This window comes from Eutrema salsugineum, unplaced genomic scaffold (genome assembly GCF_000478725.1).
Source record: "Eutrema salsugineum unplaced genomic scaffold, Eutsalg1_0 scaffold_5, whole genome shotgun sequence".
In the NCBI taxonomy this organism is placed as follows: domain Eukaryota; kingdom Viridiplantae; phylum Streptophyta; class Magnoliopsida; order Brassicales; family Brassicaceae; genus Eutrema; species Eutrema salsugineum.
In genome coordinates, this window is record NW_006256612.1 from 6051074 (window position 1) to 6163590 (window position 112517).

Genomic DNA, 112517 nt, shown 5'->3' on the forward strand with positions numbered 1-112517 from the left:
CTATTCTAGTTTACCTGATAGGATGAAGAGTGATACGCTATAACCGTTATTTTCATTTGATCCTCCTGTTAGTTTTCTTCATATGTCTCTTCTCGTGAGGGCTTTATCTTTTTCTCTGACTGCCATTAGAATATTGCCGTTCCGCCAATTTTTAACTGCATGAGGCATATATAGCATTGTTCAGAAAGTAATTAAAGCTGTAAAGACCACCTTTTTGGAGTATTTTCATAAACAATATAATGTTATCCAGGTGTAAGAAGTACCCATCAATGGAGTTGAGGGGTCTTTTCCAGTATCTCGTGAACCAGTTAAAGAGGGGCCAAGGGATTGAGCTTGTTCTTCTCCAGGTTGGTTTGTATTCCTCAATTCGTATAATCCAATTTATTCAGGCTATTGGTGGGTGACTGTAATTACAATGATGTGTAGGAACTGATCCAGCAGATGGCAAACGTGCAATACACTGAGAACCTTACTGAAGATCAGTTGGATGCCATGGCAGGAAGTGAGACTTTACGTTATCACGCAACATCCTTTGGCATGACACGGAACAACAAGGTTCGTGTTTTTAGATCCTCAGAATTTTAAAATAACTTCTTATTAAATCTTCAGAGGAGCCAAGGTTTGGTCTTTACCATAAGTGCCTGTATTTTCTTACTGTTAGAGAAAATTGATGAAGTTGTCTGCTTGAAAATCAGGTTTTTTATTCTCAGTAATCTAAATGAAACATTATTGATTTGGTTATATTCAAGTTTGATCCCCTACATCTCCGTTTTAGCTCATCGTTTATACAGCTGCATATATTCTGACACTGGTGTGCGCTTTGTTTATGCATACACGTTTTACAAAGATGTGATGGGTTGTGGCAAAATTATTCATTTGAAGTCATTCATTTAGAATGTCTGGTCTTGTACGAAAATGCATTTTAAAACCTCCTCTTCTGTACGTCTGTAGATGCTAGGCTCTGAAGATAAAAGCATATAAGCTTGATTTATTTATTTACCTCAATCACTGAGGTATCTTAGTTTTTAAACAATTCTGATTTCTCTTCCTGGTTTTTGTAGGCACTTACCAAATCATCCAACCGTCTACGAGATTCGTTGCTTCCAAATGATGATCCAAAGATAGCTATCCCTCTTTTGTTACTTATCGCCCAGCACCGTTCTCTGTAAGTTGACAAATCTGATCGCTTGAAATTTTTTGACAAGGAGCATAAAAGTCTTTACTGGAGCACGATACACTACATCTTGTACCTGGAAAATATGCGTATCAAATCGGTGTTTAAAACTAATTATCTACATTGTAGATTTTATATTTGGTGTGACCACGGACAATGTTCCTATCTCTGAATAGAGTATTTGGATGCACACTTTTTCATTTGGTCTAGATTAATGTGATAATAATGTAAACTACCTGATATGCAGAGTTGTGGTAAATGCGGATGCACCATATATTAAGATGGTAACTGAACAGTTCGACAGATGTCATGGAATTCTCCTCCAATACGTGGACTTCCTTTCTAGTGCTGTTAGTCCTGCTGCTGCTTACGCTCTGCTGGTACCTTCGCTTGATGAGCTTGTGCACACATACCATCTTGAGCCAGAGGTCTCTCGATCTTTCTTTCCTTTGTTCCTTTCTTTACCCTTCTGTTACTGCACTCTTCAACAATATGGATTTCATCACTTTTCACATGTCTTTCTGGCCTACATCATAGCTATTATTGCGTTCTTTTTTTATTACTTCGCTGCATTTTGAAGCACATGCTTATGTTCTGAATCCCCTGCCAGGTCGCTTTTTTGGTATTTCGCCCTGTGATGAGGCTCTTCAAGTGTCGACGGAATGGTGATGTTTCATGGCCTTTGGATTGTGGAGAATCTATGGATGCAGATTCTGATTTATCAGAATCTGAGAGTTCCATGATTCTCGATCGCGGCGCATCTAAAAAAGCTATAACGTAATATTTGTCTGTTAAGCATATTTAATTACTTCAGCAATACTATAGACGTGATGTTTATTTGAAGTTTCAGATACTCTCCTTCTGAAGATTTGTAGTGATTAGTTAGTTATTTAATTGCATTACACCTAGATGCCGACTTACTGGACTTTGTCTCGTTTATATTATGTTTGCAGGTGGTCCGATGTTCTTGATACAGTAAGAACAATGCTGCCCTCGAAAGCTTGGAATAGTCTGTCGCCAGACCTCTATGCTACTTTTTGGGGGCTTACCCTGTATGATCTCCACGTTCCCAGAAATCGTTATGAGTCTGAGATATCTAAACAGCATGCTGCCCTTAAAACACTTGAAGAGGTTGCTGATAATTCTAGCTCAGCAATAACGAAGAGAAAAAAAGAGAAGGAAAGGATTCAAGAATCTCTTGATCGTCTTACCAGTGAACTAAAAAAGCATGAAGAACATGTTGCTTCTGTCCGTCGAAGGCTGTCACGTGAAAAGGATAAATGGTTGAGCTCCTGTCCTGATACTTTGAAGATCAATATGGAGTTCCTGCAGCGTTGTATTTTCCCTCGTTGCACATTTAGCATGGCAGATTCTGTGTACTGTGCTATGTTTGTACATATGCTCCACTCTCTCGGAACACCATTTTTTAACACAGTCAACCATATCGATGTACTGATATGTAAAACGCTACAACCAATGATATGCTGCTGCACTGAATCCGAAGTTGGAAGACTTGGGAGGTTTTTGTTTGAGACCTTAAAGATTGCATACCACTGGAAGGTAACTCTTAAAATTATATATTACTCTTGAAAGTATAGGACTGGGTTTTTTTTTCTAACCTAGTTTCTAATGCTGATGTTGTCTCTTATATTTTCTCAGAGTGCAGAGTCAGTCTATGAACATGAGTGCGGAAACATGCCAGGGTTTGCTGTTTATTACAGATACCCGAACAGCCAGCGTGTCACATTTGGACAATTTGTGAAGGTTAGAAATTCTGGTCCTTGACTCTATGATAATCGTACTTTTTGAGGTGTAAACTCTTAACTGTCTCAAGTTTGAGGTGGTATAAACTATATCTATTCAAGTATTCTTGTTCGTTACTATTTAGTGATCTTTATTATGATAAGCTTAGTTTAGAGGTGTATTTTAATACATTCTGGAAGGGCTAGCGTGAAGATCTTTCAACACCTAAGAGGCTATCGTGTAGAAAGTTTGACAAGATAAAACAGACAAAAAAGGAAAATTTCAGTTTTTGATGGCTGGTTAAGTTAGGGTGAAACGAAGGGGTTGTGTATCTGGAATGATTTGTATGTTATATGATGAGTGTCTGAAACCAAACCTGCAAGAGTTTGTTTACATTCTCTTCTGTAGTCGAGTTCCGAGTTACTAAGTGCATTTTCTCTATATTGGGATTTAGAATAAAATCTCTTGAATTCTCACGACACTGAAGGCTTTCCAGTTTATTACTATCTTTTTTTTTTTTTTTTGGAGTCGGGTTCAGAAATATATTTTTCTTTGTGGACTATAACTATTATTTGTATATTTTCATACTCTCCAATAAATCTTATCATGTAAAGCTCGAGTAAATCGTACTGTTTGAATTTGTTTTTAATGTGAGCTGGACCTTCCTACCTTACATATATTTGATTTATCGAACTCATGGCATGAGCCACATGACGCCTAGAAAAGTAATTAAACACCATTTTATCTTATGGAACTGCATTGCTTCTGCTCAGTGATTTTGATATATTTCATTTCATCTTTGGATGTATTTTCCTATGTATTTTTACTATTTAGCTGTAACGTATTCTTCTTTAATTACTGGTAGCAAAGTCTTCTTTCTTCTGTGTTTCATGTCTGTTTCATTTGTTGATCTCCCTGAAAGGTACATTGGAAATGGAGTGGAAGAATCACACGGCTTTTGATCCAGTGTCTGGAGTCAAATGAGTACATGGAGATTCGTAATGCCCTAATTATGTTAACAAGAATATCTGGCGTTTTCCCAGTTACTCGGAAGACTGGATATAACCTCGAGAAACGGGCAAGTACCTCCTTACTAGCCAGTCTTATGAATATGCTTTAAGTTGGTATGATCTCTATCATTGCATGTGTTTTTCTTTGTGAGAAGATTAATCTTTCCTTCTTTGTTGGTCTGGTCTTACAGGTAGCCAAGATTAAAAATGATGAGCGAGAGGACCTTAAGGTCTTGGCAACTGGTGTTGCCGCTGCTCTGGCTGCAAGAAAAGTGAGTGTTACCCATCGCAATTTCATGTTCAATGTTTTATGCAGTTTTCACTGAATGTCGATTTTTGCAGCCATCATGGGTTACAGACGAAGAATTTAGCATGGGCTTCCTTGAACTAAAGGCTCCACCAGTAAATACTCCAAAACTTGCTCCTTCCCAGAATGGCTTGGTAGGTGGTGTCTCCCAAGGTGAACTAACGGGGGGAAGATCTACTATTAATCAGCAGCCTGAATCTGGCGGCAAGGACCAGTTGTCAAAAAGTAAACCACCAGATGGAAGAACGGAAAATATACCTTCAAAAACTGATCAGGGACATCCAAAATCAAAGGGAGGCAATCCATCAGATGCCCAACCATCCATGTCTAAGAAGTCAATGGAGCAAAAGGAAACAGATGAATCACCCAGAATATCTGATGAGAATCATGTCAAAGCTGCTTTGAAGTATTCTGAGGCCGAGGTATTACCGTGTTCTTTGATATTTTATTTGTTCAGTTGGCTAACCCTGCTTTGCTTATGCACCCCAAATTTGTCACTAGCAGTCCACAGAAATTATATAGGAAATTTATCCTGCCCATTCGATCTTATTAGTTAGGCAGAGCCCATTCTACTCTCTTGACAGCTCCTTTTGATTAGATTTGGGTTTATCGTGTAGACATATGGACTGTATTTAAGCTATCCCTTCACGTGGGCCCTGGGGCTGGAGTAAGAGCGCTAAGGTCAACTGATTTGATCTCAAGATAGCTACTATCTACACTCTTCGCCTTCACCCCTACCTAACCCCACCTTTTTTATGTTGGAAGTTGGTCACTAAAATATTTCAGATAATCAACATTTTAGGAAGATTTTGGGCTTCAACTTTGTATCATGTATAATTAGTTTTGGATGGCAGGTAAAACCTTCCTCTAAACGGGGTGCTTCGACTTCATCAATGAACAAATCAACAAAACAAGATTCTGGAAAAGATGATGGAAAATCCGGTAAAGCTATTGGTAGAACATCCACAGCTGACAAAGATCTTATTTATCTGGAGAGCAGGCAAGCAGGTTCGACCAAAGCTTCTTCCAGCACAGCAGCCAATGGTAGCTTACCTGCTGGTTCGTCCAAAGGTTTGATCTTTCCCACAAAATCATTAGATGTTCATGGAAGCTAATGAAAGCTGGATGTACTTGTCAGGTATTCTAACTTTAATCTCTCTGATGCAGTGAAAGATGATGGTGCTGAAGCTTTAGATACACAAAAGCAATCTTCTCGGACTGTTCATTCCCCTAGGCATGAAATTAACACTTCTGTGAGATCGAGTGATAGGTTACAAAAGCGAGCTAATGCTGTTGAAGATAGTGACAGAATAAGTAAACGCCGTAAAGGAGATGCTGAGCACAAAGAGCATGACAGTGAGGCTCGACCGAGTGATCGAGACAGATCAGCAGAGGCCCGGGTGGATTTAAACAAAACATCCACTGATGACCAAAGCACCCATAGGGATAAAGGTAATGAAAGACAGGACCGAGACCACAGGGATAGAGTGGAGCGTTCTGATAAACCTCGCGGAGATGATGTGGAGAAAGTACGAGACAAATCCTTGGAACGCCATGGTAGAGAGCGCTCAGTTGAGAAGAGTCTAGATAAAGGAACGACTAGGAGTTACGATAGAAACAAGGATGAAAGAAACAAAGATGATAGAAACAAACCGCGTCATGGTGAGGCGTCACTTGAGAAATCTCATTCTGATGATCATTTTCATTCCCAAGGTTTACCCCCACCTCCACCTTTACCTCCTAACATCGTTCCACAATCTATGGCCTCGAAAGAAGAACCCGAAAGAAGGGGTGGGAGTACAAGGCATTCTCAGAGGCTTTCCCCGAGGCATGAAGAAAGAGAGAGACGACGCTCTGAGGAGAATTCATTAGTTTCTGTAGATGATGCAAAACGCAGAAGAGATGACGATTTTCGTGACCGAAAGCGAGATGACCGAGAATCAATCACTGTGAAGGTAACATGGCTCCCTCTTTACCGCTGTTAGCATTATCCCCTGTAGTGCATCATCATGGTTTCTTATGCGTTTTCTTATATACTATTGTCTTATGGTAAATCATTAATGATTTCTTGAAGTGCATTATTGTTCGATACATATTTTATCAGTTCTCAACTTTTTATTATAAAAAAAAGAAGAGGAGAAACACCATGGATTATTTTGTTTCCGCAATGGTCTCCTTGTATGAGCATAGGAATAAACATCTTATGCCAACTCTATGCAGGGAGAAGAAAGAGAAAGGGAAAGGGAAAGGGAAAGAGAGAGGGAAAGAGAAAAAAGTATCCCTTTGAAAGATGATTTTGAAGCTTCCAAGAGAAGGAAGGTTAAGAGGGATCAACAGGTCGCATCTGCAGAGCCAGGGGAGTACTCTCCAATGCCACATCAGTCATCTTTATCAATCGGGATGGGACCATCATCGTACGAAGGCAGAGAGCGGAAGAGCAGTAGCATGGTTCAACATGGAGGTTATCTTGAAGAGCCAAGCATGAGACTTCTTGGTAAAGAAGCTTCCAGCAAGATGGCTCGTCGTGATCCTGACCCGTATCCTTAAAAAAAGAGCCTCGTTTACCAACTTTATAATCTCTCTGCTTGAGTTTGCATCATGAAATGATCCCTTATATGATGCATCATTGATGGTATCTTCAGAGTTGCAAAATCCAAATCCAAGAATAGCTATTTCCTTGACCTTGGTATAGTATGTATGACCGTGAGTGGGAAGACGACAAGAGGCAGAGAGCAGAACGGAAGCGGAGAGATCGAAAGTAGACTGATGATGATTCGCGGCATTCGGTTAAGGGCTTCGGTTCGGTTTCACGGTTTGGGTGTTTTGGCTCGATTCAGTTTTAAAATATTAAGTCCCATTCAAGATTAAATTCAATTTCGGTTCGATTCGGTTTGGTTTTTGTTTTCGGGTTTTACAAATGATAACTGACTTAGAATATTTTCTGTAACTTCAAAATATTTTGGATAATACGGTTAATTTTCAATACAATAAAGTGTTTGATAGATAACCAACCAGAAAGAACAAAGAAAGAAAAAAAAATTATTGTATAAATTTTTACAGTGGCATCATGAGTTCGTTGTCGATTCAAAATCATTATTACGAGTTTATTGGTTATAAAGGTTGAAATACATTTTGCCTTCATATTGCGCAACCACAACATTCAAAATCATAATTATGATCTCTGCTTACATCGCTCTGTTAATCAATTTTAATAACATCAAACCTGTAGGCATACGATCGTAAGTTTACTGAATTATTGCTTACTTTTCTTAAAATGCGTCAATACGTTCTTTCAGTCCTCAAGTTGTTACATCGGCTAATTTAGCCGGTAATAAATTAGCTCTACAATTTCCATTTCTAAAGTAGAAATTTTTTACATTAACACCGGTCTTAATGTTAATTTCATACAAATCAGTGGTTTCATCGTGTTCAAATTCTTATGCCTATAGAGAACCAGATTCAAAAAATTATTAACAGCTCAAAACAAGGTCACAAATCCGATAGGCGTTGCAAAACTTATTTTAGAAACAAAGAATAAATAATAACGAAAACAAAAAAAGGACTTTCTAGAAATAACTCTTCAGTTCAGGTCTCCATATTTTTTTCAGCACATCGAAATCTCAGGAGAACGAAAGTTTTAAGTTTTAGCATCATCAGAGCAAAAACAGAAAATACCAACAGAAAAAGCTTAATTTTTCATAAAACTACGAGTAAATTTTAAGCAACCAACTAAAAAAATCAAAAAGAAGGAAAGAAATTGCCATCACTCAGTTCAGGTCTCCATAAATTTTCCGCATAATGAATCTCGGAAGAACGAAAGTTATGTTTTGATCATCATCGCGAGGCAATTATTACACAAAAGATAAGATCCATAGCCTCTTACCGAAGTAGAGATGGATATGAAATAGATTTTATCAAAACGAAACAACGATAATAGAATCACTACGATTGAAAATTCAATAAAGAAATTCGAAAGATTGATTGAAAAAGGCTACGAAGGTGATTGGTGTAGGATACATATTCATCACAACGCAATTTATATATATGCTATTGGAAGAGGGAGGTACAGTTGCGAGTAAACCCTAGCTCTGCCTTTGGGTTATATGGGCTTAGAATGAGCCACTGTTAATGTCCACACCAGCCCATAATTTTCTTCGTAGAATTAACTTCTTTTTGTTTTGAAAGAAAATAATTAGAACCACTCACATAGTCACATTGTATGTTTTTGTTTTTGTTTTTGTTTTTGTTTTTGTTTTTTTTTTTTTTGTAACAATCACATTGTATGTTTCTTATTAAAGATTTGGTTTCCTATTTTTATTTACATTTTTAACATATATTTTTCTACTTCTTTTATTTAAGTATTTGAATTTTGATAACAAAATATTTTGGAATGATTAAAATACTTCCATCATACCAAAATATAGGTTGACTATTCATCAGCTTACATTTTGATTGATTCATTATTTCATGTTTGATCGTTGAAATTTGGGTTCAGCTATAAGTACGAAAAAATGAACAACGTTCATTGAGAACAACACAATCAAGAACATATATATTCACGAAAATTATGCATTTTCGTAAGTTCAAGGTTTCTTGAGTTTAACCAAAAAAAAAAAAGGTTTCTTGAGCTTACTAAGCGTTTCCATATGGTAGAAACATAAAAATTCCAAAACTTGAAATTATAAACGGATAATAATCAAATTGCAAGCTTATTTTTAGATTCTGGATTGTGAACGAAACCATCGCACCTATCGGCCCATTTCCATGGATACACACCAGAGCTGTTAGTCTGTTACGTTGGATCACATCCGCATGAGTCTACTTAGACAATATGTGATCCACGTACATATGGTTGAATTCGACCACCAAATCAACACATGCATGTTTCTTCTTTTCTAGATTCGCTACTTTTTTCCTGACGACAGTAACAAAAGTAACGTTAAAAAAAAAGTAACGTAAAATTTCTCTAAAATCTTATACTTTTTTGATCACGTGAAATTATACCTTTTTCTACCTCCTGGGCCACATTTAGATCTACAAGTAATTTACTAAACCTAATGTGGAATGCGAGCTTAAGATTTTCATTAGAAAAAAAAAGTGGAGAGTACTCGTTCACCAATGTGTATTGTTTTTGTTAAACGAAAGACTCCATTTGAAAAGGACTTGATCATAATTTACTGTTTGAATGTGAAACACTGAATCTAATTGGTGACATACAATAAATAAAATTTACAACTTAATTTTAGCAAGAAAATTTGACAATGTGATAAATAATGACAACAATAAGAGATGGAAATACAACAAAAGAAAAGCGGTCTTCAAATTCCTTTATGATAAACGACATTGTAACAGAGACTAGTAAACTAGATTAAGAAATACATATAAGTAAAAAATTCACTAAAAATGTATACACTTGTTTTAGTAAACGACGAATTTAAACACTTGAATTTATTGTTTTTTGCTTGTCATCTTATTTTTTCGATGCGGTAAGCTACAATATTATGTTTTCTAGGCGGCATCGTACGAATCATTACCGCCACCATATACCGCTTTTCTTGCCGTTTTATCGGATTAGTTGCATCAAAGGTGTTACATGGACGGTTAGTTTATTACCGCAATGATTAAAAATCTACCAAATTTAAAGCAATGATTAAAAATTTCAATAAATTTCTCACACTAAATACATAATTAAAAAAAAATGGAAGAGAGAAGTTTTCTGATAAACTCTTCTTACACAAGTCTTTTTATGATTAATCTGAATCTTTCTATTAAATATTAATATAATTTATGTTAACATTTAAAATTATGTTGACAATTTAATTGAGAATCAGTTAAAAAAACACTACCTCTTAGTCAAATTCTGCCATGTCCACATATTGACAGGGTAAATGTGGTGTCAAGCTATTGATATCATTATTAGGCCACTAAACACTATTAACTTTTGAGATTCTCTTTAAATAAAGTCATAAAGTTATGCTAAGGGAAAGTATCAAAGTAAATAGAAATAGAGCTTTAGAGTTATATGTTAGTTGGCATTGCACTGAAGTTGAAGGCATCACGAGAGAGAGAGAGAGGGAGAGTGAGCTATGGAGAAACAGATTCCATCCAAAGGGATTCTCAAGAACGAGGCTCTTAAAAAGGTCGTTTAATTACTCTAATTTCTCATTAAGTTTGTTTTTGCTCGGATCCTTTGATCTGCAAAATATAACTTACTTTATTGTCCGATAGATCGAAGATGCTTTATCATTAATGATTTAAGATCTTCCGTAAATGCTATCGACACATGTATTATACGGTTGTGGTTATGAATCAAACGTTGTGATATGTGTGATACAGTACATCTTCGAAACGACGGCGTATCCAAGGGAGCATGAACAGCTCAAGAAATTACGAGAAGCTACTGTCCACAAGTATGGCAATTTGTAAGTCTGGCTACAACCTCCTGCCGTGTCCACCATTAGTTGACTTGAGCTAGTATTTTGCAAGAATTTATATAATCATATATTCTTGATCGTTTGTAACGTTTGAACACAAAAACAAACGTAAACAAACAATTAATACGTAAATACACGTTAATCGAATCAACTCAAGGATTATACTAACAACAACTAAATCATTTGTGTTGATATATGCGCAGAAGCGAGATGGAGGTCCCGGTTGATGAGGGGCTTTTCCTATCGATGCTTATAAAGATGATGAATGCCAAAAATACGCTAGAGCTTGGTGTTTTCACGGGCTATTCGCTGCTCACTACGGCCTTCGCATTGCCTGAGGATGGCCATGTATGTATATACAAACACTCCTCCTTGATTACTTATTCTAAAAAAATCAAATAAACAAAAATGAATAAGAGCTAACATCTACGAATATATATCTAGATTACTGCAATAGACATTGATAAAGAAGCATACGAGGTGGGTCTAGAGTTCATCAAGAACGCAGGCGTTGATCACAAAATCAATTTCATACAATCTGATGGTCTCCAGGCCTTAGACAAGATGTTGAGCGTACGTAATCCTTTTTTATAAATATCAGTCATGCTTTTGTTTTGTTATATTACTATTAGCAATTATTTTGCTCTCTATATTATATGTTGTTAGATATATTTTCTAGTTTAGCTTGCGGCTTCTTATAAGAAAATCTTAAGCACTCCCTTGAGGCCCTGATGATGATGTCAAAAATATAGTCGTTTTATGATGACATTGGCTAATGCATGATGGTGTGGCACAGGAGAATCCAAAACCGGAGTTTGATTTTGCATTTGTTGATGCTGATAAACCAAACTATGCCAACGTACACGAGAGACTACTGAAGCTGGTAAAGGTCGGTGGAATAATAGCGTTTGATAACACATTGTGGTTTGGGTTTGTGGCGGAGGAGGGAGAGGAAAACGTGCCAGAACACATGAGGGTGAACAGAAAAGCCCTCATGGACTTGAACAAGCGGCTCGCTTCTGATGCTAGAATAGAGCTATCTCAAGTCTCCATTGGTGATGGTGTTACTCTCTGCAGACGCCTTGTGTGATTAAGAGACTCATCAAAACACCAAGTGTTCTTAGTTTTTTATTTTATTTAATCAAGTTGTTAGAATCTATAATGCACTCTCTTCCTCTGTTTTTGCTCATTGCGTGTGTGCTTTCCCGGACGAGATTGGTTCGCGTTTGTAGGTGTTGTATTATGCTAAAGATTGTTGTTGTTCTTCTTCTTTAGCTTTTAAATACAAAATTTACCTGTGTGGCGAGATCGTGTTCTTTGGGAATTTGATTTGCAAGTTAAGGCCCTAGTTATTGTCAGTTATCATGAATTGCAAGTCGAACACAAGAATCTATAAGAAAAATTAAGAGACAGAAAGGAAAGCGATGCTGAGCTTCAATATGTAATAAAAAACATTTATATAAATCATATTCATATATCTGAAAACCCAACATTCAAACGAATAATCACACAAAGACTGAAGTAGAGTACTACAAACAAATAAGGAATCAGAGGTACACAAACTCTCTCTCTCTCTCTCTCTCTCTCTCTCTCTCTCTCTCTAGAGAAGCCAATACAAAGCTCTCTAACCTATACACCCAAACAAACTAACTTCCGAAGAAGAGACGAAAACGTTAGCCAAAATGTCAACATTTCCTCTCCTCCTCTCTTCTCTCCTCCCTCTAACCAGTTTAAACCCGATCTAGGTCACAAACTCTCTCAAACTCACTGGGTTATAGGTGTGAGGATGGGATTAGCAGCATGCTAAGTTATATGGTGATACAATCAATCACATGAGGTAAAAAAAAAAACACAAAGTAAAAGCATGATATAAGGTTAAACCGCTTAATAATATTATGGAAGCTACCCTCACTGGGTACTCTTCGTTAACCCACTTCGTCCAGCAGCTCTGCGCAAATCCAAATACCAAAGTCAGTTTGAATATTAAGCTGTGTATTAAAAAAATCTGACTTTGTAGAGAAAGCTCTGAAAACTGTATAGAAAGCTGTAAAACGATCATGATGATTCCCCATGAATTGCGCGATACAAAGTGAAAACTAGCTATATACCTTCCAGCAAGTATCTGGGCGGTGTTGGATGAGCTCTTGCTATTTGAAAACCTTTTGGCTCTGGTGTCCTGATCTTTCTCCACACGCATTGCAGCAACTTCTTTCTCCATGGCAGCTACTTCCCTTCTCATCTTCTTTGCTTCAACCTCCATTGCCTTTGTTAAAGTTTCCACCTTCTTCGCTAGCATCTGCAAAACCTCAAATTATCAGACTGCCTCCATTTACAACAGTGAACGGTTTCATATGTGCCGACAGAATCACATGCAGAAATTCTACCTCGATGGCATCATCCTTGTCTTTGAGGCTTTGGTCTTTCTCATGAGAGGCTTTTCTCAAAGAAACTACTTCTTTCTGTAATAAATCATACAAAACACCTGGGACACTGTCCTCGGTTTCTGCTGCAGGGTTTTCACTTTCTGGCTTCTCCTCCGAATTTTCTTTCCACCCATTAGCTGTCTCAGCTTCCTTAGAGTCATCAGACGCCTTGCTGAAAGAATAATTCCCAGGTCCGTTTAAGAGTGCTTTGCCCCTGTCCAAGGATCTTGTGCCTCCATCAAATGACTTAGATGTTCCTTTAGCATTCTTCAACACAGAAGTTGAATTAATAGACAAGGAATGTCTCATCTGAGAAGCTGGAGCTTTCTTTGAAAAAGAACCGTTTGATGGAAATTTTTGTAAGCTGTCAGCTCCACCAAGCGATTGCCTGCGAGAGGGTCCATTACTCATGCTCCTTGTCTCGGATGTGTTCCTGGTGCTGCTGTTTGAAGTTCCTCGAAGTGTCTCCTCAAGCACTTTAAGACGCAGTTGAAACTTTTCCTGGTAATTGCACAGACAAACATTTTACTTCTTGTCTTTTGCAGCAAAAAATCGAATGAGAGAAGCTGACTAATGCGTAAGATCCATTACTTTTAATTGTGCTTCAGATTTAGCAGCTCGATCTGTTATGGCAAGCTTATCGCGAAGTTGCTGCATTTCTCCCTGCAAAGAGTAGAGAATCAAGAACTGAGAATGTCGATATGACTGTGCCTTGATCACTGCAAAGAATTTGCATCCTAAGAATCTAGGAGAGGGGGCCATCATATCTAATCAAACCTGTAGAAACCTTCTTTCTTCAAGCCATTGCTTTACAGGCATCACTTTATCATTGCCATCTTTCCACTCATTTGCTACCACCGTAGCAACTCTGTTTGCTGTAACCTTTGCACGTGCAAGCTCCCGGTCAAGAGTTTTCCGTTCTTCCTGAAAGATGCAGCAAGAATAGAATTTCTTCATCAGTAGGCAATTCTCGTGGCAACAAACTACAGACTTATTGCTCTCTTTTTTTGGAAGGCTTGTGGAGTTTGTTTAGTTACATTCATCTCTTGAAATTTCCGCTGGTAATCCCTTACGGCATTTGCAGCAGCACCACCAGCAAGAACAGCCTCTTCCAGCTCCCGTACAGTCTGAGTGAGTTTTTCTACTTCAGCAACCTTCTGCCTATGCATTTTGTCTAGAATTTTGTTTTCTTCCTAATAACATAGAATAAACTTATTAAGATTTCTGGCAAACGACGTGCGATGGGTAGATTACACCACTAGCGTGTTTAGGTATTTACAAAGAATAAGATGATAACTACAGAACCTGACAGATTTCAATTTGTTTCATCAACTCCTGGTTCTTATTTTGAAGATCATCCACCATGGCTGCTTTTGCCAGGGCACCTTCAATGGTCCTCTCAGCATCAAGTAAGGCAGCTTCCTTTGATTTAGTCAGACGATCCAAAGCCCTGTTATCTTCTTGAAGCTTACCAATCTATGGAGAAACAAGGTAGTTGATCAATGACTTCATTAATTTTCAAAATCCCGATATGGAGGTAGAGAGATCAAGCAATTAGACTTAAAAAGGCAACCTCTGATCGAGCAAGCTTAAGTTCAGCTTCTAACGGAGCAAGGATGGCTTCAATTGGAGGCATGTCATCATCCTTTTGGGCAGCATGGACCCTTCTTAAGGTGGCTTCAGCAGCAAACTGAGCAGCCATTGAGGCTTTCTTCTCCTCATTGATTTTCTTGATTTCTAGATTCTGCAACACGGTTGATATCATATGTCTATTAGTATAAAAAAAAATGAAAGGTGAACATACTTGAGCAAAGGAAGGATCATCGAGTAATACTTTGCTTTCGAGAATGGATTCGGTCAACTTGAGCTTTTCATCCAACTTAGCAAGCTCCTCAGTAAGCTAAATTTCAAAAAAAAAAAAAACATAAGAGGAAAAGTCAATCCATGAGAAGCATGAAATCTCACTTGCAACTACTTAAAGACCAATAAAGAGAATGTACAAATCTCTGACGGTTGAAACATAAAAGTCAAGAACAAACACCATGATGTAATAATTGATCAAGACTAAGCAGCAGTAAAATCCTGAATGCTAGCACCCACTGGGGATAAATGCACCTGAACCATTCATGGCAGGTGAATTCTTGATTCTTCAACTTACAATAGTAAAACTTAGAATTCGTAATGAAAGAAAGAAATAAAGTGAAACACAACTCAGATGTGAAATATAGCAACCAAAAAAAAAAAACTTCCCTAAGAATTGCTAAATGTGAAATTGAAAAGAAAAAAAAAAGCTTGCAGAATTTCAAACGAACACAACACAAGACAAAAATAGAAAAATCAGAATACAAAGAAAAACAAACCTCTTCAACAGCTTTCTCTCTCTGCCTCTCAGAAAACCTGAGCGCTTTGATCTCAGCGTGTGCTTCCCCTAACTCTCGATCCTTATCTGCATCCCAATAGATTGTTCAGAACAATAGACTCAATCAAGCAAAAAAAATTGAAACCGAATCGACGCATAAACACAACTAGATCGAGCAAGCATTTTATCAAACCTCTAACTTCGTTCTCTAATCGATTAAGCTCCACTTTCACTGGATCCGAGCCATGGAGCAGAGTGATGAACTCATTATCAGCCGCAGCGTCGAAGCTCGGCCTAGTTGGCCTCCGCTTCGAAGAGCTTTTTCCTCCGCCGCTCTCCTTGTAAGACGCCGACACCGTAAGCGACGGATACGACGCCGCCGGTTGCGTAGCCTGCTCGGTTACCGTCGCCGACTCATCTCCGTCACCGGAAACATCCGACATCTCCGATCTGATTCCCTTTCACGGTCACTCCCAAAATCCCGCGGAATCCCAAAATGCTAGACAACAAAAAAAAAAAAGAGTATCAACACTGAGCTGAATAATGCAGATTTCGAGAAGAAGCTAAAAAGGAGTTATTGGGATCCAAATGCTCCCTGGTTTTCAGATTAGGAGTCACACGAGGAGAGAATGATGCTAACCTAGAGAGAGAGTAGAGAGAGTAGAGAGAGAGAGCTCTTTCGTTTTTTTTTTTTCTCTATTGAGAGAAGAGAATGAGATTAGAGAAAAGGAGAAAAGAGATTTAAATGCTGTTACAGTTGTTTCTCTCTCCCCCTCTCTCTCTCTATTAGATTGACAAGAAAGCGATAGGATGACGCAAGATTAATAATCCTTAATCTCTTCTTAATACACATAAGTTTGAACATGTTACTTTTCAGATTAATCAATAAACTAAAGTGAGATAATAGAGATTAGTACTATGTTTTCTACTGTTTTTATATAGTAGCTTACTGTTTCCAGATCTCCCTTAACATTATCTTTTACATTTATGGTGTTTAACTATAAATAAAAAACAAATAGTGTATATGGAATAAATAAAAATTTGGTAGAATGAAATTTTAGTTGAATTCATATTTGACAACGTTATCTAACTTTTTAATTTTAATTATTATATCTGAACATCAAAGAGATTGTTGGGAGGCTTAAATTGGCGGTTTTTGTTTGTTTAATTTATACAAAGTGTTTTACGTTCCATTAAGAGTAACCACAAATTCTCCTTTTTAGATTTCTATTTTGTTTGTAGTACATTCCTTTCTTCAAAAGATAATTTAGCGAAAAGAGAACACCTTTCAGTTTAATATTTATAAGCAAATTATGTGATATATGTATTTAACTTTTGCTAATAGGTGAATAGTTAGTTTTTATGATTAAAATATGTTGACGTGGTCAAAATATGTTTAATTGTCTGATTATTAGTAAGAAAAAGGTGTAATTAGTGAAGGTTAGATGCTTTGCGCGTGAAAAGAGGGAAAATGTTCGATGTCCCAAATATTTTGTTTCACTTTTTCCTTTTTCGAGGGATAATGCTTCTTCTCTTTTTTCTCAAGTAAGGTTAGTTGGTTCTATGTCTTTGTAAAAATCAATGGACCACGATAAGAAAAGTATATGAACTGTAAGAATCAACGGACCACGATAAGAAAAATCAATGAATCATATTCTTACATTTCTCATTATTCTCAAGTAAGGTTAGTTGGTTCTCTGTCTTTGTAAAAGTCAATGGACCACGATAAGAAAAGTATATGAACTGTAAGAATCAATGGAACACGATAAGAAAAATCAATGAATCATATTCTTAATTAGAGATCACTCAAGATTATAGCCGTAAGCTAGGAATAAATTTACGATAGTGTTCATAAATATTGATAAATGTAATAGGAACAGAGGCGTGTTGTTTGAGAATGAAACATTTGGTAGATGGTAAGACCCCCAAAAGTGTTCGTGTATAGCTAAATGCAAGTTAAGTAACTGTTATCCCCTTCGGGAAGAAAAGACGAATAAAATGCAGTTTTTAAAAAAATGCAAGTTAAGTAGATGGAGAGTTCAATACTTTACTTCTACTTTTTTCTGTTTATTATATCTCTTTATTCTATTCCATCATAGTATATTTTTCATTAGTATTTTTTCACACATAATTTAAACAAATGTTATCGTGATGTTATGTAAAATAATAAGTCATCGGATAAAATAACATGCTTTTTATTAGCAACATGCATAAAATTGTTGCTATATTCAAAGACATAAGCAATAGGTTACTCAGCTTATTTTACATGCTTTTTCATCGGTCGTTTTCACACAAAAAAAACAACATATGGTCATCTAGAACATATATTCTAGAAAATGCAAAAATTTTCCTTTTTGGTTAAGAAAAATGCCAGTATTTTCCATACATAATTTATCAATAAAACTACATATATTTTAAAGTAAATGATGGTAAGCAAATGTTTTTGAATGCTAACTCCAAAAAACGTATATTTTTATATGTTAGGAAGACAGCTTTATTTATTAATGGATACTATAACTGTTAAGATATATATATATATATATATATATATATATTAAGGTCCATATGTTACTGTTATATAAATTATACTAGGTCTTCTACCAAAAAAAAAAAAAATCATCATACATTTAACATGCATGTCTCTTTAACTTGATGGACTTTTTTTAACATTCACGGACTGAATCCAATTTCTTTTGGACCGAAAACACATATCCCTTACTTTGACCAATATATAAATTTTGATATCATTCTCACATCTGAGTTTTCATCTCAATGACGATGAGACGAATGACATATATATATAATACATTAGGCCACAAGAACTTCTTTTATACAGATTTCTAACACATAATCTTAAATTAGTTTCAAATGTTAAAAGAACAAAAAGGGATAAGTAAATACATCACAAATTTATGTAATAAGTACTATAAATGTAGCCTGGAGAGTTAATAAAAAGGAAAATCAAGCTGGCGTTGGTAAATACAATTATATAAACACAGGATAATGTCTGAACTCTGAAACCTTTCTTCAATTTTACAGGAAGAAAAAAATAATCATACCTTTGTCCTTTTTCCCAGAAGTAAGAAGTATAAACTAAGCAGACAATACTATTTGATATTCCTCAGTCGGAAATTCTGCAATCTTACTTAAACGATATTTAATTTAGTTAGTATTCCGTACTTACATGCTTGCTTCCACTGCTGCAACGTGACCTGTCGATTAAATATTGATATATTATTGTAGGTTTGAATTTTAAGAGTACCAAACACAACGGATTAAACTCAATTGACTTTCCCAAAGATATAGCGGTCAAATACCAATACATTGGGTCCAAAACTCAGAATAACGTAATAAATTTTTAAAAATATATTGTGAATTTGTTTCGGGCGATTTTTTTACTACCAAACCTACTGTAATACATTATAGATGGACAACTCTTCGTCGGAAACACCTAGAAAAAATTGACAAAATATTCAAATATTCATGCTAACAACATGTAGCGAAGTCAAAACAACCTAATTCGCCGGCGAACACATGTACTTTGAGATGGTACAAACTAAAAAGGTAATAAAAATGGTAATATACTACATTGTGAAAACTTAGAAACTTTATTAATCACTGGAATGTATATATAGAGTACATAGGGAATCTAGGTTAAGTATAATGCCCTGATGGGTCTAATGGGCCGGTATAAGAGTCCATATATGATATGTGTTATAACACTCCCCCTTGGACGAGTAAACCGGGTCAGCTACTCAATCGGGATCTCAATAATGCGCTGGGGAATGTTGCCTCATTAAAACCTTACCAGGAAAAACCCAGTGGGACAAAACCATGGTGAAGGAAAAAGAGTACAACACGCATTACTCCCCCTGATTGTAGCATCACTGCAGATCTCTAAGTCTATACATTCCTATCTGTTTGACGAGCTTCCGGTGTGTTGAAGTAGGCAATGATTTGGTGAAGAGGTCAGCTGAATTCTCACTGGATCAGACCTGCTGAACGCTGAGAGTGCCGTCCTTCTGCCAGTCTGAGGTTGAGAAGAACTTCAGTAGAATGTGCTTCGTCCGATCTCCTTTGATATATCCTTCCTTGAGCTGAGCTATGCATGCCGCGTTGTCTTCATACATCACCGTGGGCTGTGTGTCTTCGTCCATACCACAATCTCTGCGGATGTGCTGAGTCATGGAGCGCAGCCAGACGCATTCCCTACTAGCCTCATGAATGGCTAGGATTTCAGCATGGTTTGATGAAGTGGCAGTGAGTGTCTGCTTCATTGATCTCCAAGAGATGGCTGTTCCTCCATGCGTAAAAACGTAGCCAGTTTGAAACTTGGCAGTGTGCGGATCTGATAGATATCCTGCATCGGCGAAGCCGACTAACCCATCTTTATTTTGGTTAGTATAGAAGAGTCCTAAGTCTTGAGTACCTCGAAGGTATCTTAGGAGATGTTTTATACCGTTCTAGTGCCTCTGAGTTGGAGATGAACTATATCGAGCGAGGAGGTTCACGGCGAAACATATGTCTGGTCTAGTGTGACTAGCCAGGTACATTAACGCTCCTACAGCACTGAGGTATGGCTTTTCAGGACCAAGGATTTCTTCATCATCCTTTTTGGGACCAAGAGGGTCATCACTTAAGCTTCTAACTACCATTGGGCTGGTCAATGGGTGAGCTTGGTCCATATTAAATCGCTTGAGTACTTTTTCGATATAAGCCGATTGATGCACAAGGATTCCTCCTTTGATGTACTCAAGTTGTAATCCCAAACAGTACTTTGTTTTGCCTAGGTCTTTCATTTCGAATTCTGCTTTTAAGCAGTCGACTGTTTGGGAGATCTCACCAGATGTTCCGAGGATGTTTAGATCATCCACGTATACTGCTATGATTACAAATCCTTTGTTTGAGTACTTATTGATGAAGATGCATGGACTGATGGGGTCATTTTTGTAGCCTTCTTTGATGAGGTAATCGCTGAGGCGGTTGTACCACATACGCCCACTTTGTTTCAGTCCATACAAGGATTTGTTCAGCCTGATGCAGTATTGATCTCGAGATGCATTTTTGTCTTTTAGTTCAATGCCATCTGGGAGTCTCATATATATTTCGTTGTCCAGGGGCCTATAGAGATATGCGGTTACAACATCCATTAACCGCAGATCAAGATTTTCTCTTATGGCCAGACTTATGAGGAATCGGAATGTTGTTGCATCCACCACTGGAGAATAAGTCTCCTCATAATCGATTCCGGGTCTCTGTGAGAATCCTTGTGCTACAAGCCGTGCTTTGTATCGAACGACTTCACCGAGTTCGTTCCTTTTGCGCACAAAGACCCATTTGTGGCCCACTGGCTTGATGTGTGATGGGGTCCTGATGATCGGACCGAACACGTTTCTGAGTTTGAGACTCTTTAACTCCACGTTTATGGCTTCTTTCCATTTTAGCCAATCTGTTCGATGTGTACACTGTGTTATTGACGTGGGTTCTAGATCCTCTTGCGTGAGCGCAACATCAAGTGCTACTTTGTATGCAAAGAGTGCATTTAAGTCGACTTCTTTTCGATTCCATTGTATTCCGGACATATTGTAATTGATGGAGATCTCATTGTTATCTTCTGAACCTGGAGATTCGGCATCCCGAACTTCCATTGAGGGTTCATTAGATTGAGTCTCAGCCGCGGCTATGTCTGATATTGCAGGAATCCCGGTTTCGGTTATTGCACCTTTCTTTGATTTCCGGGGATTCTTATCTTTGGAACCGAGAGGTCTGCCCCGTTTGAGACGTGGTGCAGACTCTGTAGCAACTTGGGTCTGTCCCGTTGGGACAGCTATTCGTACTGGTGCATTACAAGCTGGGATGTACGATTTGGTTACTTTGGTCGGGTCAGCAAAGGAATCTGGCAATTGATTAGCTAGCTTTTGATAATGAATAATCTTTTGGATCTCTGAATCACATTCTAGAGTCCGAGGATCTTGCCAATTTAATGATGTTTGATTCCATGAAAGATCTTTGACCAGCTTGTTTGTCTCACCACCTAAAGAGGGATATACCGATTCATCGAATTGGCAATCCGCATATCTGGCCTTGAAGAGATCTCCAGTGGTTGGCTCGAGATATCTTATGATGGTGGGAGAGTCAAAACCAACATATATTCCCATCCTTCTTTGAGGTCCCATTTTGGTTCGATGTGGTGGAGCAATGGGTACATATACTGAACACCCAAATGTTTTGAGATGGGAGATGTCTGGCTCATGACCCGAGAGTAGTTGGGATGGGGAATATTTGTGTTCACTAGATGGCCGGATGCGTATGAGTTCAGCAGCATGTAATACTGCATGTCCCCATGCTGAGGCCGGGAGCTTTGATCTCATGAGTAATGGTCGGGCTATCCATTGAATGCGTTTAATGAATGATTCAGCCAATCCATTTTGAGTATGGACATGTGCTACAGGATGTTCCACGGTTACCCCCATGGCCATACAGTAGTCATTAAACGCTTGTGAGGTAAATTCACCAGCATTGTCAAGGCGGATAGTCTTTAGTGGGAAGTCAGGGAAATGAGCCCGCAATTTTATGATTTAGGCCAAGAACCTAGCGAAGGCTTGGTTCCGAGAGGACAAGAGACAAACATATGACCAACGGGTCGATGCGTCTATAAGGACCATGAAGTACCGGAATGGTCCAGAAGATGGATGTATAGGTCCACAGATATCGCCCTGGATTCTGTCTAGGAAATGAAGTGTTTGTTTAGAGATTTTAACTGGTGAGGGCCGAGTGATCAATTTGCCTTGAGAACAAGCTGTGCACATGAGGTGTTGAGGATAAGCTCGGTTTTCTTTGAAGGTATGCCCTTGAGAGTTTTGAATTAGTTTACGCATCATATTTGCACCGGGATGACCGAGCCGGTCGTGCCAAATAGTATAGTCAGTAAACCGGGCTTTGAGAGTGGTATTAGCTTCAATCATACTGACTTTAGCATGGTAAAGTCCAGTAGAGAGCGCGGGTATGGTTTCGAGGATTTGTTTATGGCCGTCTACGGTTTTAGTGACTAGGAGGGATTCTTTGTTCCCTTGACCTTGGGTTTCTATGTGGAAACCATTCTGTCTTATATCCTTGAAGCTCAGAAGATTTCTCTTCGAACTAGGAGAATATAGAGCATCTGGTATTTCAAGTTGTGTGCCATTTGATAGCAACACATAGGCATGGCCATATCCTTCGATAAGGTTTGAGGGACCCGCGATGGTGCTAATATTTGCGGTTTGATAGGTTAGGTTTATGAAGTAACTTTTGTTTCTTAAGATAGTGTGGCTGGATCCACTATCTACGACTATGGTTTCCATTTGCTGGTGTGCTTCATTATGAATAGAAGATAGAATTCAGTATTGAGGAATTCAGAAAATGTGATAAATCATAAAGTAAAGCAGTGTCTGAGAATAAAGGCAAATGGAAAAAAATGAAACAAATCCCAAAATGAAAAAAATAAAGAACAAAATCAAATTGTATCAGAGTTTCAGATGATTGAATTAATCGAGGAGATCAGCTGTTTCATAGTCCATGGGGTCGGTCTGCTCGTTTGTGGTGTTCTCATCATCAAGGAGGTCGTCACCTTCCAGGTTAGCAGCATCGACTGGCTGAGTCATGTTGGCTTCAGCAGGAGCTTTTCCGTACTTCTGGTATAGATCGCAGTGGATCTTGGGGGTGCGACATTGCTTTGTTGGGTGGTTGAACATCCCACATCTGGTACAAGCAGAGTGATCGGGGTTGGTGTGGCGGGTCGGCTTGGTGATGCCTCGACCACGACCAGGACCATAACTGAGGTTAGGTCGGTTGCCGCGACCATGTCCGCGTCCACGTCTTCCACGTCCATGTCCTCGGCCATTACCACGTCCATTACCACGTCCACGGCGGTGATCTGAGGATCTATCGGGTTGAACATGGTAGGACTCTTGACGAGAAGCTGGGACAGGAGCCGATCCCGGGGGCCTCATAGCGTTGTTCCTCATAAGCAGCTGGTTATTCTTCTCAGCGAGGAGAAGACAGGACAACAAGTCTTCGTACAATGTGTGTTTCATTGCACGGTATTGTTGTTGGAGCACAACATTCTCTGTGCTGAATGTGGATAATGTTTTCTCGAGGATATCATTATCTGTCACATCCTCGCCACAGAGTTTCCGGATGGCAACAATACGAAAGAGTTCGTTGTTGTAATCATCTACGGATTTGTAGTCCTGGAACCGAAAGTTCTTCCAGTCGAAATCTGCCTGAGGCAACTGGACCATTTTCTGATGGTCATATCGCTTTTTCAGCGCTTGAATTAAAGTGGATTCTCAAGAGTGAGATATTGCTGCTTAAGGCTCGGGGCCAGATGATGGCGTATGTGACATATCGCCTGAGACTGTCCCTTACGGGATGCGGTGTTACCGTCGGTAATACACGCATCAAGTTCTTTCGATGCAAGGAACAAGCGCATGTCTAGGGCCCACTCGAGGTAGTTATCCCCGGAGACGTGAAGGGCCTCGAATTCACATTTCTGAATGTTTGACATCTGAAACATGAGATTGATTTTGTTAGGGATTGTTTTGAGAAAATTTTGAATGCTGATGATGAAACTTTCTATTTTGAGAATATTTCTATTTTAGGAAAGTTTCTAAATTTGGAAAGTTTCTAATTTGGGTAATTTTCTAAATGAGGAAAGTTTCTATGTCGGGAAAATTTCTATATGAGGAAAGTTTTTATATGAGGAAACTTTCTATTAGAGGGAACTTTCTCGGAAATAGTAAATTTTAAAGGGTATGGTTTTAGTTACCCCGAACATGATGTCGGTTTAATAGCTGTGATTTAATCGGTTAAAGCCGAATATAATTTCGGTTAATGAGAACCAGGTTTAGCCGGTTTTAGGCGGTTTAGGAGGAACCCTAGGGGAGCCGAATATGATTAGGGTTTTATCTAGGGTTTTAACGGTTTGGAAAACATATTTTGGATGTGATTTCGAGATCTATAGGATCTGTGGTCGATGGTTTTAATAATTTCACAAGGACAACAAAAAAATCACGTGAAAAGGACTAGGGTTTAAGCATTATGACTTACGATTTTGAAGATTACAAAATCGTGAATCAAGCTTAGGATTTAGGGTTGATTTTCTTAGTTTATTCAATCAAGTGTTTCAAGCAAGAGAATCAACAATCAAATAAGCTGCAACAAGCTTATTAAACATGAAGAAAATCGAATAGGTTTATGCCATAAACATGGCCAAAAACGGTTGTTAGGTTTTTGTAGATTAGGGTTTTATAAAACGAGTTTAAAACCTTTGAACATGCATAAACTTGTAATTTAAACAATCAATCAACAAGTTATCAATCAATCATCAGAGTATCAAACACTTTCAATCAATTAGAGATCGATTTTTTTTTTTTTTTTTTTTATAGGGTTTTGAAGTGTTTAAACAACAGGTTCTATGGCTCTCAGTTTTAGAAGATACCTTTTCCACCTTTGGATTTCTGACAGGCTAATGAAACTGGGAGCTAATAGACCTCAGTTAGCCGCTACAAATTCCAAGGATTGATCACCAAAACTGGAGAAGCTGCTGGTTGAAGAAGGAAAAACTCGGATCTGGTTTTTTTTCGGTTGATCGTCGTGTACTGTAAGTGTGCGTGAGGGCGCGTCAGACGTTGGATCGACAAACGGTTTTCACCAGTAGATTCGTCTCGTCGAGGGCTTCGATTTGATATGTAGATCGTCTTCTGGTTCCTCACGGTTTGGAAGATATGCGTCTTTTAAGTTTCGACTTGCTTTTAGGGTTTTGGTGATGGCCGGATTTATTAGGATTTTTCGCTCAGAGAGTCTTATCGTGCTGATAACGTGTTGTGAAAACTTAGAAACTTTATTAATCACTGGAATGTATATATAGAGTACATAAGGAATCTAGGTTAAGTATAATGCCTTGATGGGCCTAATGGGCCGGTATAAGAGTCCATATATGATATGTGTTATAACATACATTTAATACTCTTCGGCTTTTCTTACTGCTAATTTGTTACCTTTTAATTAAATAGTTTTAAAAGGTGGTAGACGTTGAACTGCAACGTCACAAATTTCTTTAACGTCACCAATTAACTTGAAAGGATAAAATAAAGGAGAAATTAAAAGGAGAAAAGAGGAAGCAAGGAATTAAGAAAGCTGGGTGCACCCATGTGCCACTTCGTTGCTATGCCTTGAAGAATCAAACAACGCGAGTGGAGTGTAGAGACTTTGTTCCTAATACCACTCCTTAATATCTGCCCATCCTATCATTATTTCACAACGCATATCTACTAATGTTATAAATTATTTTTATTGTTGGATTATTACATACTAAAATATGTGGGTTTCAACAATATAGGGCTTTGATTTACGTTTCTTCCATATTACAATAAATTCAAGTATATCACATGCATGGAAGAATTTGCATTTATAACTATATATAGAGAGACTTTATAAAGGAATCTCCTAGATATTATTGGTAAAATTAAAATAAAGAAAATTATATTTCCCTAAAAATAGAGAACATTTGTTTGTCCTTCCGAAGAGGGCTTTATAAGAAAGTTTTTTATTTATTGGAACTGTGAGCTGTTAAAAAAGAAGAAGTGGAACTGTGTTTATAAGTTTAATCTTGTACTGTTTCTAAAACATGATATTCATTTATGTTCTTACTCCCTCCGTTTCATAATAAGTGTCGTTTTAGATTTCATTTTTTGTTTCAAAAAAAGTGTCATTTTGCATTTTTAATGTAACTTTTTACTCTTATTTCCTGTTTTATCTCTCATTTAAAGATAATATTTTTTGTAATTAAATATTATAAAAATATATTAATTAGGAGTATATTTGTATATTTGTATATTTTATTAATTTCTTAATCTGTGTGAAATGTGTCAGAATGACACTTATTATGAAACGGAATGAGTATATTTAAACATTGATTTCTACGATTAAATTTTGCTCTCAGAACATTATTTTCTTCAATTTATCATAGTCAAAATTATAAAAGCTTTCCGAATAATGAATATATTCCAATTTTATATATGATTTTTGATTTTCTTATATTTAGAAATCTGTAGTAGCATTGTGGATCAAATATCTAGTAAATAATTGTTTTTTTATAGTTAAATAGGTTAAGACCAGCTCCAACGCTGGGTAATATGGGGTTCATCAGGGGTTTATTGGGCATTTTTGGATTTAAAAAAAAGAATAAAAGCCCAAAATTGAAAGCATCGCTGCTTTGTGATGTACCTGAAGCAGCGGTTCAGGAAGGGGTAAATTGGCCACATGTATCGTTTTTATTGGGTGAAACAGAAAAGAGAGAGAAACTAAAATTTAGGGGTATCGGTTTTTTTCTGGAAAACATTTGCTCGTTCTCTTTTTTTTTACGACCGAAGCTCTCTCTTTGGGCGATTCAGCTTGTCTTCGCGATTCCGGCGAACGCGATGGATATAATCTAGTTGATACAACACAATACGAACAAGGCGACGTTAACAGAAGTTCTCATGTGGATATGTCGTATGCTACATATATGCCTACAAATATTCAAAATTTGATAGGCAATCGCGAAGAAGTTCGACATTCAGAAACACAGAAACACATGATAAATTGCAAAAGGATTTACTTGAACATGTTTGGCAGAAATTTGGACATTTGGTTTAATGTTTTTTTCTTGTGTTTTAGTTATATGTAATGAATAAGTTTGTTTAATCTTTTTATCATGTAATTTTATTTATATGTAATGAATAATTTATTTCAGATTATAATAAATTAAATGTGTAAAATTGATTTTCAGAAAAAAAAAATTTTGATAAAAAAATTATTAAAATAAACCAAAGAACTCGTTCAAGGGATTCAGGGTTGGACACCAAGTTTTTCATAGAGTTCATCCAAAAAAATTTTCTCAAAAAAACTAATAAAAAAATCTGATGAACCCCTCAATAGGGTTTAGGGTTGGAGATGGTCTAAAAGAAAGACATGGGGCGTTGTGTTGCTTATGAGTTGGGAGGACGGGCGAATCATTTGTTCCTCCTACTGACTTCAACGCTTTTTGTTCCCCCTTTAGTAAGGAAATAGATAGATAAGATAACCCTTTAAGATTGTATTTTTTTTTCAATAACAATATATATATATATATATATATATATATATAACGATTAAGGTGGACGGCATATAAAATATCAAGAATCAACGAGATATAATCTACCCAAAACGCCCAAATAAGTTGGGTTTTGGCAAGCAACTATAACAATTTGAAGACTTGGACTATCACGACTCCGGTCAGGTTAACCTCAAAAATACCTTAGTGACTTAGTCTAAACGATTTTTGTTTACAGTCACAAATACATTCAGAATTAGATATCTAAATCCTAATCCTATTTATTTTTAGGGCCAAGCAGAGAGATTCAGTCATTAGCGCTAACTCTAATTTGACATGCATAAATCCAAACATCGGATTACACATGGTTGGTATGCTTTTGAAAATGGAAACTGTAAGCTAATAGAGAAAATCGAGAACTTCAAAGAAAAAAGAATGATTAAAAACTTAGAAGAACTAGCAGCTTCTAACTCTCGATCCCGTGAAGTCCAAAGATTACATATTGCATCACTAACCATCTAATCTAGAGAATAACATATTTATAATTCCAAAACAAGGGCTGTTCAAAAAAAAAAAAAACAACAACATATCTATTTATCATACCGGGTCGACCCTTATTTATAACGCGGGTCAGCCTCCATTCTCAGCCACGCCGAGTCGCCGACGTTTTTCTTCCACCGGCGACACCTTTTTTTTGTTGGTACACTTCTTCTTCTCTTCTCCTACTTTTGTAGATTCAGATATCAAACTAAACTTGGATTGATATTCCAAAGTGGGGAAGTTGCGTTGTAGAAAGCCTGCATCAAATAGACCCATGGTCGTAGGACTATACATAATACATATACTTTGAATCTTAGCTTTGATTGCAAAAAAAAATCGGCTTCACCGTGTGACCGTCGAATCAATGAACCTCTCCGTCGCCGTCGTCAAAGCCAAGAACTCTACTCTCATCTCTTGGATGCGATTATCGTCCTTTTCCTCCGCCGCGTCGTCGACAGTCTCCCTGAATCCAGTAATCTTCTCTCTCATGCACATATACGACCTGATTATGCCCATTTGAATCATTTATTCTTCTTTTTTGGGATTCAATACTAGATTGGACGATTACAGCAAACTCTCGCGGGATGTGTGGAGGTGAAAGGGAAGTCTCTGCATTCCGGTAAGCTTTCGACGGTGAAGCTACTTCCGGAGATCGCCGGAGCTGGGAGGTACTTTGACTTTCGGTCCAGATCCATCCCCGCGTCGATTGAATTTGCTCAGGAATCGCCTCTTTGCACTACGCTGTTGAAAGACGGGCTCAAAATCCGAACCGTTGAACACTTGTTATCAACTCTTGAGGCCAAGGGCGTTGATAATTGCAGGATTCGAATCGATAGCGAACATGCAGATGATCAAGAAGTCGAGGTTTGTTTCCAGAAAACTCAACCTTTTCGAGTAACCATTTGATTGGATTCGTGTGTGGTACTTCGCTGAACCATTTGATACTCTCGAATGGTTTGATTGGATTTGCCTTGGTCATTGGGTGATGTGATGAATGTAGGCAACACTAACCAAGTGACAGGTCCCTATTTTTGATGGATCAGCTAAAGAATGGGTTGATGCAATTGAAGAAGTTGGGATAAACGTGGCTCAAAACCATGTTGGTGAAAGTGTGGAGAAGATGGTAGCACATCTGAACAAGCCTGTGCACGTTTGGAAGAATGATTCTTTCGTAGCTGCATATCCCGCTCTAGAGACTCGGATCACTTGTGGTATCGACTTCCCACAGGTTCACTCTAATGGCATTTTAACAACACATAAGAAAAACAAACTTCTTTCTTCCTGCTTGTGCACAACGTATTGACTAGGTGTGGGGTTTATGATGAACTTTTACTTACAGGTGCCTGCTATAGGCTGCCAGTGGTTTTCTTGGAAACCTCTACACGAATCTTCATATGCAAAGGATATCGCACCATCGAGAACCTTTTGTGTCTATGAAGAGGTTTGTCCAATCATTGTTGTTTAGGAGCTTTAGAATATCAGTAACTGGTGTTCCTTCTTCAACCATCTGTTTTTTTCTTTTTGCAGGTGGAGAAAATGCGTGAAGCAGGGCTAATTAAAGGAGGTTCTTTGGATAACGCTATAGTTTGTAGGTAAAGAAACTTCCAAGCTCGAGACTCTGGATATATGGTAATAGACAAAATATTCAACCGAAACCGTTTATAATGCAGCGCCGAGCATGGATGGATGAACCCTCCTCTGCGGTTTGACAATGAAGCTTGTCGACATAAGATCCTAGACCTTATCGGTGACCTCTCCCTTGTAGCACGAGGCGGAAATGGAGGACTCCCTGTGGCTCACATAGTCGCATTTAAGGTAAATGCTACTTTAAAACATCTTCTAGAGTTTTCTTGACATCTAAAGAGATACCGGTTTTCTAATAGAACGCGTTTTATTCACTCTTAAAATGCAGGCGGGTCATGCACTGCACACTGACTTGGCACGTCGTCTCAACATGGACTGAAGAGTGTGCTCATTGCCAACCACATTACGTAGAAGCCTTATCCTGGTTTTTTTTTGTTTTTGTTTCTTTATCCAAAGACCGTACCAATATGTGGAATTTTTTTTTTTTTTGCTCAATCGATTCTTTTGCTCTGAATACACTAATTGTTAAAACATTAAACTGAGTGTTGTAAACAAGTATTCATAGATGTGGACATGTTAACCGAACAAACCGTTCCGAAACCAAATCTGATCCAATTTAGCTCGGAGGCGTCTAATAGAGTATTAGCTAATGATTATAATTACTAAGGCGTGTCCAGAACTTCAAACAAATAAGGCCGAAAGATGCTTTTGAGGTTTGGCATATTTTCTGATAATTCTAAATTAAGCATATCAGAACTTCATTTTCATGTGTATTATATGCTTAATTAAATGAGCATTTTATACTATTCTCAATTCTGATTTATGAATGTATGTTTTTTTTTCTTATCGAATGAATTTTAATTCCAATATAAATGTTATTATGTCATGCAGTGATGGTCAAAAGTATTCATTATACATGAAATACGTATTTGTATGAACGTTCATATTTCATTGTATCCCTATGATATCCGAGTCCTCATATCAAACAAGTTGTCAAGTTGACCAACTGCAGAATATCCATGGTGAACTTCTTTATTGTTCCTATCATATAGTTTTGATTTATTTCATACATTTTTTTCAGTTACAAAATTTGAAAAATAAAAAGTTGGAAAAACTGACTGCATTTCCATAGACATTCCATTCCTGGACAACTATTTCAATAAACATGGCCAAGACAAAGACAGCTATACCTACATCTTAGATCAACACATGTATCCAGTTCCGTCAACAGAGAATGATTTCTTCGAATAATTTCTTTAACGAGGATATGTCATTTGACAACAACAACAAGGAGGAGATAATTAATCTTATCACAAAAAGATTAGATCAATGTTCAAGAATCTCAATGAGTCTTTAATATCAATCTATGTGATATTTTTCCACAAATTTTGTACAGAATTTTGAGTTTTCATTATGTTTTTTTTTTTCTATTGTTTTAATGATTTGTCATTTTGGTGAGAAGTAATTTAATGTTCTGTCATCCGTTTGTAAAACAGTATGTATTGGGAATGAATACCTAATTAATTACTTTTGTTGTTAAAAGAAAATTGCACAAAAAAGAAAATAAAAGAGAGAATTGAAAACACTATGTGATTGACGCATGTATAACAAATAATAAAATATAACATTAGTTTTTCTAATTTGATTTTTTTTTACTCACGAGTCAACACAACAAACAGATCAACATAATAAAATATAAAAGTCAAATTGCTGCGTTTACATAACAAACTAATTATATGATGCGTTTGAAGATATCTTTTCATTAGGTTCCACACAACAAACTTCTTTTTTCCCTGTTACACTTAGGCTTTTGAATGGGATGCAGCAAAAACACAGAGTAACTGCATGTAAGGATCATCTGCATTTTATTTACCATTCATGTCTTAAAAAACACAAATCAAAATTAGAATAAAAAAATGATTATCTGCATGCAGATCTATATTATTCTTCATAGTGAATAAAAAATGGACTGCATCATTTTTGGACATGTTCACCCAGTTCTGCATTTCTTTTATATTTTCAAATTATTTTATTAATTTTTATTTATGTTATTATTGATCTGCTTCTCTGCTTGATTTGCATTAATTCTACTTTATCTGCATGATCTGTATAATCTGCATTATTTCATATCTGTTCACCATTCTAAACCTTAATATAATTCCGCCACCTTAATCATAACCGTTCCAAACACATGCTTCTAATCATGTTGCAGATAAATGAATAATTATTCTGATATAGCTGGCCCTTTTAAGAACTTTGAATATTTCACAATTGTTCTGGTCCATTTACTGTTATTGCTTCTGTAATCATAGTAACTATATAATTATAATCCCATCACACCTATGACATCATCACTCATTGCTGCAGAATGTGTAACAAGATATAAAACAATTTTATCATCACTCTATCGTCATCGTAGACATTACGTCCAAATGAAGCTATCTTCCGAATATATAAACGCTCCCAGAAACACCGACCCGTACCGGTTTTCTGTTTTGCTTTAGTTTGGTACATTCAACTGTAGCAAAACTGTATCCATACAAATTGAGCTGGAATACTAGTTCGTGCGGAAGATTACGAGTACACAAGATAGCAATAGAGGCAAAGAAGCCGATTGATTAAAGGGCGAAAAAGAAGTAGAGGACAACAGTCCGTAACAATAAAATTAGGAACCGATGTAATCCTCAAACCTCTTGAGGACTCAACCCATCGTCTGATGAACATTGCTTTGCATCAGTGATCTCAATTGTTCTATTGAATTTTGTTATTCAATCAAAATCAACCAAACTAAACTAAAAAACGAATTGAAATGTTTACTGTCATATTTTTTCGTTGGACATGCGTCAATCACATAGTTCTCTGTTTTCCAAATTTGACAAACTAAAAAAAATAGAGGACTAAATCGAAATTTTACGATAGAAAAAATGGGAGGATGATGACAAGGAGCATTTTGCATTGGCAAACTTTATTACAGAAAGGCACTAATCGTACATAGCTGATTTTCTCATTGAGACAAGCGCCTATCTCAAGTTCTCAGCCTCCTTTTTCTCTACAAGTTTGATGAAATTGCGGACAATTGTCTTGCCTTCAGTTGTTATAATACTCTCCGGATGAAATTGAACTCCCTGTAAACCATTTTTACAAGACTTTTAGAGTTCTGTTTTTTTTTTTATGGAGGCGCAGCAAGAAGAAACATGAAACACTTGAGTGGGGTTTTTTACCTGTATATGCTTGTGCTTCCTGTGTCTGGCCGCCATAACCAAACCATCCTCTGTCCACGCAGTAACCTCGAGTTCATCACTTGGAAATGTATCTTTTTCTATCACGAGGCTGTGATATCTACCTACAAGGAACGGGCTGAAAGACCAACAAGAATATGAATTTACGAACTTATGATTATGGTTTTCGCAGAAACACAATAGAACTCATTGAGAAAACCTGATACATACTTAGATAATCCAGAGAATAAACCTTCTTCTCCTTTCTCATCATAGTAAACCATTGAGCTTTTCCCATGCATAACACCAAATGGTGATCGCACAATCTTTCCTACAACCAAAGTTCACACAAAAGTGCTTGAGAGTTGAGGATCCATTACATAAAGTATTTAACCATGCTAAAACAATAATACGGACAAATTAGATGTCATTTTATAGTTATGCAACTAACCTCCAAATGCTTCTCCTATACACTGCAAACCCATACATACTCCAAATAAAGGAACACGTGGTCCGAGTTCCAAAACAGTTTGCAAGGATATCCCAGAGTCTTGAGGAGTACCTATCAATTTTAAGGAAGTTGTTATCACCTTTTCCTTCGCTACAAGAACCTTAAAAGATACAACATACAGTCGGAGAGGCTAAAATATTTACCAGGCCCAGGAGAAATCAGCACCCCTCTTGGATTTTTACTGCAAAAAGGAAAGCATAATAAAGGAATCAACACCCTTTGCATAACCAGATTACGTTTTAAAGAGAAAGCATATGGTTTCTTCTCACCTTTTCAGCTCCTCTACTGTAAGTTCATCATTGCGGTAAACTTCAAAATGGCATCCTAGCTCTCCCATATACTATGGAAAAAGATGGGTATAAAAAAAAATGCTGTTTATAATAAAACATAAAAATGATAAGACAAATTAAATACGGAGCTAGAAGCAAGACATGATCAAATTGTATCTTAGGGATCTATGAGTTATGTGAGATATCCAGAGCAGTCAAAATTTCAAGAGACAGCGAATTATTACAATCAAGAACTACTCTTTACAACTACAAACATGAGCTTTCTACATATAGAAGAAAGAAAAACAATATTCTCCAGAAAAGAGGAGGCTTTCGATAACAAGATTCAGCACCGAGATAACGACTCTAATTACATATTAAGAAAGTATCCATCTACATTTCCTAGTTATGTCTATTAGCATGTCGAACGAAGATTGGATTGTGAAATAATGTAATTCCAACAATTCACTACAATGCATACTTGAACACATTCCTATAAAATCAAGGACTTGCAATTAAACAGGACCCTAAACTAATGAGACTTGGTTGAGCAAAACCAAAGCTTTTTAAAATTCTCCAATGAATCATCATTTCAGTTGATTTTCCCCCAAATAGATTCAAATCAAAATCTGTTTCGAAATCAAACCTGGCAGAGATTGTAGGTGAAGCTGTCGTAATTATCAATCACGATGATGGGACCATTCTGCTTAGAGGAATTCACAACAGCGGAAGGTGTCGAGTTCGATTCCGCCATTTCAATCGAAGCTCTCGCAACGACATCTCTACGAGTCTTCCCCAAAGCCGAAACTCCTATGACATCGAATAAAAATAGAAGAGATCAATACTCGAAACCCTTGATTCGAATCACGCCTCTTATCGTGAAACCGAGACTTACTGGTCGGATTCGAAAGGGGCTTAACGAGAGAATGGTTTAGGCGAGTGGTGGAGCCGGACTTGGGTTGAAGAAGACAAGACTTGTACAATGTAGTAGCCGCCATTGTCGGAAAAGCAAAGATCCTTCTCTGATTCTACAATAGAGAAAGAGAGGGAGAGGAGGAGGTTTATAAAGGTCTGAGAGAGAGAATTGGGAATTGACAGGTAAAACGATGCGTTTATGGAAACATGGACCACGTGTTTAATCAGTAGGTGAGTCATTTGATTAGTATCTATTTTAGTCAGAGTCTAACCAAATTTATCTAAAATGGCGTTTACAAATTTAGAATCAGTCGATTCGCAGGGTAATACGTATATTGTCACGTACTCACATGGATTAAATTTAGCTAAATATTAATATTTTTTGTGTTTTGTTAATTTATCTAAATATTGCAAAACATATTGGTATAGAATCGAGTACACGAACAAAATTAGGATGTTTATTCATTTAAAACGAATCAAACAACCTATAGGCGGTAAGTATTATTGCCTCCAAAGTCAGTTGTACTCTTTATGTTTTGGCTATCCTCTCTCTCACATCGAGTATGTAATATCGGGTAATAGTGTGTTATTCCCAATTTCCCATTCTCTTTTGCTCATTTCTGAGCTTTTATTGTAACTCAAAATGATGACTCATTCGAAGTGGCAAAAAGGAAATAAAGTATAACTTGAAAGAAAAAAAAAAGTATTGCCTCCAAAGACCAAAACTACAAAAACCTTTCATCATAACTGAAAAAATCACACTTTCTTTGATTTTTATAACTTTTTTTTGTGCAACTCTTTAATTTTTATAACTATTAACATTGTTTTCAACTATCTTAATTTAATCTTTAAATATTTTTCCGCCTCGTGCTACAAGGGAGAGGTCACCGATAAAGTCCACGTGTTGCGTGTTAAAAATAGATGATTAACGAATATCATCATCTCTCATACTACCTTGGCATAACATGTGAGTCATGTAACCACTTCAGATAGCTAAAAAGAGGAGAGTGGCTCACGCAGCATATTTCCAGCATTTCGGATGAACATCAAGTTAGTTTTCTCTCGTTTTTTTTTTTAATTTTCGAGGCACTCGTTACATCATAGGCCTATGTAGATAGTTGCTTCAAGTTGATTTTTCTTGTGATTTACAATGAATTACAATGGGAATTCTAAATCCGTGTACAACATTTTTGATGTGTCCCACTTGTGCAGAATATTGCCGGAGACATCATAAAAAACGATACCCATTTCGGTTCTGGTGATCTTAACCGACATGAAACCTTGTCCATCGTAGAAAAACTTCATATCCTCTGGTGTTTTCCAATTGTAATAGCCTCTCCATGCCTTTGACCCACCACCACTCGTTATAAACTGAATTGGACTGCAACAAAAAAGAAGAAGAATGAAGTATAGTCCACACCATTTCTCTTTTTACTAGCCGTTTCATCTAAGCCGAACTTTAGATTCTGCATAACAACCGTTGTTACCTCTGAGATGTGCTGATTTGTTGCAAGCAATGATCATGACCGTTCACATAGAGATGAACGTTATTCGCCTGTAAAATAAAATAAAGAAGTTTACATGTTATACTAGCTAGTATTTTCCTCCGAATGAAATTACAAATTTTAGTATTTTTTACAAAATTTATTTGCCAGTTACAAACGCACAATGTCAAAGAGAAAGTTAGCTTTATGAGAAAACAAAAAATGTTTAAGTTTTAGACTTTTAGTAATATAAATATTTTTTTTCTTTTAAAATCACATATATAAACATAAACACATGCAAACCCATAAGTTAGCTTTTTTTTTTTTAATTACATTTGAAATAACCGAGACGTACCTTTTTTTTTTTGCTAAATGACATAACTTTAATTAATAAGAGCAATAAGAAAATAAACCTCAAGGATGGGTAAGAGGAGAGATTCAAGCTCTTTGGTATTCCCATGAATGGAAGCACTCTTGATGGCATGATGACCCACCACAATTTTCCACTTTGCTCTTGATTCTCTTAGACCCATATCCAAGTCCTACACATTATAATTATAGTAAGTGTGAGTTGTCAACACCATCAGACTATATAATCCATATACAAATTACTACATATATTATGTGTTCTCAATTACTGTTAAGATGGTCTGAAGATAAGACTCTCGCGGTGATACGCCTCTCCAGTCGTAAGTTTGGCCTTGTGGATTGAGGAAATAAGCATCTACAAAAGGAGTTGTGTCGACAAAGAAGAGCTCTGCAATCTCTGCCCGAATTTTAAAGCCATATATATATGGTTAGGTAACGAGAATATGTAACATATAATGACCAGAACTGATTATAATATTAAATATCAATGTGACTAGATATATCTTATTAACATTAATTAATGTGACTATATGTAGTACCAGCGTCTACGATGAAGGACCTCATGCAAATCCAACGGCTGTCCATTGATCTTAGGAAAGGACTCAGCTGTGCTTCAACATCTCCTCTATAGTCGTGATTCCCCAAAACTGAGCAGTGACATATATATTATTATCTTTCTCGTTTAACATTAGTTACTTATTATTTTTTTTAAAAATAATAATTTATGCATTGGGGACATTTTTACCAATGTACCAAGGTTTTTGCAAGCTAGGAGAAGTATATATATTGGTGAAGGAGAGTTGAAAGGCGGGATCGTCGATGCTTTTCATCCCGTTATCGTAAATGTTATCGCCTGTCGATACCACAAAATTGATATCCATCTTCTCCCCGATTCTTCCCATCTATGTTACCATCAAAACACTCTTATAATATCTAACAAACATGGGCACATAAATGATAAATATATGCAAATAGTGTGTGAATGAAAACCTGGAGGGCAACTTGGGACTGGTTGTAGAATCCACGTCTTCCCCAATCTCCAATCACCAAGAAACTGATAGAGCCATCAGATTTTGGAGCTTGTTCGACCGTTGTGAGCTCGGCCTCAAGTTTTGGAGCCAAAGAAAGAAGCAGACTGATCATTACAATGCTCAAGGAGCCGATTCCAAACTTAGAACCCATTCTCTTCTTTTGTTTAAAGAAGCTTTTCTGATAAAAAAGCAACATTTTGTATATATAAGTCGAATGTGCATGTGAGTCCTAGTTGTTTCTCGCTTGTAAACCACATTTGGATAATATTTTCCACATGGTGGACCAAACAACCTTTATATGATTGATCATATCATCATAAGCTCTAGATATAGCTGTTTTTGTCCATATATATACATATATATCCTTCGATAACATAATTATATTAATGCTCTCAGCCTCTCACTGATTAGAAAATTTAACATTTGATAGTTTTTTTTTTAATCACACACTCACGCAAACAAAAGCTCAAAACTCCAGCTCAATTGCCGCGTCTGTTACCAAAATCCTGATTATTAGGCCATATGTATTATCTTCTTTATTTAGTTACTTTATTTGAACTCACCGCCAAACAAATATTTCATGTGTTTGCTTTTTCAACACATCATTCACCGTCACATGTATCATGTATGATACCACGTGAAGCATACAATACCAAAATCTTTGAACTATTACGAAGCATGTGATTGGTTTGTAAATGCAAAGAAATCGTTTTATATTTGAGTGGTTAGTATGTATCGACATATATATCTCTATATATCTCATTTTGCCAAGCTAGCTTGATATTGCGTATGGGCAAAGTTTATCTTCTTCTATTTATATTTTTCCTATCCTGCTGTTCAAAAAAAAGATAGAAGAAAAGATAAATAGAAGAAGATAAATGTTCCCCATACGTAATCAAGTTTTGCTGTCATGTCTCCAAAACATCTCCACGGAAATGCCAACTATTCATATTGGTCTACACGAATTAAACTTTCTACCTAAAGCAAAAGAACAAAATTAATTGCATCACAATATCATATAAAATTTTTATAGCCTGAACGGTTTTATCAATTAATTTTGTTCGACTGATTTTCTCGTTTTTCAAAGATATCAATATGACCAAAAAGTAGTATCGTCACGAATTTTTTTTTTTAAAAAATAAACATCCAGTTTTAAAGATAAAATACATAGTAGTCTTTTCAAAATCTCATTAATTAATTACTCTAACTAGCTCATCAATATTTGATAAATAAACTAGAAATCCCTATAAAATAATATCCAACTTGCATTAGATAGTTGTAGATAAAACCAGTGAGTAGATCCGTCCGCTGGAGGCTTTCATGCACACCAATGAGACAAACCAAGAAAAACATTGAAAAAGAAAAACTTGAAACCGTATATGCCAGATTAGAAAAATTGAGTCATGGCGTTTTCTTTCATTTCTGAGAGTTTTTTTTTTTTTTCCAGTAATGTAATGAATGAGTGAGTGAGTGAGTGAGTGAGAAAGAAAATTGAAAACTTTAATTAAATCTGATTTCCCATGATTATTTTTTTTCTAAATTACAATAACGTCAAATAATAGGGAGGGAAAAAACGGATATAGGATATAGAAATACACCTGGGCTACTAGTTACATCTCGTTTGTATCGGAAAATTTGGAATTAATCAATATTATACGACAAGGAAGGAGACCCTCTAGATAGTCCAACTGGTTTACCACGGACTGAGAGAGAGGCTTCTTCTCTCCGAGGAGGTGGAGAGTACGTAGTTGGTGGATAATCTTTTTTTTTTTCTAGTTTAGTGTGCCTTAAAAAAAGAACTCTAGCACCAAAAAAAAAAAGAGAGAGAGTTAAAGTCAGTTAGAAATGGATGTGGTGACTTTCGGAATCATAGTCGGACTTATCATTCTCTTCTTCTGCATCGTCTGCTTTATCACCATTGAAGCCACTTGCAAGCGCCGCTCTTCATCTAGATAAGAATTCTTTCTTTTGTTTTGTTTTTTTCTTTTTCTTAATTGAATCGTCTTTCTAGCATGATCTAGATTCTAGCACACACATTCATTGATATTAATCCGCTGAATTTTCAAATTTGTGAATATTTTCTGGGATTGATTAGGTCCGAAGAGTAATTGCTTAATCTTGATGGCTCTATGTCTAGCTGAATGAAAAATATTTGGTAATTTGCATATCCACTTCTTTTATGATAAGGTGGTGTCTGTTCAAGGATTCTGTCTCTGTTACCAAATATTGTAATTAAGTATTCAATTTGTAGCTAATAATGAGATCTCATGTTTTGGTTCATTTATCCTAAATTCATATGAGAATATATATATCTCTAACGACTCTTTGGATGGATCTTTCGCAAAGGGGACTAAACAGAACTTGTATTTAAATATCACCATATGAATATGTGTGTTATGATGTTATCTATCATAATCTTGTTTAAATTTTAATCCATAGAGAGGATTAGCATTTGAATTCTGTCACTCTTGTTTGTTATATATGTGCACAAGTCTTATTCTTTGAATCTCTATTTGAAGCCCAAGACTTGATGTACTTATGCAAACTCGAGATGGCTTTAGTTTTCCGAATCTAGTGATATTAGGCTTCACCTTAACAAACCCACTCTTCTTCAACACTCATACATTGGCAAGTTTTATTGTAATAGTTACTATATTATCAGTAAGATTCCAAGATTTGATGAGTACTCTATAATGTTCCTTACTTCCGTCCTTTATTGTAGTATCATCATATATGATTAGGATAAAATATAATAAGGTAATGAAAACCGTGTCCTGAGGCCGACGTGCAAGAAACTAACAAAACCGTGTGTCGGATCACACGTGCCAGCTTATATTTCTATACCTGTTTTTAATTAAAAATAAACGAAAAACCGGTTACAACGGTCAAAAGCAAAGGTGGCAAAAGAAACAAAACTTAAAATAGAGAGAAAAGGTAAAGGTTTGGTGGTTTGAGAGAAAGAGAAGACAAGAAAGAAGAAGAAGAAGAGAAGGAGGAGGAGGAGGAGGCTGATGATGAAGCTATGGAAACGAGCTTCCGGTGCTCTCAAAGACCGGAAAAGCTTGTTTTCCATTAGCTTCTCCCGGAAAACCTCCTTCCGCAACCCTGACCTTGATTCAGCCATCATCCACGCAACCTCTCACGATGACTCAACCGTCGATTACCACAATGCTCATCGTGTCTACAAATGGATCCGTTCCTCTCCTGCCAATCTCAAGCCGCTTGTTTACGCGCTTTCCTCTAGGGTTAACCGCACAAGAAGCTGGATCGTAGCCTTGAAAGCCCTAATGCTAGTCCACGGTGTCCTTTGCTGCAAAGTCACGTCCCTTCAAGAGATTCGTCGCCTACCTTTCGACCTCTCTGATTTCTCCGATGGTCACTCTCGTCCCAGCAAGACTTGGGGTTTCAACGCTTTTATACGCGCATATTTCTCGTTTCTTGATCAGTACTCTTTCTTTCTCTCCGATCAAATCCGTCGCCGCCACAAAAAACCTCAGGTAGATTCGGTTAACCAAGAGCTAGAGAGGATCCAGAAGCTTCAGTCTCTCCTCCATATGCTTCTCCAAATCCGTCCAATGGCTGATAACATGAAGAAGACGCTTATCCTTGAAGCAATGGACTGCGTGGTGATCGAGATCTTTGACGTTTATGGAAGAATCTGCAGTGCTATCGCAAATCTTCTCATCAAGATCCATCCAGCTGCTGGAAAAGCAGAAGCTGTGATGGCTCTTAAGATTGTAAAGAAGGCTACGTCTCAAGGAGAAGATCTCGCCCTCTACTTTGAGTTCTGCAAAGAATTTGGGGTCTCAAACGCGCACGAAATACCTAAATTCGTGGGAATCCCGGAAGAAGACATTGAAGCAATCGAGAAAGTCATCAGTGGAGTCGAAGAAAAAGAGGAGACAAAGGAGGAGGAGAAAGAAGTAGAGGAAGAGAAGGGTATCATATTAGTGGAGAGACCAGAGTTCCAAACAATCATAACCGATAAATGGGAGGTTTTTGAAGACGACTATTGTTTCACTTGTAATGAGATTATTGAAACTGATCAACATAGAAAGTATAACGTGGATCCGAGTCCGCTGCCTCTTGTAGTTATCGACGAGCCAGTTTACTTCACTCACACGTTACCAGATTTGATTACCTTTTAATTGCAGCTTGATCAGATTAATTTTTTCATTCCTTGGTTCTCTTCTGTTATTTTTTCCTTCTATTTTGTTGAATATGTGGATGATAATAAACGTTAGATGTATCTCAAATTTTCCATGATTTTTTAGTACACATAATTTTTTACATCCATTTAGGCCCTTTCAGAATCTGATATATTTGCCTAGCTAGTTGATTCTATGTCTTAGGTATGTTAACATATGCCGCGTAGATTATTTAGGTCCTCACATTCTTTTTGTTAGATTAGTGAATAGTTTGAATATCGCGGCTTACGTGACCTTGATTTGGTATCTTATTTTTGCTACAATAATTAACCTTTAATTTTTTTTTTTGAATCTAATTAACCTTTAATTTGATTGTCAAAATTTCTACTATTTGTCTCAGAAAACTAAATATGATACCAGTTTTTTTGGGACGTTCTCAGATGATATTCTAATTCTCATTTTCGTATTTGTGTAACTTATTAAACTTTTGCTTGTCAGGTTATTTAAATTTTTGCCTCTTCACCAAATTGCATGGTGAATATTTTGTTGTATTTTATGTGGTTATAGAAAGGTAATCATTTTGATTTGACTTCTTTGATATGAAATGTTTGTAAATTTGTAATGAAAGCAATAGCCGTAGATGACAAATCGCTATCGATCATAAGAAATGGTATGGCCAAATTAAAGACTTTAAGAATGGATCATATATTTTGGAAATAGTACTGTTTTACTTATAATTATCGAAAAAATTATTCGGTGAATTATTTAGAGGAATTATTTTATTCATCTATGTTAAATAAGAATGTGACATCTAATATTATATTTATAGTTAAAAAAAATCTAATTGTTATGGTTTGGTTTGAGTGATGAATATTTTAGATTGTAAATTTTTGTTTTTGTTTTGTTAAAGTTCGATTAAAACATTATGCTTTGTTATACTTCTATCATATATTCCATTCCTCAAAATATGATAGAAGTAATACGGGATGGAAGGAGCTTTCCGCCAATTTCCAGCCATACAGATGATAATCTGGTTTTTGATCATAAGAAGCTATAATATTACCAATACAATCAAATATTTGTGGCGAAGTTGTTATACGTAACAAGGATACGGAGTAAAAACTGAAATCTTTGACAAAAGACAAAAGAAAAGTTAAAGTGAAAATTAAAGTTATTTTAACAAATTTATGTAATTTTTGGGTTACATATATGGACAACTTTTCCAAAAGGCCGACATAAAACTCTGGGTGGCAATGTATTTTCTTTTTGTATCCTTTTCTTTTCCTATATTATTTACGTTCGGAGGACTTTTTTAATTTTTCTATACATGTAATAAATATATGGAGAAAAAAACGGAGGGCTTAATCATGGTGATGGAGTCATGGCATGGATTTGGATTTGAGGATTCAAGCGCCAAGTAGGTTATTAAAGGCTTGCCTGGCCATGTGTGCATGAGATATGTAATGATTTTTGTGAAGATTACGACGTAGAGACAATGTCAGTTTTTTTATATCTAAAATGTTCTACACTTTTATTTTTTTTGTCACTAGTTACTAATTTATGGGTTGTCAATTAAACATTTCTCCTCCTCCATTGTTAGTCTTTGAAAAGCAAAAAGCCTATTAGAACAATTCCCATGTTATCATGACTCTTTTTCGCTAAAAACATTTCTAAGAGACACCTTATAACTTCAAATATAAGATTTTATGTACTCTAAAAACACTTTAAAACCTCAAATTTTGAGGTGTTGAACAGTGACACTTTATATTTGAGGTTTCACAATTCAACACCTCAAATTTGAGGTATCATCTTTTTTATTTGCATTTCAATCCTTTCAGTTATGTATTTTAAGATTAATGATAATAACTTTTGTGTTTATCATTTCAACTCTCCTAATTTAATATTATAAATATTTCACATATATCTTTTTAAATAAATTATATATACATATAAAAGTTTAAAAAAAAAGAATTTTAAATAAAATTAATAATGAAAAATATATAGAACATTAGAAAAAATACATAACAACAATATAACATAAAGCAAATTTTATACAAACATATAAATATTACACAATTAAAAGTACTACAACAAAACTAATACTCAGATAAATTAGATTCTGAACCTCCTTTTTAATTAATATTGCCTATAATATTTTAATATGTGTTTTTATAGTTATTTATCAAAGTTTTATGATCTTAGTTAATTATTATTAAAAGTAAAGATTAAAGTGTAAAGTATAATATTTGTAAAGTATTATTTTAAGGTTTATCATTGGAGAGCATCATCTTCAAACCTCAAATATAAGATTTTTCACACCTTAAAAATACAGTGTCTCTTGGAGATGCTCTAAGTATTAACTAACTAAATCAGGTAACAATGATACTTGTTTTTGTGTACTTCTCTCCGTTTTAGCGACGACACCATTTTTACCTCTCATTTAATTAGAACATATCACAAATGTAATTTTATTTTTGCGATCCATTGTTATTTTCCGTTTTTCCAATCCAATCAGAATTTACGTTAAAAAAATTTCTAAGTTCGGAGTTTTCAGTCCCTTAAGAAGATGCATCACCGAAACTGCAGCCACCCATTAGTAAGCACGAAGCTTATCTATAAATGAGAGATCATGTAAAAGAGATAGATATAAATTAGGTCGTGCAACAGAAAAAATCATTCAGAAATTCAAAATTCACTTACAAACTTTTTTTTTGGGTTAAAAATTCACTTACAAACTTTGCTAATGTATGAATACAATTTATGAAAAACAAAACTAGTTTGTATCTCAAAAGAATTAAATTACTATGGTAGTTAGTTAATGATATTTCTTTCTATTTCTTTTATCATGGGAGCTAGCATAGCTTTTTAACCAAAACCCTTGATTTGAAAACAATTTACATTCACATCCACTGCAAAAAGACGTCCGATTTTCACAGTAATATCAGTGAGAAACAGCGGGAAAAAAACCGTTTCCGTGCATGCATTTGGAAAATGGCGAGAAAGGACCGTTTCCATGCTTATCAGGTATGAACAACGAGTATACAAGAGAGTAAGAGACAGATTGAAGAAACATCATCTCATCAAAAAGAAAAATTCAATAAAAAAAAAATGAAATATGATATCGTCGAGGTTGTAAAAAAATTATATAAAGTATTACTGTAATTAACGATAATCTCGTTTCAATACATAACGTCAACAGATAAAAAGAAAGTGAAGAGGAAGAGGCATATTTTTCAACACGGATCCGTGTTCCACCACCTTAGTTAGGCCCGTGTTTCATATGGACCCGGTCTTTCTACACTTTTTTTACAAGATTGGCTCTTTCGTGACACTTAAAAAATCAGTCCAAGGGTCTTCACTCCCTCTACTATACAAATATGATATGATGGCACCACATTGTATGGATTCCAATTTACGTTCCTCACCCACGCAGACGTGAGTTGATTATGTGCAGACGACACACGTAATAATAAGTAATGATTTGTCCACCTTCCAAAAACAAAAAATCTTAAGTCCTCTTACTATATATATATATATATTGCTAGCCGTACCATTTTAATAGTTTTATTGAACATCATTAGTACTGGTGAGGGAGCATAGGTTTTAAATTCCAAAATTAGTTGATAAGGAGTGGCTGATATATATTATTTGTATATTGGTGTCGTTTTCTTCTCACTTCTAATGTAGACACGCTCTTTTTAAGATGTTATTTCTCTGCTCAATTTTTTTTTTTTCTATGAATGATTGATTTATACCCATTTGAACTAAGTGAAATCTTATACCATGAAGAATCATAACTATTCAACTGAAAATAATTGACAATGTGTAGATTAACACATCGCCTTTAAATATTAGTCTTGGTCTCCTCATGTTTATTTATTTCAATTTATAATATCCAATTTTAATTGGACGAGCTAGTATAGTTTAATAGTCTGTATAAGTGCTGCCACCGTGGCGTATTCTGCATATCTATATAAAAATTTTTCAAGAGTCCTTAAATAATTCGTCTTTTCCGATAAAAATTTGTGGAGAAGAAGATTCTGTGCTATGATATAATAATGACTTCGATTTGTTTTGTTGTGGAAGGGGATGTTCTTTTGTTTTTTTTCCCTCCAAATATCTATGTGGGCTCTAAGTTTCAACCCCGTTTCTTTAGGTCACATGTATTATGTATCATATGTATGTATGCATTATGCATATACATAGACATAGAGAGAGAGAGAGAGAGAGAGAGAGAGAGAGAGAGAGAGAGAGAGAGAGAGAGAGAGAGAGAGAGAGAGAGAGAGAGAAGATGATGAATGTATGTAAAGAAGAAGATTAAACAATCAAAGACCATACAATGCCTTCTCCAGGTAAGGTGTAAGGTCAATGAAACACTTAACAAAAAGAAGAATCTTTTTTTCCAGGAAAATAAGAAAAAGAGAAGAGAGAGTAAAGGAAAATAAAAAGAAAACTTTTAGGCCTCGGAAAAGAGAGCTGAAACAAAAGTTGATTTCAGAAAGCAAAAACCTTTGTTTCTCCCTCTTAACTCATCTCCCTTTCTTCCTCTATTAGTAAAGCTGAGACAGCACTATATATCCACCAAATAAAAGAAGAAAAAAAAAGAGAAAACTCTCTAATCTCTCCTCGTGAAAAAACAAAAGATTCTTCGATTTTGTTTTTCTTTTTCAGTAGACACGCAGTAATTGGTACACTTCTTCCAATACCACCATCGTGAAGAAAACATAATAAAAAGAGAGTTTATTATAAGATGATAGATTACGAGAAGAACAACAACCATGGAAACTTTCCCTCTTCATCTTCCTCTGATCTTATTCTTACCATCAATGGAGCCTCCACGACCAATAAGAGAAAACGTAGACCCGCAGGGACACCAGGTTTTTTTCTATAATTCAGCTCAAGATTTGAATTTTATTTTTTGGTCTACTATTAGGTTTTCAATAATTCAGCTAAAGATTTGATTTTTGGGATTGGGTTTGCCATAACTTCCAAAAAAACTGTTGTTGATATTCCAGACGATAGAATTTTTTTTGGGGATTGTGTTTTTTGATAACTCACCTAAAAATATGATTTTTTTGTCTATTGGGTTTGCAATAATTCAGCTAAAGATTTGATTATTGAGATTTGTGTTTTTCGATGAAATTCTCAAATAGGTTTATTTTCCAGCAAACAAAATGGATTATCGATCCATTTTAATCACTTTTTTAATCATGTGTATCGGTGCTAACAGATCCAGATGCAGAGGTCGTGTCTTTATCACCAAGAACATTGCTAGAGTCAGATCGGTACGTGTGTGAGATCTGCAACCAAGGGTTTCAGAGGGATCAGAATCTCCAGATGCATAGAAGAAGGCATAAAGTGCCATGGAAGCTTCTCAAGAGAGAGAAGAAGGATGAGAAAGTGAGGAAGAGAGTCTACGTGTGTCCTGAGCCGACGTGTCTCCACCACGACCCGTGCCACGCCCTCGGAGATCTGGTCGGAATCAAAAAGCATTTCCGTCGTAAACACAGTGTCTTCAAGCAATGGGTTTGCGAGAGATGCTCCAAAGGCTACGCTGTACAGTCTGACTACAAAGCCCATCTCAAGACATGCGGCTCACGCGGCCATTCTTGCGACTGCGGTCGCGTTTTCTCCAGGTTCTTCATTATCATCATCATCTCATTGTTTTTTTTTTTTGTTAATTTACTTCTGTGGAAAACCCTAATTAGTGTTTTTTGGTATATCCAAAGTTTGATATTTTGTTTTCTTGAGATCTTATTTATACAATTTAACTGTTTGGGAAAGATTATCATTGGAACTATGAAATCCTTAAACTAAGCCAAAGAATGTTTTATAGGATGCATGTGTAATGTTGTTACATTATTACCGGTTATTAATTATCTATATTGCACACAGACATAGATTTTTTTTTTTTTAATGTGCATATAGATTTTGAGTTTTGACAATAGAAGCTCAGTGCTTGACTGTTGCCAGATAAGTTTACTTTAAACAATTAATATAATCATATGTATGTTTTTGTATGTGATCTCACATTGACCCCATTAAGGATTTTCCCATTACCCACACTTTGTTGCATTTGTTTAATACACAAACTAAAAAGTCCTTATAATCACATCACCCCTTTCCAAAGATACCTAAATCCATAACTCAATTTTATATTATTGCCTTCTTCTTTTGATAACTTACGTACTCCAAACACATCCATGATTCATTCCTAGTGTGTTAAACTCTATATTTTCATCATTTAGTGTAGGCCATTTACATTAATTTTCAATTCTTTTAGTTATTAAAAAAATACTAAAGTACCTCATTGTTGATTCTTCTCTTTTTTTCAGGGTTGAGAGTTTCATAGAGCACCAAGATACTTGCACTTTCCGGCAACCTCCACCCACCAACTACCGTCCTCAGCAGCAAACGGCAAGCCCTGCCGCTCCATCAAGAACATTTTTGACCTCAAGCATTGGACCTTTATTGCATGGACTTCCTTTGTTAAGGCCACCACTGCCCGATCAACATTCACTAACCTATGCTTACCCTTTCAATGCTTCATCAACTCCTTTCGAAAGCCTCGAGCTTCAACTATCAATGGGAATGATGAGAACATCAGCACAAGTGAACATCAACGAAAAGGGAGAGACGAGTTTAACAAAGGAGGGATCTAATGAGGAAGCGAGGAAGGCAGATCAAATGAGACAAGAAGCGAAGAGGCAGATAGAGATGGCGGAAGCTGATTTTGAGAAGGCTAAGAGAATAAGGAAAGAAGCGAAAGCCGAGATGGAGAAGGCTCATGTTGTTAGAGAAGAAGCAATCAAGAGGATTAATGCGACAATGTTGGAGATCACTTGCCATTCTTGCAGGCAACTGTTTCAGATCCCTGTTATGGCTGATGAGATTACGTCGTCTCTTGTTATGAGTTATGTTTCCTCGGCGACAACGGAAGGGGAATGCGAGTAATCCAATACTTCTTCACAAATCCACACAAGGGCAAAAGAAAACAATAATGACTTTTAAATGAAATGAATGTATTTTAGTGGTTACCATTATGTGTTCAATTTTTTACTATATGCATCGTTTACTTTGTCTCTTCAGAATTCCTGTAACAGTGTAAATTTCAAGAATCATTTTTAATTTCGGTTTAAGATTTTCTCCTTATTTAAAAAAGAGTAAAATTTATAATTTTTTGTTTCTTGGAATTATATTTCATTTGGTTTTGGCCTTTTGGGTAACTTGATACTATTACTTATGATTTTGTTTCCAAAAAGAACAAAAGAAAGGAGACAGACTATATATGGTGGTTAATGATGTAGGTTTGTTGATTGGTTGGTGACTTGGTGTAATTTGTAACTTTTTATGGAATTAGCGTAATAATGACAATATTTTAAAGATGATTTGTTCTCTTTAAACTAGTGGAGCATTCTAGAAGAAAACAAAAAATAATGAATGGGAGCATTGATTGAGGAGGGGAAGCAGTAGTAGTTTGCATTAAATTCGAAAGAAATAATTGATAGACGTCAAATTTTGTTCATAGATTCTCAGGTAGAAATGATTGATGTCCACCGAATAAAAATATGATCACGAGTCGCCTCTTTCTCTTTCCCATCGTTACATTCTCGTAGTTGTAGCTTAGTCTCAATCCGACCAAACAAGAAATCATCTCTCTCACATAAAGACGGATTCTTATTAGATGCCATTTGAACAAATATTAGTTTAAATTTTTTAACAACAAAAAGACAATTTTCTTTATGTAAAATAAGATATTTAATTTCTTATATCGTGATACAGTATACATAGAAGTCAAAATGACAAGAAAATGAAAAGCGATATACATAACGCATTGTGATAAAATAACGTAATTGAGATGAATTTTTGCATGAATTTTATTGATACTTTCACACACACAAAAAAATTCATTATTGATACAAGATACAATACTTATTTGCCACGATATTTAGCTACTTTTAGAGTTTAATAAAAAGGACAAAAACTTAGCTCCCTCTGGAGATAGATATTTTGGAAATTAAAGTTTCATAAACTTATTGCGGAAAAAAAGATTAGGTCTTACGTCAATTGACCATGATGTGAAAAGAAAATTGATTACTTCCGTAAAAATTGAATTTATATGATTTAAAAAAAGGTATTGTTACGAACAGCTCCTTTAACTTGAGTTTTATTCATATTTTTTGAGTTTTATTTCTTGGTAAAATTGGACTAACACAAATATGTATTCTTGGTAAAATTATAATATGAGGAACCATGTGCTATATAATGGGAGGAACAAATTCAAAGATGCCCACCCATCATGAAAAAGCCAAAATCAGTTTCAAAGGGAGAGAGAAAGAAAGATATGCAATGATGTAAACACACAGGTAGAGAGAGGAGGAGTAAATGCTGTGTTTCAGAGCAGAAGTGGTTGTCGTTTCCTTTAGAAGAAAAGAAACTACATGAATTTCAGTGCCAAAAGATTGAAATGGTGGTTAGTAGTCAGGCTTCAGTCTCTCTCACCTGACTCTCCCCTCACTTCCATGATTTCCTTCCTCTCTCTCTTTTTCACTTTAAATACTTTCTCCTTTTAAGCCCCACACATTCTCATCTCATGTCACTTCGTCATCTCCACAATTTTTACCATCTTTTATGTTTGTTCCTTGTTTTTTTTTTTTAGGGAGAATGTTTGTTCATCGTTGTATATAAAAAGATGCAAACTCTAAAGAAGAGATATGTGGAACTTGTTTTTAAAATCCAACTTGTAGACATTTGTATTGGACAGGTAAGTCCGTAAACCAAATACATGACCCAAAGACGTACATATTGTACCAAAAAATTATCATGTGCTATTCGCCGATAAAAAAACAAGTGATGTATACCACTTGAATACGTGATTTTACTCTTTAATACCCTTCAGAATTCATTAAATTTTTACGTTTTCAAGTTTTGAAAAGTAGTATAGTTCAAGTTTTTCTGCTATTCCACTATCGACCTGATTTACCACTCAAATGTTTTTATTTTGAAACGTTTGTTTATGATGATTTATCAATGTTTTTTGGTTCGTTACGCTAAAAAAAAGTTGAAAGGAGTAAAAAACGTATTTTTATGTATTTATCATTTTTGTTTAATTTATGCTAACCCAATTTGTTTATTTGTTACGTCAGAGATATCGTCTCTCTTCCGTTCATCTTTTTACCAACATCTTCGGTTGGAATCCAGTCTGCTCAACAGCATCCACCTCCCAAATTACTTTGAGGCAATGGTGTCTCAAAATCTTTTGGATATCCTGCATCGCCTATAGCATACAAAATTCGAATCTTTCCATATTGGTCTTCGAACATATCCAATTTGATGTTTCTTTTCAAGAAAAAGGAGAGAAAATCGTTATGAGAAAGATGAAATGAATTTGTTGTTGCCGATGGTGATGAGAGTATCCTGAAGGTAGACACTGGCAGCAATCCACTAAAGAATAAAGTCATGAACAAGGAGTAGATGAGATATTGCCATTGTTGTAGAGCTAGGATTTCGTGGGATGGTCATCTTAAATTAAGATTTAAGGAAGAACGAAGAAGTCTTGGTATGATATAACGCATTGCAAGTAACTTAAATTAGTGAAAGTTTGAAACTTTATGTTCTAGAGATCGAAACTTTATGTAAAGTTTGCAACTTTCTCAAAAAATTGGATACTGTGACTGGAATCACAGGAAAAGAAAAGCTAAAATATTAAGATAGATATGTGTGCTTCAATCGAGGATCCTAGAATAGGACTCGAGAAGATAGTTTGATATTCTACAAACATGTGAAGCAACAAAACTTTGACATAAAACATGTAAGCGCAAACCACAGAGCCAGCATAATCCAGGTGAATAATGGGACATTCAGAAACTGAAAAGAGTCGTCAAAAATCTTGGTCTTTTAAGAGGTTTCGACGTCTGAGAGATCCAAACCTTCTCGGTAAAGCTCAAAGTCATTAGGGCTCCATCTGCAGACTAAGTTCAGTTTGAAAGTAGCCAACTTGATTCCCAACAGACGCTGCAATTATAATATATATTCAAGTATAAGCAAATCTCCTAATACTCATATAACAAACAAAAATGGAAGGGTTTTCGGATACAAGAGTCTTATTACCAAAATGCGAGAAGATTCTGGCGAAAGAGGTTTTCCTTCTTCGCAAACTACAAAGTCGGCGAGTAACTCTACGGTACCTACATAATAACTCAGCAAAAGAAGCAACTTTTTGGATCAAGATTTCTTTCAAACTTGTGTAAAAGAGAGAGAGATGGAAACTAAAATGGTGAGACAACAAACCTTTGTTTAGTCTAACAGGCATACCCTGCTTCCTAAGAAACGGCTCCATCTCATGTGTGAACTGTTCTAGAGGACCTTCCTTAAGTTCAACCTGATCAATTCAGTTGTATCGAAACAGAATTGTTCAGCAATTAAGACAAAGTGAAAGACAGCTCGAAATTTCGAAAAAGACACAGAGCCTGATCACAGTCAAGTTTGTTTTCTTATCGCGAAACATCGATATATAGAGATGGTATTATTTTTGTCTCACATACCGTTTCTATTGCAGTGCTTCCGGTCCTTGAAAAGTCAGAATCCTCATAAGCGTTAAATAAGCTGCAATGAACCAGAAGAAGGTTTTGTGAACAGTTATAACAAAGAGAAATGGATACAATTCAAAGCCCCTCACTATTACTTTCACCAAAGCAAAACAGAGAAAAAAAATGGCTTACCTTTCAACCTCTTCCTTTGCCATATCAGTAACAAGAAGTCCAGCATCACCACGAAGCAGCTGAAACAACAATCCCACAACATGTGTTAATGTCACTGACAAAAGAAAGTGCGCGAAAGCAACCATCGTAAAAAGCAGCAGAGTACACAACCTTGGATACTTTGAAGATACCAGGACGGATTTCATCAGAAGCCGTGCGACCGAGAGCAACCTGCATCACTTTGTTCGAACCGAGGAAGAACCTACTCGAATAAAAATCAAATGATAATTACCAAATTGAAATACCTATGTCTCGATAACTGTGTCTCTATCAATTACATTCAGGTAACACCAATCTATTAACGATTACAAAAACAGAGAAACTGACCTTCCATTGTGCCTAAACTGCTGTCTAAACTCTTTGAATTTGATATTTCTCATGTTTTCGAAAGAGAACACATAGACAGAAGTATACTTCTCGACAGCCTCTCTGATTCCATTTACAATACACTCTTTGTGCTCTCTTCCTTTCTTCTTCGTTTTCGACAAAGTAACTGCAGCAACAACAGCAACAACAAAAATAGCCTAAGCAAGGATTTGGGTTTTCTTCAAAAGGGTTTCTCTAAAAATCTTAGAAACGCGGCGGCTACAAAACTCAGAGCTTCCTAGCTCAGTAAAGAAGATGCAAAAAGTTTCAGACAATAGAACCATGAAATAGTGAAGGAAGAAGAGTTCTGACCTGGTCTGTCTCGCTTTGATTTAGGCATATCTAGGGTTTCAGATGTACGAAGTTGTAAGTGAGAGAAACCAAAGTTAACGGCTTTGCTCCTTCAAGCTCCTTTCACTTTTCTTCGCAAAACTGAAACCCTCGTTCCCTTCTCTGCTTCAATTCGTCTTTTTTATAATTCGGATCCCTAACTTAACCCGACCCGGATTTGGCCAAGGTCGACCAGATCCGGCCCGTTTCAGAATTCTGGGCCGAATTTTGTTGTTGTTATAGTGGTGGACATAGGCTTTTGGACTTTTGATATGAATATGATAAGATAAATTTGGTTTGCCTATAACTACCAAGTTAGTTTAGTCTGTTAGCGAAAACACTTTTAAGTTTTAAATGTCACCGTATAATGGAAGTCTGCAACTGGAAGATTTAATCGTTTTTTTTTTAAAAGAAAAGGCTTACAAGTAAATACTATCTTTGAAATACTGTAATCTTTACTCCAAAATAGACAAAATCATACAATCTTGTTGCTAGTTGCTACGAAACCAAAAACGCTATTAGTGAAAGAAGATACTTTAATTGAGCAAGGACAAAGCCAAGCTCAAACATCAAATTTACAGAACAAACAGTAAAAAACGTAAGTAGTAACATCCATGAAGACAGAGATTGGTCTTTTAGGCCTTCCTAATTCAGAAGGATACATAAGTGAATATAAACAACATAATTTGCAAATCAGAATATTACATGAGAATACATTCTTTATTAAGAAAAAAAAAAGAACAGAATGAAGAGTGTAACCCAAACCTCCTTCTCCAACCTTGATGCACTTGCAAACATATTTGAGTAAAAATCCCAAAAATGTTAAACATAGAAAGGGTTTCACAGGTCACATACGTTTTTTGTTTTTCAACTTCTGGAAACTAAATTTTGTACCTTCTACACAACCCAATAGAGATTTTCCTTTAGAATATTGTATCATCTAGGATGGTCTGAGTTCTGGTTAGCTTCTCTATCTCTACGTCTCCTACTAACTGCTCTTCCCATGACAACCCTTCTTTGGCTCCTGATCCGGTTCGCCGATGACATAGCCCCAGCCTCCTCCTGTCCAGAGGATTCCACATCGCTCTGGTTGATCACTAAGTCATTTGCATCCGATGCTAGATCATGGGATGTGTCAGATCCAAGAGCAGTGGAATTGTTGTTGTTTCCTGATGCACCAAATGCCTGCAACAGAAGGAAAACGTTCACTAGGTTCCTACCTATCCCAGCACCGATCCTGCCTTCTTCCTCCCTCTGCACATCATTATCATCATGATCATCATCATCATCCGTATCTGAATCTGAATCTGAACCGTATGCACCTCTCTCTATCACGTAATCCCCAAAAACCGTTGCACCAGGCATTGTCGATCTGATTGTACTGATCACATCGTTTCGGTCCTGCTCAGTCTCGAAACTTCTCCATTTCTGCTCCACATCAGGATCCACTTCACGCGGCTGAGCACAAGGGTGGTCCATTTTCATGTGGTTCCTCAGCTCCTTAAAGGTTCCAGCAAAAGAGCAATTCTCCTGCATACAGCTCCTCTTCTTTAGATTCAGATCGTCTCTTGCAGGCTTCACAATTGTCCAGCCTTTGACCTGCCCCCTACAAAGTGGGCATTTTAGATTGGCAAGCTCAGACTTACTATTGATCGGCTGCTGATGTGATGGCATTAGTTTAGCCGACGCCTTCTTGTATTGATCTAAGCAATTGGAATAACGGAAGCTAGTTCCACACATATATGGACGGCAACCTTTGTCATGAGATGAACAGAGGAGAAGAACAGCATTGTGTGGACACTCCATGCAAACCGAACATACAGCATCCGCCCACTCATTCTTCTCCATCACCTTTGGACAGTTGTTTGCAAACACGCTCCTCCCTACAACTCGCTTTGAAGATGTGAATTTGTATGGCCTTGCTCTGATCCGTCGAGCAGAAATCCTGCGTCTCGCTCTTCTAGCTTTGCCCATTTTCTTATGAAAATACACCTGAACAAGACCAAGAACCTACACGCTTAGCAAAAGAGTTCATGAAAGAAAAGCAAGAGATGTCTATCAAGAACACACATTTCACTATATTAACTGTCGAAAGTATATCATAAGTCATAACCAAGAAACCGAAAGACCACGAAATTTACATCGATAAAAAGACTTGCCTAGATAACACAATCACTGGATTCCAATTGGCAAATAACAACATCAAAGGTCAAAACAGCTACAATTTCTTCATGAAGAGAACAACCAAACAAATAAGTCCTACCTGCTGCATAAAAAAGAAGGGCTATCAATGCGTAGAGTGGAGAGACCAAGTCGTGTATGATCAATAGAAATGAAGAGGATCAGATAAAGTAAAAAAGATGGAAGATGTGCCAACACGTTACATGACATTCTAAAGCAACGTGCTTCACCGAACATTCACGCGACATGGCAGTGAATCAATTAATAAACAAATAACAAGAAACCATCGTCATGTTCAAGAATCCTTGATTCACATGGCACAAAACTGCTTTGACACATCTCAGATCCAGAACAATTATAATATACACAGGGAAATAAACTACAGGAAGCTGTGTAACCCAATCATTTCTTTTTCTCCCCAGAAATCAAAAATAAATAAAGAAATGGCTATCCTGACATATTCTATTTCCAAGCTATAAAACAACTCTCAAATTGAATCTTTAACGACTCATGAATCAAATCTGAATCGAATAAGCTAACCCAAAACCGAGGAAATCATACTCCCCAGCAGAAATGAAAAGATTAATCAAATTTCACCGACTTCCGAAGAATTTTAACGCCAAAACAGCAAAATCTGTAAGCTCAAAATCCATTTACCATCTTGATATAGAAACACGACCGAGATCGCCATAATAATATACACAAGACAACGGAGACAAGGATAACGAAATCAATGGCGATTACAAACCCTTACCGGATAATATAACGACGCGGCTGCAACTTCAACTGGAGCAATTGAGTGGAACGAAGCAAATTCTAGGGCTACGAGACCGGCGACGGAAAATGACGCCGGAAAGAGAGAGAGAGAAGGATAATCACGAAATGCAGAGACTAGAAGCGCCTTGACAGTTCCAGATTAGAAATTTCTCTCTCCTGACGTCACGTGTAGTGGAAGAGAAAAAGCCCCACGCGCCTCTCCTGGGAGTTAGATTTGACGCGCCATTTTTTGCGTTTAAGGCCCATTAAGGATGACCACTGTATGGGCCATGGCTTATAAAATGCCTAATTGCCTTTGGGTATGAATCTAAGTGAGGTGAATTATTCAGGTCTAGCCTGAAGCTCAAAAGGTTCGTTTACCTTTTTTAGTTTGGTTTGTAGCTTGAGTTTTAAAATCCGGATACACTTTTCGCAAGTTGTATGATGACATACATCCAATAAGTGACAAAGACTAGGAGAATCTTTTTATTTTTTTAAAAGGAGAATCAAACTTGTATTACGATTGAAATAGTTTGTTTTCAAGTTTCTCATAAATTGTAACATGTGAAACCAACACAAAGAAAGATGAGATATATCAACAAGAAAAACAAAAGTGATTAACTAAAAGACTTTGAATTTTGATAGATTATAAGTAAGATTGTGAATGAATGCAGTTTATATATTGTTAATCTTGAATTGCTTTTCGATTTTTTTTTTAAAAAAACCATGTTGACAATCTTGATGTATTCAGTTGATTAATATTACAGAAGCACATTTTAAACACTTACAGTACTAAACAAAAAATTAAAAACTAATAGAAAAAGTTTAAATTAAACGGATTTTAATGAGGTAATTTGAAAGACTAGTCTTTAGTTTATAGAAACAAAAAAATCAAATTCTTAAGTCAATGTTACTGAACAACCAAAATGTTCTTCAAGAATAATGTTATTAATTTCTTGTAGTCTTTTTCTAATAAGGAAACTGATGTCATAAAATCAAAATTAAAATCTCCATTATTATCTGTCTGTATACGTATAGACGTACAACGTTGACCGGCTACCCAATTAACACCTAAAGTATTTTATAGCGTTGGTTAGTTCTTTCGTAACCCCATAAAATAAAAAATTGGGTTAGTCTGAATCCTATGTATGTAATACTGTTCTGTAGAATTAAATGAGAAAGTACGTAGCGAATGCATGGTTATGGGTAAGTTCACCACGCTCTTTCCCGAAACGGAACCGTATTGGGACGTATGTTCATAGTCAGTCAATCTAATTTCATTTTTTTTTCTGAATAATTTATTTCTCTTTTCCCTTTTCAATCCACATTTTTAAAGTAAAAAAACGCATATTGGTCGGAGACACTTGGTTCTCTGGTCTGACCTTTACATACACGAACATGTATATTTAATTGTTTATATATAGAGCCTCATACACTTGGTCGATTTACACACAACTGTAGTTATTGATTTCGAATTCTCGTTATAAATAAACAACTTCACTCTTCTTTGGACTCTGGAGATATGGCTCCAGCAAATGGGATGAAGCCGGTGATACTGATGTCGGTGGCTCAGGTGGCTCTCGCCGGAGGCAGCATCTTCTTCAAGTTGGCCATATGCAGTGGCGCGAGCCTACCTGTCCTCATCGCTTACCGCTTCGTCCTGTCCACCGCAGTTATGGTTCCTCTTGCTTTCTTCTTCAACCGGTAATTAAGTTCTTCAAACTGTATCTCCTTTTATCATGTATTCTCTTCAGTAGAGTCTGTATATTATATATATGAATTCCATAATTTGAACTAGAAGCAAATTACGTCATACATATATATATGATTATTCAATTTCTTTGGTACTTGATTCCCCTGAATATCAAAAAACATAAAAAAAAATTGTTTCCCTGAATCCCTGTTATAAGTTTCCTTTTGTCTACAGTAATTTACTTAGATACAGAAACTTTGTATAGTTCATCAATCATCATGTTTAGTTGCATGAACCGGATCTTAATTTTGCACTTCAGGTGAAAAATAACAAAAATATATGATTGTTTTTTACAGGGGAAAAAGACCAAAAATGACATGGAAAATTATCTTCCAGAGCTTCCTGTGTGGCTTATTCGGGTACATAATTCCATCTTTCAATTAACTTAAAACTGAGTATATTTATCTTTTTTAAGAATTTATGCAAAGTTTAACATGCGGTGTTATTCTTATTTTATTGGGGGAGGGTAGCATAAATTTTTGCCTTAACCTATTGAAACATATAAACTCTTATACAATACGGTTATATAAAAGTTATGTTACGTACTAATATATATATTACGAGTGTTGTTTTTTTTTTACAAGTGCTGCGTATTTTTATATATATTTAATCGTTGAAATAGAGAAAATACAAAAAACTGGTACTAATAAAGTAGAGAATATATCAATATACAACGAACGGCGTCTAATGAAATAATAGGGTGACATCTACTATACATTATTGTTATCCTCTTTTTGTTATCATCTATTGTTATCCTCTTTTTGTTTTTCTCAATGAGATCGTCTACCTTATGAATGACAAGATTCTAAAATAATAATAATTACTAATACTAATCTGTTGACAAACAAAAATAGTAGTCACTAATTTATACCACCAATTATGATAGATTATAATTTCAATACGCCAATTCCAATTTTAAAATGTAAGGGGTTAACAATATTATTTGTATTTTTTGAACTATAAACTGATTAGACATAATGATATTACAGGGGATCATTAGGACACAATCTATATTTGGAAAGTATGGCACTAACGTCGGCTACATTCATGTCTGCAGTGGCTAATCTTTTACCCGCCATAACCTTCCTCGTTGGCATATTTGTAAGGTAATATATTAATATTATATCGGAAAGCATACACTTGTGTGTATATATATTATAACATCATATTTATGTGTATGTCTTGATGTATCAAAGGTTGGAGAGATTAGAGTTTGGAACAACTATAGGGAAAGCAAAAGTATTCGGGACATTAGTGGGAATAGGTGGAGCAATGCTATTCACCTTTTACAAAGGCTTTTCTATTGATTTCTTGAAGTCCAACATTAATCTTCTCCTCGGCACCAACACCAGCCACGTGACTTTGCCGGCGTCCGATCACCGTGTGTTGGGAGCCTGCTTGGCCCTTTTTAGCTGCTTCTCCTATGCTATATGGATCATTATACAGGTAAGCATCATATATATGCATTTTCGTTAGGGCTATTGTGTTGGGCTGAACGATCCGGTTTTGAATGGGTTGGCTAGGCCATTTTTTCATTAAATAGAATCAGAACCGGTCCGATTCTAGTCTACTTAGGTCTACGTTTTGATTCAGACTGGATGTATCTCTTAGTTTCTACTACAATATGTTTCAGCTAAGCAAAGCCCGTCGTATACATGCACCGTTTCTAAAAAATGGGACAAATTCAAACTATGCTCGTTATGAGGAACCAATGCTAAAAAATGGGTTACAGTATATAAGAGTTATTTCTATTTATGTTCATACAAAGAAATCATTAATTACAGGCAAAGATGAGCGAAACAGTACCATGCCAATACGCGAGCACAGGGTTGATGAGCATAATGGCTTTGTTTCAATCGACTATCTATGCATTATGCGTAGAGAGAGATTGGTCACGATGGAAGCTCGGGTGGGACATAAGGTTATGGACCATTGCATATTCGGTATCCACCTTTTATTCTGTGACATTTTTTTGTGATATAGTATATGTTATTAAATTTTTCCTAAATTTGATACTAACTATTAGTAATAACTGAACGTTTGGAACTAAAACAACTAGGGAACAATGGGAACAGCACTAGTAGTGACACTAATGGCAATTAGTTCGAGACTAAGGGGACCACTCTTTGTAGCCGCGTTCAACCCACTCTTGCTCATAATTGTCGCCTTGGCTGGGGCTTTGTTCTTGGATGAAAAGCTTTACTTAGGAAGGTATAATGCAATACTATTATTTTGGATTTATATACATGTATTTATAATATTTTCAAATTTTCAGTGTACTGGGAGCAATAATGATCGTATGTGGATTATATGCTGTGTTGTGGGGAAAACATAATGAGATGAAGAAAAAGCTGAGTGGATTAGTTTTATCGGAGAAAATCGAAGTACAAAAATCACTTGATACCATTGTTGTCAGTGGTAGCAATGGCGACTCTTCGGAAGAAATGAAAATGAAAGAAAATGGTATAAGTGAAAGAAAGGAAGCGGTGATGTCTTGTCCTTAAATGATCAGTTTAAAGAAAAATCAACTAATGTTTAATTGTATAGCTTTTTTTGTTGTTAAGGGAATGAAATGAAGTCATCAAATTGATAATGCAATTTTAGAGAACCTAACTAGTCCTATCACTACAAAAGTAGCAATTATAAGGGAAAGTTACCTTGCATCAAGAGAATTTGTATACATACCTTGCCATTAAGAGTAATAATTTAACAGTAAAGCTTGCAAAACTAGTTTTAAGGTAAAATAATTGACGTACAAAAGTTACAAGTATGATTTTGGTCGTGAATAAAAGTTAAAAGTTAAAACTAGATCCTGTGTACAATATAGAACTAAAAAAAAATCTAAAAATGACGAAAAATGCGAGTACAATAAAGGATAAGAGATCAGGGTGACAAAAAAATGGGAAAAGATCAGATTGACCAGTTCCGAATATATAGTGCTATCATCAGTCGCTTTAGTTGCAATATTAATCAAGGGAACATTAACTAAATATTTCCGCTTCCGCTGCTCTAACCATCCTTACGGATCCTTGGTGTCGATTAATATCACATTGAGCATATTTTAAGTAACCAGGGTACTAAAATTTAATTTAATCAAAATTTGTAGTTAATAATGGATATGAATAAGGAAATTTTAAAAGACCAGTATTTGGTTTTTGGACAAAAACTCAAGTCTTAAGTCAATGTTTTTAAAACATAGAGTTGAATTAATAATTCTTGTTGCTTGTCCGTGTCTATATATATGTATTGATGTAGAACGTGGGCCGGCTGTCCACCTAAGACTTATAGTATTTTATAAATAGAGGCCACATACAATTAGATCATTGCTCATAATCAAACAAGTTCGTTTCTGGAGAAGTAATGGCCTTGGCAAATGGGATGAAGCCAGTGGTACTAATGCTGGTGGTTCAGGTGGCTCTCGCGGGAGTCAATATCTTCTTCAAGTTAGCCATAAGCAGTGGCGTGAGTGTACCTGTCCTTATTTCTTACCGCTTCCTCCTCTCCAGCGCGATTATGGTTCCTCTTGCTTTCTTCTTCAACCGGCAAGTTCACTCCACTTGCATGATCCGTTTTATAGTAGTGGCCATGTACAATTTTTTATTTTGTGTTCTAAGAAGTTTTTAGTAGATAATATGGAACTCTAATTACATACATGGTCAACAAAAAAAGTTTAGAAAAATAACTCTAATGATAAATATGTGTAAATTTATTACACTCAACAGTAATTAAGGGCATCGTTCTTTAAAAGATGCCCGTTTCTTGAAGATATATAATAAACCTAATGTCTAATTTTTAGTCCTGTTTTATGGATAGTATATGATATCCTTATCCCGGAACTTAACTACGTGTTGTCCCGGTATACTAAATTTAGTAAAATAAGAGACCTACATTTACCTGTATGTGTTGTCACGGAATACTAAATGTTATAAATTAAGACCTACATTTTGCATTTTATGCCTATTCTACACAAGGGCTTTATCATCTGCTGATCTGCCTTTGTTATGCAAACCATTCGTTTTGTTTTATTTGAAAGTCTTTGATGTTTAACTAAACGACTCTATTAATATGTGATTTTAATTTTCTTACAGGGGAAAAGGACTAACAATGTCATGGAAAACTATCATTCAAGGCTTCCTGTGTGGGTTATTCGGGTAAACAATTTAAGATATTCCATACCTTAATTAACTTAAAACTAATGTACATTGTTAAATTTATTGAATTTTCGTAAGTGGATTGACTCAAATCTTTTATACACTATTCAAGGTTCATTTCAACTTCTGAGCACACACTCCCTACAAATTATGCCCCTAACCCAATAATTTCCAAAATAAACAATATAAAGCTTCTATTTCTTTCGGATATAAATTTATAATTTGGTTCGAATTTGGGTTGGAATATCTTTCGGTTTGAGACGGTTCTGTTTGGTGTGGAAATTTTGCGGAGCCCTATATTCGAGTCGAATACGTATAATCGCAGGATGTTGACATTATTTACAGTTTTTTCAGTTATAAACTCAAAAACCATAAATACATGATATTGCAGGGGAGCACTAGTATACAATCTATATTTGGAATGTATGGCACTAACGTCGGCCACGTTCATGTCTGCCGTGACTAATCTTTTACCCGCCATAACTTTCGTTGTTGGCATCTCGGTAAGGTAATATAAATCTCAAAGTGTATACATGGGTATATCTTTAATTTTATTAAAAGGGAGTTATGGGAGACATTTTTTCAAGGATTTAATTTAATGATCAATCGTATGTTTACTGGTCATTGTTTAATCTATTCCTTTTGTTAACTTTAATAACTTTAGAAAACATAGATTCATTAAATTTAAAACAACTGCACTAACAATTTTGTTTTGATACAATTCATCAGTTATCTACAATATTTTAAGATCACGATTTAGGCGGATGTACTATAAAACGCGCGTAAATTTTTTTTTTTTGCATATGATGTATTGTTGTATCACAGGTTAGAGAAATTAGAGTTTGAGACAGCAGAAGGGAAATTAAAAGTATTCGGGACATTAGTGGGCTTAGGTGGGGTGATGCTGTTCACCTTCTACAAAGGCTTTTCCATTGATTTCTTGAAGTCCGACATTAATCTTCTTCCCCACAATAACACTAGCCATGTGGCTTTGCCAAAATCTGATCGCCATGTCTTGGGAGCCTGTTTGGCCCTCGCTGGATGTGTCTCCAATGCTATATGGATCATCATACAAGTGAGCAACATGCAATCCCACTAGGGTCTGTTGTGTTAGACAGACCCATATTTCAATTTCTTAAATGAGACCGATGGCCGAGCAAACGATCGAGCCAAATTCAAGGCCGAACCGGTATTATAAAAAATGAAAGCTCAAAATGGACCGAGTTGAAAACGGATTTGCTTGGGCTTGGTCCGTTTGTCTCTCATTACGATAACCCCTAAACATATGTCTGATTTTATTGTTTTTTTTTCTTGTCTAAATGTTAATTTTTTAATTACAGGCAAAGATGAGCGAAACATTGCCTTGCCATTATGCTAGCACGGGATTAATGAGCGTTATGGCTTTCTTTCAGTCGACTGTCTATGCATTGTGCGTGGAGAGAGATTGGTCGCAGTGGAAGCTCGGGTGGGACATTAGGTTATGGACCGTTGCATATTCGGTATGTGCTCTTTTTTTTGGGCAACACACTTCTTAGTACTGAATTATAACTATTAACAAATGAACGCTTGGAACTAAAACAATTAGGGAACATTGGGAACAGCACTAATAGTAACACTAACGGCGATTAGTTTAAGGCTAAGGGGGCCATTGTTTGTAGCCGCCTTCAACCCCCTCATGCTCATAATTGTCGCATTGGCTGGTACTTTGTTCTTGGACGAAATGCTTTACTTGGGAAGGTAAATTCAAATGCAACATATTTTGTTAGGATTTATAACTATATATATATATATATATATCCACATACTAATTCAAAATTTCAGTGTACTAGGAGCAATATTGATTGTATGTGGGTTGTATGTTGTGTTATGGGGAAAACATAAAGAGATGAAGAAAAAGATGAGTGGGCTAGTTCCATTGGAGGAAATCCAAACCCAAAAATCATTCGAGAATTTCGTAGCTAGTGGTAGCAAAGGCAGCTCCCCGGCAGAAATGAAAACTATAGAAAAATAAAATAAATGAAAGGAAAAAAAAGATTAAAAGAATTGCCCCTCAAAAATTATCATTTCTTTGATTTTGTTTTCTTAAGCATTGTGTAATTTTATCGTTAATTTGGGTAAGTTAGTATGAATATATTTATTTTTTAATCTTATAATATATGTATGTGCATAGTTGCTTTTCATTGGTATAATGGTATCGCCTGATTATAAAATTGCCATCAAAGACGTGGTCAGATAAACTAATGGAATTATCATCTATCAAAAATTATGCATAACACAAAAAAAAAAAAATTAAGAGTAAATTAATTGAAGAGAATCCAAACCCAAATTTTCAAATTTGGTAATTTACCAAGTGTACGTTAATGACTTAGTAGCCTTTTTCTCTCTTTTGGAGTTGGTGTATGTGTTGAAAGCCACGGAAGGGAAGCACAGAGCATGCTTAGCACGTGTCAACATCAACCCAAGATGTTGCTTTTATTTGGATCTTGTTTAAATTTACAATTAATGTTTTAAGATATTAGTCGCTACACCACCGAACATGTTGCTGCATTGTCATTTTGGCTAAAATAGTAAAACGCATTAGCGTTAGAATAAGAGAAAGATGCTTTTGCCTCTTTTTTTGATGCTTTTCCAAATGGTGCAACGCTACACTCTTGAGATCTTGTGGAGGTCCATTATATTCGTATTAGAGCGACAATAAATAGCTCTCTTTTCTTTTTGTATAATCTCTTCACTTCGTATACTACTTTCCTCTTTCATCATGAATGTACATTTTGATACATAATCTCTGTTTTTCTACACACTCAAGAATAAGAAGGTTTAATCCTTAAAAACTTTGCTACTTTAGTCACTCGTTTCCATAAGCATTTACTTGAGTTTCACATCTTCTTACATCACTCAATTTTTTTTTCATGGTAACGAAAATTGAAGTGGAGCACAATGAAAAAAGTATAGGGATGGAAGTAAAAAAGTAAACACTTTGGCTGCTAGATAAATAAAGCTGATCAAGGGCTCAGGAGCAAAGGATAGTTAATGGTTCCACTGTGTATCCAAGTAAAATATATAAATTGTGGGGCGAATTGGAGAAATGTGGGAGGACGTGAAGGCTATAATTGCATTGCTGGTGGTTCAGTTTATCTTCGCAGGAATGTTCGTCTTATTTAAGCTAACAGCCGATGATGGTACAAATCTCAGAGTCCTTGTGGCTTATCGTCTCGTCTTCGCTACTCTTTTCATGCTCCCCCTGGCCCTCATCTTCCAAAGGTTTCCTTTATTTGTACATAAATTTTCCTTGTCATTTGTATGCAGTTTGTTAATTAATATAACCTTATCTATGCGAAACCGGATTTAAACACATGTTTGGACAAATAAAGAAAACAAAATACATATTACAATGTTAGAATTTGGCATCCAATATATTATATTCATTCAGTCATTTGTGTGTATTCACATTTCATAAAAAGTCAAATGTTATACTCACACTTTAATGAAATGTTTTGTTTTGGATTCCACGTGATTAGGAAGAAGCGGCCAGAATTTACATGGAAGCTGCTCTTACAAGCATTTCTATCGGGATTGCTCGGGTACTCAGCACTAATACAATAAATATCATTTGAATATAGCTAGAGCACACATGAAATTATTGTTACATGGCGAATAACTAAGAAATATTAGATATATACATGGAAGTTCATGGAATATGCCCTTCATATGTATTTGGCTACATTACAGAGCGGCGATACCAAATATCCTCTATTTGCCGGGTATGACGCTTACATCAGCTACATTTTCGACTGCAGCCAGTATCCTTGGTCCGTTGATCACCTTGGTATTGTCAATGGTTTTTAGGTAAGGCACATTAAACTCTAAACCATTCCTCAGTAGGTATGATTTATTCATTTGGTTGCACGAGTATATATGTGTTATAAAGTTTTTTTTTTTCGTTTTTTGAAGAAAGACGTTCTTAATGTTTGCATATAAATTTAGTATTCTTAGTGTTTTCTAGAGGTTCTTATGAATCTGAAATCCTTTTATAAATTAAAAAATCAATAATTAAAGGTAATAAATAAAACATATATTGATGCATTTTTTGATTTGATACAAGATGAAAATTTTACTCTTGTTTCTAGTTTAAATTAGCTATAGAAAACTTCAAAAAATTGATGATTCTTTGTAAAAATGATTTTTATTTGTTTGAATAAAATTTAACATTAAATTCAAATAAACTATCTTGATTTATATTTGTTAGGCATATTAGTAAAAAATTCAAAGGATCAAGCATATCCCGTTAATTCATCTATTATTGTTGGAAAATTACACCTTTATAACTAAATACTAATTACTATGTATGGGTACATAATTTAGAAATATAGTGTCAACTGGAATGAAAACTACAAACTTTCACAATAGATAATTTAGTTGACGAGAACTTGAAAGGCTAATTAAATCATATTTGAAGTTGTCGTTGGACGAGAACCTTCATTCTTATCTAACATCCGTTCGATTTGTCGTTGGACCGACAGGATGGAAACTCTACGGCTGGGATCGAACGAAGGGAGGGCTAAGCTGGTGGGGACGCTGCTTGGTGCCGGTGGGGCCCTCGTGTTTGTACTCTATAAAGGTGTTGAGATTCATCTATGGTCAACACACGTTGACTTACTTAAAAGCTCGAATCAATCAAATGGCCAAGCCACTTCGAACCACCACATCTCAATCCCAGGGATTCTTATGGTTTTTGGCTGTAACGTTTCCTTCTCACTTTGGTTAATATTGCAGGCAAGTGCTACTTTTTATTTTTCTCCTCGATATATATATCATCCCTCGGCTAGTTTTGCTTTTAAAAGTATATTGATCCGACTGCAATTAATTTCGGAATTGCAATTGGGGTTGGATAGTTTGAGATGCATCGTTTGTGCTGGTAACAAAAAAAAACCCCTAGTTATGATTTTATCTTCAAACATGTTTGCGTCCCAAATTTTGATAGAAATTGATCATATTACCTCTTTTTTTTTTTGGTAAAAAAATTGATTCATATACCTCTTCTTTGCAGTGAAGTAATATATACATACGTACTTTTTTTTTTACATACATACTTTTCTCTACACATATTATCATTTATATTTAATTTTAATATAGCAAAATAGTAGAATTAAAGATGGTGACAAATAAAAGTAAAAAAGAAAAATACTATTTATAACAATCATGTTTCAAGAAACGTACGTTGATAAAATGTTTCAAGAAACGGACTATGTTTTATTTTAGCAGGCAAAAATAGGCAAGCAACTTGGAGGACAATATTGGAACATATGTATGATGAATGCGATGGGAAGCTTGGTGTGCATAGTTGTTGCTCTCTGTTCGGATCGTAACTGGAAGCAATGGCGATTAGGATGGAACATTAGCCTTCTTACTACGGTTTATGCGGTAACAGAAAATGAACAATATATCCAAATGCGTCTTATTGCGTACTTATATACGTTTGTGTTGTGATACACGTCTTTTAGTATCTTGTCCGCGATGTGTAGGGAGTAGTTGTTTCAGGAATGGTCATGCCTCTTGTTGCATGGTGTATTGAAAAAAAAGGACCGTTATATGTTACGGTGTTTAGCCCCATAAGGCTGCTGATCGTAGCCCTTGTCGGATCATTTGCTTTAGAGGAACCGCTTCATTTGGGAAGGTAGGTATAACACCAAACTCGTGCATGTGTTCTATCAACTAGAGGTTTTTGTGTACGATATATATGTAATACGTGAATCTCATTCGGTATTTATTTTGCGAAAAATACAGTATAATTGGTGCAATGATAATGGTGGGAGGAGTATACCTCGTGGTATGGTGTAAAATGAAGGAAGCAAAGAGTGCTACGACATCGGACCACATTGAGACAAATAAGAATATCAAAGAAGTTGACCAGGGAAATCTCTCAGCAGTAAATAATAGAGGTGTCCCGTGACTCAATCATCACCAATTAAAGTCTACCGTAGTAATAGATAATAGAAACATTGAATAGATATGAGGGTTTAAAAAATCCATCTGATTACTTGAATTGGTGTTTAGGCTTTAAGAGTATGGACTACTAGATGGTGATATTGGACAACGCGCGTCTTTCTATTTTCACCGTGACTGCAATATTAAAATACAACTTGATAGGTATCTTAAAAAGCTATTAATTAAAAAGAAATCCTGTTTATGATTTTAAATTTGAAAAATACATTGTCTATTACTCTGTTAATTAAAAGATATTTGATGTGTTAACTTTTAAAAACGAATATTATGGGCTCCAAATTGTATTTTGTACTTTTCTTGTCAGATTTTTCCTTACTATTGATCGGAGTCTTGTTCCAATGTTACCAATTGTTCATGAAAAAAGAAGTCCTAATTGTCTAGTTATTTTTAATGGGTTTATATATGCTTTCTGTATGACGTATTCACTTAGATGAGATCTAATGTATATGTGTTGGAGAAAGAAAAAAAATCTATTACGTAATGGGAACAACCATTTGTTAGTCCATTAAATGGTATTGGTAGAGCCTCGATCTAAAATAGTGGAGGAAAAGAGAAAGCAGTAGACAATATTAAAGGGATAGATAACGTCGGGAGAGGAATCATAACACGTGTACATGGACTACGGGTCAAACCTGGCAACGGCGACATTTCTATAAGTACCCACAAAAGCTCACATTTGGAGAGAGAGAAGGAAACACAAAAACAAAACAGAAAAACAAAATCAAAGAGAGAATGATGATGAAGAAGCAGCAAGTGACTATAGTGGCAGCTCTTCTGATTCTGGTGGCTTTATCTTCCAACTTGGATATGGTGGCGGAGGCTCAATTAGGCCCCGGAGATTGCTACGACGGTTGTTCCACCGCCTGCGTCCAGCGCGACTGTGAGTATTCTATCTCTCTCTCTCTCTCCTTTCTTAATCCCTCGGCGCTACAAAACTTTGGAGATTAGTTTTGGCTCGGGATCTTAAACAGAGATCTCTTTTAAAGTTTAATCTCTCTTCTTTTTTTTTTCCAGCGAGGAAAACGGCCCGATGCGATCGCAAGTGCTCTATTCGGTGTGGTCCAGGTAAATTAATGAAACCGGATCCTTACCGGACTGGTCTGTGATAGTTTTGTCTGATTTCTTAGTTACTCCTAAATGGTCGGTTAAGGTTGTTGAATATCATGCTTAGAACAGACCGGGATTTCTGATTTATCAAACTTAATCCAACCGGATCATACGTTGTGTGATGAGTTTGAACTTGGAACCAATTTTTTTTTTTTTTTTTTTTTGTGTAATTGCAGATGCTAAAAGGGAAAGAGAGACTGGTGCTTAAAGTTTTATATCCACTAAGATCGATTTAGATTTACATATGTTGTATTCTACGCTTTGTAATTGTATCTATGTTTCTCTCTAAACATATTCTGTATTGTTTATGTTGTTAGTATAACCAATAGCCAATAATTACAGCTACAATGTTCTTTTTTATTTTTATTTTAAAAAACCTACTTTATTCATCTTCTTCCACAAAAGGGCAAACATTTGGAACTACAATGCAAATTTAGCAAAACATGAAATAAAAATACAAATGCAAATACAAACAAGACATAATTTGTGAAACAAGTATGAAGCAAGATATTGAGTCATATGAAGAGTAGAATCGCTGATGATGGATGCGCAAGACTGAAATCACCACTGGATGAATCTGAACCAAGTATAAGTAAAAGACTCAAAGTCTTGAGAAGAAGGCCGAATGTAAATGGCTTCCTCTCGATCCAAATCCTGATAATTTTGCTCTAATAAGAAGTTGGATTTCTTTAAATACTAGTGCCGTGCCGTGTTCTATTAACTGTAAAATGTATTGGAAACCGGACCAGCCCGGTCTAACTACGACCTAATCATTAGCCAATTTGCCGATTGCATGCCATGTAAGTATTAACCCGTCTAAAACTGCCAAGAACCGGCTACCTCATGTCTTATCGTCACTCAGTAGTCATGGTCGGCTCTAGGATAAGGTGTACCGGTGAAGTGCTAACTCTAATCTTGTCTTCTCTCTTTTAGTCGGACCCGATCTAGGGTAGGCCAGTGGAACCGGCTAACTTACCGCGTCTTATCTTCTCTTCTTAATACCAAATGCGATTTAATGTGATAGCTATTTGAGTGTGGAAAGAAACCATGTGATTTGGTAAGGATGTAATGTAACTGATTTGTTTTTTTTTTTTTATTAAATAATAAAGTGATATGGAAACGATTCCGAAACAAAAAATACTAGAAAGAATGTTGAATATAAATATAAATTAAATATATGTTGTGAAAACTTAGAAACTTTATTAATCACTGGAATGTATATATAGAGTACATAGGGAATCTAGGTTAAGTACAATGCCCTGATGGGCCTAATGGGCCGGTATAAGAGTCCATATATGATATGTGTTATAACACTCCTCCTTGGACGAGTGAACCGGGTCAGCTACTCAATCGGGATCTCGATAATGCGCTGGGGAATGTTGCCTCATTAAAACCTTACCAGGAAAAACCCAGTGGGACAAAACCATGGTGAAGGAAAAAGAGTACAACACGCATTACTCCCCCTGATTGTAGCATCACTGCAGATCTCTAAGTCTATACATTCCTATCTGTTTGACGAGCTTCCGGTGTGTTGAAGTAGGCAATGATTTGGTGAAGAGGTCAGCTGAATTCTCACTGGATCGGACCTGCTGAACGCTGAGAGTGCCGTCCTTCTGCCAGTCTGAGGTTGAGAAGAACTTCGGTAGAATGTGCTTCGTCCGATCTCCTTTGATATATCCTTCCTTGAGCTGAGCTATGCATGCCGCGTTGTCTTCATACATCACCGTGGGCTGTGTGTCTTCGTCCATACCACAATCTCTGCGGATATGCTGAGTCATGGAGCGCAGCCAGACGCATTCCCTACTAGCCTCATGAATGGCTAGGATTTCAGCATGGTTTGATGAAGTGGCAGTGAGTGTCTGCTTCATTGATCTCCAAGAGATGGCTGTTCCTCCATGCGTAAAAACGTAGCCAGTTTGAGACTTGGCAGTGTGCGGATCTGATAGATATCCTGCATCGGCGAAGCCGACTAACCCATCTTTATTTTGGTTAGTATAGAAGAGTCCTAAGTCTTGAGTACCTCGAAGGTATCTTAGGAGATGTTTTATACCGTTCCAGTGCCTCTGAGTTGGAGATGAACTATATCGAGCGAGGAGGTTCACGGCGAAACATATGTCTGGTCTAGTGTGACTAGCCAGGTACATTAACGCTCCTACAGCACTGAGGTATGGCTTTTCAGGACCAATGATTTCTTCATCATCCTTTTTGGGACCAAGAGGGTCATCACTTAAGCTTCTAACTACCATTGGGCTGGTCAATGGATGAGCTTGGTCCATATTAAATCGCTTGAGTACCTTTTCGATATAAGCCGATTGATGCACAAGGATTCCTCCTTTGATGTACTCAAGTTGTAATCCCAAACAGTACTTTGTTTTGCCTAGGTCTTTCATTTCGAATTCTGCTTTTAAGCAGTCGACTGTTTGGGAGATCTCACCAGATGTTCCGAGGATGTTTAGATCATCCACGTATACTGCTATGATTACAAATCCTTTGTTTGAGTATTTCTTGATGAAGATGCATGGACTGATGGGGTCATTTTTGTAGCCTTCTTTGATGAGGTAATCGCTGAGGCGGTTGTACCACATACGCCCACTTTGTTTCAGTCCATACAAGGATTTGTTCAGCCTGATGCAGTATTGATCTCGAGATGCATTTTTGTCTTTTAGTTCAATGCCATCTGGGAGTCTCATATATATTTCGTTGTCCAGGGGCCCATAGAGATATGCGGTTACAACATCCATTAACCGCAGATCAAGATTTTCTCTTATGGCCAGACTTATGAGGAATCGGAATGTTGTTGCATCCACCACTGGAGAATAAGTCTCCTCATAATCGATTCCGGGTCTCTGTGAGAATCCTTGTGCTACAAGCCGTGCTTTGTATCGAACGACTTCACCGAGTTCGTTCCTTTTGCGCACAAAGACCCATTTGTGGCCCACTGGCTTGATGTGTGATGGGGTCCGGATGATCGGACCGAACACGTTTCTGAGTTTGAGACTCTTTAACTCCACGTTTATGGCTTCTTTCTATTTTAGCCAATCTGTTCGATGTGTACACTGTGTTATTGACGTGGGTTCTAGATCCTCTTGCGTGAGCGCAACATCAAGTGCTACTTTGAATGCAAAGAGTGCATTTAAGTCGACTTCTTTTCGATTCCATTGTATTCCGGACATATTGTAATTGATGGAGATCTCATTGTTATCTTCTGAACCTGGAGATTCGGCGTCCCGAACTTCCATTGAGGGTTCATTAGATTGAGTCTCAGCCGCGGCTATGTCTGATATTGCAGGAATCCCGGTTTCGGTTATTGCACCTTTCTTTGGTTTCCGGGGATTCTTATCTTTGGAACCGAGAGGTCTGCCCCGTTTGAGACGTGGTGCAGACTCTGTAGCAACTTAGGTCTGTCCCGTTGGGACAGCTATTCGTACTGGTGCATTACAAGCTGGGATGTACGATTTGGTTACTTTGGTCGGGTCAGCAAAGGAATCTGGCAATTGATTAGCTAGCTTTTGATAATGAATAATATTTTGGATCTCTTAATCACATTCTAGAGTCCGAGGATCTTGCCAATTTAATGATGTTTGATTCCATGAAAGATCTTTGACCAGCTTGTTTGTCTCACCACCTAAAGAGGGATATACCGATTCATCGAATTGGCAATCCGCATATCTGGCCTTGAAGAGATCTCCAGTGGTTGGCTCGAGATATCTTATGATGGTGGGAGAGTCAAAACCAACATATATTCCCATCCTTCGTTGAGGTCCCATTTTGGTTCGATGTGGTGGAGCAATGGGTACATAAACTGAACACCCAAATGTTTTGAGATGGGAGATGTCTGGCTCATGACCCGAGAGTAGTTGGGATGGGGAATATTTGTGTTCACTAGATGGCCGGATGCGTATGAGTTCAGCAGCATGTAATACTGCATGTCCCCATGCTGAGGCCGGGAGCTTTGATCTCATGAGTAATGGTCAGGCTATCCATTGAATGCGTTTAATGAATGATTCAGCCAATCCATTTTGAGTATGGACATGTGCTACAGGATGTTCCACGGTTACCCCCATGGCCATACAGTAGTCATTAAACGCTTTTGAGGTAAATTCACCAGCATTGTCAAGGCGGATAGTCTTTAGTGGGAAGTCAGGGAAATGAGCCCGCAATTTTATGATTTGGGCCAAGAACCTAGCGAAGGCTTGGTTCCGAGAGGACAGGAGACAAACATATGACCAACGGGTCGATGCGTCTATAAGGACCATGAAGTACCGGAATGGTCCGGAAGATGGATGTATAGGTCCACAGATATCGCCCTGGATTCTTTCTAGGAAATGAAGTGTTTGTTTAGAGATTTTAACTGGTGAAGGCCGAGTGATCAATTTGCCTTGAGAACAAGCTGTGCACATGAGGTGTTGAGGATAAGCTCGGTTTTCTTTGAGGGTATGCCCTTGAGAGTTTTGAATTAGTTTACGCATCATATTTGCACCGGGATGACCGAGCCGGTCGTGCCAAATAGTATAATCAGTAAACCGGGCTTTGAGAGTGGTATTAGCTTCAATCATACTGACTTTAGCATGGTAAAGTCCAGTAGAGAGCGCGGGTATGGTTTCGAGGATTTGTTTATGGCTGTCTACGGTTTTAGTGACTAGGAGGGATTCTTTGTTCCCTTGACCTTGGGTTTCTATGTGGAAACCATTCTGTCTTATATCCTTGAAGCTCAGAAGATTTCTCTTCGAACTAGGAGAATATAGAGCATCTGGTATTTCAAATTGTGTGCCATTTGATAGCAACACATAGGCATGGCCATATCCTTCGATAAGGTTTGAGAGACCCGCGATGGTGCTAATATTTGCGGTTTGATAGGTTAGGTTTATGAAGTAACTTTTGTTTCTTAAGATAGTGTGGCTGGATCCACTATCTACGACTATGGTTTCCATTTGCTGGTGTGCTTTATTATGAATAGAAGATAGAATTCAGTATTGAGGAATTCAGAAAATGTGATAAATCATAAAGTAAAGCAGTGTCTGAGAATAAAAGCAAATGGAAAATAAAAAATGAAACAAATCCCAAAATGAAAAAAATAAAGAACAAAATCAAATTGTATCAGAGTTTCAGATGATTGAATTAATCGAGGAGATCAGCTGTTTCATAGTCCATGAGGTCGGTCTGCTCGTTTGTGGTGTTCTCATCATCAAGGAGGTCGTCACCTTCCAGGTTAGCAGCATCGACTGGCTGAGTCATGTTGGCTTCAGCAGGAGCTTTTCCGTACTTCTGGTATAGATCGCAGTGGATCTTGGGGGTGCGACATTGCTTTGTTGGGTGGTTGAACATCCCACATCTGGTACAAGCAGAGTGATCGGGGTTGGTGTGGCGGGTCGGCTTGGTGATGCCTCGACCACGACCAGGACCATAACTGAGGTTAGGTCGGTTGCCACGACCATGTCCGCGTCCTTGTCTTCCACGTCCATGTCCTCGGCCATTACCACGTCCATTACCACGTCCACGGCGGTGATCTGAGGATCTATCGGGTTGAACATGGTAGGACTCTTGACAAGAAGCTGAGACAGGAGCCGATCCCGGGGGCCTCATAGCGCTGTTCCTCATAAGCAGCTGGTTATTCTTCTCAGCGAGGAGAAGACAGGACAACAAGTCTTCGTACAATGTGTGTTTCATTGCACGGTATTGTTGTTGGAGCACAACATTCTCTGTGCTGAATGTGGATAATGTTTTCTCGAGGAGATCATTATCTGTCACATCCTCGCCACAGAGTTTCCGGATGGCAACAATACGAAAGAGTTCGTTGTTGTAATCATCTACGGATTTGTAGTCCTGGAACCGAAGGTTCTTCCAGTCGAAATCTGCCTGAGGCAACTGGACCATTTTCTGATGGTCATATCGCTTTTTCAGCGCTTGCCACAATTCAAGTGGATTCTCAAGAGTGAGATATTGCTGCTTAAGGCTCGGGGCCAGATGATGGCGTATGTGACATATCGCCTGAGACTGTCCCTTACGGGATGCGGTGTTACCGTCGGTAATACACGCATCGAGTTCTTTCGATGCAAGGAACAAGCGCATGTCTAGGGCTCACTCGAGGTAGTTATCCCCAGAGACGTGAAGGGCCTCGAATTCACATGTCTGAATGTTTGACATCTGAAACATGAGATTGATTTTGTTAGGGATTGTTTTGAGAAAATTTTGAATGCTGATGATGAAACTTTCTATTTTGAGAATATTTCTATTTTAGGAAAGTTTCTAAATTTGGAAAGTTTCTAATTTGGGTAATTTTCTAAATGAGGAAAGTTTCTATGTCGGGAAAATTTCTATATGAGGAAAGTTTTTATATGAGGAAACTTTCTATTAGAGGGAACTTTCTCGGAAATAGTAAATTTTAAAGGGTATGGTTTTAGTTACCCCGAACATGATGTCGGTTTAATAGCTGTGATTTAATCGGTTAAAGCCGAATATAATTTCGGTTAATGAGAACCAGGTTTAGCCGGTTTTAGGCGGTTTAGGAGGAACCCTAGGGGAGCCGAATATGATTAGGGTTTTATCTAGGGTTTTAACGGTTTGGAAAACATATTTTGGATGTGATTTCGAGATCTATAGGATCTGTGGTCGATGGTTTTAATAATTTCACAAGGACAACAAAGAAATCACGTGAAAAGGACTAGGGTTTAAGCATTATGACTTACGATTTTGAAGATTACAAAATCGTGAATCAAGCTTAGGATTTAGGGTTGATTTTCTTAGTTTATTCAATCAAGTGTTTCAAGCAAGAGAATCAACAATCAAATAAGCTGCAACAAGCTTATTAAACATGAAGAAAATCGAATAGGTTTATGCCATAAACATGGCCAAAAACGGTTGTTAGGTTTTTGTAGATTAGGGTTTTATAAAACGAGTTTAAAACCTTTGAACATGCATAAACTTGTAATTTAAACAATCAATCAACAAGTTATCAATCAATCATCAGAGTATCAAACACTTTCAATCAATTAGAGATCGATTTTTTTGTTTTTTATAGGGTTTTGAAGTGTTTAAACAACAGGTTCTATGGCTCTCAGTTTTAGAAGATACCTTTTCCACCTTTGGATTTCTGACAGGCTAATGAAACTGGGAGCTAATAGACCTCAGTTAGCCGCTACAAATTCCAAGGATTGATCACCAAAACTGGAGAAGCTGCTGGTTGAAGAAGGAAAAACTCGGATCTGGTTTTTTTTTTTTTTTCGGTTGATCGTCGTGTACTGTAAGTGTGCGTGAGGGCGCGTCCGACGTTGGATCGACAAACGGTTTTCACCAGTAGATTCGTCTCGTCGAGGGCTTCGATTTGATATGTAGATCGTCTTCTGGTTCCTCACGGTTTGGAAGATATGCGTCTTTTAAGTTTCGACTTGCTTTTAGGGTTTTGGTGGTGGCCGGATTTATTGGGGTTTTTCGCTCAGAGAGTCTTATCGTGCTGATAACGTGTTGTGAAAACTTAGAAACTTTATTAATCACTGGAATGTATATATAGAGTACATAAGGAATCTAGGTTAAGTACAATGCCCTGATGGGCATAATAGGCCGGTATAAGAGTCCATATATGATATGTGTTATAACAATATAATATTTATCAAACATTTTGCTCAATTGTAACAATGTTGAATAAATTACATAGATCTAACAATCTAACAATAAACTTGAATACGCATCTAAATCATGGGTCTTCCAATTAAAAGAAAATCAGTTGTTTAAAATGTTTATAACAGTGAAGTAACACCCACTGAAAGATTACAAAAAAAACATATGCCTGGAAAATTGGCTTTTTCATACCTGATCTTTCCGAAAATGTTAAACTCATGCTTAAACAATTTTTTTGGTGTAAATCTACTTAATCATTTATTTTTTTTGAATTTCAACCTTAAAAAAATTTTTTTGTGCGAAAACATATTTCCGTCCAATGAGAGTTAAATCACCGTCAAAGCTCGTCTACGTGGATACCACGTCACCTACGTCGTCATCGTTTTGAATGTCGAAGTTTGTTAAAAATATTGACAAAACCACGTCGTTTGGCCAAATAAAAAAACGACATCTTTTGATGTTTTTCTTCAACCCCTCGACACTTCTTCTCTTTCTTCAATTCTTCGATAGTCAATTTAGGGATTTGAAAACAGTGTCTGTTTTCCCCTCATACATTGTCTTTGTGAACTTCCAGAGTCTTATGAAGCATACAAAAAACAGCAACACCGTTGGCATTCAGGTCCAATGCAACTGTTCCGTTTGTGTTTCATGGACATTCTTCGCTCAAAGGTGAAGTTGAAAACTATGTTCATAGTTTTGTAAATAAAAAATGGCTCAGCATAATCTTTGTTTTTGCGTATTTTCCCTACTGTAGGTGAGTGTTGCCAAGAAAGCAAATATGATATTTCTCTTCTTCTTGCTACGGAAGCTTATCTTGCCATACTACTCATTCACTCTCTTCTGCGTCATTCTTCCATTAACAATGTTCTTCCTAGAAGCTAACTTACCATCCTGGGTTGTTTGCTACATACCCGTGATCATGTCCATCTTAAACATCATCCCAGCCCCAAGATCCTTCCCTTTCATAGTCCCGTATCTCCTGTTTGAAAACACCATGTCGGTTACCAAATTTGGAGCCATGATCTCTGGTTTGTTCAAGTTTGGAAGTTCTTACGAGTGGGTAGTCACCAAAAAGCTGGGGAGGTCCTCTGAGGCTGATCTGGTAGCATATGCAGAGTCAGGTTCTCAGGTCGAGCCCACAAGCATCCAAAGATCATCCTCTGATTCAGGTGTAACCGAGCTTAGCAAACTAGGAGCAGCAAAGAAAGCTGGGAAAACTAAAAGAAACCGTTTGTACAGAACAGAAATCGCTCTCGTGTTTATCCTCTTGGCAGCCTCAGTGAGAAGCTTGTTGTCTGCGCAAGGGATCCACTTCTACTTCCTCTTGTTCCAAGGACTCACTTTCGTTATTGTTGGTCTAACACGATAGAGAGAAGGAAACTGAATCGTTTGCCAGGGTTTAATTTCGAAGTGTGTAAAAACTGAATAGGACCTAGTTTTACACGTGATTTTAGACTCATTTTTTGATCAGTTATTGGCCAAAAACAAACGATAACAACGACGATGTAGATGGCGTGGCGTCCACATAGACGAGCTTTGACGGTGACTTAAGGATGAAATTCAAAAAATTTAAACGATTGAGTAGATTTACACCAAAAAAATTGTTTAAGCATGAGTTTAACATTTTCGGAAAAATCAGGTATGAAAAAGCCAAAAAAAAAAAAGTTAAACCGTAAAACCAAAAAAAAAGTTATAGAACCGTGTGTATGCATGTGGGTTTATGTAAAGAGGAAAAAGAAAAAAGAAAAAGAAACAAAAGTCGATCAGTTTATGTCATCTTGTAGAACATGACTCGTCTAGGACTCGTCGACATTCCGTGATTGTTTTTTTTTTTCTTATATAAGATTGATTGTCTATCTAATGAATTTTAAATGTTCTTCGTGGGTGTATATATGTATATAATGTATTTGTATGTAGGTTGATCTAGGAGTGAAAAAAAAAAGCAGTAGAAGATTTTGCTGTAAGAGGACGACTATAACGCTAGGAAAGAATCTTGACGCGTGTACACAGAGGCGGCTCTATGGGTGTGCAAGGGGAGCTTTTGTACATGGCCAAATTCTGTTTTTTCTTTGCTAATTGAGGGCCAAAAAATTTCTAATAAAGGGCAAAAAAAAGGTGAACATGTGAGTTTTAGTATAATAAAGGGCCAAAAAAATAATTGTAGCACAGGGTTAGTGATCAGTTTGAGCCGCCCCTGCGTGTACATGTACTAGAGGTCAAACCTGGCAACGAGCACATTTCTATAAATACCCACAGAAACAAAATAAAAAAAGGATCCAAGAAAAGAGAAAGATAATCACAGAGACAATGATGAAAACGCAAGTGACTATATTGGCGGCCCTTCTGATCCTTGTGGCTTTAACATCGAACTTAGATATGGTGGCGGAGGCTCAAGGTCAATTAGGCCCCGGAGACTGCTTCGACGGTTGCATAACGGGCTGCGTCCAGCGCGACAGTGAGTACTCTATCTTCAGTTTTTCATACCTTCGATTTCTATAAGCCCCTATTAATATTTTCTCTTTTCCAGCAAAAAAGATGATTAAATGCGAACGCCGATGCGCCAAAAAGTGTGGCCGAGGTAAAATACTTAATTTCTAGTGGAATGATGAGTAAAACGGACTCCTATGAGACTAGTCCACGATACCTTTATCAGATTGGAAGCATTCCCTCACCAGTCAGTTAATTAAGGTTGTATTATGCGGTCTGATCTATCTACGTACCATGCAATGAACATAAACTGAGAGTTTCTATCGATGAAAGTAAATATAAATACTGTGTTTGTCCATTAGAACCGGATCATAGGTTGTGGGATGAGTTGGTTTTGTAACTAAAAGGCAACCATAAGGGATTTGGAAGTTTGGAACTAATTAATGTTGATGTACTTTGTAATTGCAGGTGGTAAAAGGGCAAGTGAGACTGGTGCTTAAACTTTAAATTCAGTAAAAGATCCATATAGATATAACTATGTTGTAATCTTGGCCTTGTAATCTTATCTCTTTAAAATATATTATGTAATATTGTAACCAGTAAACCAAGTGGTTGTAGTTGATGAAATAGTTGTCCTATCAGGGTTTTGTAACTTAATGAAACTAAAAGTGGATTTGGAACCGATATTTATGTACTTTGTAATTGCAGGTGGTAAAGGCAAGTGAGACTGGTGCTTAAACTTTATTTTCACTGAGAAATGCGATCCATATAGATATAATTATGTTGTAATCTTGTTCTTGTTATCGTATCTCTATAAAACCTACTATGAAATATTGTAACCAATAAACCAAGTGGTTGTAGCATAAAATGTTTCGAGAAATGGATCAGCCGGTCTAACTAAAATATAAGAGAAAAAGCTAAAAGATTATGTGTTTTTGATGTCTATTAGTGTTTTAATGTTTGTGTTTTTTTTTAAAAAAAGAAAAAATTGAAACGGCCAATGACCAGCCGCCACGTGTATTAAGAGATAGTCTCTTCAGCTCTTTATATAAGAAGCATTCCTTAGCAAAACTGAACTAAAACTATTTTTTTAATCCTTCTACCTATGAAACGAAGCTACAAAATAGGTTTAAAAACCCTGATGGAGATGCTCTAACCACTAGTCAGTTTGCCCGTATAACTTAAAATACCCATGTTAGTAACTATCACGTCTTGTCGTGTCTTCTTTTTCTTCATGGATACAGCTCTAGGTAGGGCAAGCAGTACATGCTCATGGCCCATTTTCATTTGTACAGTATTACTCCAACAAAAAGGCCTACAAATGTTTTACATGTACAGTATTGTCAAACGACTTTAATTTTTTTCTTCGAATTTTATATCATGTTGCGGGTGACTCAGTCGTTTATTCGAATGCGTAGAAGATTTGCTATGTGGTACCAAGTCGAGAGAACGAGTTTTACCATCTATGTATATTATTGTTGTTCTCTTAGATACTTTAAAACTTAAAAGCTTTTACGTTGCAAAAGAATCCAACTATCGATAGGTCTTAGAGATTAATATGAGTTTCACTTTCGGATCTTCTCCGATTATTCATTGAGAAGTTCACATTAAGTTAGGTCGAGCTTTATCTTAGTTACTGTACGTTTTGGTGAAATTAGGAATAACGAAAGCAGTAAGAGTCTCTAAGATATATGGAAGAAGAAAGAATGCATGCATCGAGTTTTGAGAAGAAAAGATAACATAGTTTTGGAAAGAAGATATAACAAAAAAAATGGGCCATTAGCAACCATCGAATATGTAATACTCATATTAGAAAAGCAGGCAACTCAAAGATTGACTCTAAATTAAGTATGTTTAAGAATTGAGATTATACCGTAATTTGGTTTTGGAGTATTATAAATTATGATCCAAAGGCGAGTTGAGAATCAAACAGTTTGGGACAATGGAAAGTCTCATGAAGAATGTATGCAGGTTTGGAAACTATTGGAAAATATGTATGTATGCAGGTTTTAGGAAAATGATCCAATATCGATAAACCGGACGTAAACCAATTTATGATTCAAATTTAGGTGAACACTAGAGGAGTGTGAATATGCCTAATTAGTCTCCTAGTACATAGTTTTAGATTAGATTAAACAATGCTTGTCCCCCCAAAAAAATGGTTTTAAGAACTCAACTAAGCTTTTCGAAAAAAACAAGATTTCAAAAGGAAATTTAATAATATCTTAAGGCGTTTCAAAGTAATTATTTTTTTTTGGTTGAATAAATAAATTATTGTCTCCTTTATTCACAAATTTCCTCATCTTCCAAATTTGTTTTTTTTTCTCGTAAGTTTATGATAGTAAATTAATAACTCTAACAAATATTTATTTATGCCATTTTACAATGATTTGGATTCAGTGATAAGACTCCAAGTTAAATGGTGTTAAATCTCTTTCAGTAACAGTTCGGTTAAAAAAACTTTTTATAAAAAAAGAGGAAGAAAGTCAAAATTATCGTTGGGTCTTTGCTTGATGCGAGGCGTAGGTCATGCGGCCTCGTGGACAATAATGCTTCACAATGTCCACTTATTAAAATTCTCTCTCTTGAGAAGACAAATATAAAAAATTGTCATATAAATTCGATGATAAAATCCAGAGAAGAAGCATTTGGGGAAGTATCATCATTTTTAATAAAATTAACTTTTATTCTTAATTATTTTCTTGCTGGCTCGTGAACTACTATTAAAGAAAAATCAAGAAAAGCTCCTGAGTACTGGAAAAAAATAAAGCAGAGACGAAAAAAGCAGAAGACGACTTTATCTTTTTCTGGTTTTTGTTGTTCTTTGACTTTATGGGCTCTTTTGTTTTAGATTTAGGCTCCTACGGATCTGCTTAAATCCTTGTGATCCTGTTTCTTATTTTTTCTGTTTACCCGTAATTTCCGGAGGATTCAAGTTCTGGAGCAGACCCAGATTCTGTTCTAGCTTTACTGAGTTTCTGGATTTGGTCGGAGAAGCTGAGGTTAGGTGGATTTGTCTTTCAAGATTGATGTGATTTAAGCTTCTGGGTTTCTAATTCTGCCTCTGCTTGTCTGAAAGGTTCATACTTTACCCTTCTTGTTCTGTCTCTGATGTTTATGCACTGAGATTATATGTTCTAACTCGAAATCCCAATTTTTTGGTATTGAATTTCTTGTAGTAAACAACCCAGTATCAGTTTCATCTGAAATTAACTAAAAGTTTGACTTCATAGGAAGTAAATCAGATGAGTAATTTTTGTAAAAGTTTCCAGATTGAATTTGATGATCTGTTTATTGTTGAAACCGTTTCATATCCTTAATTTTATGATACATGCGAATCTCTTATTACCAATTACAGCCGCTGGAATTTCCATTTATTATGTCCCACTTAATTGCTTCAGTATCAAATTGACTCCTGATTCTACCACTTTAACCGTTATATGATCTCCATTTTTGGGGCATTTGTTGAACTAATATCAGATTCTCATTAATTAAAAAAATTGTCATAAAGAAAAGGTTTTTGCTTGATTAAAAGCTATATTGGGGACATGACCTAGTTTCTTTATTGGGCATGCGATGCTTGTATATCTTTTCTTTCCTAAGCTTTGGCCAACTCTTCTTTCTCTTTTAGCCTCCACTTTTCTTTTTCTGGCTCTTTTACTTTTATTTCTTACTTATTAAGAAGGTGACTCAGAATTGCTAAGCTTAATGAACTTTTTCTTATGGACAGTCAGTGGAATCTCTCATCTCAGTGTGAAGCTCTCTGTTTTGGGCATTTCTGGTTATAAAGAAAGGGTTGGTCTTGTTGAAAAACATCCTTTGAAGAAGAAATAGAAATGTCGTTTAGGAGCATTGTTCAAGATGTGAAAGATGGGTTTGGGAGCTTGTCGAGGAGGAGTTTCGACTTCAGGCTCTCGAGTCTCCACAAAGGGAAATCTCAGGGATCTTCGTTTCGTGAGTATTCGTCTTCCCGTGATCTTTTGTCACCTGTGATAGTTCAGACAAGCAGATGGGCTAATCTTCCTCCGGAGCTACTCTTCGATGTGATTAAAAGATTAGAGGAGAGCGAGAGTAATTGGCCTGCAAGAAAACATGTCGTGGCTTGTGCTTCTGTTTGTCGGTCTTGGAGAGCTATGTGCCAAGAAATCGTCGTATGTCCTGAAATCTGTGGGAAGCTCACTTTTCCAGTTTCCCTCAAACAGGTTTGCTCCTCAAAACAACTTCCCTTTTGTGTCCTGTTAAGTTAGTGTTGTTAAGTATAAACATCTGATGAAGAACTTTTTGTTTAATGTTGTAAACATTTTCAGCCAGGGCCTCGTGATGCAATGATTCAATGTTTCATTAAAAGGGATAAATCAAAGCTAACATTTCACCTTTTTCTTTGTTTAAGTCCCGGTAAGTTTTCTTAGGACGACTTAGCTACTTTGTTTTGATTTACCTAAGTTTATGGCTAAATTCTAGTTGCATTATGTTTTTTACAGCTCTACTCGTAGAGAATGGGAAATTTCTTCTTTCGGCTAAAAGAACTCGTAGAACTACTCGAACCGAGTACATTATCTCCATGGATGCTGATAACATCTCAAGATCAAGCAACGCTTACCTCGGAAAGCTCAGGTTTCGTTTTGAAATCCTTGATCCCTTTGTCATTTGTTTCTAAAGCTCATATTAAAGTTTCTTTCTTCGCCATCAGATCAAACTTTCTTGGGACAAAGTTCTTGGTATACGACACACAACCACCACCAAACACATCTTCGAGCGCACTCATCACCGATAGAACAAGCCGAAGCAGATTTCACTCAAGAAGAGTCTCTCCTAAAGTCCCATCAGGCAGCTACAACATTGCTCAGATCACATACGAGCTCAACGTGTTGGGCACACGCGGGCCACGGAGAATGCACTGCATCATGAACTCCATCCCAACTTCATCTCTCGAACCGGGCGGTTCAGTCCCTAACCAACCGGATAAACTCCTCCCTCCTCCACCACGGTCTTTCGACGACTCGTTCCGCAGCAACATCTCGTTCTCCAAATCATCGCTCGACTACCGCTCCGTAGATTTCAGCAGCTCAAGATTCTCCGAGATCGGAGTTTCTTGCGAGGATGACCAAGAAGAGACGAGTTTCAGACCGTTGGTGCTAAAGAACAAGCAGCCTAGGTGGCACGAGCAGTTGCAATGCTGGTGTTTGAATTTCCGAGGGCGTGTCACGGTTGCGTCGGTTAAGAATTTCCAGCTTGTGGCGGCGAGGCAGCCGCCGACGCAGCAAGGGACAGGCGGCGGAGCAGCGGCTGCTGCTGCACCGGCGCCTCATCCGGAGCAAGACAAAGTGATTCTACAGTTTGGTAAAGTGGGGAAAGATATGTTCACGATGGATTATAGGTATCCATTGTCGGCGTTTCAGGCGTTTGCTATTTGCTTAAGCAGCTTTGACACTAAGCTTGCTTGTGAATAAAGAAGAAAACAACTCATCATCGACCTTCTACATTCAAGCTAATCTTTATGTCTCTCCATTTATCTATGCATTTGGTTTTTTTTGGGGGCAAAATCAAATTGTCTGAATATTCAGTTGTTACTGTGAGAGTGACTCAGAAGTCTACTATTAACATCTTTCTCTATTCTAAATCAATTGGACATTTAAATGGACCATCTTTACATAAACAAAATTAGGATATTCTTAAGAAAACCAATTTTTTCATGAAACTATGTGTTAGAGATTTTTTTTTCTTCCCTTCGGAGTAAGACGAAAGAAATCGGAAAATAACATATTCAAGAGACGCCAAAAGGGTAAAAAGCAAATTAAAGGTTCGACATTGAGAAAAGCGAAGGAGATGGTATCATTGTCGCTATCTCAACATAATCTCTGGCCGCCGGAAACTGGATCTACTGTGTTTCGTGGTTTCGCAACCGCCGCATCCGTACACGCTTGCCACCATGTTCGCCGTCAGCTCCGCCTTGACTTCCATCTTCGATCTTCCCTTCAGGTTCAGCTACTCTTTTATGCTTTCTTTTTCTCCGAAAATTTGGAGCCTTGTTTAGAATTTCTGGGATAAAAGGCTTAGATATTCTTCATCTGGTGCTTTGTGATTTTCAGCAACTGAAAATTCGAAATAGACGATGAATTTCTATTTCTTGTTGAGTAAACGACGATCACAGTCCTCGTGATAGATTGGACAGAAAAAGATTTAAACTTGATTTCCACACCAAAGCTTAAAACTTGTGCTTACTGGCCTAGAAAATGTACACTTTGTTCGAAAAAATTGGGTTTTGTCCTGAGTCAAATGATTTATATGGAGTTTCTTCCATTGTCTATTATTATATAGACGATGCTATTTGCTTCTTGTCATTGAAAACCGCAAAAGCTTTCAAAGCTTCATCTCCTTTATTCTTTTGAATATGCTCTGCTTTACAGAAACTGCAGCAATTTTCTGATGCTGCACGAATGGAGTTCTCTAGATATCAAAGAGTCATTCTATTCAATGGGGCTAATTTTCTCCAGTCTAGAGCTAATATCCGCTTGTCTCCATCTTCTTCGTCATTCATATGTTTCTTTAATGGAGGAGAGAGTAGGATAGACCCTAGAGGTGAGGAAGGATCATCATCAAACCAGGAGACCTCCAAGAGAAACACATTTAATGGACGGAGATGGACCAATGTCCTCCTTGCCATTAACGTAATGTACGTGTTTAATTCTCTACTATAGATAAAAAGATCATGTCTTTTGCTCTGATTTGTTGTAATCAAGTTTGAGAATTATGAGTTAAGGCTTATGTGTTTCATCTTTGTGTATATGATGCCAGAATGTATATTGCACAAGTTGCATCCAGTGGGAAAGTGTTGGCATGGGGAGCCAAGGTAACATATGCAGAGACTTAATTGAATGTGATACCGTTTGTTTGTTGCTGCAAATTAATATGTGGATGATCGCAGGTAAACAGCTTAATTGATAAAGGTCAGCTATGGAGACTGGCTACGTCTTCTGTTCTTCATGCGAATCCTATGCATCTCATGGTTCTGTTTCTAACCAACTATTTAGCCTTGTTGTCTCTAACCAATGGTGCTTACTTCATATTTCTCTGTATGGCTAAACTGTTGGCCCTTTGGTTTCAGATAAATTGCTATTCTTTGAATTCTATTGGACCAACTGCTGAGAGTTTAGGTGGCCCAAAGAGATTTCTTGCCGTTTACTTGACATCCGCAATTGCAAGTAAGTAATCGTTCATAGACTTTGTTTTGATGTGGATGCTTAGATTTCTCTGTTTCGAGTTTCCTGACTCACAGAACCCATCTTAAGAGTTCTAGGTTCAGCAATGAGCTACTGGTTCAACAAAGCGCCATCAGTTGGTGCTTCAGGGGCAATTTTCGGATTGGTAAGTCCCGTGGAACCATAAGCCTTTCTTTTAGACTTGTTTCATACAAATGAAAGATTGTTAAATGATACTCTAGTTCTTTTTTTTTGTAGGTTGGATCGGTTGCTGTATTTGTCATAAGACACAAGAGGATGGTCCGAGGTGGCAATGAAGATCTGATGCAGATAGCTCAAGTTATTGCCCTGAACATGGTAAGTAATACAAGTATACAACTGCAAACATTTTAAAAAATTTGTATTCTCTATTTCAGTTAAGTTCTAAAACGCTTTGACTTATGCAGACATTGGGTCTAGTGTCCAGAGGCATAGATAACTGGGGACATGTAAGTAACTTATTCATGGCTTCAAATGTAATAACCAGTCTTGATTTTTCTCGGATCAGTAGTGGTCTGATAACATCTCTGGCTAACTCAGATTGGTGGCTTGCTTGGTGGAACTGCAATGGCGTGGCTTGTAGGACCACAGTGGATGTATGAGTACACAACAAGAGACGGTCGAAGAGTCTTCATGGACAGCGCTCCTATTCCGCTCCTTTTGCGGTGGAAAAAGGAACAGCGACGACTTTGATTAGAGACCAACGAACAAAGGCGGACTCATGCAATTATGATACGGGGTCAAGTGACATCCTTTACATTTTTAATATTCATGTTCAACCTCTTGTAATATAACATAACTTGTTTTTTTTGGTCGCCTATATAACTTCTTCCTAATTTTTATTTGAATGAAATTTTCTCTTTTCTATCAACTTATTTATTCATGCTCTGAACACATTTTAATTGAATTTAATTAGAAAATAACTTTTAAATTAAAATAAAAAACAATGAAATTTCAAAATCATTTGTTAAGTTTAAAATACCTTTTCTATTAATAATGCATTGATTTAATATATTTTTAATTATTGTTGTGTATTTGATAGTATTAAATTTTTTTATATATAACCTGATTTGAAAACATTTGACTTAATTACATAAATATAAATACGTGTTATGGGATATTATTTAATCATGATTTTCAATAGAGTTTAAATCTATCTACAATCCATTGTTATTAAATGATTGATTTTAAATCGTTTATAAAAATATATTGTTATTGGTTTTTGTATTTACAATCTATTCATTAAATTAAAAGAGTTTGAAATCTATTATTATTTAGTTAAAGATTTGAATAAACTAATTAAAATTTTATGTTGTTCATCTTTGACAAATTCTTACAATTGATTTCACGTGAAAAAGTTTTAATTGAATTTGAAACTAATTTTATGTTTTTATGTGTTTTTAACTATTATGAAATTCAATTCTAGTAAAATTTAAATAGTATCATGTTTACTCTCTAAATCTACTGCCACATAATTCAAACTTTTAGATAATTCATATATTTTAAATTCTAAATGAGTTAATTCTTTTCAGTTTTGATATACTTTAAATTTTACGGAGTTGATTTAAACTTATACAACTAATAAGATTCTATATATACAATTTTTTTTTAGAAGTAAACTAATCACGCACAAAAGAACTATTAATCGTTAGTCTGCTACTTTATAAGTGTTCTTAACAACAATGTTGATATAATAATGAGATTATAAAACATATATGTATATATATATAAGATAATATTCAGAAAATAAATAATTTGTATAATATATTGACTCCACTAAAATATTTTTTTTTAAGTCCGTCCTTGCCAAGGAAGCTGAACACTTTTCTCTCTCGATACCCTGTCAATATAGAGATTGAATGCATTTTGAAAGATTTGATTCTTGGTTTAAAGAAACAGTTTATTTGTGCCTTTACCCAAGGTGGATCGTCTATTGGCATGTACGTCTCAACCAAAAACCCTTCTATTAAACAAAATCAAAATGGAGAGAAAAACGGTGAAATCAAATGTTTATCTCATGCATACTTCCCATCATGGCCTTACAATCGCTGGCTACAAATGAGGATGGTTTCACTCTTTCCATGGATGACATTATATTTTACTGGTCCATTGCCTTACGGGCAATTTTTATCTTTATTATATTATACCCAATAGAGTTAAATATATTAGAATATTCATAGAGGCTAAGTGGAAATCATGAATACAGCACTAATGGGAGCAAGTTGAGAAGCAATGTCAAATTTAAGAAGTGGAACTATTTTTTTGTTGTTGTTAAAGGGCCTTCAGAAATGGAACTATACACGCGGACGATACCAAAACCTTATCCAATTAATTTAAAGACGACACAACTTGTATTATAAAAATAAATTTCCCCTAATTCCTACCAATATAAATAGTCCTCCCCATTTGCTTCTTTGCCACACAACGAAATACAAAATAAAAACATTCTTTGAAAATAAAGTTTAAAGAGATAGAGATCAATAAAGCAATGGCGAAAGCAAATGTGTTCCTCCTCTCCATCTTTGTCATTGCTTCACTCTCTTCCCTTTCCCGCGGCCAAACCATAAACGGCACCGTAGTCTCCAGAATCGAAGTTGAAGGTCTCTTTGTTTATGCTTTATCTGTAGCCGTTATCCCGCCTAACCTAGACCCTCCTCCCGTTTTCGGGCAGACCGTCTTCTTAAGATCTGCCGACTCAAGCACCAACCTCGGCCAAGCAGTGACTAATTCCGCCGGTGCATTCACCGTCGTGGTCGAAATGGCGGAAACAGCTGTCTTTGACTCCGCATCGTACTTTCTTATGGTTAACCCTCAGCCTCGGAACGTATTCTTCAGAGCTCCCATTGGGCTGCTCAATACATTTTAGACCGGTCACAGACAAGCCCATTTTTAAACGGGTTTATTTGGACTTCGTCCAATTTCGCCTATGGACAAAACGGGCTGGATATGTTACACTGGTCTGCCCATGGACAAAAAGTTTATCCCACATTGGCAAACTTGGAAAATTGAGAAGGAAAGCTGCACCCAATAAAGATCACGTTTTACGTCGGCAGATATCGACGTAAAATCGACGTAATAGGCCATTTACGTCGAATTAGCGACGAATGAAAAATCGTCATAAAATCGTCGTAAAATTACCAACTCAGGAAAATCGTCGTAATATCGTCGGAAACTATTCGTCGTAAAGACGACGTAAATTTTTCAACGAAAGTACACGACATAAGTCTATCATAACAACGACGTAAAATCGATGTAAAATTACATCGATTTAACAACGATTAGAAGACGACCTATTTCAATTAAGAGAAATAAATTTATTATTAGTCGATGTTAATTCGTCATAAATGTTCGACGTAGATTCAACGTTTTAATCGACGTTAATTCGTCGTAAACTATTTGACGTTAATTCGACGTAAAGTTACGACGAATTTACGTCGATTTAGCAATTAATTATTTAAATTCGATTTTAATTTAATTATTGAATTTTTAAAATAATCAAATAATTGAAAATTAGATAAAAAACATTTTAAATTAAAATTTAAATATGTAAATTAAGAAAAATATAGAATTATCATTTTGTAGTAGTTAAAAGATCAAATAAACATTTAAAAAATTAAAAAAATTAAATTTATTAGTAATAGAAACAAAAGTCAACATATCAAATAAAAAATCAACAAAATAATATGGATGACCCACGAAAAAACGATTTGGACATGGTCCAATTTGGGCGTGGACACTTTTTGGCCTAATGTCTATTACAACCAGTCCAGTTATGTCCGCTAAATTAAATGGACATTGTGGACGGACGTGGACGGGCGTGGACGGTCCAATTAACAGCTCTATCCTCCTGACAACGGCTGGAAATGTTGCCAGATTTGTGGCAGGCCCTTTTGTCCAGTCTCTCTGATCATCGGTGTACCAAACTTGCAAGCAGTTCCTTATGTTTTACGTTAATCTCTTGTAACTTGTAAGGAGGGGATAATAAGTGATGCCATGTCTTCCACAATGCTTAAGTCTCGACCCCCTTTTGTTTTGTTTTTTTTTCTTTCTTAATGTACCTTTTGTAATAATCCCTCTAAGTCGAAAGTGACTATATATGAACGCTATTAATAATAAAAATATATTTTGTTAAAAACAAAAGACTATATGACGACTTATATATAAGACACAATCTCCTTGAATTAAGAGTTACTGCCCTAAACACTGTAAGTAATACAACGGAAAAATTTGTATTACAAAACATTTAAGAAATTTGTATTCTCTCTCTTTTTATTAACTTATAGCAAGCTTTTATAACAAGCTTTGACTATGCAGACATTGGGTCTAGTTTCCAGACGCTAACACCAAAACCCTAGTCTCATTAATTTAAGAAAATAAACGAAAATGAATTAAGAAAACCATCAAAAAGGAAATACGTAAAACTTAAGTAAAAGAAGCAAAGTGATGCTGCCCAATCCTGCCTTCAAATCTATTAATCAGTCTGATTTTTCTCGGATCACTAGTGGTAACTGTTTTGATAACAACTCTGGTCAATTTGGATTTGGTGGCTTGACTGGAAGAACCGCAATGGCATGGCTTTTAGGATCACAGTGGATGTATTATGGATGTATTATGGATGTATTATTGAGCTTTTCTAAGCTCATGTCTAACTCCTTCAATTAGTATGATATTATCTGTTTTGAATCCAACTGGCAAAACCTATACAAATTTGATTTTGGATTCTTCCTAAAATGTTTCATATTAATTGGAGTTGGACATTATTTATATATTAAAATATATTTGTTTAAACTTACGATGCAGGATTTTGGATTGATTGTATGAGTACACAACAAGAGACGGTCGAAGAATCTTCATGGACGCTCCTCTTTTTGCGGTGGAGAAATGAGCAGCGACGGCTTTGATTAGAGAGACCAACAAAGCTGAACGCTTCTCTCTCTTATAGTGCCGTGTCAATATGGAGATTGAATGTAATTTGAAAGATTCGACTTTAAAGAAGCAGCTTATTGTGAATTTACCCATGGTGGTTCCTCTATTGTCATGTACGTCTCAACTCTTAACATCTCTTATTTATTTTGATTAACGATAACTTCCTACGCCATGTTTTCTTGTTACATCCAAATTCACATTACCTACAGCTTGATTTCAATATGATAGAACTTCTATTAAATCTAATACATCTAATACGTTTCCTTTTCGTTGGAAATTTTCATCTTAATCAACTCTGAAAAGTTGGTTTCAAAAGAGTTGCAATGAACTTGTTGAGTTGGTTTCAAAAGAGTTGCAATAAAGCTTCCAGCTCGAATGTAGGGGAGAGAGGCTTCTTCTTTGGCATCTAGCTCCCAACAATCTCCTACACGTTGAAAATTTGGCACCCTTCTTCCAAGACCCGTCACACATTCATGGTCCAACCTAAGCTAATTATTCTTTAGATACAGCCCCATAAAATATATAATATTTATAAGGTTCTGAGTAAAACAAAAAAAAAACGATTATGAAGTTCAACGTAAGTTTTATCTAAACAAGTCATTTTATTATGAAGATGGAAAGTTTCACTTCAATGAAGAAATTGAACAAGTCATGCTTGATATTATATGCCGGATGTTTTATAAATTTTTACCTAAGCTGTAGTTATTTTTAAACATAATTTGCAGTTATATGATTGATATTTAAGATTTTTCTATTTTGATTTTGAATTTATATCAATTTTTTAAAAAATAATAAAATTAGCTAAAATCCGTCGAAAAAAACAATTTTCAATGGACTCCTTGACAGTTTTGTCAATCAAAAATAATATATTCTTTGTAGTTTTAGTTCTTACAGAAATTTGAATCCTATGGCTACCAAAATGCAAAAAACAAAGAAAGATCTCGTGTGTCAAGAGGAAAACAATAACTCAATACCTTTCATCTAATTTACGTCGATTGAATTTATAATTAACGATAAATTCCTAACTCTAAGAAATATCCACACGTACCCTACACCGTCATTTCTTTTTCACTCGAAAAAAATTCATACATTAACTACGAAGTTCTTCTAAAAATACCACATATTTCCTTGGATATCTTTCTATGCAATCAACACTTTTTAGTAACTCAAGTTATCTCGTGCACGTAAAACATAAACACATTAATTATAATATTCATATCATATGTGACCTAGAACTTTATTTCAACAACAAATACAGCTGATAAAAAATATAGAACAAGTTGAGACGCAAACGTAAATGGTTCATTTGACTTATATTATAAACACCCGTTTCCATATGCGTCTTTGTCAAGCATAACCAAAAACACTTCTATAAAACAAAATCAAAATAGAGAGAAACGAAATAGCGAAATCAAAACCCTATCTCAGCTCCATGAAGCTTCACTCTCATCCACGGTCTTACAATCTTACAATCGCTGGCTACAAATGAGGATGGTTCCGTTCTAGATTTTACTGGTCCACTGTCTTGCGGGCGATTCTTACCTTTATCCATCTTTTGCCCCAATAGAGTTAAATATATTAGCAAATCTTGCCTAGAGTCTAAGGGGAAATCATAAATACAGTTAACTAATGCGGAGTAAGTTGAGAGGCAAAGTCAAATTTAAGAAATGGAACTTAGATGCGGACCAACCAAAATCTTATCTAAATAATTTAACGACAGAACTTGCATTATAGAAATAATATTTCCCTAATTCCTTTTAATATAAATAGCCCTCCCCATTTGCTTATTTGCAACACAACGAAAACAAAAGCATTCTAGAGAGAGAGATAGAGAGAGAGAAATAAAGCAATGGCGAAATCGAATGCTTATCTCATCTCCATACTTCTCATCATGGCTTTACTCTCTTTCCCTTCAGACGGTCTTACAATCGCTGGCTACACCATAACCCAAGTCATAATTGACGATGTCCTGTATTGTAGATTTAACGGAACGCCTAACCCTGTCTCGAATGCCACTGTTTATTTAACATGTGGCGGCTCAACCACCAGCCTCCGTGAAGTAGTGACCGATACCAAAGGTGCATTTAGAATAGTGCTCAACGTCTTAGAGACAGCTTTGTTTAGCTCTAGTATCTGCGGTCTAGGAGCTAATATCCTGGAGGGTTATTGTGCTCTTGTGGCACCGGAAAACATCCTCTATGCCCCATTAATGCTGGCCAAAATCGTCAGGAACAATACTATAACTACCGCTTATTATACCGCCAACCTATTCGTCGGTTAATATTCTCTGATGGAAGGGGCACTTTCATGCATGATACATGATAATGGTCTTATATATATGTTTCACTTTGAGGTATTGCATAGAGAAATAAGTGGGTTAAACTCCACAAAGCTTATAAGTAGCTTTCTGTTTGTTGGCTTTCTATGTGTGATTATCAAAAATATATATACTTGGATATTTATATTTAGTATGGGTGATCGTATTTGATATTCTCGTATCATGTATTTGTTGCACCTTATCAATATGAGTCTCGAAGTCCGTAAAAAAAATGTGGACTGTGATATCTGACTACCAAAAAACAAGAAAAAATAAATTTATTGCTATTACCTAATGTACTTCAAATGTATCAGTTATTTTCCCCATAATATGCGACGACTTGACCCTTACAAATAATGAAAGGCAAACCGTAATTTGACATTAATTTTCTTCCCCGAGTCTCCTTTCTTAACCTAATTAGCGGTTGCATTTGAATTTTTTTTCCTACTTCCTCTATCTTTGTACGTTTTCCTGGTCATGAATACATGAAACTTATAGATCTACCATATACTAATATATTCTTAACTTGAAAAAACAAAAACTGAAATTTTTATAACAATTTTATGCTTTGGGCCGATTATAGCGATTACAGAAGGCCTATGTGGCTGGCTCAAAATTAGACCGATAAACATGATTCTGTATGCACACAAAAATCGAATGACTTTTACGAAATTTGTCTTTGAATCTGATGACTACGGCTACCATAGTGGAGAACAAATATTAACATTAATTTGAGGAGCGAAATCCTTCGTTCAGAAAAAAGTATTAACATTTGATCCTCACATTATTTTTCATCTAATTTACATAGTATAGTTATAACCAACGATGAATTCCGAACCCTTTGAGATATCCACAACCACACATAGATTATACATCTTCTCTTGCTTCACTCGTACAAATTTGCATTAACTACGATTTTGTTAACATGATAGAAACTTCTTAAAAGAACACATATCTCAGGTTTCTTTTCCTTAGATATTTTTTCACTGCAATAACCACTGGATAACTCAAACTATCTCGTGCACGTAAAATACGAATACATTAATTATGATTTTTATATCATATGCGACCTAGAAAAAGCTTATAACATCTATCCCTATCTATCTACAACAAAGTACCACGGACAAAAGAAAAGAAAAGTAACACCTTCCATGACAATACCGCATAACTAAACGATTCACTCATCTACCCATATAAATAACCCTTCCCATATGCTTCTTTGCCATACACAGCCAAAACCATTTTATATAAAAAAAATTAGTATAGAGAAAAAAAAAACCGAAATGGTGAAATCATACATTTATCTCATCTCCATAGTTCTCGGCATGGCTTCACTCTTTTCCCACGGCCTGGTTATTCCTGGCGTCAACATAGGCCAAGTAAGAATTGAAGGTGTTTTGATTTGTAATACCAACGGAAACCCTACCCCAATCTCGAATGCCACTGTTTTCTTAACATGTGCCGGCTCAACCATCAACCTCGCATCAGCAGTGACCGATCTGTCCGGTGCATTTACCATAGTTCTCGACTTCATAAAAACACTTTTGTTTGACCCTAGTTATTGCGGTATCGGAGTTAATCTTCCGACGGGAGGTTGTGCTTTTATCCTACCGGAAGACGTCCTCTACTCCACTTTATCACTGGTCGGCGTTGTCCGGATGGATAATACGGATACCGCCGTTTATAGGGCAGACCAATTTAATAGTACTCTCTGATGCAAAAAAGGGGATTTCATGCATGTTATATAATAATGGTCTTTATGCTTTCCGTAAACGAAATAAGTGGCGTATGCTCCACAAAGCTTATAAGTAGCTCCTTCTCTGTTGACTTTCCATGTGTGATTATCAAATACATATAAATAACGATAAATGTACTTTGATATTTATATATTTAGTATATATGCGTCGGCTGATCTCATGTGGCTAATTAATCGTATTGGATATGGATATCATAACATACGTATTCTTCAAAGCCCCCATTGGGCTGCTCAATGTCCTCCAGACAAGGGCTGGAAATGTTGCCAAATTTGTGGCAGGCTCTTTCGTCCAGTCTACTTGCAAGCAGTTCCTTATGTTTTCCGTTAATTTTTTTGTAACTTGTAAGGAGGGGATAAAAAGTGATGTCATGTCTTCCACAATGCTTAAGTATCGACCCTCTTTTTTTTCTTTTTTTTTCTTTTTTTCCTTCTTAATTTACCTTTTGTAAGAATCCCTCTAAGTCGAAAGTGACTATATGAGGCTATTAATAATAAAATAATATATTTTTGTTATAAAAGAAAAGACTATATGACGACCTATAAGACGCAATCTCCTTAAAAGTTATTCCAGTACTTCTTTAGTTCTTAATATGGATTCGTTTGGTGATTTCGTTTAATTTTTGTTTCGGGTTTCCAGACTCGCAGAACCCCTTTAAAGAGTTCTAGGTTCATCATGGTTTTCAATACTTTCATCCAATTTACATTGATTAAGGTATAATTAACGATTGAATGCTAGATACCCACACGTATCCAGGATGGCATATGCATTAATTTTTTTATAGGGGGCAAACATAAAAAATGAAGGCAAAAAATGATTTTTAGTAGAGACAAATGGCTAAAAATTTAATACATTACAAAGAATTTGGAAATTTCATGGTGGGGGCAAGTGCCCACCTTTGGCTCATGTAGATCATATCTTTTTCATTAGAACAAATTCACATTAACTACGAAGTTTTTCTACAAAGACCACATATTTCCTTGGTATATTTTTTATGCAATCAACACTTGTTAGTAACTCAAATTATCACGTGCACGTAAAACACAAACACATTAAGTATAATATTCATATCATCTGTGACCTAGAAACATTTATCTATAACAAGTACCTGATGATAAAATATAGAACAAGTTTGAGACGCGAGGTCAAAACTTTAAAAATGTAGTAAACATATCCCGTAACAACACGGCAAACGTAAATGGTTCATTTGATTATATTATAAACCCCTTTTTCATATGCTTTGTTCCCATTATACACATAACGAAAGACCCTTCTATACAAAAATAAAAAAAAAACAAATCAAAATAGAGAGAAAAATGAATTGCAAAAATCAAATGCTTATCTCATCTCCGTAATTCATGGCTTCACTCTCATCCCGTTTACAATCGATGGCTACAAATGAGGATGTTTCCACTCTTTCCATGGATGCCACTAAATTTAACTGGTCCATTGCCTTGCAGGCGAATCTTATCTTTATCATCTTTTCCCCTAGTAGAGTGAAATATATGAGAAAATATTCCTAGAGTCTAAGGCAAAATCATAGATAACTAATGCGGAGCAAGTTGAGAGGCAAAGTAAAATTTAAATAATAGAACGATAGTGCGGATTATACCAAAATCTTTTTTCGTTAAAGACTATACCAAAATCTTAACAATCTAAAGACGACAGAACTTGCTTTATAAAAATAAATTTTCCCTAATTTCTACCAATATTGTATATATATAAATAACCCTCCCCATTTGCTTCTTTGCAACACAAGTTGAGAGAGAGAGAGAGAGAGAGGAATAAAGCAATAAAGAAACAAATGCTTATCTCATCTCCACACTTCTCATCATGGCTTCACTCTCATTTCCTTCGCACTATCTTACAATCGCTGGCTACAACATAACTCAAGTCATAATTGACGATGTCCTGTATTGTAGATTTAACGAACGCCTAACCCTGTCTCGGATGTCACAGTTTATTTAACATGTGGCGGCTCAACCACCAGCCTCCCTGAAGTAGTGACCGACACCTACGGTGCATTTTGAATAGTGCTCAACGTCTTAAATACAGTTTTGTTTAGCTCTAGTACCTGTCGTCCAGGAGTTAATGTCCCGGAGGGTTATTGTGCTTTTATCGCACCGGAAAACGTCCTCTATGCCCCATTAATGCTGGCCAACATGGTGAACATCTTCTCCTTCTCCCTCATCTTGCCAATTTTTTAAAAATGTATCATGTATTTGTTGTCACCTTATCGCGACGCCCAAAATGAATCTCATGACAACTTCCTTACCCTTAGCACGAAACTAACTAAGCGGAGAATAGACAGAGATTTGTTTTAGGGGTTTTGCAATTTTATACGGCGTCTTCAAACATGGATTTTAGATGGCGTTTTCAAACATGGATCAACACTATGAGTCTGAAATGCAGCTGGAGCAACACCACTATGAGGAAATGTTCTAGCTGATTTCTGATTGTCTTTTTGGTCCAACAAATTGTAATTTTTAATAAATCAGAAAACTCTTATCCTTAGATATGGCACCATAAAATACAAAATATTTTTATAAGGCCTCGGTTCTGAGTACACAAAAAAATCGGATAACTTTAACGATTTTTTTTTTTTTGAATCCGATGGTTATCACTTTAGTGGAGAACAAAATAATTACGAATGAGCTCCACAACCACACGTAGCCTACACATCTTTTTTCACTCGTACAAATTTACATTAACTACGATTTTGTTAACATGATAGAAACTCTTCTTAAAAGAACACATATTTCCCGTTTCTTTTCCTTAAATATTTTTTTAATGCAATTAACACTTTTAGTAACTTAAATTATCTCGTGTACGTAAAACAGAATACATAAATTATAAACAGTTCATATAAGACCTAGAAAAACCTTACAGTAACATTTATTATCTACAAAAACATACCACGAACAAAAACAAGAAAAAAGAAGAAACTGGAACGATCGAGTTGAGACGCCAATTCAAAATGTTAAAATTAGAAAACAGATTCCGTGACAATACCGCGCATATACCCATATAAATACTCCACTCCTTATGCATGTACGCTGTACACACAGCCAAAACCATTCTATAAAAGAAAACAAAGAAGGAAATGGGAAAATTAAATGCTTATCTCATCTCCATACTTCTCATCATGGCTTCACTCTATCCCCCTCCTTCGCACCGTCTTTTAATCGATGGCCTAAGCATAGACCAAGTCGCGATTTTCGGTATCGCCCGGTGCGACCTTAACGGAGACCTTAGCGCACCACCTATCTCAAATGGAACTGTTGTCTTAACATGTGGTGGCTCAACCGCAAACCTAGCTGAAACAGTAACTAATCTGGGCGGTTTTTTTTTTTTTTTTTTTTGAATGAATGTAAAATTTATTCAATCAAAACAGTGTTACATCAAGTGCATCTGTTTTTTAACTTTAGAAGAAAGAAAATTTTACAATAGAAATTAATCTCTCGTATCAAACCAAAAGAGGAGACCATCTTCATAGTCTTTATCTCCTTGAAGCTTGATGGAGTTTAAGCGATTCCTCACACTTTTGTCGATCATCTTTATAAGTTTCACCGGAGGTGAAGGGTCTTCTCCGTGTCGCCTTGAGTTTCTTTTTCGCCAGATGCCATATATTGTAGCTTGAATCGTATACCGCAGCACGAATCGAGACACAATTGTGAGAGATGCGGCTTGGGTGAGATGTATCAAGTCCTCCCAATTCGTGGTAAATTTCTCCTTGAGGATGCCTTTGGCCAGAACAGTCCATATCTGCGAGGAGTAGGAACATCCAAAAAACAGATGTTGTTTGGTTTTCATCGGATGCTGACAAAGATAACAAACCGGATCAACATTTGCATTCCACTTTAACATTTTTTCTCCCGTAGACAATTTGTTCTGCATAACAACCCAGTAGAAGAAAGAGTATTTTGGTGTGGCGTGCTTGAACCAGACATCTTCCGCCCAAGTACACATCGTCTGTGGTTCTCTGATGAGTAACCGAGTTGCTTTGGAGTTAAACCGAGGTCTGTATGTGTCTTCCTTGGATTTCCATTTGACTATATCTGCTTCTTCGAAATTTGCTGAGGCGCGAGTTTTCTCAATATCCTCCTCAACCCTGTTTAATAGATCAATCCGATGCCTCATTCGCCGATGGTTTTTCAGCACAGTTTTCACCGTTGCATTTAGTCGAATCCCCCAAATCAATACAGCTATGAGCTCCTAACAGGTCAAACAGTCTTCCATGCGATGACCAGTGGTCATACCAGAAGGAGGTATCTCGCCCACTCCTGATTTCCACCCGATGAAAAGATTATGCAAGAGGTCTCAGTTTAAGGATTTTACGCCACAAACCCCGAGTTCGTCGTATCCTTTATCGACCAGAAAGATTCCTTGGCCAGAAGATTAGTGTGAATCCATTTAGCCCACAAAGACTCTCGACAAACCAATACCCTCCATATCAGCTTCAGCCCACAAACTACATTTGTCTCCTTTAAAGGTCTTATTCCCAAAAAGGTCTTATTCCCAAAAAGGTCTTATTCCCAAACTACATCCATCTGGGCGGTTTCTTTATCATGTACCTCAGCTTCTTACAGACACTTTTGTTTACTCCTGGTATATGCAGTATCAGTGTTCGTCTTCCGACCGGAAACTGCACTATTAACTCACCTAATGGCGTCCTCAGTGCCGGACTTACATTAGTCAGCGTCGCGGTGAACAATAACACAAATATCGCGTATTATGCCGTCGGCCCATTACTCGGTAGTATTGTCGGTGCTACGTAATAATGGTCTTATGTTTTACATTGAAGTGTTGCAGAGATAAATAAGTGGCTTATGCTCCACAATACTTATAAGTAGCTCTCTCTATCTCCCTCCCTTTCTTTCTTCACTTTTCTGTGTGTGCTTATCAGATATATACTTGGATATATATCTCTATTTGGTATGGGTTGGCCGGTCGCATGTGGCTAATCATATTTGATATGGTATACATATAAACAATCTTTTAGTCTTTTTTGCATACTAATGTGAATGATAAACTTTATTTTTGAAATTTTTTATCGTGTAGTTAGAATAATATCTGATGAGAAAAGCTAGTGGAGGACATTAGACAAATTAACTATGGTTCAGCGCTGGTGAACATCTAATATCGGCTATTTTTTTCGTTATTCCTAATTTTCTTCTTCTCTAATTAACTAGTCTGACTTGTGACCATTAAAAATACAGGAGATTTATATTGCAGATAAAATCCGACTTCGTGGATTTATCCTGCATTTTTTGCTAATTAAGGTTAAACTTGCAAAATTATATCTTTTAGTGATTTTTTCATGTTACAGAAAGTGAGAAAACCCTATATTAACAAAAGTTTTTGAACTGGATCAAAATTTGTGTTCTTATGTATCACCTTATTGCAACGCCCAAAATTAGTTTAAAAGACCAAAAAGGTAATGGATTGTGATACTGACTACCTAAACAAAGAAAAATAAATTCAATTGATTACCCAAAAAAAAGGTGATATTACCGAATGTACTATCGGACCAATTGGTTATTCATAAGGTGATGGATAGATTTTCATGGTGAGTCTGACGATCATGATAATGGTGATGAAAAGAGATGATATGATGATGATGATGGAAGTTGTTTGATGGTGATGAGCTTAATGATAATGGACCAATGGTCCACTCTTTCGATGACATTAGATTTTGCTGGTCGAGCATTTCTTTTCTTTATCATCTTTTGCCCCAACAAAGTTAGATATATATATTAGAAAAAAAATTCCTAGAGGCTAAGGGGAAATCATAAATACAGTTGACTAACGCGGAGCAAGTTGAGAGGCTAAAGCAAATTTAAGACCATACCAAAATCTTATCTAAAATGATTTAACAACACAACTTGCATTATCAAAATAAATTTTCCTTAATTCCTAACAATATAAATAGCCCTCCCCGTTTGCTTCTTTGCCACACAAAACGAATAACAAAAAACAAACATTCCTTGAGAATAGAGTTGAAAAAGAGAGAGATCAATCAAGCAATGGCGAAAGCAAATGTGTTTCTCCTCTCCATTTTTGTCATTGCTTCACTCTCTTCCCTTTCCCACGGCCTTACCATAAACGGCATCAGAATCGGCACCCTCGAAATTGACGGTGTCCTGCGTTGTACTCTTAACGCTAACACAAACGCTCCTCCCATTTCGGGGCAGACCGTCTCTTTAAGATGTGCCGGCTCAAATACCAACCTCGCCCAAGCAGTGACCAATCCCGCCGGTGCATTCAGGGTGGTGCTCAATATTGTGGACACACTCGCCTTTGACCCGTCATTTTGCGCTATCCAGGTTAACCTTCCGGTGGCCACGTGTTCCGTGTTCCCACCAGATGGCGTCCTCACTGCCTCCTTTAGGCTGGTCAATGTCGTCCAGGGGAGTGTTGGAAATATTGCCAACTTTGTCACTGGCTCTTTTATCACCTCTCTCTGATCATCCATGTTCCATTAATACCAAATAAAGTACGTGCATGGACTTGCAAGCAGTTCCTTATGGTTTACGTTAATTCCCTGTAACTTGTAATGAGGGGATAATAAGTGGTGACATGTCGTCCACAAAGTCTATGTAATGACCCTCTTTTGTTTTTTCTTCTTAATTTACCTTTTGCATTGAATAATGATCCCTCGAAGTCGATTGTGACTATATAATATGACCGCTATTATTAATAAAATCTAAGTTTACTACTATACTTCTTAATTAGTTCCAAGACTTCTTTAATTCAAAATATGGATTCGAATGATAGCTTCCTTTAAACAAGGCAGTTAAAAATAATTGAGAAGATTGTCAAGAACAGAATTAAGGAGATGGAGGTTCAGGTTAGTAATGCCGGATGAGAGAAGATAAAACGAGCGATTATCTGATAAAATAATCGTCCGCATTAAATATCATCTGTAACTCTGTTGTTCCTTTTTTCAACTAATATGACAACATGTAATGTATGTAAATAGTAAACAATATTTTCTTTATTTTCTTTATTTTTAAAAATTTTAATATTAATTTAAGTAATTTTAGAATATTATTTAATCTTTTTTATTACTTCATTTTTATTATTTTATCTAATTGTAAAATATTTATTAAATGTATCGGAATATGACCGACTGACTAATACTACTTGTCACGGTTAACTTACTAAACCAAAGGTAACTACTACCAAAATTGTACACCACTATTACAAATAAAGAATAACTAAAAGATAAACTTAATATATTATAGTATATATCCATTAAAAAAAAAAAATTGACATAGAAAAGTGGAAACCCTAAAACGTCTTAACAATTGCAAATCTATTGTCCAAACTCTCTCTACGTTCTATACTCGTGTCCCATCGATTTCTACACACTTTTTTTGCTCCCTCGAATCCAAAACCTAAAAACGACGCGAGTATCAATTTGCAGACAAAACTACTTTCGTGACTGTCAATCTCTGTTTCACTAATTATTGTTGTTAATCACTTCTCCTACCGTCATGGAACCGCAAGCTCCGTCGTTAACTCCGATGATCCGTCTTCTCTGTAGCTACGGTGGCCGGATAATGCCTTTCCCTCCGGCAAATTCATTGCAATACATAGGCGGCGAGACGCGCATCGTCGCCGTTCCTCGTGACATCTCCTTTACTAACTTCTACGAGCTTCTCTCCGGTAAGCTTCTCTCTGGCCGTTCCTTCTCCCTCAAGTATAGACTCCCTGGCTGTGACCTCGACTCTCTCATCACCGTCGATAACAACGATGATCTGCAGAACATGATCGCCGAGTATGATTCCTCTAGTCTCCGGCGTATCCGTCTCTTCCTCTTCCCGTTAAACCATTCTGAGTCAACTCGATGTTCCGTGTCGGTTAACCGGTTACTCGGTCTCGAATCGCCGGTCCAGAAAACATCCTTCACCTCTTCGTCTTCCGTTCACCCTATCCCGATTTTCCCGCCAAATAATAGTCCGACGAAACGTGTAGATCACGGCAAGTTCGATGAGGAGAATTTGATAAAAGACGAGGCTCATAAAACCACCGCCTCTTTGTTTTCGCCGGAAAACACAGCCGTCGATGCCATCGGAGGAGTTTCAGATACAGAGACAGAGAAAGCAGAGGTTCAAGATAAATCTCGAACAATTGTTCAAGAGCCTTTGCAGCAGCAGCAGCAGCGGTTAATGGTGCCGGTACTCTACTATGTACCAGTGTGGTCGATGCAGCCACAGATGGTTACTCAGCCAGTGAACGCTTACCCATTGTCTCCGGCGACGGAATATTCTTCTGGGTTAGATCCGTTGCCGGGAAATAAGGAAAACGGGACCTGAATGGAGTTTTCTTTCACGTCAAGGTATTCCCAAATTCGTTTGTGTTTTTTGGGAACTAAATTGTTTGTTATTATGGAATATAGCGTATGGATGGAACACGTGAGTTAGTTTCTTTTGGATTGCTGTCGTTTTGTATCGTCACGTGAAATTTGGATTTTGATAAATCTGTTAAATAAATAATTGCGTGGGTTAATTGCCGTTATAATACTTTCACGATTCAATGTTAATTGTTCATGTTATTATATGTATGGGTTACTAGTTTTGGTTTTCTATTATGTTCTTATTGAGTTTTTTTTGTATTATTTTGAAGTAACAGTCACCGCTTGTACAACTTAGTTTATCAGTTCAATTTTCACAAAATTTTAAAGAATCAATCATAATTCAGTCAAAATCCTTACAACCAAACGTCTACAGCTATATCTTACAACCAATATTTTTACCAATCGAGGAATTGGCCAGTAAAAATGATGTAATACCTTAGATTCATTAGAAAATCAATGATTGTATTATTGGATGACTAAACTTATCTTTCAGTCAGAAATAGTAAAAGTTTGGATCATGAAAGTCGATCTATTACGACCAGTGCGGTTGTTCAATTTCTTTGACCCCTGATTATCCAAAAAAAATATTAAAAATCTCACGAGCCATTGATCAAGAGTTTCAGCCAGGCTCATCATTTGTTTATTCTCTAGGCCGAATACCAACCAGCGAGTTTTTTTCACATCAGGAATGGAAGTGCCTAACATATGCTAGTTTACTTCTTAAACCCAGGTCCAACTACCATTGCGCCACTAACGTGTGGATTAAGGTATTTGAAGTTATTACAAATTTGGGTTATCGTTGGATTGGTAATTGTCTCAATTCAAATATCAAACTACTATATTAATCAAATAAACTGAATTTAATTGAATTTCCATGCTATTTAAAACTCTTTTAGTTGATTTCTAATACGTCAAAAAAAGAAGTTGTTGATTCCTAACATAATTTTCAAAACATAAGAGGTTGCTAAGTTAGTTTTAAAGTGATCTTATCTAATTAAATTAAATATAATGTGACGTATAATACGTTGATTTATTGCAACGTAAAACATACGTTGTATTCAGACGTCTGATTCAGTGTAATATATTCTCTATTTTTGACTTATTGCAATCTAATGTCAACAGAAAAATAATACATACCTGAGTATATTCTCTAGTGTCATTTTCCACTGTAAGAGCATGAGTATCGCTAAACTCCATTTGGATCTCTAAAATATTTTTTTTTAAAGATTCAAAAGAGAGAGAAAGATTTAGACATCTTCGTATCACTAAAAACCGTCTCTTACGGTTCTAATATAAGAGACATTTCTTCAATTTTCTTAATTCTACTAATTAAAAATATTAAAAAATATTCTTAAAATACTCTATAAGAAACGGTGATGTTCATAGTCTAAAGATAGCTGGATTTTTTTGCAAATGTTCTGGTTGATGGTCAAAAGTAAAAAAAAAAAGAAGGAATGTTTATACATAAGTGGACAGATAGCTATCCCGGCCTGAGCCATTGTTCCGAAGAGCTATTAGACAGCAACTAGCTAACTTTCCGATCCTGCAAAATTTCTTGTGTCTTAAAGCTAATAATGATTTGAAGGAGTAAAGTAAAAAAAAAAAAATTTTCCGAAAGATTTGAGGAGACAATTTCAAGAAATGATCGTAATTAAACCGCATTGGCAGAAAATCAAGTTTAAAAGTTTCAAGCTAAATGTATATTTTAAAAACAAATGATCCCGAATTTCTTAACAAAATTACTTTTTTTTAGGCAAAGAAGAGATACATCAATTCTCATCTGCATAACTAATTAGCTGTGAAAACTATACTATCCAATGCCAAAAAAACAATTGGCGAAAGGGGATGACTGGAATTCACCAACTGTTATCGAAGAGAAAAAGTTACAGCCGAAGAGGTAAATGTTGGATTATTTATATTTTTGTTTGTTCCCGAATTATTTATATTTATAAACTAAAAAATGGATTATTCGCTAGAAGAGAGATGGGACTGCGTAATAAAAGATATATGCCATGAGCTACCATTTGAAGCATCAAAGGCTGTTGTATCATGACTGATTCACAAGCGGAGGTTTTAAAACGGGTAAAGAACTCATGTTTTTTATGTGGATTTTTTGCGTTGTCAAAAACCTATATGAACTACATTTTTAAATCAAAAAACGATTTAAAATATTTTATAGTCTAGTTTCCATCCCATAATTTCACGACCGTTAAAGGTCAAACAGAATTCGTAAACTCCATTATTTTCTAAAACAAGAAAAAGTTAAAAAAAATCATCAACTATTTAATCTTTGCCGAAAAATACCTAAACTTTTTACGTTATCAGAAATCCACATTAATGAATTTTTGTTTTTTTTAACATTAAATGACACTTTATTTAAAAATCCAAAATATCAAAGAGTTTACAACAACTAAAAAAAAGCTGTCACCAATAAAAATAAAAAATAAATTATGATATATTTTTTAAAATTACGATATATTTATGACTAAGATTCTGCAGATAAGTGTTTCATTTTTGCTTTTGGGCTGATTTAATCTCCACTGAGATGATCTTCATAGATGATCAAAAACATCTATCACACTTTATCTCAGTTGATCACTTGCTAATTTATATTTATTACTCTATTATGAGCCACACCGTTCCAAAGAGTTAATTAGTTAGGAGCTTATATCAAATCGCCTTTCGGAATAGATATGGTCTACGATGAGAAACTAACCAATATCAAATGAATAACCATCAGCGAACGAAGCTGAGAACCATTAATGGATGTGAAGTAATAGGGTAAAATCTGAAATCGTATAATATTTCAGGTTTTTTTAACACTGGAAAATTAGCTTGTGTGAGTTTTTGGCAACATTAAAAGTTTGAGTATTTTTCTAGCAAATATTAAATGTTGAAGGTTTTTTTTTTAACTTTTTTTTTTGTTTTGGAAACTAACGGAATTTACTAATTTCGTTTGACCGTTAATCGCCGTGAAATTATGAGGTAGAAATTGGAACCATAATATATTTCAAATATTTTTTTTATTCAAAAAATTAGTTTGTATAGATTTTTGGTAAAACTGGCAAATATTAAATAGTTGAGAGTTTTTTAAACTTTTTTCCGTTTTAAAACGAATATAACTAACTATTTCCAAATTTACAGAATATAAAATGTATGCTGATCACAGAATTTAATAAACCACTTCCAAATCTAGCTATCACATTTGTTTTAACATTATATTGTGAATTATTCTCTGATTATGTCTTGTAAAACTTTGTTTTAAGCTTTAAACATATTATTGAATCTTTTTCAATCACTAGTTTTTTTAATATTTGGATTACTTGTCCCAACCAATTTATTTTTTATTATCTGTAAATTTTTATTAATTAAATTAAATATAATTAGATATTATTTTAACTAATAAAATATCTATTATTTGACGAAAGATTCTCCATATATATTGGATTACTGCTCTTTATATTTTTTTAATTATTTTGATTTTTCTTTTTGTAATGTGTATTTAATTTTTTCACCACCACCACAATTGTGAAGAAATATTTCTAAATTTATTGGATTATCCAATTCAATTTTTTGGGTATATACTGATATATTTTATCAGTTTATTGTAAAATTATGTTTTTTAAAACAAAAATGCAGACTTGCTTTGTTACATCCAATTTTAAGGCTCGCGTTACTATCAAACAGAGAAAACAGAATCGCATGATAATACTAGAAGTATTCTGCATCACAAAACTGGATATACTTGAAGAGATTACCAAACAAATACTAGAGTAAAATGCTGCATTTTCGGCAAGAAATTTTGTTTTAGATAATTATATTTCTTTTCTTTTTTTTTTAGAAAAATATTTTTCTCCTTTTTATTTTGGGCTCAGTATTGATAGCTTGTATATGTCAGTGATTTTTGGGTGAACAAAACAAGGTCAGTTAGTCGTTCTAACTACTTCTCCCGTATCTTTTTCGTTCTAATTTATTTTTGTAGAAACAATAAGTTAATATTTCTTTCAAAACAAATAATTGAGTTTTTAACAAAAAAAACTCTTATCAACTTTTTTTTACTCTTGTCAAATTTTGAATAATTACTCCATCAATTGTTTTAAATAACTTGTATATAAAGTTACCTTTTTCCTAATAGCAAAGGAAAGATGAATAACTGTGTTTAACGTCAAACTAATTTTTTAGCACTGTTATTGATATATATATACACGTGAATCCGTGATACGAGTAAATGTTTTTAAAATTACATTAATTTCTCTAGTCTATTTGTTTTTTTTCCCCCTAAAAATCTTTCTCTATTTTTTTTTTGTATAAAAAGCTTATCTTTATCTTTTTTTTTTTCATTTCAAATGTATTATTTTGGACTATATAAAAAATAGAAATATCAAGATATGCGACATTTAAAATAACATTCCCAAATAAAAATACCAAAAAGTTTAAAATGGGTTAAAAAAAATATATATCACCTTTTGTAAGATCATGGATTATTATTTTTATTTTTTGAACATTCTCGTCAGATCATGTATAAACTTCTGAACGAAATTTTAAGATATGGTCTACCTTTAACTAAACTCTTAACATTAAACCAAAAACATACAAAACAATTTATTATATATACAAATACCGAAAGGAGAGAACATTTGAGAGAATGAAAAGATCCCAACAGCAACTCTTAAGTTTTTAACAAACAAAAGACAAAATGCAAAACTCTTTATTATATTAAAACGGCACCAGCGTTTGAAACTTCGTAGACAGTCTCCGGTCACACTATTCATACGTAATTTTTCAATACTGCAAATTGAGGAGAAATTAACACACCAGAAAGATAATCTTGAATGAAGAAATTAGAATGAGGATGGCCATAGAGATTTTTTACCTTTAAGAAAAACTGCAAGCTGCAACCTTTTGGTGTACTCGATAACACTATCAAGGATGCAGAGGATATCCGACTGCAATTTCATACGAAAAAAAAAAAAAACATTAAAGAAAACTAAACATTTCAAAATTAGAAAAATAAAAATCAATTTATGAGGTAGAAGTTGGGAACCTTTGGGCAATTGGGTGTTAATTGCTTCAGTTCTTCGAATTTGCTTCTTATAAGTTCCCGCTTTTTCTTCTAAGTATTCAAATTAAAGAAGAAAAGAGTAAATGAAAAGTTTCTTGAGGAACACGCATCAAAACAATAAATACGTAACAATTATGTTTTAAGTACCTTCTCCAACAAATTGTTATGAGATTTGTCTGAAGATTTAGGTACGCGCTGCCTCTTAACCCGTTTCCTCTTTCTTTCTCTCTCAGACTCAGCTGGCCTCTTTCTTCCCATGTTCTCTTTATCTTCTTCTGATCTGCTGGTCCTGCGCAACTCACTATCCGCCTTCGAAGTAGCCAGCGAGGTCATTATCTCAGACCATAGCTGCACAAATTCTTCATTATTGTTCATTCTTTTGATATATTTACTTGAAGCGTTTATTGATATGGTTGAGTTTATGACTTTTATGTAGACTCTTTAAGGGGGGTACTTATAGACAGAGGAGGATAGAGAGTTAGAGACGTAAGCGCGCATGAAGAGCAACAACAATGTTTGCCGCACAAAAGCTTCTCTTCGTCCCTAAGTTACCAAATTCTATTAATAGATTGATTTTTTATATTTTTCCTCTAATTTTTTTTTTTTTTTGGGACTGTATATAACAATTTTCATTGCACCTGCCATCGGCGATAGAGCAGAACTATTATTCAAATATTTTTCCGGAACGAATTATCCATATATAGTGTTACTGTTCTTCTGTTGCTAGTTTCTATGTATCATATTTAATTTATTAGCAAATATAAAGTTTCGTTGGACTATTTATGAACTAGCTAAACTTTCGGCTAAATTTCCTTCAGAAAAAAAGAGCAAGACATGTAGTATAATGATTGGTAGTATTATTATTGCTGTATTACTAGTCGTATTAAGATATGGTAGAATGTATATTGTTAGAAAAAATAAATAGGAAAAGTGTTCGAAAATACAAATATTTTTGAATCTAATAGAAACTGAAAAGAGAATGCGTATAATATTTGGACATCTAAGGTTCATAGATATCCAAGAAATGAAACGTGCCCTTTTTTTATAGCTGAAGTCATAAGGTTCATCAGATAAACTAGAGATTTTGGAGTAGAGGAAATGTACACACAGAATACGACAATAGGACCTTACGAGTCACGAGGCTCTTGGACTCATTTACTCAGTATTCTACTCGACCGCATGGTCAGCATCAGGATTGCTCTACGTTTACTATATGTATTTTTCAATAGAACGATGATGATTTTTTTTATATATCTGAATGGTTACTTTAGAGTGAACCTTCAGAGTTGGTATGAGAGTCTGGAAAACTCTTTGCCCGGGAGAGGTTCCCGTTTTAAGAAACATTCTCGAATCAGTTTCCTTTGTCAATTGTCAACTAAAAAAATTCTCGATTAAAGACACATATGCTTTCGACCCAAAAAAAGACACATATGGTGAAAATGATGTAATTATGAATATACAGATAATAATGATGAGCTGCAACTCCTATATTTTGTTATGATTTGGATCTCAAATATGAGTGAAATTCTTAAGAGATTAGTGTTTGTTAATTTGAATGCAAAAAAATAAACGATAAATTAGACATATAATTTAATGAGGCATCAGGATGTTCTTTCAAATTAACCACTAATCCTCAACTATATATAAAAAAAAAAGACAAACAAAAGATAAAAATAAAACTTGTCACAATTTTTAATTCGTCTATTTTCTGTTAATTTGAAAGAACATCATATAGTCATATACCTATATAAAACTTACTCTTTCTCGAAGTAAAAACTAAAATATACATATATAATAAATGTAATCTACCACTAAATAGAGTAAATATGTGATGCATTTTTGATGTTTCAGTGTTGAACACCTTTACTTTTTTAGTTTCTTTAAGATTTCGATGTGCAGAACTCTTCTTCTTTATTTTGAAGTTGATTTTCCAAATCTTCAATTTGAACTTTAGCTCCTTTTCTTTAATTAACTTGACATATGATGGCATATCCTCACCATCCAAGCAATCCAATAATTTTTTTCTTAAGATTGCATATATTCTGGTTATTTCTATCTTGGTAAATGACTATTGTTTATTTGCTTTCATCGGCTGGAATAGGCCTTGTAAAACTAAAAGTTTCCTAAGTCATTATTAACAACTTTATGTTTATTATAATATTGTTTTTGTCGTTTCTTTCGTATGAATGTAATTAGATAAATGGTAAGAAACACAGAACATATTAGTTATTTTACCAGTGTTTTGGTAGAGAGATAAAAATACATTTTTTTTATCAAACTAAACATGTTTTAAAAGATAAATGTTTTGAAAATTGATGGTAAAAGATAATTTGAAGGTGAATATTTATACACAATGTAACTCGAAACTAAGAGACAGGAGCTCACCTATAGAACACTAGCTATGGAAATTAAAAAAAAAAAGATTTATAAAGAGCATTACTCGTGGCAAGTGAGACCATGTTGTTGCGTATGGATTTTATGGAACGCGTATTTTGGTAATTATGGTAGATGATGTTCTAGGCGCTCCACGACAACGGCTAACTTCCCTCAACACACGCTCCTAATTTCGCACATGCTAAAGTCCATATGGATGTATTTTGCTGCTCCATACATCCATCTCTTTTACTGGGACACACTATAAAGTGCTTTTACTGATAATAGCCCTCAAATGATATTTTAAACATGCTACATTATTATAGTATTATTCTTTTGTGCAAATCAAAATTACAAAAATTGACTGTATTAATGTTCACAAATATATTATACATTATTGTTGGTGGTATATATGGATGATTGAAATGATAATAGAGGAAAGCATATGACACAGGTTCATTGGCAAAAAAAAAGAAGTATATATATATATGTCCATACATGTCTGTTCAATGTATGATGTCTCTTTTAGCAACATTCTTTGTTCAATCCGATTGGAATTGTAATGGCTTCTTTTTTTGGTATCATTCATGTGACTGATTGTTGATTTTAAAAAGTTTTCTAATATATATTAGTAAAACCTTCAAAAATTATATTGTTATTTAGAATCAGCATCCATTATTAGCTCATGTAATTCATCACTATAACCATGATTTTATATCGCGGATTCTTTTTTTAATGTGAAAGATCTTTCTTAAAATTATTATATTATTAAAGTCATTTTCATCGCTGTAAAAAAAAGTCATTTTCATCCACACATTCACACAAACACATACATATTAAACATCAGCTAATATTAAAATTTAGCCTTTAAACATCATTATTCATATAGTTGTGATATACGTTCGGAGTAGCTAGACAACTATAGACATTATGATTCACACTTTTCTGTGAATGGATTAATTGAGAGTACATATGTGTGTGTTAACGGCTGGAAAAATACAAAGAGGGACATCATAGTTCATAAAGGTGTTCCCTTTATAGTTATGCAGAGAATGTGGGATAATCATGGAGCCGTACTAATCACTATATTATTTTCCATACAAAATAAAGTAGAAGTAGGGGTTTAATTAATTAATTAGAGGCTTTCTTTATCGCATCTTATACTGTACTGAAACTATTATCTATTATATAAAAACTCAGTTGAGTCTCACAAGCTTGACACATAAGCACTATATTTTTTGACACATCAGTTTTTGAAAAAATTAATTTTCTCAGTCTCAAAAAAAAAATTTAATTCATCAGCCATGACACAAATACAAAAGTAGTTTATATCTCGAAAAGTCATTCTCTTACAATAAAAAGTAAATGTATTGAACTTGTAGTGTTACCACTTCGTATAGCACACC

At 35.8% G+C, this 112517-nt stretch overlaps 23 protein-coding genes and 2 non-coding genes across 32 annotated transcripts in view; 16 read left to right on the plus strand and 9 right to left on the minus strand.

Moving 5' to 3' along the window:
• LOC18992373 (THO complex subunit 2) overlaps positions 1 to 7273 on the plus strand; it is a 14094-nt gene extending 6821 nt beyond the window's left edge. The window contains exons 19-32 of the mRNA XM_006415764.2: positions 251 to 347; positions 427 to 555; positions 1062 to 1165; positions 1422 to 1602; positions 1785 to 1951; positions 2128 to 2734; positions 2834 to 2938; positions 3840 to 3995; positions 4119 to 4199; positions 4270 to 4656; positions 5089 to 5305; positions 5402 to 6189; positions 6455 to 6771; positions 6927 to 7273. Of these exons, the coding sequence (XP_006415827.2) occupies positions 251 to 347; positions 427 to 555; positions 1062 to 1165; positions 1422 to 1602; positions 1785 to 1951; positions 2128 to 2734; positions 2834 to 2938; positions 3840 to 3995; positions 4119 to 4199; positions 4270 to 4656; positions 5089 to 5305; positions 5402 to 6189; positions 6455 to 6771; positions 6927 to 6996 (3406 nt within the window). The 3' untranslated portion in view covers positions 6997 to 7273. The remainder of the gene's footprint in view (positions 1 to 250; positions 348 to 426; positions 556 to 1061; positions 1166 to 1421; positions 1603 to 1784; positions 1952 to 2127; positions 2735 to 2833; positions 2939 to 3839; positions 3996 to 4118; positions 4200 to 4269; positions 4657 to 5088; positions 5306 to 5401; positions 6190 to 6454; positions 6772 to 6926) is intronic.
• A 535-nt stretch (positions 7274 to 7808) lies between these two features.
• LOC112084246 lies at positions 7809 to 7895 on the minus strand. Its single transcript, XR_002898202.1, has one exon. It is a non-coding gene; the product is annotated as a small nucleolar RNA Z159/U59 (small nucleolar RNA).
• A 100-nt stretch (positions 7896 to 7995) lies between these two features.
• Positions 7996 to 8079, minus strand: LOC112084247. The gene has a single exon (XR_002898203.1). It is a non-coding gene; the product is annotated as a small nucleolar RNA Z159/U59 (small nucleolar RNA).
• Positions 8080 to 10232: 2153 nt separating this feature from the next.
• LOC18992375 (putative caffeoyl-CoA O-methyltransferase At1g67980) lies at positions 10233 to 11931 on the plus strand. Of its 2 annotated transcripts, none has more exons than XM_006415768.2 (5): positions 10233 to 10374; positions 10571 to 10656; positions 10872 to 11016; positions 11113 to 11241; positions 11465 to 11931. In XM_006415768.2, the coding sequence occupies exons 1-5, from the start codon at positions 10321 to 10323 to the stop codon at positions 11756 to 11758; spliced, it is 708 nt and encodes a 235-aa protein (XP_006415831.1). In that variant the 5' UTR covers positions 10233 to 10320; the 3' UTR covers positions 11759 to 11931. The 2 variants fall into 2 exon arrangements, with proteins under 2 accessions (XP_006415831.1, XP_024008691.1); XM_024152923.1 differs by having other exon boundaries at positions 10571 to 10644.
• Positions 11932 to 12160: 229 nt separating this feature from the next.
• LOC18992376 (microtubule-associated protein 70-2) lies at positions 12161 to 16144 on the minus strand. Of its 2 annotated transcripts, none has more exons than XM_024152634.1 (12): positions 16105 to 16144; positions 15644 to 15954; positions 15452 to 15537; positions 14926 to 14991; positions 14665 to 14835; positions 14397 to 14567; positions 14129 to 14284; positions 13869 to 14015; positions 13683 to 13754; positions 13053 to 13592; positions 12777 to 12964; positions 12161 to 12616 (listed from the first exon to the last, which is right to left on the minus strand). In XM_024152634.1, exons 2-12 carry the CDS (start codon positions 15891 to 15893, stop codon positions 12577 to 12579), a joined length of 1887 nt encoding a protein of 628 aa, XP_024008402.1. In that variant the 5' UTR covers positions 15894 to 15954; positions 16105 to 16144; the 3' UTR covers positions 12161 to 12576. The 2 variants fall into 2 exon arrangements, with proteins under 2 accessions (XP_024008402.1, XP_006415832.1); XM_006415769.2 differs by having other exon boundaries at positions 15644 to 15949; positions 16091 to 16144.
• Positions 16145 to 28193: 12049 nt separating this feature from the next.
• LOC18992377 (probable UDP-3-O-acyl-N-acetylglucosamine deacetylase 2, mitochondrial) lies at positions 28194 to 30253 on the plus strand. 2 transcript variants are annotated; one of them, XM_024152096.1, is made up of 8 exons: positions 28194 to 28262; positions 28420 to 28574; positions 28658 to 28966; positions 29124 to 29330; positions 29442 to 29543; positions 29630 to 29694; positions 29773 to 29917; positions 30015 to 30253. In XM_024152096.1, exons 2-8 carry the CDS (start codon positions 28467 to 28469, stop codon positions 30063 to 30065), a joined length of 987 nt encoding a protein of 328 aa, XP_024007864.1. In that variant the 5' UTR covers positions 28194 to 28262; positions 28420 to 28466; the 3' UTR covers positions 30066 to 30253. The 2 variants fall into 2 exon arrangements, with proteins under 2 accessions (XP_024007864.1, XP_024007863.1); XM_024152095.1 differs by having other exon boundaries at positions 28197 to 28574.
• Positions 30254 to 32479: 2226 nt separating this feature from the next.
• LOC18992378 (anthranilate synthase beta subunit 1, chloroplastic) lies at positions 32480 to 34719 on the minus strand. The gene is made up of 8 exons (XM_006415771.2): positions 34580 to 34719; positions 34331 to 34494; positions 33685 to 33755; positions 33559 to 33596; positions 33356 to 33466; positions 33136 to 33235; positions 32908 to 33043; positions 32480 to 32811 (listed from the first exon to the last, which is right to left on the minus strand). Exons 1-8 carry the CDS (start codon positions 34680 to 34682, stop codon positions 32707 to 32709), a joined length of 828 nt encoding a protein of 275 aa, XP_006415834.1. The 5' UTR covers positions 34683 to 34719; the 3' UTR covers positions 32480 to 32706.
• A 930-nt stretch (positions 34720 to 35649) lies between these two features.
• On the minus strand, positions 35650 to 37768 carry LOC18992379 (purple acid phosphatase 4). Of its 2 annotated transcripts, none has more exons than XM_006415772.2 (7): positions 37443 to 37768; positions 37198 to 37354; positions 36992 to 37099; positions 36722 to 36849; positions 36497 to 36625; positions 36087 to 36154; positions 35650 to 35980 (listed from the first exon to the last, which is right to left on the minus strand). In XM_006415772.2, the coding sequence occupies exons 1-7, from the start codon at positions 37677 to 37679 to the stop codon at positions 35755 to 35757; spliced, it is 1053 nt and encodes a 350-aa protein (XP_006415835.2). In that variant the 5' UTR covers positions 37680 to 37768; the 3' UTR covers positions 35650 to 35754. The 2 variants fall into 2 exon arrangements, with proteins under 2 accessions (XP_006415835.2, XP_024007862.1); XM_024152094.1 differs by having other exon boundaries at positions 36722 to 36852.
• A 2695-nt stretch (positions 37769 to 40463) lies between these two features.
• LOC18992380 (putative clathrin assembly protein At1g25240) lies at positions 40464 to 41631 on the plus strand. Its single transcript, XM_006415774.2, has one exon. It carries the CDS (start codon positions 40495 to 40497, stop codon positions 41629 to 41631), a length of 1137 nt encoding a protein of 378 aa, XP_006415837.2. The 5' UTR covers positions 40464 to 40494.
• A 4141-nt stretch (positions 41632 to 45772) lies between these two features.
• LOC18992381 (protein indeterminate-domain 16) lies at positions 45773 to 48760 on the plus strand. The gene is made up of 3 exons (XM_024152893.1): positions 45773 to 46508; positions 46862 to 47267; positions 47967 to 48760. The coding sequence occupies exons 1-3, from the start codon at positions 46382 to 46384 to the stop codon at positions 48583 to 48585; spliced, it is 1152 nt and encodes a 383-aa protein (XP_024008661.1). The 5' UTR covers positions 45773 to 46381; the 3' UTR covers positions 48586 to 48760.
• A 2558-nt stretch (positions 48761 to 51318) lies between these two features.
• On the minus strand, positions 51319 to 53206 carry LOC18992382 (mRNA turnover protein 4 homolog). The gene is made up of 8 exons (XM_006415776.2): positions 53070 to 53206; positions 52719 to 52884; positions 52503 to 52593; positions 52353 to 52411; positions 52176 to 52236; positions 51922 to 52012; positions 51742 to 51818; positions 51319 to 51645 (listed from the first exon to the last, which is right to left on the minus strand). Exons 1-8 carry the CDS (start codon positions 53095 to 53097, stop codon positions 51529 to 51531), a joined length of 690 nt encoding a protein of 229 aa, XP_006415839.1. The 5' UTR covers positions 53098 to 53206; the 3' UTR covers positions 51319 to 51528.
• Positions 53207 to 53698: 492 nt separating this feature from the next.
• Positions 53699 to 56182, minus strand: LOC18992383. Of its 3 annotated transcripts, none has more exons than XM_006415778.2 (3): positions 56023 to 56182; positions 55247 to 55350; positions 53699 to 55079 (listed from the first exon to the last, which is right to left on the minus strand). In XM_006415778.2, the coding sequence occupies exon 3, from the start codon at positions 55059 to 55061 to the stop codon at positions 54024 to 54026; it is 1038 nt and encodes a 345-aa protein (XP_006415841.1). In that variant the 5' UTR covers positions 55062 to 55079; positions 55247 to 55350; positions 56023 to 56182; the 3' UTR covers positions 53699 to 54023. The 3 variants fall into 3 exon arrangements, with proteins under 3 accessions (XP_006415841.1, XP_024009015.1, XP_006415840.1); XM_024153247.1 differs by having other exon boundaries at positions 55247 to 55353; XM_006415777.2 differs by lacking the exon at positions 55247 to 55350 and having other exon boundaries at positions 56023 to 56181.
• A 1364-nt stretch (positions 56183 to 57546) lies between these two features.
• On the plus strand, positions 57547 to 60281 carry LOC18992384 (WAT1-related protein At1g68170). The gene is made up of 6 exons (XM_024152238.1): positions 57547 to 57728; positions 58767 to 58883; positions 58974 to 59223; positions 59562 to 59720; positions 59837 to 59988; positions 60053 to 60281. The coding sequence occupies exons 1-6, from the start codon at positions 57547 to 57549 to the stop codon at positions 60279 to 60281; spliced, it is 1089 nt and encodes a 362-aa protein (XP_024008006.1).
• An 856-nt stretch (positions 60282 to 61137) lies between these two features.
• On the plus strand, positions 61138 to 63939 carry LOC18992385 (WAT1-related protein At1g68170). The gene is made up of 6 exons (XM_024152239.1): positions 61138 to 61319; positions 62320 to 62436; positions 62754 to 63003; positions 63269 to 63427; positions 63514 to 63665; positions 63750 to 63939. The coding sequence occupies exons 1-6, from the start codon at positions 61138 to 61140 to the stop codon at positions 63937 to 63939; spliced, it is 1050 nt and encodes a 349-aa protein (XP_024008007.1).
• A 581-nt stretch (positions 63940 to 64520) lies between these two features.
• On the plus strand, positions 64521 to 68188 carry LOC18992386 (WAT1-related protein At1g25270). The gene is given in 9 exon segments (XM_024152977.1): positions 64521 to 64743; positions 64857 to 64997; positions 64999 to 65189; positions 65447 to 65509; positions 65658 to 65774; positions 66449 to 66701; positions 67191 to 67349; positions 67451 to 67602; positions 67713 to 68188. Coding segments are annotated over 8 exon segments (1140 nt in total). The 5' UTR covers positions 64521 to 64743; positions 64857 to 64958; the 3' UTR covers positions 67879 to 68188.
• A 401-nt stretch (positions 68189 to 68589) lies between these two features.
• On the plus strand, positions 68590 to 69425 carry LOC18992387. The gene is made up of 3 exons (XM_006415782.2): positions 68590 to 68811; positions 68946 to 68996; positions 69215 to 69425. Exons 1-3 carry the CDS (start codon positions 68664 to 68666, stop codon positions 69244 to 69246), a joined length of 231 nt encoding a protein of 76 aa, XP_006415845.1. The 5' UTR covers positions 68590 to 68663; the 3' UTR covers positions 69247 to 69425.
• Positions 69426 to 77276: 7851 nt separating this feature from the next.
• On the plus strand, positions 77277 to 78021 carry LOC18992388 (probable xyloglucan glycosyltransferase 6). The gene is made up of 2 exons (XM_024152240.1): positions 77277 to 77321; positions 77407 to 78021. Exons 1-2 carry the CDS (start codon positions 77277 to 77279, stop codon positions 78019 to 78021), a joined length of 660 nt encoding a protein of 219 aa, XP_024008008.1.
• A 3732-nt stretch (positions 78022 to 81753) lies between these two features.
• On the plus strand, positions 81754 to 84699 carry LOC18992390 (tubby-like F-box protein 10). Its single transcript, XM_006415788.2, has 5 exons — positions 81754 to 82158; positions 82810 to 83281; positions 83387 to 83474; positions 83561 to 83693; positions 83770 to 84699. The coding sequence occupies exons 2-5, from the start codon at positions 82916 to 82918 to the stop codon at positions 84527 to 84529; spliced, it is 1347 nt and encodes a 448-aa protein (XP_006415851.1). The 5' UTR covers positions 81754 to 82158; positions 82810 to 82915; the 3' UTR covers positions 84530 to 84699.
• A 130-nt stretch (positions 84700 to 84829) lies between these two features.
• LOC18992391 (RHOMBOID-like protein 10, chloroplastic) lies at positions 84830 to 87039 on the plus strand. 2 transcript variants are annotated; one of them, XM_024152643.1, is made up of 9 exons: positions 84830 to 85058; positions 85487 to 85752; positions 85875 to 85929; positions 86005 to 86085; positions 86185 to 86281; positions 86371 to 86444; positions 86537 to 86635; positions 86725 to 86766; positions 86858 to 87039. In XM_024152643.1, the coding sequence occupies exons 1-9, from the start codon at positions 84906 to 84908 to the stop codon at positions 87008 to 87010; spliced, it is 1020 nt and encodes a 339-aa protein (XP_024008411.1). In that variant the 5' UTR covers positions 84830 to 84905; the 3' UTR covers positions 87011 to 87039. The 2 variants fall into 2 exon arrangements, with proteins under 2 accessions (XP_024008411.1, XP_006415852.1); XM_006415789.2 differs by having other exon boundaries at positions 86377 to 86444.
• A 6053-nt stretch (positions 87040 to 93092) lies between these two features.
• Positions 93093 to 93524, plus strand: LOC18992392. The gene has a single exon (XM_006415790.2). It carries the CDS (start codon positions 93093 to 93095, stop codon positions 93522 to 93524), a length of 432 nt encoding a protein of 143 aa, XP_006415853.1.
• A 1266-nt stretch (positions 93525 to 94790) lies between these two features.
• On the plus strand, positions 94791 to 95765 carry LOC112084000. The gene is made up of 2 exons (XM_024152241.1): positions 94791 to 95273; positions 95494 to 95765. Exons 1-2 carry the CDS (start codon positions 94844 to 94846, stop codon positions 95763 to 95765), a joined length of 702 nt encoding a protein of 233 aa, XP_024008009.1. The 5' UTR covers positions 94791 to 94843.
• A 3002-nt stretch (positions 95766 to 98767) lies between these two features.
• Positions 98768 to 99454, minus strand: LOC112084001. The gene is made up of 2 exons (XM_024152242.1): positions 99152 to 99454; positions 98768 to 99079 (listed from the first exon to the last, which is right to left on the minus strand). Exons 1-2 carry the CDS (start codon positions 99452 to 99454, stop codon positions 98768 to 98770), a joined length of 615 nt encoding a protein of 204 aa, XP_024008010.1.
• Positions 99455 to 101340: 1886 nt separating this feature from the next.
• LOC18992394 lies at positions 101341 to 101781 on the plus strand. The gene has a single exon (XM_006415792.2). The coding sequence runs from the start codon at positions 101341 to 101343 to the stop codon at positions 101779 to 101781; it is 441 nt and encodes a 146-aa protein (XP_006415855.1).
• Positions 101782 to 102612: 831 nt separating this feature from the next.
• On the plus strand, positions 102613 to 103652 carry LOC18992395. Its single transcript, XM_006415793.2, has one exon. The coding sequence runs from the start codon at positions 102814 to 102816 to the stop codon at positions 103633 to 103635; it is 822 nt and encodes a 273-aa protein (XP_006415856.1). The 5' UTR covers positions 102613 to 102813; the 3' UTR covers positions 103636 to 103652.
• A 4792-nt stretch (positions 103653 to 108444) lies between these two features.
• LOC18992396 (transcription factor MEE8) lies at positions 108445 to 109113 on the minus strand. Its single transcript, XM_024152243.1, has 4 exons — positions 108886 to 109113; positions 108721 to 108789; positions 108550 to 108622; positions 108445 to 108464 (listed from the first exon to the last, which is right to left on the minus strand). The coding sequence occupies exons 1-4, from the start codon at positions 109111 to 109113 to the stop codon at positions 108445 to 108447; spliced, it is 390 nt and encodes a 129-aa protein (XP_024008011.1).
• Positions 109114 to 112517: the final 3404 nt, after the last annotated feature.

Excerpts from the sequence above, each read along its gene's own strand:
- LOC18992377 (XM_024152096.1), top strand. The coding sequence starts at position 28,467 with ATGAACCTCTCCGTCGCCGTCGTCAAAGCCAAGAACTCTACTCTCATC. Across the intron at positions 28,575-28,657 it reads CGACAGTCTCCCTGAATCCA|ATTGGACGATTACAGCAAAC; the intron begins GTAATCTTCTCT and ends ATTCAATACTAG. Across the intron at positions 29,695-29,772 it reads GATAACGCTATAGTTTGTAG|CGCCGAGCATGGATGGATGA; the intron begins GTAAAGAAACTT and ends TTTATAATGCAG.
- LOC18992395 (XM_006415793.2), top strand. The coding sequence starts at position 102,814 with ATGGAACCGCAAGCTCCGTCGTTAACTCCGATGATCCGTCTTCTCTGT.
- LOC18992396 (XM_024152243.1), bottom strand. The coding sequence starts at position 109,113 with ATGAACAATAATGAAGAATTTGTGCAGCTATGGTCTGAGATAATGACC. Across the intron at positions 108,790-108,885 it reads ATAACAATTTGTTGGAGAAG|AAGAAAAAGCGGGAACTTAT; the intron begins GTACTTAAAACA and ends TTGAATACTTAG. Across the intron at positions 108,623-108,720 it reads TAACACCCAATTGCCCAAAG|TCGGATATCCTCTGCATCCT; the intron begins GTTCCCAACTTC and ends ATGAAATTGCAG.
- LOC18992390 (XM_006415788.2), top strand. The coding sequence starts at position 82,916 with ATGTCGTTTAGGAGCATTGTTCAAGATGTGAAAGATGGGTTTGGGAGC. Across the intron at positions 83,282-83,386 it reads TTCCAGTTTCCCTCAAACAG|CCAGGGCCTCGTGATGCAAT; the intron begins GTTTGCTCCTCA and ends AAACATTTTCAG. Across the intron at positions 83,475-83,560 it reads TTTTCTTTGTTTAAGTCCCG|CTCTACTCGTAGAGAATGGG; the intron begins GTAAGTTTTCTT and ends TGTTTTTTACAG.
- LOC18992394 (XM_006415792.2), top strand. The coding sequence starts at position 101,341 with ATGGCGAAAGCAAATGTGTTTCTCCTCTCCATTTTTGTCATTGCTTCA.
- LOC18992379 (XM_024152094.1), bottom strand. The coding sequence starts at position 37,679 with ATGTTGCTTTTTTATCAGAAAAGCTTCTTTAAACAAAAGAAGAGAATG. Across the intron at positions 37,100-37,197 it reads GCAAAAACCTTGGTACATTG|TTTTGGGGAATCACGACTAT; the intron begins GTAAAAATGTCC and ends GTCACTGCTCAG. Across the intron at positions 36,853-36,991 it reads GTCCTTCATCGTAGACGCTG|CAGAGATTGCAGAGCTCTTC; the intron begins GTACTACATATA and ends TTAAAATTCGGG.
- LOC18992383 (XM_006415778.2), bottom strand. The coding sequence starts at position 55,061 with ATGGGCAAAGCTAGAAGAGCGAGACGCAGGATTTCTGCTCGACGGATC.
- LOC18992392 (XM_006415790.2), top strand. The coding sequence starts at position 93,093 with ATGGCGAAATCGAATGCTTATCTCATCTCCATACTTCTCATCATGGCT.
- LOC18992376 (XM_024152634.1), bottom strand. The coding sequence starts at position 15,893 with ATGTCGGATGTTTCCGGTGACGGAGATGAGTCGGCGACGGTAACCGAG. Across the intron at positions 14,992-15,451 it reads GAGAGAAAGCTGTTGAAGAG|CTTACTGAGGAGCTTGCTAA; the intron begins GTTTGTTTTTCT and ends TTTGAAATTTAG. Across the intron at positions 14,016-14,128 it reads GGAAATTTCAAGAGATGAAT|GAAGAACGGAAAACTCTTGA; the intron begins GTAACTAAACAA and ends TGCATCTTTCAG.
- LOC18992385 (XM_024152239.1), top strand. The coding sequence starts at position 61,138 with ATGGCCTTGGCAAATGGGATGAAGCCAGTGGTACTAATGCTGGTGGTT. Across the intron at positions 62,437-62,753 it reads GTTGTTGGCATCTCGGTAAG|GTTAGAGAAATTAGAGTTTG; the intron begins GTAATATAAATC and ends GTTGTATCACAG. Across the intron at positions 63,666-63,749 it reads GAAATGCTTTACTTGGGAAG|TGTACTAGGAGCAATATTGA; the intron begins GTAAATTCAAAT and ends TCAAAATTTCAG.
- LOC18992387 (XM_006415782.2), top strand. The coding sequence starts at position 68,664 with ATGATGATGAAGAAGCAGCAAGTGACTATAGTGGCAGCTCTTCTGATT. Across the intron at positions 68,812-68,945 it reads CGCCTGCGTCCAGCGCGACT|CGAGGAAAACGGCCCGATGC; the intron begins GTGAGTATTCTA and ends TTTTTTTTCCAG. Across the intron at positions 68,997-69,214 it reads CTCTATTCGGTGTGGTCCAG|ATGCTAAAAGGGAAAGAGAG; the intron begins GTAAATTAATGA and ends GTGTAATTGCAG.
- LOC18992378 (XM_006415771.2), bottom strand. The coding sequence starts at position 34,682 with ATGGCGGCTACTACATTGTACAAGTCTTGTCTTCTTCAACCCAAGTCC. Across the intron at positions 34,495-34,579 it reads GCCCCTTTCGAATCCGACCA|GAGTTTCGGCTTTGGGGAAG; the intron begins GTAAGTCTCGGT and ends TCGATGTCATAG. Across the intron at positions 33,756-34,330 it reads TCACCTACAATCTCTGCCAG|TATATGGGAGAGCTAGGATG; the intron begins GTTTGATTTCGA and ends CTTTTTCCATAG.
- LOC18992381 (XM_024152893.1), top strand. The coding sequence starts at position 46,382 with ATGATAGATTACGAGAAGAACAACAACCATGGAAACTTTCCCTCTTCA. Across the intron at positions 46,509-46,861 it reads TAGACCCGCAGGGACACCAG|ATCCAGATGCAGAGGTCGTG; the intron begins GTTTTTTTCTAT and ends CGGTGCTAACAG. Across the intron at positions 47,268-47,966 it reads TGCGGTCGCGTTTTCTCCAG|GGTTGAGAGTTTCATAGAGC; the intron begins GTTCTTCATTAT and ends TCTTTTTTTCAG.
- LOC18992384 (XM_024152238.1), top strand. The coding sequence starts at position 57,547 with ATGGCTCCAGCAAATGGGATGAAGCCGGTGATACTGATGTCGGTGGCT. Across the intron at positions 59,721-59,836 it reads TATGGACCATTGCATATTCG|GGAACAATGGGAACAGCACT; the intron begins GTATCCACCTTT and ends TAAAACAACTAG. Across the intron at positions 59,989-60,052 it reads GAAAAGCTTTACTTAGGAAG|TGTACTGGGAGCAATAATGA; the intron begins GTATAATGCAAT and ends TCAAATTTTCAG.
- LOC18992375 (XM_006415768.2), top strand. The coding sequence starts at position 10,321 with ATGGAGAAACAGATTCCATCCAAAGGGATTCTCAAGAACGAGGCTCTT. Across the intron at positions 10,375-10,570 it reads AGAACGAGGCTCTTAAAAAG|TACATCTTCGAAACGACGGC; the intron begins GTCGTTTAATTA and ends TGTGTGATACAG. Across the intron at positions 11,242-11,464 it reads CCTTAGACAAGATGTTGAGC|GAGAATCCAAAACCGGAGTT; the intron begins GTACGTAATCCT and ends GGTGTGGCACAG.
- LOC18992382 (XM_006415776.2), bottom strand. The coding sequence starts at position 53,097 with ATGCCTAAATCAAAGCGAGACAGACCAG. Across the intron at positions 52,412-52,502 it reads GTATCTTCAAAGTATCCAAG|CTGCTTCGTGGTGATGCTGG; the intron begins GTTGTGTACTCT and ends TTGTTGTTTCAG. Across the intron at positions 51,646-51,741 it reads CAGAATCTTCTCGCATTTTG|CGTCTGTTGGGAATCAAGTT; the intron begins GTAATAAGACTC and ends TTATAATTGCAG.
- LOC112084001 (XM_024152242.1), bottom strand. The coding sequence starts at position 99,454 with ATGAGGCATCGGATTGATCTATTAAACAGGGTTGAGGAGGATATTGAG. Across the intron at positions 99,080-99,151 it reads GGAATGCAAATGTTGATCCG|ATATGGACTGTTCTGGCCAA; the intron begins GTTTGTTATCTT and ends TACTCCTCGCAG.
- LOC18992391 (XM_024152643.1), top strand. The coding sequence starts at position 84,906 with ATGGTATCATTGTCGCTATCTCAACATAATCTCTGGCCGCCGGAAACT. Across the intron at positions 86,445-86,536 it reads CAGGGGCAATTTTCGGATTG|GTTGGATCGGTTGCTGTATT; the intron begins GTAAGTCCCGTG and ends TTTTTTTTGTAG. Across the intron at positions 86,767-86,857 it reads GCATAGATAACTGGGGACAT|ATTGGTGGCTTGCTTGGTGG; the intron begins GTAAGTAACTTA and ends TGGCTAACTCAG.
- LOC18992380 (XM_006415774.2), top strand. The coding sequence starts at position 40,495 with ATGATGAAGCTATGGAAACGAGCTTCCGGTGCTCTCAAAGACCGGAAA.
- LOC112084000 (XM_024152241.1), top strand. The coding sequence starts at position 94,844 with ATGGTGAAATCATACATTTATCTCATCTCCATAGTTCTCGGCATGGCT. Across the intron at positions 95,274-95,493 it reads CCAATTTAATAGTACTCTCT|TATTGGATATGGATATCATA; the intron begins GATGCAAAAAAG and ends GCTAATTAATCG.
- LOC18992388 (XM_024152240.1), top strand. The coding sequence starts at position 77,277 with ATGCAACTGTTCCGTTTGTGTTTCATGGACATTCTTCGCTCAAAG. Across the intron at positions 77,322-77,406 it reads TGGACATTCTTCGCTCAAAG|GTGAGTGTTGCCAAGAAAGC; the intron begins GTGAAGTTGAAA and ends TCCCTACTGTAG.